The 121,694-nt window shown below is 44.0% G+C and overlaps 2 protein-coding genes across 5 annotated transcripts; one reads left to right on the top strand and one right to left on the bottom strand.

The window, feature by feature from the left end:
• Positions 1–405: 405 nt before the first annotated feature.
• hyi (hydroxypyruvate isomerase) lies at positions 406–13,004 on the top strand. Of its 3 annotated transcripts, none has more exons than XM_069151000.1 (9): positions 406–764; positions 2,005–2,314; positions 2,471–2,582; positions 4,716–4,830; positions 6,467–6,545; positions 10,071–10,120; positions 10,199–10,268; positions 10,553–10,687; positions 11,355–13,004. In XM_069151000.1, the coding sequence occupies exons 2-9, from the start codon at positions 2,116–2,118 to the stop codon at positions 11,411–11,413; spliced, it is 819 nt and encodes a 272-aa protein (XP_069007101.1). In that variant the 5' UTR covers positions 406–764; positions 2,005–2,115; the 3' UTR covers positions 11,414–13,004. The 3 variants fall into 3 exon arrangements, with proteins under 3 accessions (XP_069007101.1, XP_069007102.1, XP_069007100.1); XM_069151001.1 differs by lacking the exon at positions 406–764 and adding an exon at positions 847–1,207; XM_069150999.1 differs by lacking the exon at positions 406–764 and having other exon boundaries at positions 1,572–2,314.
• A 283-nt stretch (positions 13,005–13,287) lies between these two features.
• szt2 (SZT2 subunit of KICSTOR complex) lies at positions 13,288–98,132 on the bottom strand. 2 transcript variants are annotated; one of them, XM_069150997.1, is made up of 75 exons: positions 97,988–98,132; positions 96,230–96,355; positions 95,743–95,916; positions 94,346–94,516; positions 94,036–94,176; positions 90,655–90,817; positions 90,133–90,239; positions 89,786–89,996; positions 88,962–89,132; positions 88,640–88,871; positions 88,355–88,484; positions 87,533–87,678; positions 86,419–86,571; positions 85,823–85,937; positions 85,006–85,211; positions 84,619–84,858; positions 82,905–82,983; positions 82,720–82,808; positions 82,432–82,600; positions 82,186–82,312; positions 81,570–81,689; positions 81,293–81,496; positions 81,024–81,121; positions 79,853–79,991; positions 79,491–79,775; positions 79,144–79,348; positions 76,078–76,205; positions 74,775–75,042; positions 74,447–74,591; positions 74,194–74,286; positions 73,636–73,714; positions 72,694–72,984; positions 71,262–71,397; positions 70,479–70,595; positions 70,322–70,391; positions 69,238–69,423; positions 66,194–66,415; positions 64,761–64,998; positions 64,062–64,136; positions 62,472–62,610; positions 61,447–61,582; positions 61,040–61,160; positions 60,783–60,935; positions 59,354–59,456; positions 58,607–58,721; positions 57,640–57,727; positions 56,797–56,915; positions 56,431–56,595; positions 55,445–55,529; positions 50,144–50,194; positions 46,669–46,842; positions 46,350–46,541; positions 44,440–44,639; positions 44,118–44,284; positions 42,037–42,134; positions 41,386–41,518; positions 40,160–40,290; positions 38,495–38,542; positions 36,758–36,879; positions 35,339–35,524; positions 29,943–30,198; positions 29,759–29,838; positions 28,953–29,078; positions 28,641–28,843; positions 27,293–27,389; positions 26,585–26,665; positions 26,146–26,220; positions 23,215–23,280; positions 20,845–21,058; positions 20,169–20,346; positions 19,965–20,087; positions 18,553–19,069; positions 16,777–16,887; positions 15,519–15,587; positions 13,288–15,426 (listed from the first exon to the last, which is right to left on the bottom strand). In XM_069150997.1, exons 1-75 carry the CDS (start codon positions 98,009–98,011, stop codon positions 15,283–15,285), a joined length of 11,139 nt encoding a protein of 3,712 aa, XP_069007098.1. In that variant the 5' UTR covers positions 98,012–98,132; the 3' UTR covers positions 13,288–15,282. The 2 variants fall into 2 exon arrangements, with proteins under 2 accessions (XP_069007098.1, XP_069007099.1); XM_069150998.1 differs by lacking the exon at positions 50,144–50,194 and having other exon boundaries at positions 82,195–82,312.
• Between the last annotated feature and the right edge of the window lie 23,562 nt (positions 98,133–121,694).

Below are 121,694 nucleotides of genomic sequence, written 5' to 3'. Positions count from 1 at the left end.
CGAGGTCGAACACCGTATTCCTCGTCTGTTTATCGACGTCTTTGGTGTCCTTGCTCATGTCACTGAGCCTCCTTTGAAGGACTTCACAGTTCTTTTTTAATGTATCATTTTCTGCCCTTTTATCTTGAAGTTCTTCGGATAATGTTTCAATTTTCTTAGCTGAGTGACTGAGTCTCTTTTATTACTTGCTTTGTTGTGTTTAAATAATTTTTTCAGTGACTTCATGGCTCTAAATAAATGTAGATATTTATAAATATGCTGTAAATGTCTAATTATATATTTTTAAACCAGTTAAATTCTCTCAATCTCCAATGAATTTAGAATGTAGAAGCCACGCCCCTCCAAGGGGCGGGGCCTGTATGAGGTACAATTATGACGTAATGTCAACGTAACGTGAGCGTAATTGCGTCACTTCCCGTTTACGAAGGTTCGTTGTATTTAATCTTTTCCTGAATTAAACGTCCCGTAATCTCTCTGCACTTCTTTTAGTTTCAAGTCCAAACTCTGCTCGCTCTACTTGAGCAGTTCTGCTGTTAAATCTTTGACCAACGTTCACGAACTTGGTGTTTCGGTACCGCTAGCTTAGCAGTGAGCAACGTCTTCCTGCCCCATGTTGTTCCTGCTCGGTGACATGTTCAGATAGAACCCGGCCTCCTTTAACGAGAACGGTACCTGGAGAACATGGAGTGTCCTCGGGGCTCTGGAGGCTCACCGGGTCGGATTCATGCTGACCAACAGGGAGGCGGAGGAGCTCATCGGAGGAGGTCATCTGGAAGTCTCAGTCTCTCAAAACCCTGTTTTGTCGGACCACTTATTAACATCTGAAGTTACACAGCATGTGGGAATAAATCCCACTACAGTAGATGTCTGTCAGATGACGCCGTGGCCAAGTTTAAGGAAGCAGTTCCATGTTTATCCTCTTCGATGCCGTGTGTTAAAGCAGTGGAAGACATCTACGTTGATCTTAGTCCCACACAAGTGGATCATCTGGTAGAAAACACTGCAGTATCTCTGCTACAACTCTAGATGATGTTGCCCCTCTGAAGAAGAGAGTCATGAACCAGAGGAAGTTGTCTCCGTGGTACAACTCAGAACTACGCTCTGCTAGGCAGCGACTAGAAAGATGGAAAGGAAATGGAGTTCCACTAATTTAGAAGAATTTCACCTGCCTGGAAGGAGAGTCTAATATTATATAAGAAAGCTCTTGGTAAGGCCAGGACTTTATATTATTCATCATTAATAGAGGACAACAAGAACAACCCCAGGTTTCTTTTCATCACTGTAGCAGGCTGACAAAGAGTCCCAGTTCTGTTGAGTCCTCTATTCCTTCAGCTCTCAGCAGTAATGACTTCATTAACTTCTGTACTAATAAAATTCTTACTATCAGGGAGAGAATCGGGCCGACCCTTCCTGACACCATCACTGATGTGTTGCTAAGCAACAGCAGCCCTGGAAGCAACTGTAGGACCAGATGTAAACTTGGAACATTTCTCTCCTGTTGAGCTCTCTGAGTTAACTAGAATTATTTCTTCATCTGGATCCTCTAGCTGTCTGTTAGATCTCATCCCAACTAAACTTTTTAAGGAAGTCTTCCCTTTAATTAATACTTCCATATTAGATCAGATCAACCTATCTATTGTAACCGGCTATGCCAGTCATGTGACAATAAGAGAAGAGATGAGTTCAGGCTGTACACACAGGATACATATCAAAATAAAACATTTACTGCCTTTTTTGCAACGATTTTCAGAGCACATTATATGAACACTGGTATAGTCAGAGAAAGTAGTGGAGGTCAGTGGAAAGAACAACAACTGTTTATTATCTATTCATCACCCCTGAAAACAACCAAACCAACGTCGTCATGTATCATAGGAGCTCATTTTGTTTGTTAATTAATGATTTTACCTAAAACATCTAATATAATTGCTTATTTTATTCTATGTTTAATTTTTGTCACTGTAATAGAAGTGACAACCCATATGTGCACTTTTATTTTGAAAGGTTGCCCGTCTGTTTCCGCTCTAACCCGGTTTACCGTCGCTGACCGTTGGCGGTGGAAGTCCAGCACGCAGCCTGAACTCGGGCTCGTTGGCTCCTTCAACTTCTCCCTGAATGGCTCCGTTGAAGTTTTGTGCGAACATTTCGTGGCTCTTCACGGAGCTTCCGGACTTCAGCCAGAGGATGTACGCGGCTGCCGCAGCCGGCTTTCAGGCTGTGGAGGCAGCCTGGCTCTACGACTCGGACCTGCAGGAGCTTCAGAGAGCCAGAGAGGCTACAGGGGTGGAGGTCGTCCTCATCAACACCCCGCCCGGTAAACCACAGCCCCTCCACACTGTCTGCAGACAGGTCCCACACTGAGGTCCATGCAGCAGCTGTTCATTTTAACCAGACACTGATTCTGAAATATTATTAATACCTAAAGGGTGGTGGTGGTGGGGGGGATGCTAAGATGTTGTGTGTCCTGCAGGAGACGTGAAGGCAGGCTATCTCGGTCTTGGAGCAGTTCCTGGCAGAGAGGCAGAGTTCAGAGAGGGTCTGGATCTGACTTTGAAGTATGCACGAGCTTTAGACTGCAAAAGGTGAGACGTCACAGATCAGTGGGGAGCTTCTGTCTGATACTGTTCACCCTTTAACTTCCACCCCAAACACTGTACACTATTACAAACCCATGTATTTGCTCTGCACCTTTCAACAACAGGATGTAAAATCAGCTGCACCTTTGTTGAGTTGAGTAGAATTTGTAAATCTGTTGAATAGTTGTTAACGCAGTCAATGTGTCACAGTCATGAGTTCTCATCACATCAGCTGTTACACAATAAATGGAAAGAATATGAACGATAGGACAGCAAATTAGGACACACACACAGACACACAGACACACACACACACACACACACACAGATAGATAATAGATAAATAAATAGATAGAGATAGATAATAGATAAATAAATAGATAGATAGATAGATGGATAGATGGATAGATAGATATTTTGTTATGTTACAGCCTTATTCCAAAATGGATTAAATTCATTTTTTTTAAATATTTAACCCAAATAAAACCTTTAAAAAGACAAACGTGACAAAATATAGAATCAGAGATCACAAACTTGGCATTGAAACTGGTCTCTATAAAAGACAACGGGTAGACGGAAGAAACTGAATTTGTGTTAACTGTGAAACGAGATGTTGAAACTGAAATTAATTTCCTGACAAGCTGCTCAAAATAGCAACAAATTAGAGACGATTTCTTGATAAAGTTCAGAAATAATGTCCGAATAATGACAGACTCACTGAAGCCCTGCTGGGAGAAGACAGCCTACAACAGAGACATTAGAGCATGAAACAAAGAAGGAAATGTTTCCTTGTTTTTATTACTTTATCATTTTATCATTTATATTCTACTATTTATGTAAGAATTTATGTTTTAGTCATGCCAATGAAACAAATTGAATTTAAATCAAATGTGTGGAGCTGCTGGAAATTCAGGGTGCTGATAATAATCATACCGATTCACTGTCACACCGTCATTGATTGACTGAGACACTTAAACAGAACAGCACCATCGTGAACTGAAGTGTGAACAGCGACTAACGAGACAATATGTCTGCTGGGAGAGAACTAGATTCAGACCAGTTGAAGACTGGACCTCAGGCTCTCATTGACTGGACCTCAGGCTCTCATTGACTGGACCTCAGGCTCTCATTGACTGGACCTCAGGCTCTCATTGACTGGACCTCAGGCTCTCATTGACTGGACCTCAGGCTCTCATTGACTGGACCTCAGGGAACTGTGACAAAGTGGAATTGTGGTTTTCATTTGTTCTGATTGTGAATGTTAAGTCCAGTTCAGACCAAAGATCTGAAACTAGACAAAACTGTTTCAGAACAAGGTGAACTGTCCCGTCGAAGCTCGAATCATGACAGCGGACGTGTCGCCTCAAACTCAGCGCAGATTTAAACTGTAAGACACGACACTTAATGATGGACCTGCTCCGGAAACATAAACTTACAAGAAACTGACGAGATGTCCCATTCGTAGATTTGAATGAGGTCATCCAGGGCATTCTGCTGAAGTGCCTTTAAACAGATGTGAACTCGTGAACCTCACCATCACCATCCTCATTCATGCTTTAAGATGCTGCAACTTCTATCAGATATGAAAAAGCCCCAAAATATGTCATTGAAAATAATACACCGTGTCATGAGAGGAAGAAGTTGCTCTGAGACATAAAAAACATGAAAATCAGTGCAGCCCTCAGTGAACTGTCACTACAAATATTTTTTTTTTGTTTACTTTGTTTTTTTCCTAATGAAATATAAATAAAAAAACATTAAGTTTTATCATATTGCATTACAGGCTTATTCACTGGTGAAGCACACACATTTGATTGATTAGAATCATTTTAATGAACTTGAGGTGTGCAGCTGGATCATGTAGGGAAATAGAAGTGTTGGATATCAGCAGGTATTTTAAAACTTGATGAAAACTTGATCAGGACATCCTGAACACAAATGAAATATTTATCAAATCAGCCTGTTGAAAATGAAACCAGCTACAGTTTGAGATCTTCACTCAACTCACACTGATGCAGTTTGGGACTTTTTTCAGAGCTGCAGTAGTGGAGGCAGTGTGTCATGTTCTCCATGTTCTCCATGTTCTCCACGTTCTCCACGTTCTTCACGTTCTCCATGTTCTCCACGTTCTCCTGTCAGGATCCACCTGATGGCAGGAAGGGTTCCTGCAGACTCCGACAGAACGGCGGCTGCTAAAGAAATGGAGGCCGTGTTTGTGCAGAACTTAAACTACGCTGCTGACATCCTGTCAAAGGTAGGTGACCTTCTCTGTCCAACACACCAACAGCTCTCTGGAGTGCTTCTTATACTTTCTATTAGTGCAACCACCTTTTAAAACAGATACAGGAGATCATTCCTGCCCACTGCAATAAGACTGTACAATAACTCACCTCTGGCAAAATCCATCACAGTACAATAACACTGATGACTGTGTTTCTTGGTTTGTTTGTATATTATATATATAGATATATACTGTACTGTATATACTGTGCATTTTATATTTTATATTTATATTTTTTACTGCTATTTTATTTTATTGCTTTTCTATTATTATATTATTCTACTCTATTCTATTATTTTATTCTATTGTTTCTATTATTGTCTTATTGCTTCTGTATGTATGCTGCTGTAGCGAAAAAATTTCCCCTCGGGGATTAATAAAGTAAATACCTACCTACCTACCTACCTAAAAGTACAATGCAACCCAGGAATTAATGATAGCAAACAATTAAAGCAAATGAGACATCTTTAACTGCATTGAGGTGGTGAGACATTTCACTTGTTGCTGAGGAACAAATGCAAACATCTCCAACCCAAAGACGGGTTTTTACTGTTGTTTTATTACCGCAGTACTGAAAAAAGTGTCTGTCACTTGGCTGATGTGGACAGGAAAAGTATTTTTTCAGTACCATGTCTTTCTGTCCTCTCTATTTACTGCTAATATCCAGAAGTAAACAAGGAGCTTCTCCATGAATCTCGGTTGCAACATCAATCAATGATTTTCTAATTCAGTTGCCGTTCCTGTTAGACTTTTTAATTTAATAATCCACAAGCGTACCAGAAATTGGCTGTTTTTTTACTGAAATACTCAGAAATGTGTGTGTGCATCCACTGAGGTGACATGACACCAACCTGCAAGTTGATTTTTTTTTTTTACCACAGAATATATAAAAGTGGATGGAGCTTCCAGGTCTGAAAGATGAAGCCAATGCAGAAGTGCATTAAGCTGCAATACCAGCGAGTGCCACTAGAGGTCGGCTCCAAAAAGCCTCCAGCTCCATAGACTCCCATTCAACTTCTCTCATCAAATCCAAAGTGAATAAAATGTGTCCATCAGTTATCTCGGTGTTGTTAGCTAAAGTCACTCCTTCTTATTAGTTTTCTGGAGGTCCATCTGAAAATAATCCCTCATTCATTAGAAAAGAAGATTCAAGAAGACCTGTTTTGGGGGGCGTGTCTGTTTGATTGACAGGCCTGTGGTGCAGTCAGGTTACAGCTATCGGTGGGCGGGACGTAGTATCGTCAGGTTTCAGTCAGATCCACCTCTGGCTCCTCCTCCAGCTTGACCAAATATGGTCACTTCCTGCTCCAAACCGCTCCGAATTAGCAAAGATGGTAACGGACAGAATCTGAAATCGGGTGACATCCCTGTTGGTTGCCCCTTAGATGAGGTTGTTGGCAGTAGTCCAGTACATGAATATTATTATTTTAATTTTTTTTTAATTATTATTTTTACAGCTGTTAAGTAAGTATCATATATGTAAAGATATTTCTAGAGTTAGATCAGATGAGTGGAACATCGCACCCCCAGGAATAAATAGTTCCCAATGAAACTGACTTTTTGATTGGAGCACAAGAGTCGTCTGTGTTAATCAGAGTCTTCCTCACAGGAAGGAATCACTGGACTGATTGAACCAATCAACACAAGGATTACAGACCCCTGCTATTTTCTGGACTCTCCTCATCAGGGTGAGACACGGCGTTCCTCTCGATCCTCTCGGCCATTGACAGACAACAACACACTGATTTGTTACTAATTCAGGCTAATGAGGACAATGCTTTCAGGAAATTATGAGATCTTGTATTTTTGCCTCTTTAGGTTTAAAATGTGGGACACCTGCAGAAAACAAACTATTTGAGTTTTTCTTTAATCTGTTATTCAACTTGGAGTGGGAGAGAATTGATTCGAGCACCAGGAGTCAGGGATTTCCCTTAATTTCTGGAGAGTTAATGGCAAGTGTTAGTGTAATAATAATAACAGGTGTTAGTGTTATAATAACAGGTGGTAGTGTTATAATAACAGGTGGTAGTGTTATAATAACAGGTGGTAGTGTAATAATAACAGGTGTTAGTGTTATAATAACAGGTGTTAGTGTAATAATAACAGGTGTTAGTGTAATAATAACAGGTGTTAGTGTAATAATAACAGGTGTTAGTGTAATAATAACAGGTGTTAGTGTTATAATAACAGGTGTTAGTGTAATAATAACAGGTGTTAGTGTTATAATAACAGGTGTTAGTGTAATAATAACAGGTGTTAGTGTAATAATAACAGGTGTTAGTGTAATAATAACAGGTGTTAGTGTTATAATAACAGGTGTTAGTGTAATAATAACAACAGGTGTTAGTGTTATAATAACAGGTGTTAGTGTAATAATAACAGGTGTTAGTGTAATAATAACAACAGGTGTTAGTGTTATAATAACAGGTGTTAGTGTTATAATAACAAGTGTTAGTGTAATAATAACAGGTGTTAGTGTAATAATAACAGGTGTTAGTGTAATAATAACAACAGGTGTTAGTGTTATAATAACAGGTGTTAGTGTTATAATAACAGGTGTTAGTGTTATAATAACAGGTGTTAGTGTAATAATAACAAGTGTTAGTGTAATAATAACAGGTGTTAGTGTTATAATAACAGGTGTTAGTGTTATAATAACAAGTGTTAGTGTAATAATAACAGGTGTTAGTGTAATAATAACAGGTGTTAGTGTAATAATAACAACAGGTGTTAGTGTTATAATAACAGGTGTTAGTGTTATAATAACAAGTGTTAGTGTAATAATAACAGGTGTTAGTGTAATAATAACAGGTGTTAGTGTAATAATAACAACAGGTGTTAGTGTTATAATAACAGGTGTTAGTGTTATAATAACAGGTGTTAGTGTTATAATAACAGGTGTTAGTGTAATAATAACAAGTGTTAGTGTAATAATAACAGGTGTTAGTGTTATAATAACAGGTATTAGTGTTATAATAACAGGTGTTCATATTACTACACTACATTTGTGACAAATACAAACATTTCATTGCATTACATTTCATTTATCTGACGCTTTTATCCAAAGCAACTTACAATAAGTTCATTTCAACCATGAGGGTACAAAACCAGAACAACAGGAATCAAGAAAATATAATTTCTTCCAGAAAGCCAAACTACAAAGTTCTATCAGTAAGTTCTATTTGAAGATACTAAAGTTCTACTGTTCAAGGTAAAGGAGGAGGAGGAGGAGGAAGAGGTGTGTTTTTAGTCTGTGGTGAAGAGAGCAGAGCCTGAGACACCGAGGTCCTGAAGGAGGAAAGAAGGATCTGGTGGTTCACTGTGTCCAATGCAGCAGAAGGTCTAGAAGGATCAGGACAGAGGACAGAGAGGCTGCTCTAGCAGTGTGAAGCTGCTCAGAGACAGAAGGAGGACCGTCTCTGTTGAGTGGTCTGTTGAAACCAGACTGGTGGTCAAGAAGGTTATTATGGTGGAGATAGGAGGAGAGTTGGTTGAAGATAGCTCGCTCCAGAGTTTTAGAAAGAAAGGGAAGAAGAGAGACGGTCTGTAGTTGTTTACTTCAGACGGGTTGAGGGGGGGTTTCTTCAGGAGAGGGTTCACGCTCTCCTTCAGAGAGTTCAGGAAACAGACCGTTGACAGAGAAGAGTTGATGAGATGGGAGAGAAAAGGAAGAAGGTCTGGAGCAATAGACTGGATAATGAGATGGGATGGGGAGGGGGGGCAGGTGGTTGGGGGGGTGGAGGTTACCAAGGTAACAACTTGATTGGGAGACGGGGGGGGGGGGGGGGGGTGAAAGAGGAAAGTGAAGGGGATGAAGATGAAGATGATGGACATGTAGTTACAGAAGATGGATTATAAAATGAGGAGCGTATGTCATCTATCTTTTTAGTAAAGTAGTTGACAAAGTGGCTTGGTGGAGGGAGGAGGGAGGAGGGGGGGTCAAGGAGGTTGGAGAAGATGGAGAAGATGAAGAAGAGCTGTTTGGGGTTGGAAAAAGAGGATTGAATTCTGGTTTGGTCGAAGGAGCTTTTGGTGTGGCTGAAGGAGAAGACAGAGGAGAGAGCAGCAGGGTGGATGTTGTCCGGTGTGATCCAGGTCTCAGTGAGACCAAGGAAGTCCAGAGATGAAGTCTGTCTTCAGCTGACTGACAGTTCCAGAGTCCTCCTGTGACGAGGTGTTGGGTATGAGTGGAACGGGTGGGACAGATAACAGAGGAAAGGTTACGGTGTTGGTGTGAACGAGTGAGAGGCCTGTAGTATCTACGAGTAGATATACGCACAGGGACGGAAAGTACACACACACACTCAGATAGTAGTAGTTATACTCAGTGTCCCCCGAAGACTCCAACGAAAGACTCCTTTGTCTTGATCCTCCGAGTCTTCAGACTCCAACGAAAGACTCCTCAGTCTTTGTCCTCCGAGTCTTTGTCCTCGCTGACACTGACGCTTCAAACACTTCCTGGTTTTATAACAGGGTTGGCTACAGCTGGTCAGACCACACCTCCTGCTCATTAGACCACACCTCCTGTTCGTTAGACCATACCTCCTGTTCGTTAGACCACACCTCCTGCTCACCACTGATTACTAAACAAAGAAAACTTTCACACAGTCTCTAGATTTTGTCCCAACTTGTCTCAGAGAGTCTTTTTACCTCAAACGGTAGAAAGTAAAATACAACTTAGTCCTTAATAGAATTGGAATAAAAGACCAGCAGTTTAACTCTAAACTTGTTCTCTTTGACTCTCAGATACTTGAGTGAAAACAAGAATCCAATCACAAACAATTCCAGCTACCAAAAAACATACAAGCTTCAGCGGTCTAGATATCCTAAAACAGCAGATGGAATAATAAACTTTAGCAGAGAAGAGTATTTAAAGATTATACTTTGCTGTGTTCTAGTGTGGTGTGAGTGGTGTGTGAATGAGTTAAAAGGACATTTTTGTCAATGACATACAGATTGTGTAAAAGGTCCATGAATGTGCCTGTCATTTACTTTTGAATCATTTAAATTGAACTAATCAGGTTCAAAGAGAACGAGGGGTCATGTTGTAACACCGCTCTAGGTGATGTGATGCTGCAGTGAGGACACCAGCGTTTGATAAAAGTGTCTTATTTCTATCTCCTGTCATGAGGACAGCGCCTCCTGTCTGTAGTGTTTAATATCTCACTTCTTCCAACAAGTGTCTCAGCTGATCATCTTTTTTTATTCTGCAGCTGCTGCAATACTGGAGAAGGTTGGGAAAAAAAATATTAAGCTGCAAATGGTGGGTGCTTTAGAAATTTGTCTTAACTTTTTTTTTTTTTAAACAACTCTTAATTTAACAGAATCTGAATTGTTTCAGGACGTCTTTCACTGGCAGATAATGGATGGAAACCTGACACAAAATTTACAGAAGTATTTCCCCATAGTTGGTGAGTAAGATGTGTAAAAGTAACAGAAAAATTGTACAAACGATACAACCTACTTATACAAATATTCATACATGAAACATACTGAAACGTTAATACAATAAGAATAATGTTGCTTGTACTCACCATATTCTGAAAGTCTCACAGTAGAATGTCGTCGTGTGAGATGTTGGCAGCTAAAGTTCATTTTAGATGTAAACTTGTGTTGTGTGTATTCCCTGACTGACTCCACTCTATACAATACTCAATCAACAACAGTGTAAGAAGAAGTGTTGTCTGGTTCTCAGGTCACGTTCAGATTGCTCAGGTTCCAGGCAGGAATGAGCCTGACAGTGCTGGAGAGCTCAGCTACAGCTACCTGTTCAACACACTGGAAAAGCACGACTACCAGGGATACATCGGCTGTGAATACAAGCCGCTGGGTTAGTACTGTCTTTATTTTTTCTCAACCCACCCTCGACCTGACTACTACCTTCAACAACTCTGTTATCCCGACCCTGACTGCTAAGAACCTCGGAGACACTCGACAGTCAACTTTCTCTTACTGCCAACATCGCTGCAACAACACGTTCCTGTAGATACATGCTGCACAACATCAGGAGAATACGTCCTCTTCTCACTCAGAAGGAGGCCTAGGTTCTGGTCCAGGTTCTGATCCAGGCTCTGGACCAGGCTCTGATCCAAGTTCTGGTCCAGGTTCTGGACCAGGCTCTGGACTCCTGGCTCCTAAATGGTAGAATGAGCTCCCCACCGACATCAGGACAGCAGAAACTCTGAACATCTTCCACCACAAACTAAAAACACACCTCCTCCCCCTCCTCTCCCCCTCCTCCTCCTCCTCCTCCTCCTTTACCTTGAACAGTAGAACTTTAGTATCTTCAAATAGAACTTACTGATAGAACTTTGTAGTTTGGCTTTCTGGAAGAAAATTGTATTTTCTTGATTCCTGTTGTTGTGGTTTTGTACCCTCATGGTTGAAATGAACTTATTGTAAGTCTTTGGATAAAAGAGTCAGATAAATGAAATGAAATGTAATTTTAGTCATTATGGCAAAAAACATCAGCCAGTAATGCTCTCTGTCCAATGCAGGCACCACAAACGATGGTCTGGGCTGGATCAAGAACTACTGGACTCACGGGAAGTGTTGAACACAGGAGACCAAGCACAAAGCTGCCGCTGTCCTGCCTGATCCAGACTCCTGTGGCCTTATACATTAAGTTAGGTGACCAAACAGTCCTACAGTAGCACAGACAGAAGACTGATAGCTCAGTGAGTTAGCTGTCAGTTTGTTCGCTCAGTTTCATTCAGTCTGTTCTTTTGAATCAGTTCTGCTGTAAAGTGAGTTCACTTTTTAATACGTGTCCTGAACAGTTCTTTAGGAGCATTTGTTTTGATGCCATACACTGTATGTCCCCACTAATCAGAGAAAAGTGAGATCTGAGGCCTGAACAGAGACCGTGAGCATATTCTAAATAGTTGTAAAGACCTGAGTAGAGATCATGAATGTTTTATAAGAACTGGAGTTGGTGGCCGTCATTTCAAATAAAATTACTCAAGATGCACCGAATCTTTTAATTCCTCCTGGTTTGCGTGATTGTTCAGTGCGCAGCTTTTCTTCCTGGCCAGTGGACTTTACATCGGAATGATTCCAGTTTCACATTGTAACAATACTTTTCTAGGTTTGAGGACATTTTTCATGCGTTAAATATTTGTGGTTTAAAAACCCACCATACTAAAGCTAATAACTAACTGAAAGGACTCCTCTACATGCATGTGGTTTTCTAAAAGTGGTCTATGAGAAAAGGCTTTTATTTCTGAAACGGACTCAAATTGAGTTTGCAAGAGAGATCAACTTTCTCCCATATTAGCTTCTCTTCATCGGCCCCCTGTAAAATAAATAATAGAAATGAAAATCCTTTTACATACGAGGCCCTTATTGACCGAGCTGAGATCTTCCAGAACCAAATCATCCGAACAGAGCTTCTCTCTCGGAGCACCGCCTGCTTGTGGGTCCAGAGTTTCCCAAAGCAGGTTACCGCCTCCACCTTTTAATCATGCTGCTGTAGGCCGGGGTTGTTTTCTTGTTCACACTGATGCTTTTAATGTGGTTTCTGTTATTTTGTTCCCTTGCTGTGTTTTCTCTGGTGGTTGTAAGGTGTTATGGGACCATGTTGTCAAAAATGTCATAGTACAGTTTGTCCTCCAAATTGTCATATAAATGTCATCTTAGAGTGTCTCGTTCAAAATGTCATTAAAACCTCATACTGCAGTATGTCGTCCAAAATGTCATAAGTATGTGATATTATAGTAGGTCTACCAAAAAGTCATAAAAACGTCATGCATGTCATGTCATAGCATGTCATGTCATAGCATGTTGTCCAATTTGTCAATAAAATGTCATAGTAGAGTATGTTGTCGAATATGTCAAAAATATCACAAAAACATGTTAGTGTAGCATGTGGTCCCTTCTTCAAGTCCATTTCAAAACTTTTTGAGCCTTACGTTTTCATGACATTTTGGACGACATATCATAGTCTTACGTTTTCATGACATTTCAAACTGCATAGTTTGTTTGTGGCCGATGGATCCATGGAGAGCTAAAGAGAGGAGGTGCTCCATTTCCCAAATCATATACGGCGGTCTTACTTCCCTCCGATGGTTCGACTTCACTTCGCCTCAGATTCCCACATATCATACTTTGTGCTAATGTCAAAAACTATGGAACACATTTTCATCCATCCTTTGGGTTTATTTAACATTTTACATACTGTATAAATTGTTCTGTATATACACAATAAACATTATACAGTTAGTGCAGTGTTTATATTACAGAGGCAATATGCTCCGGGCTAACTTTTTCCAGTTCACATTTTGCTTGATAAATAGCCAGTGTTAAACATTCAGTCGGAGTTCTCTGAGCTCCACATTTCTTCATTTAGAAAACACGTGTGGATTCCTCCTGGTGGAAATGTGTGCGCCTCTGAGGCTGTTGAATATGTCATTAATCAAGCTACTGCAGCGGATATCAAGCCTTCATAGTTCCTGTGATGTAACAGTCCCATGCCGGGCTGGCTCCCTGCCCTCTTCTAAACTCAAGTATGATTACTTGCTGCACAGTTTCAGAATACACAAGTGAAACTCATCACCTGAACTTGCTCTGGAAACACTCAGCGCTGATGACATGTGGCATGCTATTATGCAAATCACCAGAGCTAATATGATCCATTTTCTTGCTTATGAAAGGCAATTTCACATTTCTCCAAAATGACTGAGGCACTTTCACTGCATAACATCACAGATCTCTGCAGAGCTGATGGAACAGCAACAGCATCACTTCATAGATTCGGGAATGAAAAAAGGAGGAAATAAAGAGAAAGGCACTTCAGGGCACCAGATATGGCAGTCGGCTTCAAGTGGATAACAGGTTTGACACATTAGACAGTGGAACAGAAAAGCCTTCCCTCTCCGCACACTGACATGTCAGCCGTGACTCGTGAACACCGATGTGGCACGATGAGCCGGCTACATGCTATCAGAAGGCAGCTCCGACCTATTCGTGGAGCAGTGGAGTTTAAACTTGTGCAGGTCTATAACCAGAAGTGAATGCCATGACTGAGAAGCTCCACAGTGCTTCTATATATTCAGGATGTTTCTCCTCCACAGAGGAGCAGACAGAAATACAGTGACGTCTCCTTCATTGGTCAAAACTGAAATGTGGGGTGAGTTTCAGAGCACAAGACTCCAGGAGCTCCACCTCCAGCAGCCTGGAGGCCTCTGGCTCATGAAGACATCAGACAGACTGACAACAGTCAGTCAGTCAGTGAAAGGGTCAGAGGTCGTCAGGGAGAGCCTCTCTCTGAAGACCTCGAGGATGTCTTGTTGTCTTGTTGCCTTCTCAGTTGCAGCTTCAGTCCAAATCAGAAGTCTGAGTGAAAGTTTGATTTTGGTTCGATAAGACGAACTCCAACCGAGCAGCGATGATGACGGAGCAGAACGTGTGGAGTCATCCTGAACTTGTTGAAGAGCGTCATGTGCTCCTCCCGGAGATGGTTCAGGCTGTGAAAACTCCACAAAGCGTGGCGTGATCGACCAGCCACCCGAGTCAGACCCTGATCTCTCTCTCAGTGGATTGATATGATGTTTGAACTCTTTAAAAGCCGGGGAGACGCTGTCTGGTTTAAACCCGGATTTTTGAAACGGGGCAAACTTCTGAGATGTTTGAGTTGCAGTTTGAGAACACAACAGCTGATCACCCGTCTGAACCAGCGGTGGCCCGGCTGCAGGATGGTCAGAGGTTTCGGTGAGCTGTCTGCAGTTTGTGGCTACGATCACATCTTCTATAAATAGGAGCGAGTCTGCTTGAATATCTGAAGTCTGGACTGCGGTGTATGAATCTTTTCTGATGTTTTACTTTGTGTTCATTGTAGAATTGCACCAAGTCTTCTGCCTCTGACTCTTTTTGTCGGCATCGTGTGAAGACATTTCCTTATTTGAATAAACTTAGTTGAAACTAACAGAAGCTCGATGCTCAGGTTCAGCGTGAGCTCGGTGCTGCTGAGTCAGGGCTTTGTACACTGTGGGCGTAACGACCCGATATAACCAGATAACATCATTACAATGTGTTGTACAAGAGAACACTAGGAGGTTTATAAAAACTGTGTCTGCTCATCTGGAGTCACTTTTCCTTGTCGTTTGAAAAGATATTTCTCTAAAATAAGTGTCTGAATGAATGAATATTGCTACTGAACCAGCTCGGGGAGGTTTTCTGCACCGCACTAAGGACCCATTTACTTTTCAATCAGATCTCTGTCAGACTGCTTCGGGGGCAGATGAGCTCCTGATGAGACATCCGGGGTCCAAACAGGATGGTGCTGCAGGGCAGACTAGATCTTCACTAAAGAGAGGTGGAGCTGCTGGCAGCTGAGAGGATCTTCCTCCGTGAACCCACCAGCAAAACCTTGTGTTTGGATCGTGGACAGGCTGATGTGCGCGGTGGTGAGTGCAGCGCTGGTTGGGCCTACAACAGGCCCGTCCACAGGTTGTAGCAGGCCGTGTTGATGACAGACTCCAGGTGATGATACATGGACACCAGCTGAGGAGGAGGGCTGCTGCTGGCCTGAGGCTGCGACGGCAGCGGCTCTCGAAACACAACCTTCAAACTCTGCGGAAGGAAGATGAAAAGAATTATTCCTGAGCAGTTCACACAAATATAATGCAACAATGAAAGATAATGAGATCAGTATGATAACTCACTGTTTTTCCAGCCTGCGTGTCCAGAAAGACCAGAACAAAGCAGTCAGTGAACTTCTGGTTTAGAACAGCCTGGAACAGGAGGACAGACGTGGAGACAGATTAACGTGACATTTTTAAAGTCAAGTTGTCTACTTGTAAACATTTATCCCTTTATGATATTAAACATTAAGGAAACACTTTGCCGTATGCCCTGTATCAGACAAGAATGGGACCACGTCACTTTCAAAACTCCAGCAACTGGTCTCCTCAGTTCCCCAACATTTACAGAGTGCTTTAAAAAGACGGTGATGCAGCTCAGTGTAAACATGCCGCCAGCCCAACCTTGTTGTGTTGCTGCCATCAAATTCAAAATGAGCAGATATTTTTCATGAAACAATTCAATTTCTCATTTTCAACATTTGATGTTGTCTTTGGTTGATTTGCAAATCATCACATTGGTTTTTATTTACATTGTTCACAGCGTCCCAACTTTTTAAGGCGTTGCAGAATTTGCTGATATTTTCCCCCAAATTCCAGTGTGAACATTTTCTATTTTCAAGAACAACAATATTCATGAACTCAGACAGGAGGGAGCCTCCTGGATAACTGAAGGACTGTATGAAGTTGAGGTTAAAGTATGAACACACAAAATGTGTAGGATTATCATCACATCCTTTTTTACCCTGTTGGAGTCGTGATCGATACAAACGACAGCGAGAAGCTGTTTAAAATGACTGAACCTATGTTGAACCTCTGAATTTGTGATTATTATTTGTATTAGAAACGGGTGGAGCTGAGAGCTACAGACAGCAGTGAGGTCACAAGTATTAAGATGTAGACTTTTGGTCTATTCATGGCATTTGTTAATAACAAGAAAAATAACTCTCCACACAGTTAGAGAGAAGGTTATTACGTTTAACTGTTTAAAAGCTGTGCAACAGTGGAACTGAAAATAAATGCAGACTTGCGGTTCACTGATGGTTTACACACCTCAAGTTTCAGACGTTACACCTTCAGTCTGTAATGAACGTAAACTATCTGGGAGGATTCAGGCGCTCCGTCACAAAATACTAATATTTTAAGTTGAGATATTTTTTTACACTGAAACACTCAGTTTGAAACTAACTTTCAACTTTCAATAACTGTATTGTTCCTATGTTTACATCATGTGAAGCTGCATTACAAACTAACACCAGTAACTCGTTAGTCTGTCAGTGATGTTCCTGCTGCAGCTGCTCTGAACTAAAAGAGAGAACAGACATGAAGATCCTCCTCTCACCAGATACTGGATGCCGCTGTCGTCGAAGTGTCTGCAGCTCTGAGGGAAGCGGTTCAGCAGCACTTTGATCAAACTCTGGTACCAGGTTGGACTCATGGTCAGGAAACAGTCCTGCAGCAACACATCACAGCGCCATTACAGCAACCTGCCTGTCCTTCATCACCAACCAGGTTTCATTCTGCTTCACCTCCACAACAACTTCAAAACTAAATCAAATATGTAATCGAAATGTCTTCATATTGTGGAGCAAAATATAAAACTTTTTGAGTGCAATCTCCGTTTCTGTGGCAACACATGGGGGTATAACTAACAATTGGAAAACAATCAGTAACGTCAGTAGACTCTTATGTATCGTATGTAATGTTTACTACTCCAGGAAGTAGTCCGGCCCTTAGCAACCACCCTAGCAACAGAGAGGATTTCTAGTCTCCAACTGAATAAATGCAGAACATAGAAACACTAAACTGATCAGCTAGCTCAGTCTGGTTGGATATCAAAGATATCTGATGAACTAAGATATCTGAAGAACTAAGATATCTGAAGAACAAAGATATCCGAGGAACAAAGATATCCAAAGAACAAAGATATCTGAGGAACAAAGATATCTGATATCTGAAGAACAAAGATATCCGAGGAACAACGATATCCGAGGAACAAAGATATCCGAAGAACAAAGATATCTGATATCTGAAGAACAAAGATATCCGAAGAACAAAGATATCCGAAGAACAAAGATATCCGAAAAACAAAGATATCCGAGGAACAAAGATATCCCAGGAACAAAGATATCTGAGGAACAAAGATATCAGAAGAACAAAGGTATCTGAAGAACAAAGATATATGAGGAAGAAATATCTGAAGAACAAAGATATCTGAGGAACAAAGATATCTGGTGAACAAAAATTTCCGATGAACTAAGATATCTGATGAACAAAAATATCTGATGAACAAAGATATCTGGTGAACAAAGATACCTGAAGAACAAAGATATCTGTTGAACAAAGATATCTGGTGAACAAAGATATCTGAAGAACAAAGATATCCGTTGAACAAAGATATCTGAGGAACAAAGATATCTGGTGAACAAAGATATCTGAGGAACAAAGATATCCATGGACTCGTGTTTAAACCAAACCGGTCCAGCTAGCCGCCGCTAGGATTGTAAGTGCGTGACTATCCGTGGTGTTACGGTACGGGTGCTCGGAGCGACCAAAAAGGACCAAAAGAGACCCGACTTCACCAAATGGGACATTTAATAGACCTATAACAAGTAGAAACTACATTATACTGCATATTATATGAAATTCAATTCTAATTCTATGTTCCCATTGAGGAGGTAGATTGATATTTCTAGTGATGAGCAGGATGTGATGTCATGATGATTTGTTCCAAATGTTCAGTTGACCAATCAGATCTCGGGTGGAGCTACTAGTTAGATAATCTGCAGTAAAACAACTGTTTCTCCACAGTATTCCATGCTGTTGTATTATAGTCGTACTGAGTGAGAAGCAGCAGCACAATAAGACCTCAGTGTTCCCTGGTCAAGAGAGCTCATGTCATAAACATAAACTTATGAGGTGAGCTAGCAGCAGCCTAAATGAACTACCCGAGTTCAAATAAATGGGAGGACTACTGTTTAACCCTCAATGCATCAATGATCTAGTTCCTGCCATTCTTGACATGTGACTTGCAAATCAGTGACTGTGTCCTGTAAGAACAGGAGCTGTGGCGATGGATGTCAGGACCCTGCAGTGTACCGCTGAGGTGTGAACTCACCAGCTGAGGGTCGATCTCTCCCACCGAGCGACTCTGCACCGCCTCCAGCAGCTCCTCCAGCTCGCTGAACGACAGCTTGGCCAGCTTCAGTTTGTCCAGGGCCACGTGCTCTCCGTGGAACAGCCTCCTCCACAGGTTGTCCCTGCGGCAGTGCCCCATGGCCTGCTCCACGCTGGCCTGGATCTGTCTGCGGGCCGACGCCACCTCGTTGTTGAGCAGCGGGAACAGAGGGGAGGCGTACAGCAGCCCCTGAGCCTCGGCTCCGCCCCCCGCCAGAGGATAAAACTCGTTGCCGTCGCTGGGGGCCGAGGCGACGGCAGCTTCAGAGGAGGTTTCCTCCCAGAGGTCCTGTTCCGATCCACGGGACCCGGAGACTTCTGCTCGATCCTGGGGGGGGCGACCTCCCACCTCACCAGGGTCACGGTGGATCTGAGGAAGCTTCTTGAAGCGTCGCATGTCAGCAGTGAGGCGGGGGAACAGCTCTCTCTGACTGGTCATGATCACATAGAACCGCAACCTACACAGAGGGGACGGTTTCAACTTTAGAGGGACAATCATGTCAACAGTCAATCAAACCGCAAAAAGTCCATGACTTGGGAGGAGGTTTATTATCACCTGCCTAATATTGGAATATAAAAACAAGATTTGAGTTTAAAGAATCAGATGATATATTGACAGATAATGAATTCTATTTATTGACAGTATGAGCCAAGAATTTTGATAAAGATCTTCTTCCAGTGTATAACTTGTGCTCTCTGGTGGACTTTTTAAATTCTCAAATATCAATATTGTTTTCAAGTCCAAAATCAAATAGATTAAATTTATCAATATAAAACAGCACATTTTCACATGGGAGAAGCTGGAACCAGGTTTTTAATTTTCTGTCTATAGCCAGTCGCCTCCAGGAGTTTTTTTGTGATGATTGAGATCAAAAATGTTTGATTTTGCGGCAGATTTTCTCAAAAGCTGCGAAGTAATTAGCTGAGTTTTGAGTGAGGCGTTTGAGGTAGAATTGAGGGAAGTAGAAAAAATTGCAAGTCAAGAAAAAAGATGGTATTTTTTTTAAAGCACTGGTTCTGAAGCCCCATCAGAACCATGGGAATCAAGGTTCCAAAATAAATCCTAAAAGCTGCGTATGTTTCCAGAACAGAGCGTCTGTGACTGGAATATAGAAACAAGGACTACATCAGCTGTCAAAATAAGAGCTTTAGATGCTGTTTAATTCAGTTATTAATTTGTGTTAATTTCCTGGTGGGACTGTGTAGCTAACAGATTATTGGACCGTGTGGTGTCACATCACTGAAGTGTGATGACTTATGATGAAAGCTGTAATTGTGTTGCAGTACTCCGGTGCTCTGGTCTCACTAGTGACTCTCTGATTATCGTGTGCTTTAGGTGGCGGTCCTCCTCACCTCAGTAAATGTCTCTCCCCGTCCGACTGCTCCTCAAACGGAGCAGCGTTGTGACAAACCACCAGGGACACATCGAAGTCGTCGTGGTGGTGCAGGCCCTCCAGGTCCTTGTAGGAGCCCGAACTACAGCAGGAGAGAGGAGAGGGTTGGAGTGAGGCGCCTGGTGTGAGGAGAACAGATGCATTCTGGGATTTATATCTTCACCTGTTCCACAGAACCACCAGAGCGTACTCGTGCAGGTCCGGTGTCCCCTTCTTGTTGTCGGTGCTGACCGCAGCCTTGGACATGCGGAGCGGCTTCATGCCGTACGTGCTGGCGTGGTCGGTGATGTAGTTGTAGAGCTGGTGAGCTGTTATCATCCCCGTGGAGATGGAGAAGCTCCCTGATTCACACAAAGATCAGAGACGCTCAGAAAAATAATCACATGCAGCCCGGTTCTTCTACGGACCCGCGGAGACTCCATGTAAAACCATCGGCCCTCTGTTGTCTCGTCACAGACCCGCTGAGGTCACAGATATTAGAAGCACTCATCTCTTTTCTCTGTGAAACAACATTTGCTCCACAAACATTTGCTGGATGTTTTTAAGTGTTGTGTTTTGGCTGCAGAGAGATGAAGAAGATGCTTTACATGTAGCTCAGGTTCAGTCAGCCTAACAAACTCACTCATTCTGTTTCCTGAATAACAGGCTTCATAGACGGACAAATCTCTCGAATTAAAAGTACTGTTTGGGTATTGTTCTCAAACCAAACCAGACTAACAAACCGCCTCTCTGTCCCTGAAACTCACTTTTTTTTCTTCAAACTAAAACTAAAGAACCCGATCAAAACACATCACTGTAGCTGCTTCTGTGTGTGAAACAGGACTTTCCACCGGAGTCACCTTGAAAGACGTGATTGCGGCCGAACTTGGGGATGTCCGGGTGATGGGAGATGAAGTCGTCCAGGAAGTCGGTGAGCTGGTAGCCCTGGCGCAGCGTCATGTGGCAGCCGACCAGGTACTGGTGGACCACCCGCAGGTGGAAGTCGTAGCTGAAGGAGTGAACGTGCATCAGGTCCCGCACCTTATCGCACTCCTCAGTGAAGAGCATGGAGAGCTGCGACAGAAGGGGGGAGACGGGGAGACAGTCACGGGGAGGAGGAGGGAGTCACCAGGAGCTGCAGACAAGTTCACCACACGGATCAGTCTGGAGAACTCGTGGAGCAGAACCGGGCCGACACCACGGACTCCCAACCACTACCAGTGTAATCATCCAGCAGTGAACCTGCTCTGCATTGACTGCCGTTCCTCCTCAGTAAGAACATTTACTAAACAGCTGTGATATCAATCACATTCATCATTTCATCTCATTGAATTCAATCCGACATTGAAAGGGAGGTGACAAAAGCAGGAGTTGGAAATGCAGTGGGAGACTGTTTGAGCTGCTGCTCCTGCATGTACATCTGGAACCAGCTCACAGCGGCAGGAAAAGACAGAACAGGAGACAACTGTTGTCTCTGCATCGCTGTCTGGATCCGTCCCACTCCTTCTCCTGTCCACAAACTCAGAGACTTTCATCAGCTCCCTCATCACAGAGACATGAGTGAGGAGGAATATTCTTCTGGCACAGAGGAACACAAAAAAGATGAACCTGAACTGTTGCTACTGTCTGGCAGATAAACGCCGTGTGAGCTGCTGGCCCGCCGCTGGCCCGCCGCTGGCCCGCCGTCTACGGGACGACACATCTCTGTAGTAGCACATCTTCTCTGTGTGTCCTCCTGACTATCAGGACAACTTTATTATTCCCTAACCTGTAATCCCGACTGCTGCATGATCTCGCTGTCTGTCAGCTGCACTCAGTGGACATGAAATGAATGACAGCAGCAGTGGAGCTGTGATCACTGAGGTCGGACAGGAAGAGGAAACACAAAGCAGGCTGATGGGGAAAAGAGCTGCGAATGGGACGTTTTAAAATGTGACACTTACTGATTGTTGAGTTTAAGGCTGCGTTTTCTGTTCTGGACATAAAATATGTATTTTATAGAAGGATGATGTCATTAAGCTGGAAATTAATCCGATTTTTTTTTTGTATTATACACTCAGATACAGTCGTGGATGGATCTGTTGGGACCCTTCCAAAAAAACTAAACTGAACTAGACACCAATTTTCTCGAGAATAATTAGAAATTTGATGAAATTCTGATTTGCTTTAGATTTTTGTTTCAACCGAATATCTTAAATAATAAAATAATTGAAGATGGCAATGACAAATTGAGGGGATTCTTTAACCTAATATTTCATTTTATAGCCTTCAGAGTGAATCAGTGTAGACAGATGACTAGTGTCTCCCGGTGAGACTTCCCGTCTCCCGGTGAGACTTCCTGTCAGATAAAGTGTTGTGTTGTTGTAGTAGGTGAATCTCTTCAAACACCCACATGAGCATTTTAACAACATTAACTTTTCCTAAAAAACAGTCAGTTTCCCTCTAATTTAAACTGCCTTTTTTTTAAATCACAGTAAAACAAACATATGATGCTGATTGTGAGCATATTGAACATGTTGATTAAAAACAGCCTGTTTCGTGTAACTTTTTAAGTTTTGAGTGTCAATCAGCTTCAAGCACATTTTGGAGCGAGTCTTTGGACCAGAGTCCTGCTGACAGTCCTTCACCGTCTCACAGCCTCTGATGCCTCCAGCTGACGGTGGCAGCTGCAGCACCGAGACCGTCCAGGAGCTGCCGGTCCATCATTAATTCGAGATTGAAGCGACGCCACACTGCTGCAGCTTTCACACAGCGCACACAGCAGCAGCAGCTTTCAACCCCAGCAAACAAACACAAACCAAAGAGGTAAGACAGACGGACAGGGAGATTGTCTGAGAACGAGCAGAGGCAACGACAGCGGTGGAAACTGAGCTGAGACACCCGCGACACCCAAACCAACAATCACCATGACGACAGCCTGCTGAAAGTCAAGAAGGAAGAGAGAATCACAGAGGAGCTCCACTTACACCTGAACCTCAGAGAAGCAGGCGTTATCACCTGACTGGCCCGGTGTTTGAAGCCCTACATCCCCCCAACCTGCTGACTGCTGCTCCCACAGGGATGAAAGCACTTCATTTAAAACTGATCCCACTCATTCCCAAAGAGACGAAAGGACGGACAGGTAGATGTGGAAAGGAGGAGCTCAGGCCTGACGGCAGCAAGCAGAGTGGGAGGAGGGGTGAAGCCTGATCGTAGGGAGACACCCCTCCCTGAGAGGAGCTGGGACATACCGCACAGTCAGAAACTGGGCTGGCGTCTGGAAACGGCTTGAGACGAGGTTTGGTGAGGAGGCTGCCCTGATGGAGAGATGACATGAGGTGGGACGAGGCAGACACAAGATACACACAGAGGGACGGACGGACGGAGGGGAAGACTGAAGGCGTGCTACAAGAATAAATAAGAACATGTTTTTACACTGAAAATAAAATAGCTCTCATACAGAGATTGGAGTGATGGACCACTGATAAGTACGGTGGCCCTGAGGGTCAAACACTAAAACATTTTACAAAACTATGAAATGTTTTGGGGTTTTCTGAAATCTTTGTGTGTTCAGTAAAAAGTTTTTGCGTTTGACCCTCAGAGCCACCATAGATAAGACTGCTGCCCAGAGGTCAGCAGGGGAACATCATCTGTTGTAGACTCTCAACCAACTACTAAGACCACTGTAGCTGACGACTCGTGGATAAAACGACTTTAGCAGACGTCATCAAATTCACTGGAGTTAACTGTAAAGTCCTGTTGAAATATTTTCTGCTTCACTGGTTGGTGAAGGAGCTGATTTCTCATTCCTCACCGGGGCTTCGTCACAGCAGGAGCCCATCAGCTTTCCTTTGTGCTGCAGTAAGCTAACGATCCAGCTGCTGTGGATTCTCATGCAGCTTTCCTCCATGTGTTTTACAATAAATCCATATTCTGCTGACGGAGCTGTCGAGGCGAGCTAACGATGCTTCACTCATCACTTCACTGAACTTTATCATGAAGAAAAAGGTTTGTACATATTTGCATACCTCACTTTATATTGTCCTCCTCACCACTGGTGTGTGTGTGTGTGTGTGTGTGTGTGTGTGTGTGTGTGTGTGTGTGTGTGTGTGTGTGTGTGTGTGTGTGTGTGTGTATTTCGGAAGATCGATTTAGAAAACACAACAAACAAACAAACAAACAAACAAACAAAAAAAACAAAAAAATCACAAATCCACACAGCCCAGTCAGATGTCAGGGCTGTGCTTCAGTCCAAAGAGATGCTGTGTGGGGAGATGATGTGTTACCATGGCAACATGTTTACAGTATTAATATTTAAACAAATTAAAAGTGAGATTGTGTAACTTTTGAAAAAAAAAAACATAATCTAGCTCTCTTACTAAAAACCTAAATAATCCAGATGATGTTTTCCCAGCATCCAAACAGCGACTTCAACATGTGCTGTCACTGCCTCAAATCCTTCACACACTTCAGGAACACAATTCATCCTCTACACAATACAAACCGTTTGATTACGCCTCATGTTCCAGATTATTTATGTACATCTTTAACACAGATGCTGCCTCTCTTCCCTTTCTCACCACATAAACCCTTTTACAACACAGAGCCATCGTCTCCTGTATGAATGACATCACTATGCAGACGAGTAAACAACAACACCGGGAGGAAAACAAACACCAGGACAACTTCAACATCTTCCAGAACAGATCTCTCTGCCTCTGTCACATCGAAGTGAACTGCTTCGCTAATTTAAAACAAATAGATCAGTCAGAAACCAGGAGAAAAGTCATTTTTAGGGTCACCAGCTAAAACTGTCTCAGCAGCTCCTCTTCAATGTGCCCAAAAAGTCACTAAGTTTGTTGCTATAGAAGATTTGTTGAGAAGATAATCATCAAACTTGATTTACAGGACTATTTTAAATCTGCATTTAAGAAAATGCAGATTGGAGTCCTTTGTGTTCTCACACACGAGACATGAAGTTGTGGTACGATGGTCCCTGGAAGCGGTGGAATGAAAAGGATGGTTCCCAATGAGATCCATCAGTCACTTCACATATCTACACTTCATATTCCCGACCACCGGGCCTCAGATGAGAGACCATGAGACAGGAGGACAACCACCCGGGGCCTCATCTTTAAAAGAGGACGTAGGATCCACACTAAAAGTGGACGTGTGCACAAAGAACGTGCATAACGTGTGCAACTCAAGACATAATACAGTTTCTAAACTGTGCAGATACGTTCCTGCATGCAGTATTCCCTTTATCCTTCACAGTCTACCTGGAAACCATATTCACTCTACAAGCCCACATTCACCACGAATGTTCAAAACACCTGGTGAATGTTCATGGATAGAAGTGAGCCTGCTGATCACAGTGTCTTTATGGTGAATCAGAGGAGCTCAGAAATCAGAGTGGTTGTGGATGGATGGATGATATGAAGCTCATATTGTTCGGAGGCCTCAGCAGTGGAGTCACAAACTAAAGACGAGGAAACGTGTTGCTGCTGCAGTGACGACAGCGAGTTCATCAAACAGGACAAAACCTGAGGTTTAAAAAAGAGCTCCGATTCAAAAGTCGGTTCACATCATCGGTTCACATCATCGGTTCACATCATCGGTTCACATCATCAGCCATCTTGCACACTGGATTTCTGTGTTTCTGTGTTTAGTGTTACTCCAATCCAAACTGTATACAAGGGTGCAGCTGGATAGAGCACCAGGATGTCACACACACACACACACAGAGACAGACAGACAGACAGACAGACACACACACACACACACACACACACACACACACACACACACACACACACACCCCCCCATGCCCCCGACAGAACGTAGTGAACGATTAGACAGAGCAGTACAAGAGTCCCCGTATCGTAGCAGGAGACATATCTACACTTTATAGGCAAAGATTACTGTTATTTTCATAATGGTGAATACCAATAGTGATTAACAAACACAATGCACCCCCACCCCCCACCCCACCTCAGCTGACAGCACCTGGCCCCCCAGTGGACTACACAGGTACAACAGCAGATAAGCACGCCTCCCTCCTTCATCCAAACAGTGATGTTTACATCAGTTTCTCCTTCACCTGCTCTTGTTGTAAACCTCATGAAGAGTAGGCGGAGCCTGGTGTCTCCACACAGGAGGATAGACGGCTGTCAAACACTCACCTGGGAGTTGACCGTCTGGCCCATGGGGATGCGGGAACACTCCAGCGCGTACTGCTTCACACAGAAGTAACAGCCCTGGCAGGAGAACACGGCACACGGACAGCACATGCTTATTTCATGACTCTTGGAACATTAACATGGAGCGGGGATCAAAGTAATCCATGAGGAGGATGGTACACTGGATACTGGGAGTGCAGTGAGTTCACTCTTCGTTAAGGATGCTGCCGGCCGACATGTTAAGACCTTTTATAATAAAAGTCCATCTGGACGAGCTTAAAGAACTACGGTCTCAAAGTTACAACAAACTGATTGAGTCATTAAAAACTTGAATCTTTTGAAATCATAAGAAGTACCGAAGGATGACGTCAACGGCTGTTAGCAGATACAGTGTGTTGGTGAGTATCGTGGTCCCGAGTGGCCGTCATCATCCTCATCTCACCTGAAAAGCCAGTTCCATCAACACGATCCCTCCCGGCAGCGCCCTCTGGAGGTGATACGCAGTGGTGCCACATGCTGTCATCTTCACCGGTGCACAAAAACATTCATTAAATCTCACATTGTAGGTATTTGAAGGTTATTCAGAAATTCTAGTGTTGACATTTTATTTGATATTTCATGTATTTATTTTGTCTTTTATGTTTTTGATACTTCCTCTCATGTACAGAAACAAATCATCTGTCCATCCATCGTCTTCTGGATCCAGTGTTTAAATGTGCACACCACATCAGTGAGCCAACACCACCTTCACTATGGTTTTATCAGATCGTGTGTGTCTGTAGTGTATAAAAGAGTTCGTAGCTTCGGGTCCGAACAATGAGTCCGATGCAGAAGTGCATTAAGCTGCAATACCAGCGAGTGCCACTAGAGGTTGGCTCCAAAAAGCCTGCGGCTCCATAGACTCCCATTCAACTTCTCTCATCAAATCCAAAGTGGATACATTTTCTCCACGTGTTATTACTACGTGCTGTTACTACTACTTCTTAAAGATGAATTCAGAAGATGAATGCTTGTCATCTGCAGGTATCATGAAGGAAATAAATGCTTTTGTAGAAGTGATGGACATTATAAATGTATTGGGGTCATGTTAATCCCAGAATGTGTGCATGTTTGGAGGATTTCTGCATCTCTGAAGTGAATACTGACTGACCTTAGGGCTGTCCTCACTCTTCTGCTTCACATAAGAAAAGGACATCCTGCCTTCCGAGGACATGGAGCTCAGCATGGCAGCACGAGCCCGGGCGATGCTGGAAGAGATTGGGGGGGAGGGGGGGCAGTCAGGATCTGGTTGGACTAAAAAGGCCCCCAGCAGCACGTAGCCAACCCGCAAGACACAATGTGGAGTGAGTCACAGCGACTGAGCCTCGAAAGTGACAGCAGGCAGGACGTGAATCTGCTCTGCATCGACTCCGGTTACATCAGACAGTAGAGGGAGGTCAGAGGTCAGAGGTCACAGGAGGATCACAACACATACGATGACTAATCAACAGAGCGGGCAATGGGAGCCTGAAAGAGAGGCCGAGATGGAGTGAGACATTTTTAAATTTTGCACAAAAATGAGAGTGAAACCACTTATGATGCTGTCGAACATATCCCATAATTTACAGGGTTCATGGAGCAGTCAGCACTTCTTACTCCTCAAACAGTAAATCAGAAGCTTGGGTTGTTTGAAAACACAAATCTGGATCACAACAGTGTTGTAGTTCAAAATAAGAAAGTTAACCGAGTGATTTACCTCCTGCTTCACGGTGAGTCGGCTTCAGGCCTCTCAGGCCCGTTTCAAAAGCTCCTGAGGCCGTATTTTCACCGGACATTTCTTAAAGAATCTCGTGACAACGTCAGCGTATGATCATAGTCACTGCCCACATTAAATCAGAGCAACAGGAACTCAAATGACTTGTAGCCGTTTCTTCAATGAATAATCAACGAGCTTCGCTCGTGGTACAAAGTGCTTTGTTTCACAACAACAAATGGTCTCTCTGGAAACTCTGGAAACTCAGTGGAAGTAGTCTGACAAGCACTAAACTCAATACTGTTAACATAACATCTGTGGTGGTACGCTGGGAAACTCCCCACAGTCCCCTTCAGACTCCCCCACTGCCATTACCCAGCATGCCCTGATCCTTTGTAACCTATAAGAATGACACAACCAAGTTAAATAGATGTTGGACATTGGTAGAAATGATCTTTAATTGAAGCGGTGTGAAGTCCATCATCCTCAGAAGAAGTAAGAACCGCTAATGCAGTCAAAAGTCGGTGGAGTTATTCATTCTTGCGCGGCAGGTGGGCGCCCCCTGGTGGCCCGGGGCCTGTTCCACTTCAAACGTGTTAAACATATTGAAGGCTGCCTTTGTTTATGGTGTTTTGCAGGATGGTTTCACAAACATCGATCAGGCCTCAATAATCCTTCCATGTTCCGACCGCAGATAAAAGCCCACAAACCGAGACATTCCCCGACAGCTGGAGGTGAGAAATAAAGCGTTGTTGCCCACACAGACCTGCGAGCTGGAGACTGAGGCCGGACCTGGACCAGGATGAAGCCCATGCTCTGCAGGTACTGGACGTACTGCTGGAGGAAAGTGCTGGAAATCTCCAGCAGCCAGGGTTCCTCCTTCAGCCGGGTGGGCAGCATGTCCGCTGAGTCCGTGCTGTAGCTGCGGTCCCGACCCGACGCCGTGGAGTCGCTGGAGCGATGTCGTTTCTGACACGCAGATACCACGAGAACATGGTTATAGTTTACATTTCATTCAGATATTGTGGGTATATAGTAAAGTACTGAATCATTAAAATCTATATCAACTATTTAATACCTTCACCAGCGGCGGAAAGATCTGCTCCTCCTGGATCTGCTTGCGGAAGACGGGGTCAAAGAGAAGAGGGGTGGCACAGTAGTGGACCAGCCTGGAGGACTGCTTCAGAGTCTCCAAATCTGAGCCCTGTGGACACACACAGACACGTTATTATTATTATTATTATTATTATTATTATTACGACCAGATCAGGAGAGATTGAAAGCAGGATGACGCTCAGAACTACACTGAAGAGCCGAGTGTTCGGGGCTCAGTGGGTCAGAGAGTGGAGAGTTCAGGATGTTCATGTCCAGACTTCACTACGATGCAGTCCAGTCTAATCGTTCACTACCTTCAGTCAGGGGCGTGGTTGTGTGTGTGTGTGTGTGTGTGTGTGTGTGTGTGTGTGTGTGTGTGTGTGTGTGTGTGTGTGTGTGTGTGTGTGTAGATCGTTAGCCTGGTTTCATGGTTTTAATAAATAAACTGGTTTCAGACTGTACATGTAAGTTTGAGCACACATCTTCTGTCCCTCCATCTTGACACTGACCACATGTTCATTACACAAATCATTTAAAGTCGGACTATTTGTGTCTTCGTGTTTGACTGGAGAGCAGCCGTGTCTCATCTGTCTGATCTTCTGCAGCATTATGTGGCGCTCGTGTTTCGTTCTAGTTTACTAAAGCTTTTATTTATATTTATATTGAATTTTATTTTTCATATTTAAAATGTGCTATCTAAATAAAATGGACTTGATTTGACTGATAAAACGTTGAACCTGACCCGTTGTGAACTGAGCTGCATGCAGTGTTCAGTGTTGGGATACTTACTGAAATGGGCATGTTGGACTGCGCTGACCTCTGCTGCCACGTCACAAACAGGTTCTCTATCTTCATCTGTTTCTCCAGTTCTGTCAGCACAAAGGCAGACATTACTTCTCCTCACCACGTTGAACGGCGGGCTCACCGGATAACAACACATATCATCATCTTCATCATCAGCAGCACTGTTAACCTTTCCGTTCAGCAGCTTTGATCTCCAGGAGCTGGCTGCCATGCTGGGCCACCACGTCTCCGTCCATCAGGGGTCGGACGGTGCAGACGTCCCGCAGAGCCTCGTCGAAGGGAAGCAGCTCGGAGGGGAAGTGGAGAGGAGCGAGAATTCGGCCAGAGCTTCCCAGCCTGCCCGGCTCCTTACTGGGCAGAGGAGGAACGGCACTACGCAGCAGAGCGTCGGGCTCCATGGACGGGCCGAGGAACGGGTTGGGGTCCTGCAACGGACAGACGGACAATCAGAGACACGAGAGACGGGCCAAAACGGTTGGAGAATAAATCACAGCTTTGTCCCTCTGAACAGTTGAAGGTCCCAAAGTGTAAAACACTCAGTCCACAAAGAATATTCATACAACTCATATTCAGTACTTATGCCTTTTGGACAAGCTGTTTGGAATTCTATAAGTTTGTGATGTCATACGTTTGCTGTCCAACATCTAATACAGAACAAAACACTGAGTGCTCATTTAGTTACAGAGCTAGTAAGGAACAAGAACAAAGAAAACCAGTGAGTTAGTCTGGAAGTTCATCATTTAGAAGAGAGAAGGAGGCGTTTGCTGACCGGAGGAGCTATTTCTGGGTTCTAAGAACGGTGGGATGGATTTCCTCCTTATTGTGTGTCCTCACCGGAGGAACTTGGAACCTTTTAAATTCCTATAACTCTTTATCACTTTAAAGCAGCAGAAGAAAGTTCCAACTGGAAGCACACGATACTGAGAAACGGGCCGACAACAAATGTTCCGGCTTCATTTAGCCGATACACATCTGAGGAAATCCAGCGTGACTTGGATCGATCCAGAGAAATATGTAAAGAGGCTCCGTGTCCGTGCTGCTGCAGCGGTGTGATGCTGTTTGAAGCACTGCAGCTTGTTGTGGCTTTAAAATCTAAAGTTAGATGGTCTTCTTCAGGAACACCTCCCCGACCCACAATGCACCACATGACCACGCGAATGATAGCGGATCATAACGAGGCGTCAAGTGAACCCGTTAATACATCTAAAATGTCTTTTATGTTTTTAGTGGCCCTCTTGAATGAAACACGCTTTTGCATCTTTGCATACAAGTAAAATATGGTGATGAGTTTTAACCGGATCAAGTAAACTGAAAAGTGTATTAATTGGAGGAATAAGTGTCGGAGCGTCAGTCCGGTGAGCTCCGGCTGCAGCGGGTCATTTCAGGTCCTGTTGGTGGTGAGAATGCAAACAGCAAAAGGCCTCAGAGCCTCTTTAGTTCTGAGGGAAACTCTCTGGGGGGTCGTTGCCCTCAAGAAGGTCCTCTGAACGGTTTGGTCTGGAAACACCTGGTGACGTCAAAGGCACAGATACTAAACCTGTTCTTGGTAGAGCTCCAGGAAAGAGATGTAAAACTACACTGAGACAGTACTCAAAATATCTTCTTCTGGTTTTTTGTGTAAATAAAACTGCAGTGAAGTGTAAAATGTGGTCTTTTCAGAGATAAACTCAGATTAAGCATGAGTGTCTGCATGGTCAGCTTAAACTTTTAACTTTTAAACTTTAAGGATTAAGAGTCCATGTTGAGTGGTTGTGTCTGACCACAGGTCAAAGAAGTGGAGACCTTTACAGTATATATATATATATATATATATATATATATACTGTAAACACTACATGGACATTAGTTCTGTTTGGTTTATTACTGGACACACACACACACACACACACACACACACACACACACACACACACACACACACACACACACACACACGTCCAGAGCACTGTCATCGTTTGTGTTTCTTGTTCAGAGGAACTTCGGGGCTGTGAGTTTGTGAAGCCGCTCAGTGACCAGATGCCCCAGTGTGCCTGCAGGCCGGAGGGTCAACCCGGGCGCTGGTGCTCCCTCTGCTCCTCATCAGCACCGTGACAGATGAAGTTCTGTTCAGGCAAATCTTCTGCTGCTCTGACTCTGCCTTCTGTCTGCACTCATTATTAATGCAGCGATGAAGAGCGAGGCCATCGGAGGGAAAGAAAACTTTCTTTCTTTTTATTCTTAAGCTTGTTTTCTTATTGGCCACGGGGGAAACGCTGAGCGGGCGTTTGGTGTCTTACTCTGTCGCAGAATGTTCAAACTGTTCCTCTTACGTTGGAACAACACGGGGCAAAAGATTTTGTGTATATTTTTACATTTTCAATTTAACTGTATTGAATATAATATATGTCAACGTGTCCGTGGTCGAACTGACTTTTTAGCTGACTGAAGATTTTCAGGATGATAATCTGATTCACAAATTTATTATGGAAGAAGCAGGATGTTCTAATTATTCTGCTGTTTTGTACACATGGACCAAAATAGGAGGTTTGTACTTTATGGAGATGCTCACAGTCTGTGTACCCAAGACCTGCCACTTAGTTCTCATCAAAGCAGGTCCTATTGGACTTCAGATGTGATGTTACATTTAATCAAAAGACTAGAAACCACCTTACACTCATTGGTCCAGGTGGGGATTGGCTCACTTTTGGTAGCAGCCTCAAGTGGCCATTCGAGGAACTGCAGCTTTTGTCACTTGCACGTTGGCTTCTGTTTCTCAGCACAGAGGTTTGTGCTCGGTTGTAGAACAGCAGCTCTGTGTGTCAAACCTGACCCAGAAACTCTGTGTAGTTTACTGTCATATAAGTCTTTCTGCACCACCGTCCTCTTCCTCAGCTCAGTGACAGCTGAAGATGTGAGGGTGGAGGAGAGCAGGAGTGTGGAGGAAGAGATGGGACGTTAAAAGTAGCAGGCAGCACGCTGGACTGTGGGAACTCGTCCCTCCACAGCTGATCATAAATAATCCACCAGGATGAATGGAAACTGACAGGGGCTAAATTGCACTGAGGAAGTTAAGTCTTTCATTTTGGAAAACAAGGCCGTTGATGTGACAGGGTTATATTTTCAGAATATGATCCGGACAACAAAAGGAGGCAGCGAACACACAGGGGTAATAAATCCAATAAAAATGCTTAGCTGCATGAGTGAGGAATCTTGTTTGGGTTGTGCTGCAGAGACCATTAGTTACATATTGATCCGTGGCTCCATATTGAATACGAGCGGCTGCAGCACTTCTGCTGAGACGCTCAAAACAGAAAACAGGCTGAATACAGCAGTGACGGGCTGAGAGGGAGCTGCAGGAGCTGCAGGAGAGGATCCAGGGACCGTCTGTCTGCAGCAGATCATCACAAAGTCACATAGAACACACATCAGGAGTACGATTCAAAAGTACCATGAGAACCACGTCACCAACAAGCTGGTAGAGGAACAGGTGATGACCCCCCCCCCCCCAGGACCCAGCAGCTGTATGACCGGGCCCCGGGCCCCGTGACCCTCTGTGACAGTGGCGGTCCAGATGCTGCCCTGCAGGCCTGGTTCCACCTGACCAAGCGGTCCGTTCTCCTTCACAGCTCCCGTCTATATACGCAGCCACAATGACGGACCGCCACATTCTGTCAGGACGAACTCCAGCTGCATCAGCAGGTCTGTAAAAGCAGACCAGATGCTGATGGAAGAAATCTTTCATTCATCCTAAAGTGCCACGAAGGTTCGTCTGATATCAGTTTAGCTTTTCTGTTTCTGAAAAAAAATTAAGAAATGGTGTCCTGGAATTAAAACTAAAAGCTGCACAAGAGGCTCCAAAACAGCTCCTCATCATACAGTGATAGAGGTGGGGGTCAAACCGAATCTGACAGAGACATGTTAACTAGCTTTAATCAGATTTCTCCTTGTGATCATGATCCACACACACAGCAGCTGACCAGCAGTTCAACAACACAGGAGTCAGTAACACCACGTCATCACCGGGGGCATGTGGAGACCTGTGCAGTGCTGATGTGACAGTACAACCCTTCTTCACAGAGATTTCTGACTCTGGTCATTTTCATTACAACCAAGCAGCAACCATCAGTGATGTCATCATCCATCAGTGATGTCATCAACCATCAGTGATGTCATCGTTGGTTTGTGAACGTTATGAAGCCTCCAGTTCAGATTCTGTCCGTCACCATCTTTGCTATTTGGAGCAGGAAGTGACCATATTTGGACGAGCTGGGGGAGGAGCCAGCGGTGGATCTGACCGATCTGATCAGAAACCTGACGACACTACGTCCCGCCCACCGATAGCTGTAACCTGACTGCACCACAGGCCTGTCAATCAAACAGACACGCCCCCAAAAACAGGTCTTCTTGAATCTTCTTTTCTAATGAATGAGGGATTATTTTCAGATGGACCTCCAGAAAACTAATAAGAAGGAGTGACTTTAGCTAACAACACCGAGATAACTGATGGACACATTTTATCCACTTTGGATTTGATGAGAGAAGTTGAATGGGAGTCTATGGAGCCGGAGGCTTTTTGGAGCCGACCTCTAGTGGCACTCGCTGGTATTGCAGCCGAAGACACTTCTGGATCAGAACCATTTTACAGACCTGAAGCTACAAACACTTTTATAAACAGTCTGTGGACACCACATGAAGAACCAGGACAGCTGATGATGGTCAGCTGCCTCCTTTCAACAGTTTAGGACACAGCAGAGAGTGTCTGAGAGCGGCTGACGTGTCAGCAGGTGATAAAAGAGCATGGCTAAAATAAATACTGTGTCGCTTATTTGTCCTCTCAGTAACATACAATCTGAACATCATGATGGGTTCTGCTGCATCTACATGGCTAATGGTCCATTTACAGTGTCAGTGTTTGTAGGTGACAGTCATTAGAGAAGGACACAGGTGGACAGCATGGTTACATCCACTCACAGGCTTAGAAAGGGCTCTTTAGAAAAATGAAAAAATACTAAACATATCTAAAGTGCAAATATAGTTTAGCTTGACAATTTTCTGTTAATAATAATAGTATAAGCGGCCGTATATAAAAAGCCATGCAGCAGGTATATGGTTGCAGGAGGTGATACTTCTCACAAATAATGATCCAATACGTGATGACATGTAACCTGGGAAAAGATGTGAACCAAGTCAGGTATTCATCCAAAGTATGGTCGAGATATAACTTTGGTAGAGATTTAACTTTGAAGAAAGCTGTTTATGTGGAGGTAATCCCAGATGCAGTGTTGCTTCTGTATGCTGCTGTAGCGAAAAAATTTCCCCTCGGGGATTAATAAAGTAACTACCTAACCTAACCTAACCTAAAGTCACCGTCACCTCTAAATGTGCTTTTCTGTCTATTTAAGTGTTATTTTCCTTCATGTGGTATAAATCTATTATCATGATTCAGGACCTCCTCTCTACCAGCGCTATGCCTCGGTAGACTGTATGTATGAATGATAGATAAATATAATAATATTTTAAAATGTTCGGCTGATGTCGGAACAGTGAGAACATTTGTCCTCCCGTCCCTGCTGACAGCGTCCTCACCTGCTTGGAGTCCATTTCGTGGATGGGTGCGTCGGAGAAGCAGTAGTGGTGGAAGAGGCCCATCTTCTGGTTGAACAGGCAGTGGACCACGTGAGCACGAGCGTTCTGCCATTGAACGAGGCGGACCAGCTCCCGGTTCAGGGAGGCGCCCAGGTCCACGGACCAGTTGTAGCTGTACAGAGTCACCTGCAGAGAAGACCGATTACAAACAGCCATATGACGCTGTGCTTACTGTTCTGATGTGCTTCATCCTGTTTTTCTCTGTTTTCTACTTATTTTTTTTTATGAATTCCCTGCCGCATTCCCAAAATGGGAGGGAGGGATATATCCATCCATCTGTGTGTGTGTGTGTGTGTGTGTGTGTGTGTGTGTGTGTGTGTGATAAAGAAAGTGTTGTACAGTATATATTAAACAGTCCCTCCAGGAAATTGTGCAATTGCTTGCAATTTCTTTAAATTCCCGCAATTTTTCCACAAAAAATGTCGTCAACAGAAACTGGGCTGAAAGTATTATAAATAAAACTCTGTTCACTGGAGGAAACTGGAACAAGAGGAGAAACAGGAAGTGACGGGGTTTGTGGGAAATGTGTTCTTCACATTAAAATGATGTGATTAAATGTTTGTGATCAGAGGAAGTGATTCCATATTACTGGATGTTAAATGAGTTTTCTCCACACGTCCAGTTGTCAGAGACGTCTCTTTGTTTGTTTCATCCAGCAGGTCTATGTGTTGAATGAACATGAATTAAACAGCATCTAAAGCTCTTATTTTGACAGCTGATGTAGTCCTTGTTTCTATATTCCAGTCACAGACGCTCTGTTCTGGAAACATACGCAGCTTTTAGGACCTTTTTGGAGCTTTTATCTCTGTGGTTCTCTAAGTTCAATAAATACATAAAAAAAGATTAGAACTAAAATATTTCTGTGATGTGCAGCAGGATTATTATCACAGGAAGTGACATATTTATTCATTTATCTGGTAATGCTTTTTTTCTGGACACAACTTTACTGCAAAAAATTTACTTAAAACGCAATTGTTTTTAGAAAATCTTAAACAATCACAAAAAAAAACTGGAGGAACTAATTAAAGTCCCCAGTGTTTCCACATTAGAGTGTTTTGTTGGTAGTTAACTGTTCACATCTCTGACAGCTGATTGGCTGAGAGCTGACAGCAGTAATGACATCGCAGGTTATTGAGAGGAGCAGCTGGTAGCAGTCAGACCTCAGCAGTGATCATATTTACATTCTCTGAAATTACATTAATATATGAAGTTTATATATAATGAGAGTGTTTCATGTATCTGGTTCTGATCAGTGAGGAGAGACACATGTCTGTGATTCAGAGGTGAATTAATGGCTCATATAAACTTCTGAACACTGAACTCTTGTTCTCTTCGCTTGGCTTCCACATGGCAGCTCACCTTTTTGTCCACGATGCTGATGAGGAGGAACCTCTGGCGGGGAGCCAGGCCCGGCCCGGCCTGGTTGGGACTGAACCAGTCGCTCTGCTCCAGAGCCTCGAAGCGCTGGAAGCCTTTATGAGCTGAGCAGAGCAGAGAGAGAGGTTCAGTGAAACGGCAGAGCAGCATGAATTAAAGGAGGCAGCTCAGTGAAGCAGGTCCTTCACCAAACACTCCCGACTGACAGCAACTTTTAAAATGTAATTCATGTTCATTTCAGACAGGATCCTCTGGGTCACTGAGGTTTGGCTGACAAACGGGACAAAGCTTTAGAAGATACTGTAACACTGGCGTGAAAACGTTTATTATTTTAAACTGAGCATAAAAAAAGTAGTTTTTCCTGCGGCTTTAGGACTTTTTATCAACTGCAATATACTGTGATTGATGTGCATTATTTCTTATTTTCTTCTCAGTGTCTAATATATTTAATTGGAGTTTGGATTTCTGCATGTTATTCTCCTTTTTATTTTCTTGTAAAGACAGTAATTGGGCTGGTTTTATTCACGCAGTGTCACACTGAGGGATGACTGGTTTTTACTCATTCTGACGGAAATGTTGTGCCACAGATGTTCTGAATAAATAGTAAAATAAACAGATAGATTACATATTAGCATATCTCACCAGTAAACAAAAGCCTACTGAATATTAGAAACTGTTATTTCACAAGATGTTTCATCAGGTTCACTGAATGAAACCAAGTCAGCTGCTCATCACAGAAAAATCTGGACCTGCTGCTCAGAGTTTGTTAGAGGATCTCATCCTCTTTATTTGATCACTTTTCATTATAAGACAGATTTTGCCATCTTGCCATCATCTATTGATCTTTTTGTTTTTCCCACAGCATAGACTTTCTCACTGATAACCTCCCATATAGTGTTTTGCTCTTGTTATATCTATATTTCTAAATTTAAATGGGATAAAATGTCCTTTTTCCTTTGGCGGCTGTTCTGTTTGTTTCATAGCTGCAATCACTTTAACACGCAAACATCAAATTTAAATACAGCGATTTGCACCGGATATCATTCACGCAAATACTCTCAGTAAATCACCCACAAAATGGGTGCAAAATAAATGTGCAAACTTTTAGAAAAAAACACCCAATGTAGTACCCTTTATTAGAGATCTTAGTAAATCAGGCTGACTGGCCAGTTCCAGAGTGATGTTTCCTCCCTCAGACAGCAGCTTGTAGACAGCATGTCAACCTGACAACAGCCCAAAGAGCCTTTTGGTCTGCCATCAAGTTACATGAGAAAAGAACTGGAACAAATGATTTCATCTCCTTATCATTTTACCTGCTAAAGGTGTCGAACAGCGCCGAATACAGATGAGAACATCTGTCTGCACTGAAGCTGTTCAAATCCTTTTCCAACCTTCACAGTCACACTCTCACTCTCTGACACTCTCACTTATGTTAGAGGTCCGACAGTCAGAGGAGGTGCAGCAGGGAGCTCACTGTCAGACGGAGGCTCCGTCAGTTGGTGGGGTTGCACCGACACAAACCTTCTAAAATCACTTCTGCTTGGCTGCTTTCACAAACGTTTTTATATCGAATGCAAAGATGTCAATCGCTCTCAACTGTCTTGTCGGCTGTTTGTAAACTAATACATATATTTCATAAAGACAATCAAAACTCCAAGCAACACATTTGAAACATCCCATCAGCATGAATGTTGTTGTTAAGCTGAGAGGTAAACTTACGTGTGAACCTATTTAGCACTGGGGTGATTTCCTCATCTGAACTGTCCTCTGTATGCAGACAGAGATGGAACAGACAGCAAAGCAGCATGGACAGTGAAACACAGCTGGACAACACACTCATGGAAGCAAACACGTGCAGTACAACAGGGGTGTTAGACAGCTGCTAGCGTGGACAGAGAGACAGAGTCAAAGAGCAGCAGAGAGCAGGATGTGTCGGACAGAAGACGCTCATGCTGGGAGCTTTTTCCTCCACACTACAGGTCAAAGGTTAAAACAGGTGTTAGTTTAACTAACTGCTGAGAGCTTCATCTTCCACTGATGTACAACAGGTCTCTATAAACACTCAGCAGTATCAGCTCTCTGAAAGATCTGTATTATTCATTCTGTTATATGTTTGTCTTCCATTTCAGTTTCAACACTATTAATACTTTTTGTCTTCATAGCAAAAGCCAGAGTGCTTCATGGGTACTGCAGTGAAGTTGATGCTCATTGTTTTTGTTTCTAACTTCAGACAGAATAAAAACTTCAGGGTCTGTATTCACAAAGATTCTTACAATCCTCTCAGAGAGCTGCTAACTGAGCCTAAACATGTTTTATCAAGGAGTCTTCTCTTAGGAGAGATTTAGGAAACTTCTCAGAGATACTCTGATCCAGGAAAGAACAGAAACCCTGATCTCACTGAGGAGGTGAGGTTGACCCCGTTGCTAGGTGACACATCCTTTTAAAAGATGTGATTGATCCAAAAAAAAATGCCCTCTTGGTGATAAAGGGACAGAATGGACAGCGACATCCAGTGGAGATAAAATTAACTGTCAATACTGTGCAAGTGTTTGTGTTTGTGTGATCACATGAAGGTTGGAACAGACTCCAGCCACTTTTCCAGTTATCAAATATCTTCATGCTACAATCACTTTCATGTCTGTTATTGTGTTGAGTGGGAGAAGTGAGCGTCTCCAATGAGATCGACCACAAACATCATCTGTTAGATATAATCTGTAGTGTTTCATAAACGTGCCGTCATTCTGAAGAATATTTCTCTTTACTTTTTCTCCTCTTCTTAAGAACTTCTTCAGCCTCTTAAAAGTCCTCTTCCCTGCTCCAAACAGTTTTTCTCCTTCAAAGCTCTTTTAAGGGTTAAGATGTTTTGTGAGTAACTTTTATCTTTACAAGGATCTGCTCTGAACTTTTAGGGGAAATTCTTAGAAAACATCACAAATCTATTAATTTTCTTAGAATTTCATCACTAGAAGGAAATTTAAGATGTAAAGTGATGCCAATTTCTGTGTTTTTTTATTTGTGAAAAACTTGTTTGCTGGTTTTATTGTAACACTTTATACTTTCAACCAGCCTTTCATAGGACCTGAAGGTTCAGCAACTGTACTTCTCTGTCTGGTCGGCTTCATTTAGTACATGATATTTAACCAAACGTTGGCATTAATCTGCTCAGACAGTTAGCATTTCTAGAAACGTCTCTTCACATGTAAATTATAAACTGGACACAAGAAATAATCAGATGTTTCTAAAACTATCTACATGTGATCTACAGAGTATGTGTTATTGATTGATAACCGTTCATTGTGTTAACTCTACAGTTCAGTAAGCAGTGCAGATGATGAACACAGAGGCAGTGACCGGCTGCTGTGATTGGCTGGCTGCAGCAGTTACCTTGCTCCGTGCTGCAGTGCCACTGGTGGAAGTTTCGGCCAATCAGAATGAAGCTCCTGGTGGCGTCTGGAGGAGGGCTGTGGTTATGGGCCAGAGGGACTGGTACAAATATGTCTCCAGAGGACGGGCAGCTACAGAACGGAGAAAAGCATTACTGTGGTGCATGAAACACAGCTGTAACAGATGTGTGTAAGAATAGAGGGCTGTCAGCCAATCAGATGTCTCCACACATGGACACACATGGTTTCCCTCTGTACTGCAGAACCTCACTCAGGGATGATGACCTGATCCCTCACTGGCTTCCCACCAGACACGCACAAGAACAAGATGCAGAAACTCCCCAAATGAACATCCAGAAATCAAACCCTGAATCTGCAGCAGTTTGGTTCCTGCAACATCGAAACTTTTATTGTTGCTGTCTGTTAACAACAACAACAAAGAACTCTAACATGTCTGAGATAATCATCCTGCCTGTGAAAATGATATGGAATCAAATACCAGACTAAACATAATAACATAACACATTCAAGGTCTTCAATGCCTCTAAATATTCTGTTTTTCTGTATTTTGATTACCAATAAAAAAAATCTCTGGAATTAGATCAAACTGGATCTAAGAGTGCATGTTTGTGCTGAAAAATGCATGTGAATCCTGTAGACAATGTGATTACGTGTTTGCATGTGAGAGAGTTATAGTTCACACAGTTGATGACTGAAACTATTTAAGATATTATTTGTGAGATGAAGGCCTGAGGGCTGTTGAGCTGTCTGCTCCCGGTGGGTCTCCACTGTAAAAATGAAAGAAAGTCAAATTTGACTTGTAACCAATAAAATCCAGATTTGAAGATATATTAATTGATGCATCAGATGTCTGAAAGCAGCTGATGAGATTTGATGACTACGTCTTGAAGGAGTTGAAATATGAGATGAAAGAAGCTGAATCATCACCAGTGAAAGCTGATGAAATGTCTTTTAAACTGGAAGCAACAACCAACATTTCAGCTGCAGCTGAAAGCCTGAGAGAGTCTGTGTGTTTGTAGTGTCGGGGTGTTCGAGGAGACATCATTAAACCAGAGCACTATAAAATAGAAAGATATCCAAGCAGCATGTCACTGTGCTCCTGTTCTCTACAGGACGGAGGGAAGTTTGATTCTCATGTGGAAAATGTGACATTACAGTCCTTGTTTATAAAAGAGAAGAATGATTTCATACCGAGAACAAACTCACCTTGTCTTTTCAAACACCTTCACTGTAGTGTCAGCAGCCAGAGAGCTGACCAAACTGACAATCTCCGACAAGATGGAGGGCAGCAGGAAGTGTGAAGCGATGTCAACCGTGCACTGCTGGATGGAGGAGCAGCCTGTTCCCAGCAGCCAGCGATAAAGACAGAAACACAGAGAGGAAAAGTCAACACAGAAACACAGAGAGGAAGAGTCAACACAGAAACACAGAGAAGGAGAGTCAACACAGAAACACAGAGAGGAAGAGTCAACACAGAAACAGAGAGGAAGAGTCAACACAGAAACAGAGAGGAAGAGTCAACACAGAAACACAGAGAGGAAGACTCAACACAGAAACAGAGAGGAAGATTCAACACAGAAACAGAGAGGAAGAGTCAACACAGAAACACAGAGAGGAAGAGTCAACACAGAAACACAGAGAGGAAGAGTCAACACAGAAACAGAGAGGAAGAGTCAACACAGAAACACAGAGAGGAAGAGTCAACACAGAAACAGAGAGGAAGAGTCAATACAGAAACACAGAGAGGAAGAGTCAACACAGAAACACAGAGAGGAAGAGTCAACACAGAAACACAGAGAGGAAGTGTCAGGTCAAACATTATAAAACCAGCCCGTCTCTCTGAAACAAGGAACTCACCCAGTTTAGACATGAAGGTGATCCACGGTTGGCAGGTGTTCTGGTAGGTGGGGTGCAGACTGCCCACATCCCCCTCCTCCAGCTGAGACACCTGCCTCCTACACAGACAACACAAAAAAAAACAATGCATTCTGGGACATTTCACAGATTTCAGAGCAGGAAGAGACTCTCAGAGCTGTTAGCGAAGTCATGGTTTGAGAAAGTGTTTACAGGAAGTACACATCCTGTGGTACCAACCTGCTGAGGTCATTTACTGCAATACAAAACAGGGTTTTAAGCTTCACACAGAGGAACAACATTAGGGCACAATGGAATGTATACGGAAGGTGATCCGAACTTTTGACATCTGTCGTCTTAAAGCATTTCTGGACTGTTTCACCACTTGGCAAATGCAAATCAGAAGGAAGCCTTATTCCCAAAGTCTTGCACGGAGGTCAAAACAGAAAGGAGATATCTTCCAAAGACTCTGCAGAGTCTGGACTGTGCAAACCCGAAGAAAAAAAATTAAATAAAATACACTTCCTTTTTTTTTTTTTTGTTTTCTTTTTGTTTGTTTATTTAATGAAAAACTTGTAATCTGTAAATGGAGAGGAGGCCTAGGGTGGTGTATCTTCGTGGACTGTGTGAGTTCCCTGTGTGTCGGCTTGTCCAACTGAGTGAATTTAAAATGAACTTCTTTTGAAAACATACAGATTTGATGTGATGCGATGACGGTGCCCCCGTCTGTGCATAAAACATGACAAGACCAGACCAGAGTCCAGTATATGTGGACTGTCCCGGTCTGTGAGTGGTGAAGAGGGATCTGGGGTCGTTGTTCACTCTTCATCCCTGCCCTCATCTGTCCTCATTAACTCCGGCCAATGACCAACAGATGAAGACTGCGAGGCGACCCAGAATCCCTCAGGACGAGCTGGAGGAAGTGGAGGGAACCGGGGGGGGGGGATCCTCCCTGCTTTCACTGTTGAGGTGAGACGAGCTTTTCATTTGAAACAGATTCTCACAGTGTTCGGTGAAACTCTGATCACTGAGTCAGTGACAGACATCCGGGCCGCTCCCTCTGTACAGGTAATAAAGAAAACGATGTGTCCGCCATGTCTGCAGGCACGGACACCAATCAGAGACCATCAACCATCAGTGAGGTCATCAACCATCAGTGATGTCATCGTTGGTTTGTGAACGTTATGAATCCTCCAGTTCAGATTCTGTCCGTCACCATCTTGCTAGTTCAGAGCGGTTTGGAGCAGGAAGTGACCATATTAAGACGAGCTGGGGGAGGAGCCAAATGTGGATCTGACCGATCTGATTGGAAACCTGACGATACTACGTCCCGCCCACCGATAGATGTAACCTGACTGCACCACAGGCCTGTCAATCAAACAGACACGCCCCCAAAAACAGGTCTTCTTGAATCTTCTTTTCTAATGAATGAGGGATTATTTTCAGATGGACCTCCAGAAAACTAATAAGAAGGAGTGACTTTAGCTAACAACACCGAGATAACTGATGGACACATTTTATTCACTTTGGATTTGATGAGAGAAGTTGAATGGGAGTCTATGGAGCCGGAGGCTTTTTGGAGCCGACCTCTAGTGGCACTCGCTGGGATTGCAGCTGAAGACACTTCTGCATCGGAACCATTTTACAGACCTGAAGATACGAACTCTTTTATATTCAGTCTGTGGAAACAGCATGAAGCATGAAGGGTCTGCAGCAGCTACATGCAGCTCCTTATGATAACTGATTAGTTGTCTGGACAACCTTTGACCCATAAGTTCTTTGGCCGCCTCCTTTTAAAACCCTCCTGCAGTCGGAGCACAGACTGCACTGTACCGTGGACGCAGACAGAAAACTGGAATGTATTTTACAGCTTAGCCTTCCTTGCTTTCTTCTTCTACAGGATGTTTTCCTGTGTTTGCTGCAGCTGATCCACAGCACCCTCCACTGTTAGACTGCAGCGACAGCTTCAGCACAGTCCAGGCAGCTCGCCTCAGTCCGTACACATTGAATTTATCACCTTTTTTATAATGTCAGTCATGTTGCTGCAGCCTCGGTGTTCAGGGGTGAGTTTCAGAGACACCCACCTATGGGCCTGCTCCAGTTCTACCGCCACGGCCTTCTCCTGGCTCCACTGCTGCTTCACCGTCTCCGTCTTGTGTCTCCGTCGCACCGCTCGGCCCTCCTCTCCTTTTTCCTGCACGATGTCGTCGGTGGTCTTCGGGCTGCCGAGCTCTGTGGACTCTGTCTTACCCTGATGGATGGAAAAAAAAACACACGTTTACTAAAACGCGTGAGCTCTGAGTCGGCCGAGTTTGAAGTTGTGTCGATCTGTTGATGAGCAGATTCACAGAAAACACTGGATAACAGGAGTCAGTAGGTTTTAGGTTGAGCAGTGGAGGAACTGACCAGGATGTCCCAGAAGCTGCGGCGGGTGCTCTTGCCGGTGGGCGTGGTGGACTCGGGGGTGCTGGTCCCTGTCACTGAGGACCCCCCCGAGGATTGGATTAAGGTGATGGGCGAGGGGCTGCTTTTAAAGACCCGTGAGCCGCTGCGCTGCCGGGGGCTGTCCTTCACCTCTTTCACCTCCGACAGAGGAATCAGCAGCCCTGAATACATTTTACAAGATGGTATTCACACATGGAGCACAGACACAACCACGCAACTAAATAATCCTGTGGTGAACAGTGAGTTTATGTTTCCCTCTGTGGGAGAAGGGAAGGTTGTTCACACACGGAGCTTCAGGCCTGGCGACTCGGTCAGATCCTTTAAACATGCTGACATCAAGTCCTTCATCATCGCTGTGCTGTTTAAATTCGGTGAAACTGGTGAAGTGAGAACTTGTAGGCTGTATGTTAAACCTGCAGAGTCCTCAGAACCAGAACCGGCACCATCAGAACTACTGCTCTGTTCAGAGGGCCGAACCGTTCTGCAGAAGAACATTTATTGATGGTGGTTACAGCCTCAAAGTGAAAAGAAAAATCACACTGAAGGTCTCAGCTGATGTAAGTAAATAAAATCTCCACCTGTTTCACAGTTTGATTACAGCAGTGAGCAGTATCCTAGCAACCAGAACATTTTGGTATGGAAAATACAAATTTGGCTTCAAAAACAAAACCTGAATAACAACAAACAAAACATTGGTATTTCAAAAAGATGCACACAAAAACTACAGACACTGAAAATTTAAATATCAAATGCTATGAAAAGAGTTAGAAGTCAGTTGGTAGAAAAATAAAATGAAACATGCCTTTTACAGATGTTATGAATATTAAAAAGATCTGTGTGACCGTGCAGGTCTGATGTTGAAACATATTGAATCTTTGAATGAAGTTGGTGATGTGATTTGGACTTTTGAACGAAGAGCCTTGTTGGACTTTTCCCTTCAGCTCTGTAACAAACTGTTGTCGTCTCCTGTATGTCTTTGTATGTTTTGTATTGTGTACCAACGTTAATAATAAAGATATACAAGGGTGGATCTATAAATTCCAGGACTACTGCAGCAGAAATCTGTAACCCTGATGAGTAACTGGTACAAACTTGGTTGCTGGATCATCATCAGTTCCTGAGTTCTGGTGTTTGTGAGCAGCGTTCTGATGCGTCTGAGATGTTTTCCACCTGAAACTTCATCAGAGCCAAACATCAAAGTTTGTGGAAACTTTCCGGTGAGGAGCTCCGATTGTGTTGTTGTTGGTAGAAACTTGTGTGTCGTCATGTTGGAGAAGCCCGTTGCCATGGCGCCACAGTTTGGGTCATTTGAACTGAACGTGTTTCCTCAGAAGATCCCAGCAGATCTCTGTCGTTTCACGCCGACCCTCCAAAGAAAACCTGCTTCTCCGGACCTGAAGCTCTTTCTCACTTCTTAAGAGACGTTCTGTCCCCTGAACCCTGAACGTCTCTAAGGACACGTCTCCAGGTGTCTTCGTGGTCTCAGACCTCCTGAAGCATCGTCAGAGTCTCCGTTGATGATTTCCAGAGTTTGATAGTAAATCTGACGTGAAGCCTCTGGTCATGTTCACGGAGAAACCAGAACCAGAACACTGAACCAACACCAGAACTCAGGAACTGATGATGATCCAGAGAGGAAATCTGCACCAGTTAATCAGGATGTTATCTTTCTGCTGCTCCGTGTACGTCACCAGCAGCAGACTGGGAACTTATTGAATTACCCTCGTAAAAAGGATTGTCAGGATAATCCATCCCCCCAACAGGTGATGCTCATCAACATGCTGATTGAACAGCAGGATTATTGCACAGGTGCTGCTTCTACTGGACCTCTTGATGCTCCATGATGTAACCAGGTACACACACACACTCACCTTTAGCCTCTTCTCTCTGACCTTTGGCCCCTGACCCTGGGACTCCCACACAAAGAGGATTGGGTAAAACTCGGAGCTCCATCACCACGTCACAGAGTGCGTGGCGCAGCGCCCCCTGCAGTTTATCACTCAGCTGTAAGGGGCTAACGTTGCCTTGCTCCCAGATGTCGAAGCGTACGTACAGCTGTGGTTCTGTCAGAAGAGAAGCAGACAAACAGTGACTGGGACATCTTTATACTGTCTTCCTGGGACTCGAAGACCCCATCATCACCTGCATTAGTACAGTATGCAGAATGAGGTGCTTCCTGCCGTTTCACACCTGAGCAGACGCTGACGGACTCCTTCTTCCCCACAGTGGTCAGCTCATCGAAGTGGTCTGGATGGAGGGGGATGGAGCAGCTCTCGGACCTCTGCAGGGCAGCAGCGTCCTGAGCGGGAACCTGAAGAGGTCCACCGCGGGCATCCACGAAGGAGAGGGCGATGCAGGCGATACCTGAACCAGCACACGGGTCCGTTAACATGACTCAAGACAAAGGATTAAATAAAAAACTACAGGGTAGTCAACTCATTCGTTTTATTTCTACAACCTCCGATTGTTAATTATTACTTCCCTTCAAACATGTACAAAGACCCTCGACAGTGAAGCAGATTTTATTCTTTTGTATATTGAAAGATATTTTCCTCCTGTTGTTGATGTTAAATGAAAGCAATCGAAGCGGTGGCCGTGAGAAAGGAAGTCTGAACATTCATCTTTGATCCTCATTGCTTCACAGCTGTGCACAGAAACAACAGAACAGTTCAGCGTTTTGCAGCACAGCTCGGTGCTGAAGTGTTGTTAGCTCTGACACGCTCTTATTGTGAAGGAAGCACCATGCATGGAGCAGGGTGGACGTCTGTCCTCACAGGCAGGAGACGGACAGGAGACGAACAGGAGACGAACAGGAGACACTGCAGCATTTCAGAAAGATAAATGAGTTTGACTCTTTCAAACAGAGCGTGCTTCGTGCGCCCACCGGCCGGTCCAGCGTCAATACGAGCTGCATCACGTATGTTTCGTCCCACATGAACGTTCACCAGCACACAGGCATTTAAATCAGTTCAACTGTGGTGATGAAAGAAAGTTGAATTGATTTCACACAAATCATCAAAACTTCCCAATAAACAGTGGACTTAAAATTCTCTGAAAAACTCTGTAAACATTGAAAATATGCAGCCATTACCAAACGTAGAGAGCTTCTTTCAGCTGGAAGTCAGAACATGTTTGGAACAGAAGGAGTCCATCATGTAGTTTAATTTAAACTCTGATACCATCACTCATGAGTCAGCATGGGCTACTGCAATGCTCACAGACAGTATGAAAGTATTAAGTTAAATATTACATTATCGTGGTCCATAAATCACCTGCAGCCAAAGGATGGAAATGACAACGTGTTCATATACATTTTGGATTTTCATGATTTATCCAATCAGTTTGTGTGACTAAACAATCAGTTCCCTTTTGATTATCTGACATGCGGTTGTACACATGGAATACTGACATAGTAGAAAATATTCCTCTCAATGTCGTGATGTTGGTCTCATGACATTACATTCATCACACACATGAATCCCTGACAAAAACTAGAATTACCACCTCAGTTTTACTGGAGTTTTAGTTTCCATCCACATCTGTCCAGATGTTTAAATCACATCTGAAGTGAAGGCTTTGAGAGGATGTTTCAAACCTGCTTCAGGATCTTTACGATCACCAGTTTGAAGATGGGCGCTCAACGTTCGAGTCACTAATTCAGTATCTGACTGAAGGTGAAATATGGTCACAGTCTCCCCTTCTGCTTCAAAATCAACTGTTCAATTATAGCCTGGTGAGTGTTTTTGCATAATTTATGAATTTATTATATGATGAATACACAGTGAAGTTGACCTTTAACCCTTTGGATATAAACTGTTATTATTTTGTCATTTTAACTTATCTTATCTGCATATTAATTCTAAAGTTAAAGCCTAAAACATGTTTTGTATAATCACTGCGACATCTGATCAACAAAATCTAATGAAGTTTATCTTCAAATCAAAGTGAATGTTTGAGCCAAATTTGAAATATTTCCCTGAGAGCGTTCCTGATGATATTCATGAGTTCACAGTGACCTTTGACCTTCAAAATCCAATCAGTTTTATCCTTAAACCTTTTTATTGTTTTTTAATCCAGTATAAATTTTGTATATTTTATTTTAAATGTATTTTATTTGCCTTTGTACAACTCTTGTGTCTGAATGGTGCCGTTTGAATAAACTGGTCTGAGTTAAAGTGAATGTTTGAATTTTCCTCCAGCTGTTCCTGAAACGTGTTTACGACAACCCTGAAACACAATGCTCACAGTCGGTGCTGTCAACAACCGATTCAGGGAAAGTTAGTGTCATGTTTACATGCGGTGGAGAATCAGATCATCGCTGTCCTTCCTGAGATTATTTTAAAGCTCCCAGCCACCAGGAGAACAAATCAACGTTATTTAAACGATGTTTACAATGACGAGAGTAAAGTCCACCACACCGATCATAAATCTGTTTGTTTGTTCAGCTGTTCAAAGGGGCTTCCAGTAATAGTTATTATTAACGGAACTATAAACCAGATGTGTGTGAACACCATTGGTCGTCTCATCTCTGTCGACTGACACTCATCGTAGAAAACATCCGGTCAAACAGAGAGTAGCGTCAGCGGTCAGAGAGCTCGATCACGCATGATGGCCGCTGCAGGTCTGAATCACACATCAAACCCTCATCGAAGGTTACTGCTGGGCTTCTACATGATGCACCCTCCTAAAATACATCAAATGGTGCAAATCTATGTTACAGTTCATTACATTTGAGACTGAGACCTCTTTCAGTGGCAACTCATAATTCTGCACCAAATAACTGTGTCTGTGAAGATTCTCCTCGTACATGGAGAGGAGGGAAACTAACGTGTTCGGTTCAGGAAATCTTTGATGTCACAACTTTGAGTTCAAGCAACAACACAGTATCACAGAGAATCTGTATCTGTGAGTGGACTATCTGTGAAGCGTGCCTCCATCCACCTGCTGCTTCAGTAACGCGGCACTCGTGATGGCTGACCGAACTAACCGAGGCTGCAACACAACCTGAACAAACTCAACATGTGACTTCACATTTCTGTGTCATATTCATAAAAGGTTGACGAATCAAACAAACCTGCATTTCAGAAATCACAAACCGTCCTACCTAAAACCAAATAATGTAAATGTATATGTAATCCTGTATTTAAATCTGGATGACAGTCATTCAAACAAGCCTTAATGTTTAAAGAGAATAAATACAGAAGAATAAGAATAAAAGTACGCACAGTATGTCCATTAAAAATATTTAGAGTGGTTGTGTTGTGTTCTATGAAGAGGTCAGCCAGCTCAACAACATAAACTCTGGTTCAAACACCAGTCACAGCACACTTCATGCACCTTGGAGGTCCATGCCAAATCGAAAGGCAACTCAAAGACAAACACAGCTTTATAATAACAATAATAATAATAACAACAATAATACAAATGTATGTGCCGAGGGAAGCCTTAACAGAAAGAGGTGCAGCGCTGCAAAGAAAAAGGAGCGACGAACAGAGCCCACGGTGCAGCGGTGCAAACGGTGCAGCGGGGCCCACGGTGCAGCGGGGCCCACGGTGCAGCAGGGTACACGGTGCAGCAGGGTACACGGTGCAGCGGCAGCTCGGGCTTCAGTCAGCACGATGGACGTGGAGGTTTGAAAGCAGGCAGACGTCACATGGAGGAGTACCTTTAAACTGAGAGGGCGGGAAGAGTTGCTGAACCAGCTCCGACATGGTACCTGAGCCAACACCAGAGACACCCACAGAACAGCATTAGTGAGGTACCAATGTCACTTCTTCTAATCCCACTGAACACCAGGTAACAGGCAGCTGGCAGGAACAGATGCCATAGGTTCAAACCCTGACAGGAACTTTGTGTATTTCTATTAAATATCCCACCGTGTGCTGTTGTCTTCACATCTTGGGAGATCAACTTCCTACATTGTTCTGCCTCCTTTTGCCCAAAGAATGAAAAACAAAGTAAAGAGGGTGCCTAAATATAAATCTATATAATAATATAACATAATATAAATATAATATAATACAAATAGTTCCCTCTGTTGGACTGTGCAGAATGATGTTTGTTCAAAATAGAATACTCCAACACTGTTGTGAAGTTCTTCTGCTGGCAGTGGAAAGTTCCTCTTATCCTGCCAGTAACTTTGTTTTGGGACCCACAACAGGATCTGTGACATCACAGGTTGTTTGGAAGTCAATCCTAATGAAGTCTGCTGGGATTCAGCCGATATATATCATAGGGCAGCGCAGAGAAATTAGGAAACACTTCATTAATAAGATGGCAGGAAACAGCAGAGAGCACTGCTTCCCTCAGCTGTCTGCCACGCAGATATTTCCCACTGAGCCGGATCAGGAACATCATATAACTTAAGCACCTTGTTCCACAGCTGCTGAAGCTAATGAGATGGAGTCAGAGCCTCCCTGCACAGCAATTAAAAAGCAGACGGATGCAGAGGCTTCATGTTCAGAAGCTGACAGGCTCTGAGAGTCCACAGAGATCCAGTACCTGCAAACACTTCTGCTTTATAGAGTTTTAGCTCAGCTCTATTACTGTTTACTTCCACTCTGTCCCGTCTAACTCTCAGACATTCATATAAATCACCGCTTCATTCTTTACACAAGAGGAACTTGTTTGATAGAACAGAAGATTGATTTCCATATATTTTGGAGCTGTCCAGATATTCAGTCATACTGGCAGGAGTGATTACAGCCAATGCACAATGTGTTTAGTGGGGAACTTGACTGCTCTTTATCTATGATATATTTGAGCAATATTGCAGCTCATCTATCAGTGTAAGACAAATAACTTCTGAAGATATTATGAGCAGCTAGTAAGAAGGCTGTAACCTGACAATGTCTGCAGTCTGAACCTCCAGCAAAAGTCTGACTGGATAGATATCGTGACTAATATTCAAGATATGGAGAAAAGGACTTCTTCACTAAATCTGCAGGTTGATAAATTTGTGAAATACTGGGAGGACGGATTGTGTAAGTGACCCTAAGAGATGACTTCCGACTGCTTCACGGATGACTATCTATCTATATGAACCACCATTTTAATGTCTGAATCAATGCTTGTTCTATTATGTTTTGGAATTGTTTTTGTTTCTTTAGAAAAATAAAATATATAAAAAAAGAATGAACAGAATATATAATTAGCTGCTGCTGAGTCAGGCTTTTCTGGACACACACGATAGTTTGGTTCTGGTCCAGTACAACTACAGTTCTGATCTGCTGGCAAGTTTAACACACTGAATTATCCCATTGAAAACACACACAGGTGTTATTGCTCTTAGGAACAAACTTCCTGCAGCAGCCCACTCAGTGTAATGTGCTCGGCACATGAAAATGTAACACTGTGATTAGCAGCCGAACGTTAAGTTCACATTATAATGCAGGTTGGTGTATGACTAAAAATATCTATGATTATAAGTGACTGTTTAATTCAGTAAACTCATCATTTCCATTCAGAATTAGCAGTCCTTATTTTTACAGTTTTACATTAAAGGTGAGGCTTCAGTCACAGAGCTCACTCCAGAAGCAGCGTGGGAAATGAAACTGATCACTTCTGACTGTCAGAGAAATACACAGCGAGGGAATGTGGTGAAACTCGATTGGAATAAAGTCCCGCAGTTAATCAAAGCAAACCAATTTCCACACAAGCATGAAGTTGCATTTATGGAAAGTCAGAGCAGCAGTCTCTCTGCCAAGGTCAGCACTACCTGGGCTCCCAACAGACCACATCGAGGAACCTACTGTCCACAGAGGAGAAGCTCTCTGCAACAGCCAGGTCATCTCTGCTAAAACAGCAAATGAAGCCGGAAATCTAAATGCAAAAGAAAATACCAGGTTCTGTGGAAGAAAAGGAAACTGAAGAAGGAGGTTTGCAGCTTCTCACAGTTTCAGGTGAACAGTGAGAAGTTGGGCAAAAAGAAAGAGGCCTCAGGAAAATAAATGTTCTGACACACCTGAGAAGTGATCAGCAAGTGTAGCAGTGTGTTTGACAGGAACATCTCTGAATTTAATGTGGGGGTATGAATAGGAAAAAGACATGGTCAGCATATTACTGTATATGACGTCAGACCGTCTCCAAATCAGCAGTTTAACAACAGAAGAGAGGAGTCGATGGACACCTGCACAACTGAGTCAAAAGCTGAGGTTAACCTGCAGCTCCAGGACAGGACGTGTTCACAGCGAATGAGGAAATTAAGGAACCATATTAGTCGAGAGCAGCTTCAAAGATCTCAGAGATACTCTGCTCGGAGCGCTGATGTGAGTCTGACTGATCTTTTACCACAAAGAAAGTTCAATCATCTCGTTAAACTTCTCAACATCTACCTCTTCTCTCACATTCACTTAAAATGAGGAAAACAACCAGTGACAGTAGGAGTGAAAAACAGGAAGAACCTTCCGACAGAACGGCTGGACACAGGATGTCTCATACAGTGCATCTGGAAAGTATTCACAGCGCTTCACTTTTTACACATTTTGTTATGTTACAGCCTTTTTCCAAAATGGATTAAATTCATTTTTTTCCTCAAAATTCTACACGCAATATCCCATAATGACAAAGTGAAAATAGTTTGTTTAAAATTTTTGCAAATCTATAAAAAATAAAGAAGGAAAATATAACACGTCCATAAGTATTCACAGCCTTTGCTCAATACTTTGTTGAAGCACCTTTGGCAGAAATTACAGCCTCAAGTCTTTTTGAGTATGATGCTACAAGCTTGTCTCCTATTCTTGGGCAGTTTCTCCAATTCTTCTTTGCAGGACCTCTCAAGCTCCATCAGGTTGGATGGGGAGCGTCGGTGCACAGACATCTTCAGATCTCTCCAGAGATGTTCAATCTGGTTCAAGTCTGGGCTCTGCCTGGGCCTCTCAAAGACATTCACAGAGTTGTCCCGAAGACACTCCTTTGTTATCTTGGCTGTGTGCTTCGGGTCGTTGTCCTGTTGGAAGATGAACCTTCGCCCCAGTCTGAGGTCCAGAGTACTCTGGAGAAGGTTTTCATCAAGGATGTCTCTGTACATTGCTGCATTCATCTTTCCCTCCATCCTGACTAGTCTCCCAGTTCCTGCTGCTGAAAAACATCCCCACAGCATGATGCTGCCACCGCCATACTTCACTGTAGAGATGGTGTTGGCCAGGTGATGAGCGCTGCCTGGTTTCCTCCAAACATGACGCTTGGCATTCAGGCCAAAGAGTTCAATCTTTGTTTCATCAGACCAGAGAATTTAGTTTCTCATGGTCTGACAGTCCTTCAGGTGCCTTTTGGTAAACTCCAGGTGGGCTGTCATGAGCCTTATACTGAGGAGTGTCTTCCGTCTGTCCACTCTACCATACAGGCCTGCTTGGTGGAGTGCTGCAGAGATGGTTGTCCTTCTGGAAGGTTCTCCTCTCTTCACAGAGCAACGTTGGAGCTCTGTCAGAGTGACCGTCGGGTTCTTGGTCACCTCCCTGACTAAGGCCCTTCTCCCCTGATCGCTCAGTTTGGCCGGGCGGCCGACTCTAGGAAGAGTCCTGGTGGTTCCAAACTTCTTCCATTTACGGATGATGGAGGCCACTGTGCTCATTGGGACCTTCAATGCTACAGAAATGTTTCTATACCCTTCCCCAGATCTGTACCTCGATACAATCCTGTCTCGGAGGTCTACAGATGATTCCTTGGACTTCATGTCTTGGTTTGTGCTCTGACATGCACTGAACTGTGGGACCTTATATAGACGGTGTGTGTCTTTCCAAATCATGTCCAATCAACTGAATTTACCAGGTGGACTCCAATCAAGTTGTAGAAACATCTCAAGGATGATCAGTGGAAACAGGATGCACCTGAGCTCAATTTTGAGTGTCACGGCAAAGGCTGTGAATACTTATGTACAAGTGATTTTTTTCATTTTTGATTTTTAATAGATTTGCAAAAATTTAATCCATTTTGGAATAAGGCTGTAATATAACAAAATGTGGAAAAAGTGAAGCGCTGTGAATACTTTCCGGATGCACTGTACTTCACTGTGAAATCCGTTCTCATACCAGCGTGACGTGGAGACCTGAAGCCTCCAGTACACACACTAAGTTCAATTGGTGACCACGGTCAGCTTCCAAACTATTTATTATGTCACAAATCCTGCTTATAGGCCCACCCCTTAAAGTCTGATTGATCATAGAGGAACTTTCAGCAGATGACAGCCTTCTAGTTTTAAACTGTGCACATCCTTCACTCTGCACAGTGAAGCTACAACGTTCAACTGCAGGAATGAGAAGAAAAATATTTTCAAATTTGTGCAGGGAGATTTTAAGGGTAAAAACTAAAGAAAAGACGGAGAATGCAAGTTAAATATCAATGTGAAACACCTGCCTCCTTTGATCTGGTCCGCTCCATTTCCTGTCAAAATCATAGCTGCAATACCAGCGAGTGCCACTAGAGGTCGGCTCCAAAAAGCCACCGGCTCCATAGACTCCCATTCAACTTCTCTCATCAAATCCAAAGTGAATAAAATGTGTCCATCAGTTATCTCGGTGTTGTTAGCTAAAGTCACTCCTTCTTATTAGTTTAAGGGCGTGTCTGTTTGATTGACAGGCCTGTGGTGCAGTCAGGTTACAGCTATCGGTGGGCGGGATGTAGTATCGTCAGGTTTCCAATCAGATCGGTCAGATCCACCGCTGGCTCCTCCCCCAGCTCGTCCAAATATGGTCACTTCCTGCTCCAAACCGCTCCGAACTAGCAAAGATGGTGACGGACAGAATCTGAACTGGAGGATTCATAACGTTCATGAACCAACGATGACATCACTGATGGTTGATGACATCACTGATGGTTGCTGCTTCTATGCAACACTGTTTGGGGCTTTATTAAGATAACCTGCTTAGGGTTATCTTATTAATCAGACTCATCTTCACATTCTCAGTAAGAGAACAGTGCGGTGACGGAGTGACAGTCAACGACCTGCCGGGCTGCAGAGTGTGATTACCTTTGCCTCCCGTCCCCTGGCCTCCCGGCTTGTTATACAGGTAGATGTCCCCGTCAGCCACGTTACTGCTCAGATGAAAGTAGTGCTGCAGACAGAAGAGGAGACACAATCAGTCCCTGGAAGCTCAAAGCTCAACAGTCAGCATTTATTTCATACATCAGGATGAGACTGTCCGAGTGATGCGAGTCTGCGGTGCACCTCCATCTGTCACGCTGTCAGCACTGACTTCTCTTTACAAGCTCAAACAAATCATTCACAGCGGCTGGACAACTGCGATGTTGACTTCACTTTCACCGCTGCTGAAACACTGAGCCAGCAACAACAGTTTTATGGGATTATGTGTGAGATTCAGACAGAAATCCTCTCGGGGAGAAATTAGAGACCTGCAGACAAACACATCACAGATTCAAAGACTCTCTCTTTTCTTTTACAGAACGTTGGAGTGTTTAAATGGTACACAGTGGAGGTGATGCAACCATATATCCAAACATCCAAACTCAACAAGGAGGTCTGGAGGTCCTGGACATTAATATCTTCAATAATACTTTCAAAACTAAATGGATTATAGAATTTTTAAAGAACCTGCTTTTCCCACATAAACATGTAAATCTACTGGTGGCATTGACTTTTTGTTCAAATGTAATTTTTCAGATTGGCTGACTTTCACAGGAAGGCTCTTTTAGCCTGGACATCAGGATATAAACATAACTTCAGTCTTCACGGATATTTTATCTGGAATAATAAGTATATTTCGTACAAAAATAAGTCATAGTTTTATCGCTCATGGTTTGACAAGGGAATTTTGTTAGTTGGTCAATTGTTAAACAAAACTGGTTTGTTGCCTTCACAGATAGATATTTATCATCTGCCATGGAAACTGAAGTGACCTCACTGAAGGGTTTCTGCTCTTTTCTGTTCCAGAGATCTATCAGAAATGTTCCAGGCATGTGTACATGAGGTCACGTGACAGAAGTGGGCGTGGTTACCTTGAAGTGGTGTGCCGTGTTGCTGTCTGTGTACTTTGGAACATGCAGGAAGATGAGGAGGTTCTGGCGGAGGTAGTGGGCCACAGCGGGCAGCCAGGGGAGGCAGTACTGTGGCAGGCTGAAGGTCATGACCTCAGTGGCTGGAGACCCTGACGGCTGGATGAACTGAACACACACACACACACACACACGTTTCCTGGGTAGGAGTAAAACCTCTAAATCTGGCCAAGTAAACACTTGTCTGATTCCTCAACACAAATCTATGAACCCAGAACAACAGCTCGATCACATGAACACAAAGAAACATGCAAAATATCTAAAGTCTTCTTTCTTATATTAATAGGAAGTTAAAGACAGAGCGTTCACCTCCACATCGGCCGGCGTCAGCTTGCAGTTCCTGACCAGCATCACCGTGATGATGTCCAGCGTGGTCTCATCCAGACGCTTACGCAGCACCTTCACCAGCTCACCGGAGATCTCCGGACCTGAACACACCGAGAGAAGAACCGCTCTGTCATCCTCAGGATGCACACGCACGCACACACACACACACACACACACACACACACACACACACACACACACACACACACACGCACGCACGCACGCACACAACACTAACTAAATGCTGAGTAATCAAATTTCATCCTGAAGGGCACATGAACATCTGTCCATCCAATAATTACATCAGAAAGATATTAAAATAGAACATAATTTACACAGCATGGTGTGTTTCCAGTTAGTTTGAAAATACTCAAAAGCCTTTTAAAAACAGTAACATGATCCTCTTTAAAGTGATCAAGTCAGATGGTTGGTAACCACTTACAACAAACTGCATTCTGCATTTATCAGGATTTCCTCTTTCATTTGTAGAAGATCTGATTTCAGCGTAAGAGACAATTTCTTATGTAGTTTTGCATAATTTGAACAGTCACGTGGCCAAAAAGAGTAAAACATCTTCTCCAGTTTGTACAGTTTTAACAGGAACAAAGACAATAACTCCTATTTCTTGTGGTGGACTTTCAGATGCTGGTTCTGGTCTATAAATGTGTTCATGGTGTCCAACTGACTCAGATTTTCACATACAGTCCTGAGACGAGGTTGAAATCTACAAGTCACACGCTGTATGTGTCTAGAAAGACGTTTAGCCGTTACTGTAATTTCAAGTCTTGAATTATTCTCGACTCTTTGATGTTTCCCAGCTCTTACCTGCGTTTCCCACTCCGTGCACCAGCAGCAGGATGTGTTTATCTACCTGCCCAACGGGCCGAGAGCCTTCCAGAGACGACCTGGAGCCCTGAGGACAGAGACACCAGAGGTGAAGACACTTCCTGTCTTATCGCCGTCACGCTGTGACCAAAAGGCTGCGGTTAAATCTCCCTCTCAGTACCTCTGATAATCTGCAGAGAGGCACAGGGCTGAGAAAGTGTGGGAACTAAAACTGTCCTATGACCACTCTGATACTCTTTCAGGAATATTATTATATTTACTGAAGGCCAGAAAACCTGTTTCTTTAGTCAGTTTCAGCAAGAAAATTCTGGTGCTCATGCAATCATATAATATCGGGGTCAGGTTTGGACATCATAACAATAATATTATTAATAATAATAAACGTTTGTACAGCATCTTTCATACAAGAAATGCAGCTCAAAGTGCTTTATGGCAATAAATTACATGCTGTGTTTTACATATAAAGGAACATTTAAAAATATAGAAAATAAATGAAATGCTTAAAATTAAACACAAATAGAGTTAAAATATAAAATAAATGAATATGCATATTAAAGGTGCGGTAGTTCAAAGACATACAGCACACTCTGAATCCTGAATTTACAGCTTTCTCAGTGTTAATCATGTATGCCGTTTTGCCATTAAGTCACATCCAGTTGCAGAGTTTAACCTGCTGAGGTCTGTTTGGCCACAAAGGAAAAGAGACATGCACTATATTAAAGGGTGTCTGTTAAAGCATGCTGTTATCGTTCAGTATTTCTCTGTCTCACTTTTCTGATTCCGGCAAAAATACATATTGAAATAATTAAATTAATGTTGTGAACAAGTGACGACTGATCAACTACTGGCTCAAACTAACGGCCGTCAGTTGATGAGGAGAATCGTGATTCAGGGGCAGCTCGACTAAACCTCCACCATGAAAGAGTTCGAGTGGGTTTCTACTCACCATCAGGTCCTCGGGACTCAGAGGCTCCTGACTCCTGGCGAGTCCGATGGAGCGGCTCACGTGGAGGTTTCCATCCCCATCAGAGGACTTCCCTGTTAGTGAGGTTTCACAGAGTCTGGAGAGGTGAACACATGCAGACGGTTTAAGAACTACCCCGTATTCTGCCATTTCTATTTCCTGTTATATCTGCCATTAATATAATTGTCACTCCTTTCTTTTCTCTTGGCTCCTCAGTGTTTTCAGACTGCTCTATGAGAGCCACTTTAAAGTTAATAAAAGCAGCAAATAACTCAATAAGTATTACTTTGCGTGTGCAGAGAAACATCCATCTGCTGTGACTTTAATGATTCTATAAACAAGAACTGAGAACAACCCACTCAGAGTAAAAGTGATGTTTTCAGTGTAAATAAAGTGTTGTAGTGACTCTGTCCACACAGCAGATAGTTTAAATCCTCATCAGAAAGAAACATCTGATGTGGTTGAACATGTTAAAGAAGTCACACTGACACCATCTGTACTTAAATTAAACCATATGCAGTGACACCAGGTTGCTGCAGAAGAACCACACACACACACACACACACACACACACACACACACACACACACACACACACACACTACACTGTTTATGTGGCAGATCATCTTTCCTCTGTGTCAGCGCCTTCTTCACAGAACATGTTTTACAGAGTAGAACCACAGTGAAATCCAGAGGTGAGGTGAATGTAAAAGTTAACGAAAGTCTAACCTGAGGTAGAAGACTGATTTAGTGGTCCGTTCCTGGTAGACGAACATGTTCTTCCTGTTGACCACACAGAAGGAGTTGAGCACAGAGCGCAGGGCCTGGATGGCTGCAGCAGGGAGACAAAAACATGACCACAGGTTTCATGAAATAAATGGATTTTAAAAACAAAATCACTGTACTGGAGATGAACGGCCTCATCCCTCTTTTAAAAATAATAATTGATGTGAATATGAAAGCAAGCAATGCCCACTAACCCCAGCCACGGCAGCCGGCAGTCTGAGCCCAAAAGTCATGACAGCTACTTAGACTGGAGTTACTGTTCACTCACAAGCTTCTGACTTCACTTTAATCATTCATTATTATTCAGTCACTTTATTAGTCCCTCCAGGATTTCACTGATTATTTTTGTGATTGTTGCAGCGCATTTTCTCTAAATGTGAGTTTTTCTGCATAAAATTGCAGGAAGTAGAGAAAAAAAAGAGATTTTTTTTTTAAGCACTACCTGATAAAGGAATACACATTTAATCACTTGCTGTGATCCCACAAACTCTGACACTGCGATTGTTCCGGTTTCCTCCGGTGCACAGTTTTATTTGGTGATGAAAATAGGAACAGAGACTTTCTGATTGGAAATGAGGAGTTATTTCTGTTTAGACTTTCCTTTGAAAAAAACGTATTTTATGCCATACTATTTTCAGCACAGCTTCTGCTGACGACATTTTATGTGGAAATATTGCGAGAAAAAACACAAAATTTGCAAGCTGCCGCAAATATTGCAGCGTGTGTCAGGATTCCTGTCTGCTCCTCTGTTTTGTCCCCAATCACCTCTCCTCATGTTTTCTGTCAGTCCCCTGTCTGTTTGTTATTGTGTCCCCATGTGTTCTGTGTCCTCCTCTCCCCGCCTCCTGTCACCTCCCATGGCCACGCTCCTCACCGGTCTCAGCAGCTGCCACCACTCTCCCTGATCACCACCTGCAGGTGGCTCATTCCCCTGATCACCTCCCCAGACTATATGCACCCGTGTTCAATAAAGACTGTGTTTTGAACTTATACCCGAGTCTGTGTGCCTGCGTTTGGGTCCTGTTACACCTCACCTCATAACAGCATGTGCTTGAATGTGCGATTTCCTGGATGGACTGATTATTTTACAGGAAGCAGTTTACTAATAAATTCTTAGAAAGTGTAATTTCTTTCGATGGACTATGGGCAGGATAATGGGATGACTTTAGGTTACTGCTGAACATACAAACAGTTATGTTTTATATCATGAATAAATATTTCCTCAGGTTTAAATTAATCTCTGTCTAGTTGTCATGTGCGGTAGCCTCGGCCTCACTCACATCTCAAATCAAATGAAACTCTCCTGAGTCACCACACATGCTTTCACAGAGTTATAAAACTGACTACAACGACTTGCCCTCTTGCCACTCACCCCTGGACACACCCATGTTGGGTCCTATCTTGAGGCGGGGGTGGATGTGGATGATGGTGCTCCACACCACGTCGCAGGCAAAATGTCCCGGTATGAACTGCATGGTGGCTGCCAGGTAGTCTCTGGCCTGGTAGCTCTCCTCTGTGCTGTAGTCTGTGTGGTCAGAACAATGTGAGGGGATGTACGGGTTCACTGTGTGACATCACAAATCCTCAGACGTGTACAACCGAACCCGCGTGGATCTCCCTCGGACTCACCATCAGAGGCGTTCATCCTCTGCTTGTAGTGGGACTCACTCTTCCAGATGTCCTCCTCACTCTCAGCCACCAGCAGAGTGTTGCACACATGGCTGTCGTGTAGGTCCTGCAGCAGCATGCGCTACACACACACACACGCACACGCACACACACACACACACACACACATTCAATAAAAACACTTAAGATTCCTGAAAATTAAACCTGCAATCATATTTCAAGAGAAAACATCACATCTGCAGGGAAGAACTCATGAAATACAACTAAAAACACCAAGTGAACACAAGTCCACCATGATAATATATGTTCCCTCTGCTCCTCTTAATAACACTATATATCCCTGTTCCTGTAACCTGAGTGTGAAGCCTTGTTAAATAAGGACCCCTCTGTGGTGCTGCAGGAGCTACCTGGTTAACTATTCTGCAGATTTCTCCGATCTTCCGGACCACCAGCTGATGCAGCTTCAAGTATTCAGGGAGCTCCTGATCTTCCTCCTTCTTCTCCAGCTCCTCATCAGTGACCTCTTTTCCTCCTGAGAAGCACCTGTGAAAACACAACACACCGACAGCGCGTAACGGTTCCTGCTGGTTCCTCTGATGTAGCTCCATGAGCTCCTTTTCATCAAACTGACATCTCTGTGATGTGGGGCTCATCAGGCAGGTTTCAGGACACTAAACTGTTTTACCAGTATTTAAGAAAAGATTAGAACACTAACACTGAAGCAATGATGTCATCAGTGTGACTTGTCTCTAGTTTATGTAACTCAGATCAAAAGGTTAAATCCAGTCAGTCTCATATTTCTATTGAGATGTTCAACATCCAACAGTCACGATGAGCCCTGAATGTTTTTTTCCACGTTATACTGTGAGTCTGATCTACTCCATCACACGAGGAACCAGAGACCCCCGTCTCAGAGAGGACCGGAGTCAGTCGCCCATCCTCCTAAATAAAAGTACTGCCTCTACAACTACACCCCCCCACGGGAACTGTACAACCTACACCAGCATGTAGGTTAGCCTACCTAGCACTCTGTTAGCACATTATTTTGACTGTGTTTTAAATTCCCCATCAGCATGTTTAAAATGTTTGATGCGACACCGAGCTTTTTATGAGTGAACCTATTGCAAAAGAAAATTTCCTGGCCAGAAATATCAGCCTTCTTGATCAAGTGTCTAATGAGATTTATCTAAAGAGCGATGCCTAAGAAGATGTATTTCAAGTTAAGTAGCTGCATCCACATTGGAAGAAAAAAATATTCAGTGATATAAGAAGCAGTCTGAAAATAACAATCAGAGTCTCATCGTAGCAGTTGAACAGGAAGAAAAACTAATTAAGCTATTCTTAAATACTTGATAAATATGGTTTCCAGACTACAGGCTGGTTATTAAATATTAAAAACAACAGACTGGTGTCTACAGGTTGGTGCTCTGACCTGGAGTGGGAGTAGACCTTCACCCTGTCCTGGTGGATTTTCACTATCAGCCAGAAGTCAGGCATCAGAGGTGACTGACACTCCTGTTCATCCAGAGTGGGGCTCTCACACTCAGAGTCACTGCTGCCGCCGTCGTAACCTTCAAACACACACACGCGCGCGCGCGCGCACGCACACACACACACACACACACACACACACACACACACACACACACACACACACACACACACACACACACACACACACACACACACACACACACACACACACACACACACCTGTGATGTCATCGCTTACATAGGTACATCCTGTTAGAGACAACAGCAGGAGTGAGTCATCACCTCTGCAACAGCGTTTATTAATGCAACTGAAATGGTGGTAAATGTTTAGGTGGAAGAACACCCGGGCAGCACCAGAGACACTGATGAGGAGCGGAGTGAGATGGGAGTGAGATGGGAGTGAGATAGGAGTGAGATGGGAGTGAGATAGGAGTGAGACGGCAGGAGGGAAGAACAGAGCAGCAGCCTGAAGACATTTAGAGGAGAGGACATGAGCAGGAAGTGAGGGGAGAGATGTGGACAATGAATCGGTCACAGAGAGTAGAGGTCGGGGTCAGTAGCTTCGACTCCACCTGAATATCTCTTCTTCTTCCTACATCAGGCTCCACCCACTTAGAAATGTCTGTAAAACAGCATCTTGATGCTTCGATTCAGTATCAAATCAGCCCTCAGCAGATTCACCAACAGGCTGCACACGTTGTGGGAATAAAACCCCAATAATGTATATTTATGCTGATCTAACAACACATACAGGAGTGTGGAGGCCAATACCGAAGCACTCCAAATATACTTTACAATTTATCCATGAATCATAGACAGTTGTTGAGTTGGATTGTGTGTTGTTTAATATCAGAGGAGGATTTTATTTACTGCATTACATCACACTTTCATCTGTGCATCATTCCTCCCACTAAACTGTTGGCAGCATCCTCACTGTAACTGAAACTGTAACTGACTGATATTTGCCAAATAACTCAGGATTTTACTTTAATGTCCTGTAAACAAAAAAAGAAAAGTGACTCTTTGTTTGAAGAAGTACGTCACATATACAGCTTCTCTTCCTTCATACCCACGTATCGAAGCTGCATAAAATCACATAACATTGCATGTCATCTCACGGTTCAACATAAAGTTGAATTTTATTAATACAGGTGATTAAACTGCACTGCCAGACCAACAGAGAGAGAGAGACGATGATGATGATGAAGAGAGAAAATTATACCAACCGTCACTGTTAAAAACAGTCTATGATTAAAATTCACAACAATCTGTTATGCTTCATCTTTCTGGTTTACAGAAAATGCAGTGGTGTTATTTGTCCATAAGATGGAGTTGTTTCCCAGAGTCAGACTTCCTTCATAATGGAACTGTATGTACTGTATGTACAGCCATGTTGAGTGTGCTTTCATATTTGAACTCATTATTTTGTTTCAGCGTAAAGAACAAGCTGCCAAGAGAGAACTCTGTTCAACCTGCTGTGACTCTAAGCATGCTGGGAAACCAACACTGAGCTGTGTGCAGGACTCACCCTGCATGTCAGAGTCCAGGCTGCCCTGACTGGAGACGACGCTCTGGACCCGACTGGGCCGGAGTTTACTGCAGCCTGAGAGAGGAAGACAGTCACAGATTAAAGACTGGAACAGAGCAGAGATCATCCAGGAACCTGTCAGGACTTCCTGTTGTCTGTCACGTTCAGGAGGAAGAAACAACCGACGAGCAGATGTGTGATGAAGGTCTGAATACTGCGTTCACTTCTACCTTCATTTCCTGGGAACCTCTCAATCATCAGATGAACAGAAGAATTAAATACATTTTGGCCTGCAGGGAGACTAAGGAGACATTCACAACTACTTAGAAATACATGTTACAACCGCACGGCATTATTCTACATGTAAATGACCTTTGCATCTCAATTAATGGACCTGAAACTTCTTCCTAATATTTGCAGCAAAGACATGAGTGATAATAATTTTAAAACACAATTATTCCTTTTTTTTCCTGGAGTACCAACAGATCTGTGAAGGATGTTTTAGAATAATCTTTGTAGAAGAAGCTATAATTGATCTTTTTTCACACTTTCTCTGCTCGAGTCTGTGATGGACCGAAGGCTGCAGGTAAACAGGGGAAAACTGATTTTAATTCCATCACTTTTCAGAAGGAATGAAGCCTTGTTTTTTTTTTTAAGGTACCAACACATTCACATTCCACGACTGTCTGTCTGACTCACTGTGAGAGGCTGACTGCACCGACTCAGCCAGGCTGACACTGGACGGGGTCTTGGGGGGAGTGTTGGTCTCTGTGCAGCCGTCAGTGTGCAGCTGGGGGGTCCCGGGCTGACTTCTGTCCCCCGCTGTGGTGATGCTGTCGTCCGCTTCAGGCTTCGGCGCTTTGATTGGTTCACTGACGTCTGCAGTCGGGTCACTGGCAGCGTCAGCAGCAACGCTGATGGACTTCCTGTCCTCACTCTGCAGGAAGTCAACATGTTAGTCGTTTTAACAAACATTTCTCATCTGCTGTCACTCTGGATGTCCTGCATCTCAACCACATGAATATTCCTCCTATGAACAAAAAGTATTCCACTGTGAAGGAACTGAAAATAAAACTTTACAGACACGAGAAGATCATACAGTAAAGACCACAAATGTAATGACAGACAGTGTTAGTTCACGTTACGATGGGTTTCACTGCATAATAATAAAACTAAATACAAAGGATGCTTCTACAAAAGAAGACATCAAGGGCCTAATTTACTAAGATGTCAAATAAAGGGTAGTAAATTGTGTTTATTCCAAAAGTTTGCTCATTTATCATTTATATTCTATTTAAATTTGGTGTTTGCGTGTGTTAAAGTGATTGCAGCCATGAAAAAAAACAGAACGGCCGCAAGACCAAAAGGAAATTCGATCCCATTGAAATTAAGAAATATAGCTATAACAAGAACAAAACGCCATATGGGAGGTTATCAGTGAGAAAGTCTATGGTGTGGGAAAAACAAAAAGATCAATAGATGAAATTAAGAGAAGATTAAAAGATAGCAGGAGAAAAAATAAAATAAAAATGGGCTTATAATAAACCATGTTCAAATAAAGAGGATGAGAACCTCTGACAAACTCTGAGCAGCAGGTCCAGATCTTTCTGTGATGAGCAGCTGACTTAGTTCCATTCAGTGAACCTGATGAAGCTACCTGTGAACTCTGAGGGACACATTAAGGACCTTGGACAGCTCCCTGAAGAACAGGACTGATACCCCAACAGAGATACCTACATCACGCTGTTGGCTGTCAATCATCATTCAGTTCGTTCAATAACTCTAAAATTTCATCGCTGACAGACGACATGTCTGAATAATTTCTACCTCTGACATCAGAAAAGTTTAACGGGTATAAAACCTCGCTCTCTACATATTCTGGTTTCCTGCGTCTCCTTCACAATAAGAGCAGCCATATCTCCTGATGTTCATCTGATTAAAACCTTCAGTCGTACTAAAATACACAACAATCACTTCTCCTGTTTCTACTTCCAGGTTTAGTAAATATCGTTGCGGGTGATAAATTGATCTGTTTACATTTCCCCTCCCAGTATTTTACACGAAAATTAGGCCCCAAATGTTTTTTTATTTTTTAAATGTTCCTGTGCACATCACGTGGCAAAATATCTGACCTCGCTGTCTGCGTAAACCTCCGCTTCACCCTCCAGCATCACGGCCTCCACTTTAACTGCAGCGCTGCAGAGGGTGGGGTGTGATGGGGGGTCCGCAGTGCTCTCCGACAGCCTGGCGGTGGCGTGGATCCTCTGAGGGTGAAGCCTGCTCAGGGACAGGTAGTAGAAGCTGTCCTGCTCTCCGTTCAACACGTAGCCGCAGAATGACATCCTGCGGAACTCCTGCAGGAGCACACATCGTCCAATCACAGGTCACGTTCACATCGTCCAATCACAGGTCACGTTCACATCGTCCAATCACAGGTCACGTTCACATCGTCCAATCACAGGTCACGTTCACATCGTCCAATCACAGGTCACGTTCACATCGTCCAATCACAGGTCACGTTCACATCGTCCAATCACAGGTCACGTTCACATCGTCCAATCACAGTTCACGTTCACATCGTCCAATCACAGGTCACGTTCACATCATCCCATCATCGTCACGTTCACATCGTCACATTCACATCGTCCAATCACAGGTCGCGTTCACATTGTCCAATCACAGGTCACGCTCACATCATCCCATCATCGTCACGTTCACATCGTCACATTCACATTGTCCAATCACAGTTCACGTTCACATCGTCCAATCACAGGTCATGTTCACATCATCCCATCACAGGTCGTGTTCACATCGTCCAACCACAGGTCGTGTTCACATCGTCCAATCACAGGTCGTGTTCACATCGTCCAATCACAGGTCGTGTTCACATCGTCCCATCATCATCATGTTCACAGCTTCATGTGGTCGAGCACCGATATATTTTGTGTAATCTCCTACAGTACTCAGTATTTACTGCATCATTACAACTGAGTATATTTTTAAATTAAAGTTGGCAGGAACAAAACCTATGAAAAAAACCAACTGTATCATGGTTCCCATGGTAACTTCAGCTCCATCAGTGAGTCATGTGATATTCAGCACTCTGAACAGAAACCCTGTTGACGTTGTTCATTAATTGATAATCATGAACAATAAAAGTCAACACTTCCTGCAGATATTTAACAATAAAAGCTAACAGTACCGTGGACAGTACTGGGATAATGTGATGATGTGAGCCATTCAATACAAGATGTATATATATATGTATGCATATTCAGACCATCACGCTGGGACGGGGAATCATTATTTCCTGTTACATGCCTACAGAAAGGGGAGGGCGGGGGGATTTCCTCTGAAGGTACGGGGAGGCTTTTATTGTGAAAATCTGTGCATGAATTATTGACAAAATTTTAATACTGAGGATGGAGGTGGAATATTCTTCAAAAGATATTTAAAGAAGATCAACGTGATCAAAACACAAAACAGTTTTACTGTGTATCTGTGTGTATACTGTGTGTATACTGTATGTATACTGTGTATACTGTGTTTACTGTGTATCTGTGTATACTGTGTGTATACTGTGTGTATACTGTGTGTATTTGTGTGTATACTGTGTGTATACTGTGTGTATACTGTGTGCATACTGTGTGCATACTGTGTGTATCTGTGTATACTGTGTGTATCTGTGTGTATCTGTGTATACTGTGTGTATCTGTGTGTATACGTGTCTGTATTGTGTGTATACTGTGTGTATCTGTCTGTATACTGTGTGTATCTGTCTGTATACGTGTGTATACTGTGTGTATACTGTGTGCATACATACTGTGTGTACACTGTGTGCATACTGTGTGTGTATCTGTGTGTGTATCTGTGTGTATACTGTGTGTATATGTGTGTATACTGTGTGCATACTGTGTGCATACTGTGTGTATCTGTGTGTATACTGTGTGCATACTGTTTGTATGTGTGTGTGTATGTGTGAGTATGCTGTGTGTGAGTATAGTGTGTGTGTATACTGTGTGTATACTATGTGTATACTGTGTGTATCTGTGTGTATACTGTGTGTATACTGTGTGTATCTGTCTGTATATTGTGTGTATACTGTGTGTATACTGTGTGTATCTGTGTATCTGTGTGTATACTGTGTGTATCTGTCTGTATACGTGTGTATACTGTGTGCATACATACTGTGTGTATCTGTGTGTACACTGTGTGCATACTGTGTGTGTATCTGTGTGTATACTGTGTGTATATGTGTGTATACTGTGTGCATACTGTGTGCATACTGTGTGTATCTGTGTGTATACTGTGTGCATACTGTTTGTATGTGTGTGTGTATGTGTGAGTATGCTGTGTGTGAGTATAGTGTGTGTGTATACTGTGTGTATACTGTGTGTATACTGTGTGTATCTGTGTGTATACTGTGTGTATACTGTGTGTATGTCTGTATACTGTGTGTATACTGTGTGTATCTGTGTATCTGTGTGTATACTGTGTGTATCTGTGTGTATCTGTGTATACTGTGTATATCTGTCTGTATACTGTGTGTATCTGTTTGTATATGTGTGTACACTGTGTGTATCTGTGTGCATACTGTGTGCATACTGTGTATCTGTGTGTATACTGTGTGCGTGTATGTGTGAGTATGCTGTGTGTGAGTATAGTGTGTGTGTGTGTGTGTGTGTGTGTGTGTGTATACTGTGTGTATAATGTGTGTATCTGTGTGTATACTATGTGTGTACTGTGTGTATCTGTGTATACTGTGTGTATCTGTGTGTATACTGTGTGTATACTGTGTGTGTACTGTGTGTATACTGTCTGTATCTGTGTGTATCTGTGTGTATACGTGTGTATACTGTGTGTATCTGTCTGTATACGTGTGTGTATACTGTGTGTATACTGTGTGTATCCTGTGTGTATCTGTCTGTATACTGTGTATACTGCGTGTATACTGTGTGTATACTGTGTATACTGCGTGTATACTGTGTGTATACTGTGTGTATACTATGTGTATACTGTGTATACTGTGTGTATACTGTGTGCGTGTATGTGTATGTGTGAGTATGTGTGAGTATGCTGTGTGTGAGTATACTGTATGTGTGTGTGTATGTGTGTATACTGTGTGTGTGTGTGTGTGTGTGTGTGTGTGTGTGTGTGTGTGTGTGTGTGTTTTCACCTCCTTGAACTTCTCCAGACTCTGCTCCGGTCCGAAGACGAACTGCAGCGGGACGTCTTCAGAGTGACAGTGCTGTCGGCCGCTGGACCTCAACACGTGTTCGGCTACTTTGGTGAGCGTGGCCGAGCCGATGACCCGAGAGTGACGCAGAGCCGAGACGATCTCGTCCTCCAGCAGCCAGCGGATCTGAACCGCACGGAGCACGGACACACACTCGTCACTGATGCGTGTGTGTGTGTGTGTGTGTGTGTGTGTGTGTGTGTGTGTGTGTGTGTGTGTAACAGCAGCAGCACAATCATTTTCAGGGAAGAATAAACACGCCTCTGAAATAAAAGCTGCCCAGCAGAGTTTGATATTGTCATCGTCCAACGGTGAGGCTGAGCATCTAAAATCACATCTGCCTGTTCTTTTATCCACCTGCACACACTCTGCTGAGGATGAAACTGAAACAAAGCTAATGTAATGTGTTAACTGTAGTATGGTGTGAATGGAGCATGAATGAGCCCATTTAGTTTCACAGTAACCTGATGGTTATGGATTAGTATGTATTAGTTACTACAGGAAGGAGCAGCCATGATGTCTCAAACACAGACTATTTTAAACTGTGAACTGTGCCCACAGTGTCTGAACTCCTTCTCCAACACTGACACGTTTTACAGCATGTATTCATCTTTTAAGGTGTCTCTCTGATAAGTCTGTCTTCCTTTTATTTGGTTGTTGTGACGTGTCTGCAGTTGCTCCCAGTGCAGGAATAAGAACTGTTCCTCCAGGACCTTCCACCATTGAATCAGACTTAGTAACTGTAGGAACGTGCACGAGTGTCAGCATTTGTAGGACGGCCGATAGGAATGAAAATGACCCCTGATTGTCCTGAAGTCTGCGTCGTGGGTTTGTGTTTCTAAAGTCTTACTGGAGACGTCTGGTGCTTCTTCACACCTCATGAATTACAACATGCAGACAGGTTATTATAGACTGTTTTCCTAATGACACACACACATAAAAATCAGATAAGTGAAGCTATCCTCTTCTACACTCTTTATTTAATATTCGTTTGATTACTCTCAGTAATAAAAATAAGACTCACCTCATCCATTGTGGCCAGAATGGCTAACTTGTGAGGAAGAGGCAGTTTGGATAAAGAATCACCGGAGATCCTGAAGGAAGACAAGACAGCCATCAGATATTGAATCAACATCCTTCAACAGAAACCTCTTTGTCAGAGTCAGTGAGTAAAAACTCACCCGTCGACTCCATTCGCCCTCAGACTGTCCAGCACGGCCATCAGCTCCTCGTCAGAGCGGTAGGAGGAGGGCTGTCCTGGTGAGCGATTCAAGGACACACTACTCTCTGACGTGTACCTGCACATAAACATCTGACATCATCTCGGCAGCAGGTTTACAGTCAGGTGACATCTAGGTCCTTCTTGTACAAATTCAGGCAAAAAGCAGATGTTGGCAGAGGCTAACACCAGGAATGAGGGGAGGAGGGGGGGGCACTACAGGAAACACAAGTGTAGGTGCTAATTGAAGAGAAACCATAGACTGAATATAAAAGAGTTCGTAGCTTCAGGTCTGTAAAATGGTTCCGATCCAGAAGTGTCGTCAGCTGCAATACCAGCGAGTGCCACTAGAGGTCGGCTCCAAAAAGCCTCCGGCTCCATAGACTCCCATTCAACTTCAACGAGCTATTCTGTCAATTCCCTCTTTAAAGTTACAAATGAATTTAATGTAAGACCTGATGTCCCAGTTTTCCACCAGCACTTAACACACAACTGTGGATTTGTGTGGTCGCGTAGAGAATGAAAAGAGTCAACTCCACAGAACAAACGAATCTGATCTGTGCACAAACATGTAATGATCCGTAAATAAATACGAAGGCATGTCAGACATATCTAGAAACAGGAAGCTTTTAAATTTCTCACATTTGTAAATCTGATTTCTTATTTGTGGACCATGTGACCATTTTGAAATGCGAATGTAAAAATCCTCCTAGAGACTCAGGTTTGTGCTCCCGCTGTGACTCACCGGTTATGATGGAACTCAGCCATGACTTCAATCTCCAGAGGAAGTGTCAGGACGAAAATATCTAATGTGACTGACAGCTCATTTAAATCCACAGAGTGCACATCCTCAGTGCTCTCCAGGCAGGAAATGATCTCACCTGCAAGCATAACACTGAAATAAGCTCTGCAACAAAAGATGCAATCTTAATGACCAAATTTCTACATTTAAACTTTACAACACTGTTTAAGAAGGAAAATGTAAACACAAACAGCTGGTTTGGTAAGTCTGTCACTTTATATACAAAATGTGAAATATCTTTTGAATAATGGGATAAATTAAAGCTCTGTAAATAAAACCCTGTTTCCAAAATAGTTGGGACTCTGTCTAAAATGTAAATAAAAAACAGAATGCAATGATTTGCAAATCACATAAACCCACAGATGCTGGCTTTAGAACTGAGCTGATAACAAGCTGGATGGTCCCTCTCCTCTTTAACCTGGAGGATGCAGCGTCCATGATTTCCAAACAGAATCTCAGATTGTGATCCATCAGACCTCAGGACAGTTGTCCACTTCACCTTAGTCCATCTTCAATGATCTCGGTCCAGAGAAGGCGGCGGTGTTTCTGGATCATGTTTCTATCTGGTTTCTTCTTTGGAGAGTTTTAACCTTCATTTGTGGACGCAGCGATGAACTGTGTTCACAGACGATGGTTTTCACAAGTGTTCCTGAGCCCATGCAGTGATTTCCACTGCAGACTAGTGTCTGTTTTTAATGCAGTGCCGCCTGAGGGCCCGAAGATCACCACCATCCAATATTGGTTTCCAGCCTTGTCCCTTGTGTTCAGAGATTTCTCCAGATTCTCTGAATCTTTTAATGATATTATGAACCGTAGACGATGAAATCCACTAATTCTTTGTAGTTTTACGTTGAGGAACATTACTGTTAGATGACTACTTTTCCACAGTGTTTCACAGAGTGGTGAACCTCTCCCCATCTTCACTGCTGAGAGACTCTGCCTATCTGAAATCATCTTTTTATACCCAGTCATATAACTGATCTGTTGCCAGGTAACCTGATTAGTAGTTAGATGTCCCACCAGGTGTTTTTTCAATCTTTACACAACTTTTCCATCTTTTGTTGACCCTGTTGCAAATTTTGAGAGATGTGTTGCTGCCATTAAATTCAAAATAAACATATATTTTTTCATAAAACAATAACATTTCCCCATCTGATATGTTGTCTTTGGTGTATTTGCAATTAAATATGGGTTTATGTGATTTGCAAATCATTGCATTCTGTTTTTATTTACATTTTATACAGCGTACCAACTTGTTAGGAAACATGTTGTATTTGAGGAGCCTACATGTCTGAACTCGACGCCTCATTCCTGTAGCTGAGTGAACCCTGTGTGTCACCATGCTGGGTGGGTGAACAATGACAGCTGCACTCACCGAGGCAGGTGGGCAGTGTTCTCATGGGCTTGGACCCATGGCAGCTCTTCATGTTGACAGAACATGTCACGTGAACGAACAGCGGGGGCATGTCCAGCTGGGGCTCCTCCGCATCCAGCAGGGAGTCCCCCTCCAGGATGCTGAAGGAATCCTGGTCCTGGTTCACAGTGTTGGAGTCCGACAGGGACTGGTCCTCTCCGTCGCCATGACAACTGGGCCCCGGATACTCTTCATATTCCACCACCAGGTCGGTGTCACTCTCCGTCAGGAGGCAGCACCCCAACACAGTTTCTACACACAACACAGGAGACGGCCCGTCAAGTTTAGGAGCATTTCACACAGTTTAAAATGAGTCTTGTGTTGGCAGGGGCTTTATGCTTATGAATGGTGATGAAAATCAGAATAATAACTGTTACAGAGTCAACCTTGTAGAGATATACTGCAGTGGTAATTCTTTCTTTTCATACAAACATTCAATTCAATTTAAACTATTGTCATATGTGAAGGAAACAGTCATCATGCAGTACAATGAAATTCTTATTCCGTGAGTCCTCCTTTTGCGTCACACACATACACGCACACACGTGTCTTGAGAATAAAATACCTTTAACAGATATTTATGAGGATGAGTTCAAACTCTGAAATCTAACCAGACCTACAGTAACTCAATGTGAAGTTAAGTGAAAAAGAATCTGCTTCATGTTCATTTCACACAATGAAACCAACATGAGTTTAAAAAACAACGAACACACTGAAATGAGATCCTTTGTTCTCCGTTTAGTTTGTCTCTTCACTGAATATTTCTGACTGTGCATCAACATTTCGTCTCATTATGTGAAGGTATTGTCAGAATTAAACGACATAATTGACAGGCTTCCCTGGCTGTAATGTAAGAAATGAAAAATACCTGATCATAGCTAAATATTTGTGAATGAGCCTCACCGTCCTCAGTAGCAGGCTCAGCCTCTGACACCAGCTCTTCACTGAGTCTCCTTCCTGTCTCACCGTCCTCAGAGTCCTCCTGTGGAGACAATCATCCACAATCACCAGGATGACTCTGTTTACATGCCACAGTTAATCAACACTATTTTCACACTGAGACTTCATTCATTCATTTCTGAGGTTTGAGTTTCCCTCTGGTTTGTTCCTCCATTACTTTCAGCTAAATAAACATCTTTCCATATTTGGATTTGGTTTGAGAAGTTCTAATTCTTCTGCTGTGTATAAATAGAAAAGGCAAAATAAAAGAGAAATAGAGGTAAACGAGAAAGAGAGAGAAAGACGGAGATGACAGAGATACATGAGATGAGAGGGAGAGTGATATATGGATATAGATAGAGGAGATAGATGAGATGAGGAGAGGAGAGGAGAGGAGAGGAGAGGAGAGGAGAGGAGAGGAGAGGAGAGGAGAGGAGAGGAGAGGAGAGGAGAGGAGAGGAGAGGAGAGGAGAGGAGAGGAGAGGAGACACGTGAACAGTAAGACATGTAAAACGAGCTCACCTCCTTCTTGGTGGACGGTGGGCAGTAGAAGAAGTAGTGTGGATTGGAGGGCACACTTTTGAAATACTGAGACAGGATCTCCATGAATTTATCCTGTTAGATGATTATTAGAAAATGTAAATGACATCACTTAAACCTTGTTAGTTTATTCGCTCATGAACTCACTGGTTATTAGGAGACAAGTCGAAGAAGAAAGGAATAACAAAGTCTGGAACAGGTATAAACCATTGGACTGGAAGACTTCAGACATTACCTGGATTATTTTGTGCAGGTCTGGATACACCTCACACCTGGGCTGTGACTGGAGCAGGTTCAGAGGGAACTGTGGGATCAGTGGAGATGGAGGAGCAGAGGACTTCCCTCTAGATTCAGCTTCACTGACGTCCTCCATGTCAACACTAACAGCAGAAATATCACATCATTAACAGCTGTGTTAGGTCACAGGGCACTGGCAGCAGACCTCAGTCAGCCTGGAGTCTGAACTCAGTGTTCATGGTTGTATGGATAGGAAAGAAAGGCAGACTGACACCAGTAGGAATTGTAGGGAGCAGACAGGCTGTACTATTGAATCCTGTTCTCACCTGCATGAGGAGGCCATGGCAGCCCTGTCCTCTGGCTGCTCCTCCTCGGCCTCTCCAATGATGAAGGTGGCAGTGCTCCTCGCAGGCTTTGTATGTCCTCCCCAGCCCGGAGCCTTGCCGTGCTCCCTGAAGACCCGGATGTGTCCACAGAGGGTCTGCAGGAAGGACGTGATGTCAATCTCCTGCAGGGACTCCTCACAGTAGTCCATGGCCATGAGGACATCCGGGGAGCTGATGCTGTAGGACTGCTGCAGGCTGCGGTACACACCTGAGGAGCACAGGGAGGAAACCAGAGTGAAATTCATTATTCCTGCTGTTGGAGTTTAATGTTGGAGAAGGAAAATCACGGTGAGCAGAGGATTTAGGAAATTACTGAATCTTATTTTGAACAAGCCCGAGAGAGCACAGCCCTGCTAGCAGCTCTGTGAAGTGAAAGACTTTCAATGATAATGTTAGCATGTTCATGTTTAGCAGTTATAGCATTTTGACATTGAAGACATTTACAAATTAGCATGAACACATTTTTAATCTGAGGTTGACGGGAATAAAGAATCTGTTTGTAATAATTCAGCAAACGTCCAGTTAACTTCAGGTTTATTTAAACCCTTCAGTTTTACACACGTTATTGTGCTGTAGATTTGATTTTAAATGGATGTAATTAAAAAATATTGTCATGATTTTACTCTCAATAACCCATAATGTCAAGGAAAAGCATGTTTTTAGAAGTGTTTGCATATTTATTCAAAATCAAAAACTGAAATCTCTCAAGAACAAAAGTATTCAGACCATTAATTCAGCAGACTGTAGAAACCTCTACAGCTTTAAAAGCCTGGATAAGTTAATTCCACTCCTCCTGTCACATGTGAAGCTCCATCAGACTTCTTCACGCCTCTCTACAGATGTTCCCCTCCTGTGGTGTCCTGACGGTTTCCTTGGATCAGTATGGGTACTCTTTAACCTCCTCTAGCTGCTGCACCACGAAGGCCTGATTGATGAACTACTGCTGAGGATGTCGTCTGTCTTCGTACGTTTTCACAGCTCACAGCATCAAAGTAAAAACTTACAGAAACAATGTTAGCATGAGGCTGCAACACAACACCACGAAAAGAGTCTGAGTGCACCGCACACAGGTGGGTAAAGAGAACAGGATCTGACTGCAGATTGGAGACCGAATGCTTCTGTAAATGAGAGATTTCAGGTTTGTATTCTAATAAAGTGGGTTACAGACTAAAGATATAAAAGGGTAAAAACTGTGTGAGTCAGCTGTCAGCAGTATTCAGGGTGCGTGTTGGGAGCAGCTCACCCCTGACGTAGCTCTGGTGGTAGTGCTCCTGCAGCAGGCTGCAGTAGTTGGCCAGCTCCTTGTGTTTGTGCGGCTGAGTGAGGAGGTCTGTCCACGGGGACGGACTGCTGCGGTCCTGAGACAGAGACCTGACGGAGGACAACAGGACAGAAGGCACACACTCAGTGAGACAGACTGACGAAGCACGAAGAACCTGTGAGGACTCAAAGTTCAGATTTTCCAACAAAACAATGCGGAGCCACATCACCTTGATCGCACGGCTCCAGTTGAAATAGAGACGGACAGGTTTGACCAGAGCTGCAGCCACAAGAAGCAACAACAGAGAAGCTAACGAGCCCACAGCTGAACCTCCACAACAAGAGATGGATGGAGAACAAAAGAGTTCAAAATGCAGGAAGAGATCGGACACATGAAAGAGGACAGCAGCCACCACAGATGGAGCTTCAACAGCAGGACACGTATTCATCTCTGGAACACCATGAAGTCACTGCAGACAAGCTGCTGCATCAAACGTCTTATTTAGGCAGTGTGTCAGTGTGTGTGTGTGTGTGTGTGTGTGTGTGTGTGGTGGTCAGTGTGAGTGTGTGTGTGTGCGTGTGTGTGTGTGTGTGTGTGTGTGTGAGAGTGGTGGTCAGTGTGTGAGTGGTGGTCAGTGTGTGTGTGTGTGTGTGTGTGTGTGTGTGTGTGTGAGTGGTGGTCAGTGTGAGTGTGTGTGTGTGCGTGTGAGAGTGGTGGTCAGTGTGTGAGTGGTGGTCAGTGTGTGTGTGTGTGTGTGTGTGTGTGGTGGTCAGTGTGTGAGTGTGTGTGTGTGTGTGTGTGGTGGTCAGTGTGTGTGAGTGTGTGTGTGTGTGGTGGTCAATGTGTGTGTGTGTGTGTGGTGGTCAGTGTGTGTGCGTGTGTGTGTGTGTGTGTGTGGTGGTCAGCGAGTGTGTGTGAGTGGTGGTCAGTGTGTGTGTGGTGGTCAGCGTGTGTGTGTGTGTGTGTGTGGTGGTCAGTGTGTGTGTGTGAGTGGTGGTCTGTGTGTGAGTGTGTGTGTGTGGTGGTCAGTGTGTGTGTGTGTGTGAGTGTGTGTGTGTGGTGGTCAGTGTGTGTGTGTGTGTGTGTGTGTGGTGGTCAGTGTGTGAGTGGTGGTCAGTGTTTTTTATTTTTATTTTTTTATTTTATACACTTTATTAATCCCCAAGGGGAAATTTCTTCGCTACAGCAGGGGGGCTCTCAGGGGGAGATGCTGCAGCAGGCTGCCACTAGCGCGGCGCCAGGTAACCTGACCTGAGGTGCATGTTTTTGGATGATGGGAGGAAGCCGGAGAACCCGGAGAGAACCCACGCAAGCACAGGGAGAACATGCAAACTCCGCACAGAAAGGCCCAGGACCGGATTCGAACCCGGAACCTTTTTTGCTGTGAGGTGACAGTGCTAACCACTGCACCACCGTGTGAGTGTGTGTGTGTGTGTGTGGTGGTCAGTGTGTGTGTGTGTGTGTGTGTGTGTGTGTGTGTGTGTGTGGTGGTCAGCGAGTGTGTGTGAGTGGTGGTCAGTGTGTGTGTGTGTGTGTGTGTGTGTGTGTCAGTGTGTGTGTGTGTGTGTGTGTGTGTGTGTGTGTGTGTGTGTGTGTGTGTGTGTGTGTTGGTCAGTGTGTGTTGGTCAGTGTGTGTGTGTGTGTGTGTGTGTGTGTGTGTGTGTGGTGGTCAGTGTGAGTGACAGGCCTGGGGAGGGAGGACAGCTTTGAAAACGACAGGAACAGAGGAGCAACCCTTTCCAACCCTGCAGACGACCCAGCGTCCCTCAGTCCTTCGTCTAAAGAAACCAGATCAGCACCTCAGCAGGCAGAGGAAGAGCAGACAAACAGAACCGAGCTGTTCTACCTGGACTTCACCTGCTGAGACACCTCCAAGGACTCTGCATCCTGAGCTCTATTCTCCCCACGAAGACAACCAGAGACACACGTGGACAAGAGGACAGAGGACACGATGATCTACATGACTTACTCCTGTTCACGATCACACTGCAGCCAGAGACTACACACACTCCGTATAATGTGCGTTGGCTCTCGACGATGATGTCACTCCGTCCCTCCACGAGTTCTCAGATTTTGTGATTATTGCAAAAATGTGTCAAAAAATTTTATTTTGCAGAGGATTTTTTTTTAAAGAATTGCAATGTAATTTGTGGAGTTTTAAGTGAGTTTTTTGCATTAAAATTGCAGAAATAAGAAAAAAAGTGGATATTTTTTTAAGGACAACTTGATAAACAATGATATGTAATCAGTTCCTGTGAAAATAATCCTGCTGCACATCATAGAAATATTTTAGTTTTAATTTTTCTTTTATATTTTAGACCCATGGGGCCCAAGTCAGAAAAAAAAAAGGTCCTAAAAGCTGCGTATGTTTCCAGAACAGAGCGTCTGTGACTGGAATATAGAAACAAGGACTACATCAGCTGTCAAAATAAGAGCTTTAGATGCTGTTTAATTCATGTTCATTCAACACATAGACCTGCTGGATGAAACAAACAAAGAGACGTCTCTGACAACTGGACGTGTGGAGAAAACTCATTTAACATCCAGTAATATAATATAATAAACATTTCATTAGACCATTTTAATGTGAAGACCACATTTCCCACAAACCCCGTCACTTCCTGTTTCTCTGCTTCTTTCTGCTTGTTCTTTATTTTGTGAAGAGAAAACAGGAGCAGAGCCTTTCTGATTGTAAATGAGGAGTTATTTGTGTTAATAAAGCGAGTTTTGTTTGAAAATACTGACAACATTTTTGTGGAAAAAAAGAAAAATGTAAAACAATTACAAAATAAAAGAAATTGTTGTTAATTTCCTGGAGGGACTGCTTACTCTGTTCCCAGTGAAGAAATGAACTCTGTGAGTACTTTGGTATTAAATACGGCTAAGATGTGAAACAAAACTTCAAAATAAGACCCCAGTTGTAATAAACCAAAATGATCATTGAGTAATTAGGTTTACAACAATGCTGCTTCAATATGAATTCCACCCACATCCTCTCACCTCTCTCTCACTGAACCCTGCGTGTCATCTTGCAGGTGAGCTGCCTACCTGAAGAAGATGTCCCGGGGCTGCCGGCTGGAGGCGGGGTGAACCAGCTGCTCCTTCAGGTGCTCCAGTGAACAGTTGTAGACGTAGATGGGACACTTCAGCTGGCTGCTGTCGCTGGTGCTCTGCTGGGACACCTGCCTGCTGAAGCTGATGTGGAAGTCGGCCTTGTGTGGTTCAGAGAACTGGACGTCTTTATCTCCCACATCTGAAATAATAAACAATAATATAGGCAGAAATGCCCAGCAGACTGTTCAGAAATACCGGATGTGTGTAAAGTGTATGGTGGTGCTGCTGGACTACACCTGCGTGGTTCTGACTTTAACCTCAGAGCAGAACATTAAACTGACCTGAGCCTGGTGCCCCCGTCTCTGTCTCAGACACTCTGCTGTCCCAGCTGTACTGATCCAGGATCTGGCCCTCAGAGGGCCTCGTCAGGCCCTCAGAGGGAGGTGAGAGCACAGGGGACCTGGCGGTGCTGGAGCTCCTCTGCAGGCCGGACTCGGACCTCTCCAGGCCGCCGGAGAGGGAGTCGGCCTGAGATTTGCTGCTGGGCGTCAGAGTGTCGTCCTCCTGCGTGCTCACGTTACTGTGAGGCTCCGCCTCCAGCCCGGACGCCATCAGCATCAGAACATCTGAAATGGAAACAGAAACACAATTGAGATGGTGCTTGCAGACATCAGAACCATGTTAAACCCAGCAGGAGGTGCACCTGTGAAGGTAGCAGGCAGGAAGGTGAGCAGGAGCTGCTGGGAGCTGATGTACTTGGCGTAGCACCTCCACTGTGGCGTCGAGCAGCTCCTCTCCAACAGCAACGGCTCCTCATCCGCCAGCTCGGCATTACTGAAACTCTACCAAACACAGGACACGTTTTAATGTCCCCGTGAGGACTCAGTACATGCAGCTGTAGTCACAGCTCCCACAGCAGAGCTGCAGGGTAAAGATCCTGAGCGTTTTATCACACTGTCACCTCAGCGAAGTGAGCGAACGTGAACTGTAATGTTGCTGCAAAATACATAAAGGTAGAAATTGTCAAGAAAAATGTGCTAATATTAATATTATTATTTATTTTTTTATTTATTTCATTGTTTCTTTTTTGTGCCGTCTATGGTTTCTGTTGGTATATTATTTGTAAAATAACTATACGAGTTGAACAGTATGAAAAAACCCACAAGATAATCTATTTCTAAATACTTGAATACTGGTCAGGACATTTATTAACTTGACCTGCAGAAAGAATCAGAGATGCAAACAACATGTTCGAATATGTTTCGATTAAAGACATTCTTTTATTTTTAATTTGCTCTGAATTTTAAGGACATTTATATAATATTTGACTGCTTATGTTTTGAATGACAATAGAAAATGTTTTGAGATCAAATCCTGATGCAGATAACTTCTTGCTGTTAAGACTAACACACGAATATGAATGAGTGGATGAATGAGTGGATGGATGGATGGATGGATGGATGGATGGATGGATGGATGGTTGAGGTCACCTGTAAGGTGTTGGTTGAGGTCACCTGTAAGGTGCTGGTTGAGGTCACCTGTAAGGTGTTGGTTGAGGTCACCTGTAAGGTGCTGGTTGAGGTCACCTGTAAGGTGCTGGTTGAGGTCACCTGTAAGGTGTTGGTTGAGGTCACCTGTAAGGTGCTGGTTGAGGTCACCTGTAAGGTGCTGGTTGAGGTCACCTGTAAGGTGTTGGTTGAGGTCACCTGTAAGGTGCTGGTTGAGGTCACCTGTAAGGTGCTGGTTGAGGTCACCTGTAAGGTGCTGGTTGAGGTCACCTGTAAGGTGTTGGTTGAGGTCACCTGTAAGGTGCTGGTTGAGGTCACCTGTAAGGTGCTGGTTGAGGTCACCTGTAAGGTGTTGGTTGAGGTCACCTGTAAGGTGCTGGTAGATCCCATCACGTCCTTGCTGCTGCCGCTGGTGTGGAAGGATGTGACGGTGTCCTGTCTGTCTGCAGGCTTCACACACTCCTCTGTTGAACACACAGACAGGTGATGCATCAGAGGACAGAGAGACATCAGGAATCAGCTCTGTCTCATGACATGGACCACAAGGCCACACCTGTCACCTGCTGGAAACCCTGCAGGCCGGTTGATGTGGAGGTAAAACCTTCAGGATGTCACACACACAGACGTGCACTGACCTCTGATATGCGGTAAGGAGAACGGAGGCGCGTGGCCGTCTCGCTCCCTCTGCAGGATGTGGAGCATGAAGGCAGCGTGGTCGGAGGCAGCTAGCGGGATCTCTCTGTCGCTCAGCTCCTCCTCCAGGCTGCTGTGGAAGAGGCTGAGCAGCAGCTCGTTGGGCAGACAGGTGGCGCTGTGGTTCTGCTCCTCGTTCCCCACCGCTGCAGACACGCAACACGTCATTCCTCACAGCCAACCTCCTCTCGTTTAATCTAAGCTTTTCTGTAGACTTACCTGTTCCTGCACCGAAGGTGAGGAAGAAGAGCTCCACCTGCTGGCACTGAGGGAGCAGCTGAACGAGGTCGAACTGGAAAGGAACCATGAGGATGCTGTCCTCAGAGGGTGGGGCTTCTCCTACACACGCACACGCACACGCATGCACACACACACACACAAACAGAGATAAACACGCAGAAGCACACAATTTTTAAATATACTATTTTTATGAAATGTAATTTCCGTAACATAAATATTTCTTTCTGGACCGTGGTCCTGCATCCAGATTCATGTTTTTGGACCTTTGTAGGAAAGAATTTGGGCACCTCTGATCTATGCAGTGAGCACAATTTAGATCAGGGTCACACATTCGGGATCTGACCACATGTGGAATACCATCAGGATCTTCATCATTGTATTCTACCAGACATTCCTGTAAAATGTTGTCAATATATGAGCAGGAAGTCTTGCGGTTATGTTCACAGTGACCTTTGACCTTTGACCACCAGATTCTAATCAGTTCATTCCGTGAGTCTGAGTTAACGTTCGTGGAAGTCACATGACGTCGTCCTCATGGTGGAATCAGTGCTGTGGCGGTTACTTTGATATTAAAGTCCATCTTTAGTTCAGTTACCGTGGTTACCGTGTGCATCCTTCAGTCCAGCCGGCAGCGAGCAGACCTGGTCCTTGTTCTGACACAGCTGGCTCAAATACTCAAAGGTCATCATGGTGGACATACAGGCTTGGTCCCGGGGGAAGATCTGGAACGACACAGCCGCTCACTGCAAACACGTCTACAGTCCGACAACACGGCAGGACACTGAACTACGGTCCCCGCGTCCCAGCGATTGTGGACAGACTGTCCCTCTGGCGTACTCACCGCCTGAGGGATCTCCTGGTATTTGAGTCCCTGGAAGTGGCGGTGCTGGTCCATGCAGTTCATCACCGTGCCGCTCTGCGGTTCCACCCAGCACTCCATCACCAGGCTCAGCTCCGTGTCCAGGTCCACCGCCTCCACCTCCGTGTCGTTGTCATCGTCGGTGGAGAAGCTGGAGGTCCACGGAGGACGGAGGACGAGGAGGGGGAGATATGAGACGCTGCAGCTCGACTGAACCGACACGAGACATCTTTCATTTCAAATACAAGCATTTAATAAATATAAGCTCACCTGTCCTTGGTGGAGGTGGAGTGAGGTGGAAACAGGATGTACTGAACGATACAGGAGTGACTCTCTCTGTCCGAGTCCCCCGACAGGCCCTGAACACAGAAGGAACATCAGAGGAACTGAAGGTAAGACCCAGCAGACGACCTACATCAACGGGACCGAGAGGACGTCCTCCACATGCTCCTCACCTTCATGGGCAGCTCGATCACCATGTTGATGATGCCCTCGCCGCTGGCAGCGAAGTGAAAGCCTTCTGATACACGAATCCTGCACACACATTCAAGACATCCGGAGGTTAATGTCACATTAATATCTCCTGTTAAACACAGACAGCTGTGCTGCCTGAGACAAACAGCATTCAAACACGTCACTGAAGGAAGCTCAGGCCACGCCTCCGACACATTTTATTCTCCACCAGTGAATACCATCAAATCAAATAACGAACACCGAGTGAACTTACTGGTGCTACAAAGGCTGAAAAGGTAAATCAGTTTCTCTTTTGAAATTGAAATTGAATTCCTGCAGAAGTTTCCAAATAAAAGCTGACCAGCAAAAGGAAGATGGAAGTCATACCTGTTGGAGCTGCTGAAACATCTGAGGATTTTTACTGATAGAAACTTCAGAGCGTTTGTAAGGTGGAAGAAGATAAGTGACTGAGAATGTTCAGAGAAAGCAGAGCGGACGTGATGATACCGAGTTTATCTCAACAACAGATGAACAGAAAGGAGTCTGTGTCAACAGCAAACATATATTTAATATAATATAATTTATATAATATAATATATTTATATTTATACTCCCTCCTGGCAGTTCTACCTGTTAGTACCATCTGACCTCTGCAGCTCATCCAGAATGCAGCAGCTCGACTGGTCTTTAACCTCCTAGATTCACTCACACTACTCCGCTCCTCCTCCTCCTCCTTCTCCTTCTCCTCCTTCTCCTCCTCCTCTACATCCAGGACATGGTCCAACCTTACATCCCAGCCCCTCCCTCCGCTCTGCTTCTACCAATCAGCTTGTTGCTCCTCACTGAGTTAAACACTCTACAAAATCACGACTGTTTGCTGTCCTGACTCCTAAATGGTAGAATGAGCTCCTCAATGACATCAGGACAGAAACTCTGAACATCTTCCACCACAAACTAAAAACACACCTCCTCCTCATCCTCCTCCTATTCCTCCTCCTCCTCTTCCTCTACCTTGAACAGCAGAACTTTAGTATCTTAAAATAGAACTTACTGATAGAACTTTGTAGTTTGGCTTTCTTGAAGAAATTGGATTTTCTTGATTCTTGTTGTTCTGGTTTTGTACCCTCATGTTGAAATGAACTTATTGTAAGTCTTTGGATAAAAGCGTCAGATAAATGTTATGTAATGTAATACTTATATACAAACAGGGGAGATGAGACCCACAGGCCTCTTCGTAATAAAAGCCTTTTTAAATAAAAGCAAACTTCTTTTTGCAGCTGAGGTCCATTTCAGAGTAGTCTTCTTCAATGTGAGAGGCAAAAACTAAAATCAGACCACTTGGATATCATTTTATAAAATATACAGTCTATATCATTTTTGAAAACATCATCCTTCCTAATCAAAGTAAATATTTTTCTGATATTAGTAAACAATTTAATTCTCTTTTAGAACAAACCTAAAATAAAGATGAATAATACAAATTATTTGTATTTTCTTAAAAACGTGTTAATTGTTTATGTTTATGTCTATGTCGTGTTGTTTGTGTATTGTGTGAGTTGTATAAAGTGTATGTTTGCATTGTCACTATGTAAATCATGAAGACCCCGGGAAGAGGAGCTGCTGCTGCTATGAAAAGGCTGATGGGATCTAAATAAACAAACAAACAAATATGAACAACTGAAAACCTGAGGAGACAGATGGAAGGTGTGAACTCACTCGGAGAGCATGGACAGGATGTGAGCGACAGCCTGCAGGGCCACCGTCGGCCCCTGGCTGCTCTGCACCGCCCACACCCAGCGCTGGTGCAGGAAGTAGCGGGACAGCGAGGCTAGTGTGGAGGAGGCCGTCCGGTTGGCCGCCACGCTGAGGGGCCCTGCGCTGCTGCCGGAGGGCGGCGGGAAGTTCTCCATGTTGAAGATGAAGGGAGTCCTGAAGTCCAGCGGCAGCTTCTCGTACCTGCAGAGAGTCGGTGAAAATGTGCCGAGTCAGCAGCCACATGGATCACACTGCAGCAGCTTCATGCGTCACAGTCGGCTGCGTAATTTGTGACCAGTCGTGACTTTAAATAACGGTCAAGACGAAGCTCGTTCCTCATGCTCTGACCTGATGAGCAGCTTCTCCAGAGGCTTGTTGAGCACCACCACGCAGGGTCTGTCCGACAGGGCCGGTTTGGGAAGGGGGATGGAGGGAGACTTGGACGGAGACGGGTGTCCAATGGCCTTCCTCTTGGTTTTGGGCGTGGCCTCTTTGTTCTGAACACGATGAGGAAAGCGAAGTTTGAGGATCTGCTCCCGCAGCTCGTCCACGATCTGAAGAACAGCGTGAGGAGTTATTAAACACTTTGGATGTTTGAGTGAGTGTGTGCAGATGTACGGACTTCCACACACACATACATTACACATCACTTTTACTCTGGTCTCATTTGCACTACGACATATTTCTACACCTTCTACTTTGTGATCACTCCACAAAGACAATGGGCCTCATTCACAAACAGTACGCACCCACCAATCTAAGCTTAAACCGTACGTACCAACATTTGACGCACAAATCTGGGATTCATCAACATTTTCTTCCCTGAATTTGTTCATCAGCCTCAGTAACATCCGCCATCGTGCCATTTTTTTTTACTCCTGAGGAAACACTTTTGAAAAGTGTTCCTTTTCTTCCAACTCTGACATGCTTGTTTCATTTTCTGCTGTGGTGGAATTTTTCTTTTTACTTTTTGGGGCTGTCTCTGTCAACTTCCTTTCACTTTGTTCATGAAGCTCCAGACAAAGGTGTCCTTGGAGGTGGAGTAACGGGGGCGTGACAGTATGCTAATTGCAGTGCGGATACGCCCCTGTCAGTTTACTCCATCCACTCCACCACTGAGTCCCACACCGAGCCACAGGGTGAAAACAACAGCTCTCCACAGTACCTTGTTCCTGACGTGGGCCGGGGTGCCGATGGGGAAGCCCAGACGCAGCACCATGCAGGGTGTCTTTGAGATGAGACGCACCAGGTAGAAGGAAGAGGGAGGCTGCTCAGACGAACTGCGGAGGCACAAACAACTCAATCTTAGTTGGTTTATTTTCATCATTTTTCCACTGAACAGTTGATGTAATATAAATGTTTCAAAGAACAAAACGTGTTGACGTAGGCGGCGCTACAAAACCTTTTAGCTTGTCAACACAAAAATCGACATGAAGACATGAGCTCTCTTGACAAATCCCTCTCAGAGAGCTGGATTTGAAAGGAGATCAAAGTATGTAGTACTTCAAAGGAAAAGAGTCTGTTCAGCAGCAGAAATACAGATGTTTCCACATCAGTTTGTTCATCGCCCTCCTAATGATGAATCTCACTGTTCCATTCAGCTGAGGGAAAGCCGTCGATATGACCATGAAACTGATAAAAGATCATAATCCTGGCCCAAATATCAGCTACCACCAGCTGCCTCACCATCACCATGAACTACTTCCATAATCTTAGTACCAGTATCCATCATATGAAACGTGTTATTTTCTGCCGTCTCACCTGTAAATGAGTTTGACGTAGGAGTAACCCTCCACCAGCACGAAGCTGCTGCAGTCCCTCAGCAGGGACGTCAGGGCAGAGTGGGAGATGCGACACTGGATGGTGCTGTAGCGGCCGTTGTTTCCAGCTGTGTGCAGATGTTTGGGGACAGGCCTGGAGGACCGCAACAAACAGAGAGAAATCAAAAGGAGCGCTAACAGGACGGGCCTGGACGACCAGAGCGACGAGAGGCCGAAGATTATAACATCATGAACAAACGTCTTCTTCTCCGTTATCTTTCAATGTTTCAGTCCAGGGACTTCATTTATGAAACGGTGTGTAGGATCCACACTAAAAGTGCACATGTGCACAAAAACAGAAAATGGTATACGCAAAGAAATATTCAGGTTTATCAAACCGTGCGCATGCAATGTTCAATTTATAAATCACAATCCGCCTCATGTCCCGCCTTCAACACGCCCACATTCAACCAGAAATGGTCAATACAGAGCATATTATAAAGGTCGATGCATGGTGGTTCTTTGGTTAATCGTGTCAACATAATTCAAATGAAAATAAATGAAAAAATACATTTTGTTTTTAGTCAGAAGAAATGGTGTTGCTGCTGCAGTGATAGAAGTTCCACGGCGACGTCTCCATGACGACGTGCTCTGTGAACTTTGCACACAACTGCACTAAACTAAATGTGCACAATATGAGAGAAATATTAAAAACTGATGCTCTGTTCTCCAGTTCTTTAGTCTGATGCAGTTTGATGTTACCTTGTATTTTTTACAAATGACCCTGCTGGTGGGAATGTTAATGATATAAGATGTGATATGAAGTGAAATGAAATGTGTGCGAGGCTTCGTTATACGTATCAAGATGCCTGTCGCATGTCATTTCCACAATCTGGCTTCAGTTCACCGTCTGTCTCCAAAACGTGCGTACGGATGGCTCAGAGTTTGTTTACACGGGACACATTGTTCCCGTCAAGTTTGTGTTTATAAAAACGTATAAACATTTGCACGAGGAGCCGTGAGCGTACGCAGCGGTGATGAACAAAGCCTGGTCTATCGATGCATCTGTTCATGTCCAGGCGGTACATAGTAAACAAAAGATTTATATTTCTCACATGTCGTGTTCGAGGATGATGGCGATGCGATGCATGTGCAGCCATCTCTGCCAGAAGTTGGCATCCATGGAGAGGATGGGCTTCCAGTAGGATGCAAACTGGGAATGAGAGGAGTCTTTGGATCCATTATGCTGCAGGGACAGGACCTGCAGCAGGAGAAGGAGGAGCAGGAGGAGGAGGAGCAGGAGGAGGAGGAAGGAAGTGATTCCATATTACTGGATGTTAAATGAGTTTTCTCCACACGTCCAGTTGTCAGAGACGTCTCTTTGTTTGTTTCATCCAGCAGGTCTATGTGCTGAATGAACATGAATTAAACAGCATCTAAAGCTCTTATTTTGACAGCTGATGTAGTCCTTGTTTCTATATTCCAGTCACAGACGCTCTGTTCTGGAAAGCTGCATCATTTTTATGATTTTTTTTTTTTTTTTTGTAACTTATCTCTCCGTGGCAGTTCAATAAATAAGTATAAAAAAATTTGAACTAAAATATTTCTGTGACGTGCAGCATGGTTATTATCACAGGAAGTGATTACATATTTATTCCTTTATAAGTTAGGGCTTAAAAAAAACACATTTGTATTTCTCAATTTTACGCAAAAAAACTCACTTAAAACTCCACAAATTACATCGCAATTCTCTTTCGAAAATCCACCACAAAATCCAACATTTTGGATCGCAACAATCACAAAATAAACACAGCAAAATCCTGGAGGGACTTATTATAGCTGAAGCTTCTCTGGACTCGAGAGGTGTTCACTGAGATCAGACTGCCAAGTTTCCAACATACTGACTGAGTTTGATTAAAGAGGAACCATCAAAGTACCGGAGTGGTGGAGCCGGGAGGGATGTAGAACAGAGGGACTCCGTTCTTGGTGCTCTCAGGAATCGTGTAGTTCTCAGGAATAGAATTAAAGGACTGGAGGTGGACGAGCATCTGATCGGTCTGGTTGATGCTGGAAGGACACACAGCACACGGAGTTACACAGCCAGATAAATACATCCGGCATTCACAGAAATGTGTGGGCATTATTTTAAGAGCTCCGTGATGACGGAGCCGCTGTGACCGGACCTCCGGACCGGACCTCCCTCCCCCCGACCGACGCCGTACCTCTGCAGCGTGTTCCAGAAGCGGCGGATGACGGAGGTGCGGTACGGACTGGTGATGGGTTTCCTCTGCGTGCAGCTGATGTCGTGCAGGATGTCGTAGCTGCCCTCCATCGTCACCTCCACCCTGGTGGTTCTCTTGGAGGGATCCAGCGGCCAGGAGGCGGCAGCCAGGTACTCGATGTGCATGTTGTGTTTCCATAGCAACACCAGCTTCACCTCCAGCTGAGTGCCGCCTTTCGGGAAAACCACAAAGATGAATGTGAGACTACCTTTTTTCGCTCCTGGACTTTTTTTCTGCGACTTTGTTGAAGAGGGATGTTTACCTTTAGTGAGGCTGATCTCTCGGATGGTGTAGCCTTCTCTCAGCCGCACCGACACCACGCTGATCAGATGAGCGTGGACTTCTTTCTCCGTGTGCTTCTTCCTCCTCATCACCAGGGCCGGGTTCCCGCTGGCGGACACCAGGTGCTCGTTGAACAGTTTGTGTTGGGACACTGCAAAACACAGAAGTAGTACGTTTCATCATCGTCGTCATCATCATCAACAGTAAACAAATGTAGGTTTTATCTCAAAAATGACGCCAATGCAGCTAACAAGAAATGTACGGACAGGAACAGGAAATAAAAAGGAAAAATGTAATTTGACAAAAGCTTTGTCTTACAAATTAATATAAACTAAAGCCTCACATTCACCAAAATAAGATCCCTGGGTGGGATAATCTGGGTTCAGTCAAAACTAAATAAATAATAGATTCTTACTTCTGTTAGTAATCCTAAAATTAAAGTAACAACAAGTTTAAAAAAATGACCACTGATGACAGTTATAATTGATGTGTACGACTGAGGCTTTGGGGTCTGGTGATTTTATACATTTGGTCTAAAAGTCAGAGACTTCATGGAAAATGTGTCATATCTTCATGTTATCCTGCAAATAATCCAAAAGTTTGAGGATTCCCATTAAAGCAACTTTCAGAGGACCCTCAGGTTGATTTGAGCGACTCGTCAGAGGCGTGTTCACATTAATCAACACATACGTGTCTGTGTCTCCAGCGTCCGGCTGAGGAAGATAAATCGCTCAGTGTGTCAGGAAAGAAATAACCTCCTCAGAGAATCAGGTTCAGGTTTTATAGGTTGATCACGCGTCTCACCACAGAAGTACTCGGAGTTCATGGACTCGGGCGTCTTGAGGAAGGAGTAGGTTAAGAAGGCCCGGTGGTACGCGTTCATCTCCTGGCTGTTCAGGTCCACTTCAGGACAGCTGGGCAGGTAAGAGCCGAAGGTGGCCAACGAGATGAACTTCATCAGCTCTATGTTGGGGATGTAGCCGAAGCTGCAGTCGTAGGAGTAGGCTCCGCCCACCTGGAGAGGGACACCCGTAACATACGGAGACTCCGGGGTAAAGACTCAGAATCCCTCTGACTTGTTGTGACGTCTGTGCTGGTTTTCAACATGTTGAAGTATATAAGGTTTACACATAACATGTTACCATGGTTACCTGGACAAAGGAGCAGGCGATGGTGCCACTCCTGAGCTGGTTGAGCAGCGTTTCACACACGGCGACATCAGGGACGCTCGTCACTCCGTCTGTGATTATAATGATACCTGCAGCACAGGCGGGGGGACACGAATCATCGCTTTACTAGTGACTCAAACATCACATGACCTCGTTGATTTGAAGCACACCGAGGTCATTCCACCAGTCAGTGGTGTCTGAACAGGAAAAACAGCAGTGCATCATGGGAGTCAGAGTGGGTCGGAGCAAGAAGAACATCACTGCTCAAATCTCAAACTGATCCTGAAGCCACCATGTTCAGTGTGTGTGTGTGTGTGTGTGTGTGTGTGTGTGTGTGTGTGTGTGTGTATTATATATGAGTCCATATCAGAATTTTTAACTCCCCAATATCGGTCGCCTGTCTGGAGAGGATGATCACATTTTGAAGAAAATAATTCAGCAAATCAGTGAGCGAGCGGCGTAACACCTGATGAAGAACTTAACAAGTACTTCAGGTAAACCTACCTGCACTGGAGTTGGGGGGTAACAGCTGGAGGGCCAGGATACCCTGCCGTACCATGCTGACCAGACCCATATCGGCTGACACCAAGGACACGCCCTGCTTCCTGTAGGACTGGTCGTCCAGGGTGTTGCTATGGTGATTTGAGCCTTGTGCAGTCTCCACAGACTAAAAATCACATGACAAAATAAATATGATGACATGTATATTGATCAACAAGACATCTGATGGAGCACGCAGTGACATCAGGCTATTAGTAACCTCTAATGATTTTCATCAAATGCCAGAGAATAATGCAGCAAAGGATTGTGGGATTAGTTAAGACATCAGGGTAGCAGACAGGCAGCAGAAGTGCAACAGTGAGGCTAACAGGATTCACTGTTTTTAAAACACAAATAAAATGTCCAACATTTGTACCATCACAGATGCTGGCTTCAGAACTGAGCTGATAACAAGCTGGATGGTCCCTCTCCTCTTTAACCTGGAGGATGCAGCGTCCATGATTTCCAAACAGAATCTCAGATTGTGATCCATCAGACCTCAGGACAGTTTTCCACTTCACCTCAGTCCATCTTCAATGATCTCGGTCCAGAGAAGGCGGCGGTGTTTCTTTTTAAGCTTTACACAACTTTTCCAGTTGTATGAGAATACACTTTTCCAAAAATGTACAAAATTTCTCCGTTTCAACATTTGATATGTTCTCTTTGGGTTCGTCGTTCCACTCATATCTGAGTATTCGTGACCTTTTTGATGAAGTTTCTCCATTCATAGCGGTTTTGAGCTTCGATGTAGCAGCTATAAATTGATGTGTTTGTGAGAGTTGTAATTCCATCTGTCCAGCGGAGTTTCTGTCTTCCTCTGCTTCTTTTACCTTCAACTTTACCAAACATAATCAGCTTTTCCAGGTTGTCTCCTTCTCGCCTGGCAATGTGACCAAAATATTGCAGTTTTTGTTTTGCAACCACTTTGAAGAGATTTTTTTTTTTCTCCAATTTCAAGCAGGACACTCTCATTGGTCCTCTTGGCTGTCCAAGGAATGGACAGAAGCTTTCTCCAACACCACATCTCAAATGCTTCAATCTTTCTCTGATCTGCAGCATTGATAGTCCAAGTTTCGCATGCATATGTTGCAATTGGGAAAATCAAGGTGGAGACCAGTCTGATCTTTGTTCTTTAGCTGATGCTTCTGTCCTTCCACATCTTGTTCATAGCAGACATTGATGATTTTGCCATTGCAAGTCTGCGTTTTATCTCAGTGGAACAACCACCTTGGTTCGATATCATTGAACGAAGGTAATTGAAATGGTCTGTTACTTCAATTGCGTCGTTTCCTGCATGAATTGATGGGTTCTCTTCACATTGGTTGACAATCATCACCTTCGTCTTGCTTACATTTAGAAAGAGGCCAAACTTCTCCCTCTCTACTCTCACTCTTTCAATCAGATTCTCCAGTTCATTTGCACTGCCTGCTAATAGAGTCGTGTCATCAGCATATCGCAAGTTGTTAATTGCTCTGCCCCCGACTGATTTTCCACCATCATAGTTTTCAAGGACCAGTCACATGATGTGTTCTGCATAGGCATTGAACAGATGAGGAGACAGTATACATGCTTGTCCTACCACTTGCTCAATGTTAAACCAGTCAGTGTCTCCGCATGCAGTTCTCACTGTTGATTCCTGATGGTCATAGAGTGTCCTCAGCAGTTCTATAACATGTTTTGGGAAGCCCATTGATACTAATGTAGTCCAAAGGTTTTGGTGCTGGACAGTATCAAAGGCTTTAGAGTAGTCAATAAAGCACATGTGGACTGGAAAATGGAATTCCATAGCTCTCCATTATATTCCTAACGTTTGCTATCTGGTCTCTTGAGGCCTTCCTTCAACAAAACCTGCCTGCTGAAGTGATCTCACGACACATATACTGCTTTATTCTCTCAACACATATACTGCTTTATTCTCTCAACACATATACTGCTTTATTCTCTCAACACATATACTGCTTTATTCTCTCAACACATACACTGCTTTATTCTCTCAACACATATACTGCTTTATTCTCTCAACACATATACTGCTTTATTCTCTCAACACATATACTGCTTTATTCTCTCAACACATATACTGCTTTATTCTCTCAACACATATACTGCTTTATTCTCTCAACACATATACTGCTTTATTCTCTCAACAATAATGTATAGGAGGATCTTACTTGCATGAGAGATGAGAGAAATGGTTCTGTTGTCTTTGCATTCTTGAGTGTCACCTTTTTTAGGAAGCGGTAAGAATATTGATCTTGTCCAGTTGGCCAGTTTTATCTCTCCAGATCAAATTGCATAATTTATGCATCACACTCACTCCCTGTTCTCCTGTTTCCTTCATCAGTTCAGCTGGAATATCATCATGGCCTGGTGCTCTACCCGTCCGCAATTTCTTCATTGCCTGTACCACTTCTGCTCTGAATATAAGAGGTTCCTCTTCCTCCATCTCAACTGGTTCTGATGTACCTACTAGACCATCTCTGCTAGCATACAACCCTCGGCAGTACTGCTTCCACCTTCGCTTGATTTGATCATCCTCAGTTCGAGTTTCTCCATCTTCATTCACCTTTGGTGTTTTCTTCCCTGTGATTTCTTTCACTGCCTCAAAAAGATCTCTGGAGTGATTGGAAGATGAATGTGAATTATTTCCAAGGAAAGCCTGCTTCTCCTGTCTAGTCCTACGTTGCATTCTCCTGCTGAGATCTTTATCCTGCTTTTTGTCCTTTTCAGATTGTAGGACCTTTGCTTTTATCAGCCGTCTTTCATCAGCTAGTTTACCAACTTCATCTGATATCCATGGTGACCGAGATGTCTTTGGTTTTGGCAAGTTCTTTAGTGCTGCTTCATAGATTGCTTCCTTTGTCTGTTCCCAAAGTTCATTTGGAGTCCATTCTTCTTCCTTTTCAAGCACTACTTGGAAAGAATTGATCACTTCCAGTCGGTATTGATGATTAATCCACCTCACATCATATCTACGTGGAGGAGTCTCCCGTTTCACTGACTTCAGCTTCATCTGGATTTCAGCTACAAGTAGTTGATGATCTGAACCACAATCTGCACCAGGGTATGTTGTGGTTACCTTTACGCTCGACCTCCAAACTTCCCCGGATCGGTTCCGGAGGAAGGAGACGGATCAGGCTTTGATACACACAGTGGTGGATACACGCATTATTAGTTTGAGTGTGTTCAAGGACTTTGCTGACAATAAATAAAATATAGAATACCAACCAACCCTGCCCTTCTCCTTCATAGTAGTGTTGTTAATAAGAGGATTCATATTACAGTGTCTACATTACTTTTATAAAGTTGAATGTGTTGTTTTGATGAGGCGTGTCATTCCATCACCTTCTCCTGAGCACTGGTCTGCTCGTGCTGCTGATGGAGGACCTCTGCGATGGAGCTCTCCACGGCTCTGAGCTGCTGATAGATGTGATGCAGGAACTCGTCCAGGTCGATTCTGTCCAGCTGACATCCTTGTACCAAAACCTGCAGAGGAGAGAAAACTGTCAGAGAAGTGCAACAGCATCCAGAGCAGCTTTAAACATCACATAGGAACAAATACAACACATTCCTATTTAATCCTCAGGTTTCCTGTTCGGCACATGTTCATACACCAGTGAGAAACACCAGGACGAGCTGTAAATGACTGAACCACCTGGTGTGAAGCGAGGCCAATAATTGAAGAGTACGCCAAGATGGTGATGAAGATCTTGGGCTTGAACAGCTGATCGGTTCCGGGGACTTTAAAAGGTTGAACCAGACCAGCCAGACACCGGGACAAGGCATGGAAGACCTCATCGAAGATCATCTCCCCGGTGCTGTCGTCCTGCAGAGCACAAAACACACTTCACTTGTGAAGAAACCCGGAGCTCCGTCTGCTGAGTAGTTTTTAGTTGATTGTAAAATACTGCATTAATATTGTGTGGTCATAACCCCTAACACTGAGATATATTAGTGTACTTCCAGGACATGGCACTGTGATAACTATGTAGTATAAGACTAAATAAAAGGTTCACACAGACTTGTATTTATCTATCAACAACCACTGAGATCACAAGATGTCCACTGAACTGTGTTTGTGTTTGAGGGCAGATCACTTCCTGGAGCAGCTCGAACAATAAGCAACGCAGAGAGACTCAGACAATAGATGAAATACGAGAAAGTTCAGAGGCTGGTCCTGATGTGTACGGAGCGCAGAGAAGATGGCCCGATCCCAAACGCACCCTCGAGCCTGAGCACTGAAAGCCTCACGTCGTCACCGAGGTCACGTGTGCATGTGTGTGTGTGTGTTGTGTTGAGTGTGTGTGTGTGTGTGTGTGTGTGTGTGTGTGTGTGTGTGTGTGTGTGTGTGTGTGTGTGTGTGTGTGTGTGTGTGTGTGTGTGTGTTGTGTTGAGTGTTTGAGTCCGTGAGGGACACACTATCGTGACATCACACGCTGCTTGGAAACAACACGACGCCGTTGGAAAAGAAAGAAGACTTCAGGAAGTATCTGACAATCACTGCTTTTTATATTGGAGTTCACAGTATTTTGTTTTTATATATATTTATATTTATGCGTGTTTAAATTACCTAAGCTTAGTAAAGGCATTAACATCAGCAAACCCAATGCATACGTTAGAATTGAAATACAAACAACTTCCAAAACATGTCTAAATAACCAGAGCAGCGAGCAGCCGGTGATGTCACCACTTCCAGAGGATTTCCTCTCAACCATCCATCTCAGTTTGTTTACATTTTGTGGTGTATAAAACCACATTTTATAGGCTATCGTTACCAATTCTGCTATGAACTGTGGGAAGGTCTGCAGATATAATGTCATTTTAAAAGCCCTCAATAGAGGCTTTTATCCATCAGTTATGTTATCATCAAGTATCTCCTTAACTCATAGGAGGTGCAACGATCCATAAGATCATGGGTCACAGAAAACTGTCAGCTTACTGGATACAGATGATAAAATCTTAACTACACACTGAGAGGGAACTCTGAGCAGGATTCAAAGACAGGCTGCTGGATTTTTTTTATATTCGAAGACAATCAACCCCGAGACTCACCACAATCCCCGTGGAGGGGCTGAGGTCCAGCTCGATGATGAAGCGGTACCTCCGAGCCAGGAAGGTGGCCCGGGTGGACGGCATCAGGATGCAGGGGTACGTGGTGGGGGAGAAGTCCGGCTGCCATCCTTTAGGTAAGATGCTCAGCAGGTCCAGTTCATTTTCTGAGTTCAGCTGGAAGTGAAGCGACATCTTATTATTCACAACATTTACAACATTCACAGATCTGTCAAACATTTTCACAAACATTATGATTATAAATACTACGGAGATAAACTTATATGAAATGTATGTTTTTCACACGTTAAATTGAATGCAGAAGTCAGAGCCGTGACTCTGGGACGTACAGCGGCTGCACCCTCATGCTCCTGACAGATTGGGTTTTTTCTGCACAGAGCTGCAGTCTTACAGCGACAGAAACACACGGCTCTCCCAGCAGGAGTCCGTCAGCTCACTCTCGCTGCAGACAGACGAGCCTCCGACTCACCACTTCAGGCTTCGAGGTCGGCCAGATGACTTGATTGAGTTTACCCAGAAACCAGGCCAGACGCACGTTCCGGGAGATCCTATAGTCCTCCTTCATGAGCAGGTAGATCTGGTCGGCCTCCTCCACCTGAGGACACAGAGAAGAAGCTGTGCTGGAACCAAACTCGCTGGACAAGAGGGTGCAGGGACCGACATGAAGGACACAAGACTGCAGCTTCAGATCAGTAAAAGACGACACGGCATTTAGAAATACGTTCGTTTAACATCGGAAATGTTTCATGGCAAAATAAAAATAAAAACTTTAAACAAAGGATTCAATGATCCACCGCAGCTCTTCAGCCGGATGTCTGCTGGTTCAGTCTTCCTGTTGCTAACCTGAGTGGACGTGTCAAGTTCAGACTTCATTCAATTCATACAGAGCTGCCCAATTCAGGGCCCGCGGGCCATGTTTGGCCCTCACTTTCTTTGTTCAGGGCCGTCACAGCATTTGACAAGCCAGCGCTTATTTTCCCAAAAGGAATCATAAAGATGCTTTACGTTTTTGACAATAATTTCTGAAAAGTAATAACATTTTAGATCTATAATATACATTTTCTGTACTCTATGGTACATTTTAATCAAATGTAATTTCCCAGAACATAAACATGTATTTTTGGCTCCATGACCTCCACCAACATGAATTTTTAACCCTTCAGAGGGAAGAATTTGAGCACCTTTGTTGTAGATCTATCTAAATAAATAAACCTAAAGAATAAGACGTGTTTACTGTTGAACATAGTGCAAAATAATATAACGTTGGATAAAAAATGAATACAAAAGTCACATGAATTATTTGATGTGATGTTTAGATTGTATAGAAATGTAAAACAATAAGTTCAACGATGAACATGAATTCCAACGTTTCATTTAAATGAAAGTTATAATCGTTAGATATCAGAGCGACCAGAAGAACAACAGCATGTATTCACTGTTTCACTGTCACTCCTTTATGGACTGCATCATCACCATCACCACCACCACCACCACCATCATCATCACCACCACCACCACCATCATCATCATCACCACCACCACCACCATCATCATCATCACCACCACCACCACCACCACCATCATCATCACCACCACCACCACCATCATCATCATCACCACCACCATCACCACCACCATCATCATCATCACCACCACCATCATCATCACCACCACCATCACCATCATCATCATCACCACCACCATCATCATCATCACCATCACCACCACCACCACCATCATCATCACCACCACCACCACCACCATCATCATCACCACCATCACCACCACCATCATCATCATCACCACCACCATCATCATCACCATCACCACCACCACCACCACCATCATCATCATCACCACCACCACCACCATCATCATCACCACCACCACCACCACCACCATCATCATCACCATCATCATCACCACCACCATCATCATCACCACCACCACCATCATCATCACCATCATCATCATCACCACCACCACCACCACCATCACCACCACCATCATCATCATCGTCACGTGTCTGATGGGGCAGAAGCTCGGACATGTTTGACTGACGCGACTCAGCACGAGCTCTCCGTCCACATGAAGGCAGCAACAACTCCACCTGCTCCAGACTTCTTGTTCGCGGGTCACTTTAACCGAACTTGGTCGAGTTCTGGGTCAGAACGAACCACCGAACCGGACAATGTGTTTGTGAGCAGATCCGGTCCTCGGTGTTTACCTCGGTGTCCTGTCTCTCTGCCATGCCGCGTGCAGCATAAGGACCGCGGGAAGTCTGCGACCCTCGGCCCGCCGGTATCCACTTCCACGTTGTGCTCAATAACCTCTCAGGAACTTGTTTATCATCCGCCTGCTCCACTGATCAGGTGTTCCTACAGCAGCATCCGCTTCCGTCGACATGGACAGCTTCCGGTCACGTCTTTCAAAATAAAATGTATCAGGCGCTGACGATCGTTAAACCAATCAAACACGGGGAATTCAAACTAATTTCAAAGCAAATATACATGTGTATATTTTTACCTTTCCACGTCTTTTATCGTTTATCGTAAGATCGTTTTTCCACTGACATGTTGACATACCAGTCCAATCACAACAGTAACAACAATCCCCACGTTTGACTTCATCGAGGTGTCCTGTGGTCCTGGGTCATGTGGATGCTCCTGTTGTTGTGCTGGTTTCTGTGTGTGGTCCTGGGTCATGTGGATGCCCCTGTTGTTGTTGTGCTGGTTTCTGTGTGTGGTCCTGGGTCATGTGGATGCCCCTGTTGTTGTTGTGCTGGTTTCTGTGTGTGGTCCTGGGTCATGTGGATGCCCCTGTTGTTGTTGTGCTGGTTTCTGTGTGTGGTCCTGGGTCATGTGGATGCTCCTGTTGTTGTTGTGCTGGTTTCTGTGTGTGGTCCTGGGTCATGTGGATGCCCCTGTTGTTGTTGTGCTGGTTTCTGTGTGTGGTCCTGGGTCATGTGGATGCCCCTGTTGTTGTTGTGCTGGTTTCTGTGTGTGGTCCTGGGTCATGTGGATGCTCCTGTTGTTGTTGTGCTGGTTTCTGTGTGTGGTCCTGGGTCATGTGGATGCCCCTGTTGTTGTTGTGCTGGTTTCTGTGTGTGGTCCTGGGTCATGTGGATGCTCCTGTTGTTGTTGTGCTGGTTTCTGTGTGTGGTCCTGGGTCATGTGGATGCCCCTGTTGTTGTTGTGCTGGTTTCTGTGTGGATGTAAAAAGCTTCAGTCGATTCTCAGACTAATTCTAAAGAAGTTTTAAACCAGGTAATTTGACATCTTCATTAATAGTCAAATCAGAATCTAAATCGGGTTATTTGTTCGTGTTGGTTAATTTCATCCTAAAAAAAAAAATGCCTTTGCACTTAAATGTTGGTGTTGTTTGTAATCTTTTATTTTGAAAATGTACTCATTAAACTTCCGTGAATGTTGTGTTTTTTGAGCGGCACCTGGTCCGGAAGTGATCCCGTTTCTCCTTTTCCTCCGCAAGAAACAGCGGGAAGTCGGATTAGACAACTAACTAGGAACTACTAACCAGGAACGACTAACCGTGAAGATGTTGGATGAACTGTGTGAAGAGCAGACAGTCAGCCTCGGAGGCGGGAAACGTACTGCTGTAGTTCACACGTTAAATGTGTTTAAAATAAACTTCACACCGGAAATGAAACGACCTCGTAAATCAGTTTCTGTCGGGACAAGATAAATGTTGCACATACTGTTTTTGTTTTTGTTCTGTTTTATTATTATTATTATTATTATTATTATTATTATAAACTGATCTGTAAAAACAAATGTTATAGTACAAATCAGTAGCAACAACAGAAAAAGATCAATAAAAACAGCAACAACAAAAGTTAAATGAAAGAAAACCAAAACAAGACAAAGATGTAATCAAGAAGCAATTTCCTGATGTGATTGTAGACAAGGCTTGTTTAGTTTTTACTCATTTTAAAGCTTTCTTAAAATCGATCAACTCATTCATGAACACTAAGAAGTGGTCTGACATGAATGAATCAGCACCTGTGGATGAATTTATTAGCTCTGATAATTAGGCTGTTATAAAGCATTTCTTCTTAGGTCTTACAATCTAACTCAAAATTTGATCTCATTAAATATGAATTAATTTGGGTGATTCAGAGTCCTTTTCATCTATCCAAATTTGAAAAGATTCCCAAAAGAAATGTGGTATGATGACATGTAAAGAACAAATGATCTCAAATTTAAATATCAGAATCACAAAAAATAGTTCTATTTTTACACACACAGTCCCGTTTAGAGGACATCAGAGGACATTAGAATGACTCAACCCAACATGGGCACTCAGAATTTCTGCAGGAATTTTCTTGCTATTATTAATTATTAACTTAAGATTGATATACCTCATGTCTGTGTGTAAGATAAGATGTTTAAAGTTTTGTTTTGACACCAATTTCACAAACATAATATCATGTCGCCTGCTGTGGGTGGATTCAGTCAAGTCTCTGTAAACTCAGCCGGCTGCTGACTGTAACTTCAAAGACAGGAGGTGGAATCACCGGAACGTTTACCTTTGGCATGAAAGTCAATCAGCGCATATCTCCAGATGTTGAACTATTAAAGTAGAAATATAAAGAAGATGGAGGTGAGATCCAGCAGGTTGAACCTTTCTTTGTGATCAAGGTGTTAAGAAGTCCTGGTTCAAAATCCTACTTTATAAAATTATGATTTTACTTTTGAAAACATTTTCTCCATCCAGACGACAACCCGGATTTGTGGTAATTGAGGTAACTTCAAGTTTAACTTCAGGAAACTTTAAATAAATCTGATTCTGATGCATCGAAGCAACACACAGTTTCACATCACAGAGCTCACACACACCAACAAGGGAGCAAATCGCCTCTATGAAACACATCATATCTAGAATAGCTATCATAGCTTGTTGTCTCCACCAAGTTCTTCTCTTGTATCTCTATGCTGTCCTTTTCTCTCTCTGCTCTCTTCTCACCCCAACCGGTCGAGGCAGATGGCCGCCCACCTCTGAGCCTGGTCCTGTTAACAGATGCTCCGCCCACCTCTGAGCCTGGTCCTGTTAACAGATGCTCCGCCCACCTCTGAGCCTGGTTCTGTTAACAGATGCTCCGCCCACCTCTGAGCCTGGTCCTGTTAACAGATGCTCCGCCCACCTCTGAGCCTGGTTCTGTTAACAGATGCTCCGCCCACCTCTGATCCTGGTTCTGTTAACAGATGCTCCGCCCACCTCTGAGCCTGGTTCTGTTAACAGATGCTCCGCCCACCTCTGAGCCTGGTCCTGTTAACAGATGCTCCGCCCACCTCTGAGCCTGGTTCTGTTAACAGATGCTCCGCCCACCTCTGACCCTGGTTCTGTTAACAGATGCTCCGCCCACCTCTGATCCTGGTTCTGTTAACAGATGCTCCGCCCACCTCTGATCTTGGTTCTGTCAACAGATGCTCCGCCCATCTCTGATCCTGGTTCTGTCGGAGGTTTCTTCCTGTTAAAGGGAGTTTTTCCCTCCTAGCTTATGTGGGAATTGTTGAATTGTTGAATTGATGAATTGTTGAATTGTTGAATTGTTGAATTGATGAATTGTTGAATTGTTGAATTGATGAATTGTTGAATTGATGAATTGTTGAATTGATGAATTGTTGAATTGATGAATTGATGAATTGTTGAATTGATGAATTGTTGAATTGATGAATTGTTGAATTGATGAATTGTTGAATTGATGATTGTTGAATTGATGAATTGTTGAATTGATGAATTGATGAATTGTTGAATTGTTGAATTGATGAATTGTTGAATTGATGAATTGTTGAATTGTTGAATTGATGAATTGTTGAATTGATGAATTGTTGAATTGATGAATTGTTGAATTGATGAATTGTTGAATTGTTGAATTGATGAATTGATGAATTGATGAATTGTTGAATTGTTGGTTTCTCTGTATAATATTGTAAAGTCTTGCTGTAACGACTTTAATGTGTTAAGTGCCATGAAATAACCTGTGTTGTGAATTGGCGCAATATAAATAAAGTTGAATTGAATTGAATATCTCAGCAGCAGAAGATGACAACATTCATATTATTTCTAAACTATTTTCTGTATTTCCAGGATGTTCTGCAGGACTGGATGCTGAATCTAAAACCTTCCAGGAGTGCGAGAACCCCGAGTCCTCCTGTGGTGAATATCACTGCGTACACAACACGGTTCACTGCACTCTGTTCAGGTATGGAACATTTCATTGTCAGTGGAGGCTAAAAAACAACCAAAGGATGGTTTGGTTAGGATGGGAGAAATTTAACTTATTTAATGGTAAAACAATAAACAAGCAGAATAATGAATAACTGAAAATCCAACTTTTTTATTTTTTTATTTTATATTTTTAAAAATAGCTTATAGAACATATCACAGTAAACAGGTTCAATATTTCTGCACCTGAAGTTTTTCTCATCAAAGAAACACAATCAACAGCAAAACAAAAAAAACTCTGCTGTTACAGAGCGCTGATCCAGAACTACTGGACCTTCTGAACATTAACATAAACAAAGATAATGAAACAAACTTTGAGAACAAAAAGAATATCCCAGGAGTTGGGATCTCGTCAACACAAAATACGATATTTTATAATCGGAGCAGTTCAGTCAGATAATCACAGCATGGCTTTATATAGAGCGAGAGAGTGTCGGAGGAAGGGCTCCTGCTCCATGCACAGCAGCAGGTCTCTCAGCATCACCCGACTCACTCTATGGACACCCTGCCGAGGCACCACACACACCTGACACACACACACACACACACACACACACACACACACACACACACAACACACACACACACAAATGAGTGTCACACTGCAGCATTTCTGCACTTTTACATAAATTCATCTCCAACCCAGAACCAGTTTTATGAGTTTAAATGTAAAAATGATCTGAACAAACAAACAGTCCAGACCTGTCACCCGTTGAAAACATTTGTAAATGAAAAAAAACAACAACGAAGGAGACTCTGAACTGTTGAGCAGCTGAAATCCTCCAACAGCCAAGAATGGGACAACATTTCACTTTCAAAACTCCAGAAACTGGTCTCCTCAGTTCCCAAACATATACAGTGTTGTAAAAAGAAGAGATGGTGGAGCTCAGTGGTAAACACGCCCCCGTCCCAACTTTTTTTGCGACTTGTGGCTGCCATCAAATTAAAAAATGAGCACATATTTTTCATAAAACAATAACATGTCTCAGCTTCAACATTTGATACGTTGTCTCTGGTCTAGCGTTTATTAGCATTTCAAGCCAAATTACTATTTGAAATTCGCTATTCACTATTCTGGAGCCTTGTAGTAACGCCTTCTTCTTCTGCTTTTGTTGTTTAATGGCGGCTGACAGACAGCTTTTAGGCAGATTTCCGCCACCTTCTGACGGGAGTAAAGCATGACAACCTTTTACTGTTAAACTCATCACTTTACTTTTGTTTCCATTTTACAAAGTGTCACAACTTTTTTGGAAAATATATTGTAGTTTCCAGTGAATATCATTATTTCTGCTTAAAATGTCCATCCTCAGTAAAATTAAGCTTCAAAAATAAAGAAAATAAATCTGGTTGTTGTGTATTATTAGGGTGTGTAACCTGTGCAGAAACATTCAAGGGGAAACAGGACAGCAGTGCAACGACAGATGTTCAAAGCAGCTCTCACTATCCTTCCTGTCATCAGCGTTTACCGAGTCAGCTGAGGTAAAGTGTGTGCATGACACAGGAAGCCCTGTGGCTCAGAGAGGCAAGAGACAGCAGCTCCTCTGGGTGACGGCAGCTCAAAGGCAGCGGGAGGAGCGTGCAGCTCACAGAGTCCTCATCTGTAAATCTACAGCCTGCAGGGCTGCGACTAAAACACACAGAATTAAAGAGCCGATGAGCTAAATTAACAAAGTCACACAAGTAGAAGTCCTGTGTTTCTGCAGGAAGAGCTGGCCTTTAAACACGCCACTCTATCAGCCTGCGCTCATAATAACACATTATTCTTTTATTTTCTATACAGTGCCGCTCTTCACTCTTCACTGAATTTTGGTTGCATTCTGTGGTGTTTTATATTTTAGTTTCTCTGCTTGGTGATAAGAAGATCCGTCTGTTTTCTGGCTCTTCAGTCAGCCATCGAAACTGAAACTAGAAGCTTCAGTCTAAGTGACAGTTCCATCATCTCCTGATTCAATGTGAAAAATCTGCTGGAAGTATTTTTTTTATTCAGTCTGCAATGCAGAAACTGAAGATCTTCTGCTCTTTAATCCTTTGTGTCAGCATACATATACTTTTACCAACATACATCCTATCATATGGGCACTTTAATAAATAAGTGGCATGCTATCATCATACTGTTCTAAAACACTGGCCTATTTCGGCCTTTGACCCGGCATTACTCCACTAATTTAAAATAAGAAGCTGGTATCAGCTAGCCGGGCACACAAAGACTCAAATGCACTGCATAGAAAACTGAAGCTGTGAGCTCACGTCGTATCTCGAGCCGCCATCTTCAATGATCTCGGTCCAGAGAAGGCGGTGGTGTTTCTGGATCATATTTCTATCTGGTTTCTTCTTTGGAGAGTTTTAACCTGCATTTGTGGACGCAGCGATGAACTGTGTTCACAGACGATGGTTTTCACAAGTGTTCCTGAGCCCATGCAGTGATTTCCACTCCAGTGCTACCTAAGGGTTTCCAGAGTTCTCCAGAATCTCTGAATCTTTTAAATGATATTATGAACCGTAGATGATGAAATCCACTAATTATTTGCAATTTTACGTTGAGGAAATATTCTTTTTAAATGTTTGCACTATTTTTCCACAGTCAGAGTGGTGAACCTCTCCCCATCTTCACTGCTGAGACTCTGCCTCTCTGGGATGATCTTTTTATTCTCGATCATGTTACTGATCTGTTGCCAATTTACCTAATTAGTTGTCAGATGTTCGACCTAGTGTTTTTTTTTTTTTTTTAACGTTCCACAACCTTTCCAGTCTTTTGTTGACCCTGTCCCAACTTTTTAGAGACGTGTTGCTGCCATCAAATTCAAAGTAAGCACATAATATCTATGGGTTTCAACATTTCATATGTTGTCTTTGGTCTATTTGCAATTAAATATGTGATTTGCAAATCCTTGCATTCTGTTTATGTTTACATTTTACACAGCGCCCCAACTTTTTTGGGAACGGAGTCGTACGACACAGTCATCCAGAGGAAACCTGACCGACAGAACGAGAACTGTTCCGTCCTATTCTGAACAGGTGCTTCTTCGGGTTCAGTTTTGGTCACCGACCTGACACACACACTCACCTGACTCTGGGTCTGGTCCAGAGGTCTCTTCCTGCGAGGCCCGATGGCAGCCAGCGCGGCCAGGTTGGCTTCTCTCTGCTGCAGCTGAGCGTCTTCTATCTGCTGTAACTGAGAAGAGAAGACGACACAGAACCAGTGAACACACAGAGAATGAAGAGTTACACGGTTGATTTCTCTACTCACACTCACAGAGACACACGGTGGTGATGTTTCCTTCATGAAAACTATGTTGAAAGAGATTTACAGTGACTGGGACGAGTGTGTAAAGTGTTTATGGACTTCATAAAGATTGCCTGCTCAGGAGCCGGGCCCTGAATGAAAACCAGCTCCGATCAGTCAGATCCACCACAGTGGGTAAATTAATGAATAAAATGTCACGACATGTGTTTACATTTTACAGAGTTTGGTTGGTGGAAGGAAATTAATTTCTATGGTGGGTGAGAGTCTGCGTTTGGATTCATGGCCTGAGTACTTTAAAAACTCCTGACTGTGGTCTGAATCCTAATTAAATGAACTGATCGCAAGAACGATGGAACCAGGACAGAGAAGTAAACCAGAATTATACGTGAAACCTCCAGTGTCAGGTTTGTATAGGAGTAACTGTAAGAAGGTCTCAGACAACACTCCTGTGTCTGAGGCTGACCACTTCACTGTGGAAGAAGATTTAACATCTGGACCAACATCTGTCCATGTGGTCAGTGTGCACAACAGCAGTGAGGTCACCCGTTGGTTTGTGAAGCCTCCAGTTCAGATTCTGTCCGTCACCATCTTGTTAGTTCAGAGCGGTTTGGAGCAGGAAGTGACCATATTTGGACGAGCTGGGGGAGGAGCCAGTGGTGGATCTGATCGATCTGATTGGAAACCTGACAATACTACGTCCCGCCCACCGATAGCTGTAACCTGACTGCACCACAGGCCTGTCAATCAAACAGACACGCCCCCAAAAACAGGTCTTCTTGAATCTTCTTTTCTAATGAATGAGGGATTATTTTCAGATGGACCTCCAGAAAACTAATAAGAAGGAGTGACTTTAGCTAACAACACCGAGATAACTGATGGACACATTTTATTCACTTTGGATTTGATGAGAGAAGTTGAATGGGAGTCTATGGAGCCGGAGGCTTTTTGGAGCCGACCTCTAGTGGCACTCGCTGGTATTGCAGCTGAAGACACTTCTGCATCGGCCTCATTGTTCAGACCCTGAAGCTACAAACACTTTTACACTGAGTAGTGAACAGACAGTGAACCCTGTTTGATGGTCAGCAGCTAAAACTGATGGAATCTGTCCCCTGTCTCATGTACAGACAGCTAACCACCGAACAGGAAGCAGCTGAAGTGAATGAGTGATTGTGTATTTTTGACTTTTGGATGATTACATACAGCCGAATCACTTGAACTAAGGCAAAGTATAATCTTTAAATACTCTTTTCTGCTAAAGTTTATTATTGCATCTGCTGTTTTAGGATATCTAGACCGCTGAAGCTTGTATGTTTTTTGGTAGCTGGAATTGTTTGTGATTGGATTCTTGTTTTCACTCAAGTAACTGAGAGTCAAAGAGAACAAGTTTAGAGTTAAACTGCTGGTCTTTTATTCCAATTCTATTAAGGACTAAGTTGTATTTTACTTTCTACCGTTTGAGGTAAAAAGACTCTCCGGGACAAGTTGGGACAAAATCTAGAGACTGTGAAAGTTTTCTTTGTTTAGTAATCAGTGGTGAGTTTCTATTCCCGCGCCCATTTGTAACACCTGGTGACGGGAGGTCTAAAGAGCAGGAGGTGTGGTCTAACGAACAGGAGGTGTGGTCTAATGAGCAGGAGGTGTGGTCTAACAAACAGGAGGTGTGGTCTGACCAGCTGTAGCCAACCCTGTTATAAAACCAGGAAGTGTTTGAAGCGTCAGTGTCAGCGAGGACAAAGACTCGGAGGATAAAGACTAAGGAGTCTTTCGTTGGAGTCTGAAGACTCGGAGGATCAAGACAAAGGAGTCTTTCGTTGGAGTCTTCGGGGGACACTGAGTATAACTACTACTATCTGAGTGTGTGTGTGTACTTTCCGTCCCTGTGCGTATATCTACTCGTAGATACTACAGGCCTCTCACTCATTCACACCAACACCGTAACCTTTCCTCTGTTATCTGTCCCACCCGTTCCACTCATACCCAACACCTCGTCACAGGAGGACTCTGGAACTGTCAGTCAGCTGAAGACAGACTTCATCTCTGGACTTCCTTGGTCTCACTGAGACCTGGATCACACCGGACAACATCCACCCTGCTGCTCTCTCCTCTGTCTTCTCCTTCAGCCACACCAAAAGCTCCTTCGACCAAACCAGAATTCAATCCTCTTTTTCCAACCCCAAACAGCTCTTCTTCATCTTCTCCATCTTCTCCAACCTCCTTGACCCCCCCCCCTCCCTCCTCCCTCCACCAAGCCACTTTGTCAACTACTTTACTAAAAAGATAGATGACATACGCTCATTTTATAATCCATCTTCTGTAACTACATGTCCATCATCTTCATCTTCATCCCCTTCACTTTCCTCTTTCACCCCCCCCCCCCCCCCGTCTCCCAATCAAGTTGTTACCTTGGTAACCTCCACCCCCCCAACCACCTGCCCCCCCTCCCCATCCCATCTCATTATCCAGTCTATTGCTCCAGACCTTCTTCCTTTTCTCTCCACCTCATCAACACTTCTCTGTCAACGGTCTGTTTCCTGAACTCTCTGAAAGAGAGAGTGAACCCTCTCCTGAAGAAACCCCCCCTCAACCCGTCTGAAGTAAACAACTACAGACCGTCTCTCTTCTTCCCTTTCTTTCTAAAACTCTGGAGCGAGCTATCTTCAACCAACTCTCCTCCTATCTCCACCATAATAACCTTCTTGACCACCAGTCTGGTTTCAACAGACCACTCAACAGAGACAGTCCTCCTTCTGTCTCTAAGCAGCTTCACACTGCTAGAGCAGCCTCTCTGTCCTCTGTCCTGATCCTTCTAGACCTTCTGCTGCATTGGACACAGTGAACCACCAGATCCTTCTTTCCTCCTTCAGGACCTCGGTGTCTCAGGCTCTGCTCTCTCCCTGTTCTCATCCTACCTCAACGACCTCACCTACCGGGTAACTTGGAGAGGATCTGTGTCTGAACCTTGTCCTCTCATTACTGGTGTCCCTCAAGGCTCCGTCCCGGGTCCCCTCCTCTTCTCTCTCTACACCGACTCTCTCGGCTCTGTCCTTCACTCGCATGTCTTTTCCTACCACAGCTATGCTGATGACACCCAACTGATCCTCTCTTTTCCCCGATCTGAAACACAGGTAGCAGCATGAATCTCTGCCTGTCTGACTGACATCTCTCAGTGGATGTCCTCACACCACCTGGAAATCAACCTCCACAAGACCGAACTGCTCTTCCTTCCAGGGAAAGACTCTCCCACCCTCGACCTGACTACTACCTTCAACAACTCTGTTATCCCAACCCTGACTGCTAAGAACCTCGGAGACACTCGACAGTCAACTTTCTCTTACTGCCAACATCGCTGCAACAACACGTTCCTGTAGATACATGCTGCACAACATCAGGAGAATACGTTCTCTTCTCACTCAGAAGGAGGCCCAGGTTCTGGTCCAGGTTCTGGTCCAGGCTCCGGTCCAGGTTCTGGTCCAGGTTCTGGTCATCTCACATCTAGACTACTGTAACTCCCTCCTGGCAGGTCTACCTGTTAGTACCATCAGACCTCTGCAGCTCATCCAGAATGCAGCAACTCGACTGGTCTTTAACCTCCTAGATTCACTCACACTACTCCACTCCTCCTCCTCCTCTGTCCTGGCTCCTAAATGGTGGAATGAGCTCCCCACCAACATCAGGACAACAGAAACTCTGAACACCTTCCACCACAAACTAAAAACACACCTCTTCAGACTTTACCTTGAACAGTAGAACTTCAAATAGAACTTACTAATAGAACTTTGTAGTTTGGCTTTCTGGAAGAAAATTATATTTTCTTGATTCCTGTTGTTCTGGTTTTGTACCCTGATGGTTGAAATGAACTTATTGTAAGTCTTTGGATAAAAGCGTCAGATAAATGAAATGTAATGTAATGTAATGTTTGAAGGAAGTCCAGCAGCTGATGATGAGAACAAACCTCTTTGGCTCTCTGTCTGAGCTGCTGATGCTGTGGATCCTCAGTGTGGGAGCGGCTCTGTGGTCACAGACGGACAGATGAGCAGCAGTTACTGTTTCAGGTGAAGCAGAAGTTAAACGTTTACACGTGCTGTGTGGTGCTTTAGACAACATGGTGGTGTGACTTCACTGGACATAAAAACCAGGCCAACCTGTTTTCTACGTGTATCTGAATGAATTAAATGTCCTGTTTCTAAGCGTCTTCTTTCTTACTCGGGCCAAACGCAGCAGCCTCTCCCGCTCCTCCTCGCTCCTCCTCTTCTTCTTTAAACTCTCTACTTCCTCCAGGAAGCGAAGCTGAGACCGAACGTCGCTCACTTTGGCGTGCCACTGGTCCTCCTGTTGTCGCACACGGACACGCACACAAGTCTAAGAGCCCAACAGCTACGATGACCCACACAAGCAGCACAGCAACAACCTGGTGTTACAGAGACAGAGTCCTGAATGTCACAATGTTCACATGAGGATGTTTGTCTGCTTTACATTTGGGGAAGATCTTATCTAACAGACATTTAGACATTAGATGATAGTCCCTTATGAGATCATCTCTCATGACCCCCCCCCCCCCCCCCCCCCCACCGGAGAACCGGAGGAAGTTGAGACTTTTCTCCAAACTTCTGCTCTAAACCAACCGGTTTAAATAATAACCAAGAGTTACTGCTGTGTAGTTAGTTGCTCCAACAATGATGTAAAAAAAGCTCTTATCTTAGATTTGTTTCCCCGTTGTGTCCTAAAACAGATCCTGATAGGAGGGCTCTGTGGCACCGCTCTAAACAAGGGAAGACATCGGGGCGCTGTGGGTTGTAATGGAGCCCAGTCTGTTAGCACAGTGCTAATGTTAGCTAGAATACTATATGTAGTGAAATAATTCACTGGTAGAATTAGACGCTATGAACCCCTCTGACCACTGAGTGGGGTTACAGCAGCAGCTTGATACGAGCAGGGAGACAGAAGCACAGGCAGAGTGGACATTGATTTACTTGACATGGTGTTTTTGGCGTCATTTCTAAACTTGTTTAACTCAGCTGGTTTTCTAATAGTTTGGTTTTGTACCACGTGGTCGTGCTGAAAGCAGAAGTTCCAGGATGTGCCGGTCTGATCTATGAGAGTCGTCCCTCGCTCCAGGTCAGGGACAGGGACAGGGACGGGGACAGACATGTCAGTACCTTCAGAGCTGCTTTACGATGTTCTGCCATCACAGACAGCTTCTGCAGCAGACCACGGAGGAACTGCTGAGTCGCATGAGACACCAGAGAGACAACATCTGGACCGACATCAGGGACACCCAGCCTCTGTCCTAAAGGAGGGGACACACACACACAGTCTGTCCTGACAGAGGACACACACAACCTGTCCTAACAGAGGACACACACACACACAGTCTGTCCTAACAGAGAACACACACACACACACACACACACACACACACGCAGTCTGTCCTGTCAGAGGACACACACACACACAGTCTGTCCTAACAGAGAACACACACACACACACACACACACACACACACACACACACACACACACACACACACACACACAGTCTGTCCTAACAGAGGACACACACACAGTCTGTCCTGGCAGAGGGGACAGAGACACATCACAGCTTTGTTTGTCTGAAGTGAACTTCCTCTTAACCTGAAACCATTCAACTCATTAAAGTTCATTTTTAAAACGTGAATCAAAGGTAGTAAGAATATAATGTACTGTAGTTGTGTCTCTATTTAAAATCTGTTCTGTTTTTCCAACAAAAAACTAAATGATTTATTTTTAGTAGAAGTTTGTGTTGAGTTCCTGAATGTGACCCAAACACAGCAGCAGCCTTACAACACCGGTACCTGTGTGGAGGATGCGACTGAGCACCGGCTGAGGTGAGAGGAACGGCTGGTCCTGGCAGGACTGAACCACCGAGCCGACCACGGAGGTCAGACTCTGAGCGTTCTCCTCTCTCAGGTTCACTCCAGCCATCGAGGCCACGTCATTGATGTCATCGTCCTCTCTGGGAAACACACACACCACACACACACGCACACCACACACACACACACACACACACCACACACACACATACCGCACACACACACACACACACACCACACACACACGCACACCACACACACACACACACACACACACACATACCACACACACATACCGCACACACACACACACACACACACACACACACACACACATACCGCACACGCCCGCACACCACACACACACCCGCCCGCCCGCCCGCCCACCCACCCACACACACACACACACGCCCGCCCGCACGCACACACACGCACACACCCACAATCCATCAGCCTGACATTAACCATCACACCTACAGGCCTCTGATATGAGACAGATGTACTGGAAGGTTTACTTGTAGGATCCTGAAGTGTCTTTGAACACACTTTTGGTAGAAGGAGGCGGCTCCTGAGTGAACGGCTGCTTCACTGAAAAAGATCCTATGAACACACAAAATGATTTGGAGAGTAATACTTCATTTGACAAAGTCTGTGTGATGGTTTTGTCCCCGGAGTTGAGTTTTAAAACTAAGGTAGGTCTGCAGCAGCTGTGTAACTCGTCTGAGACCAGTGTTTCCCCTGAACGCTGCGAGGTCGATCAGCTGCTGCACAGCTCACACATTTAAGCTATTTCCTTTAAAGAGTGGAGTTTGTGGACATTTTGGAAACTTAATAATTAGCTTTGCAAGACAAAGGGGAAGTATTTTGTGAATACTTGGTTTACCACCACCCTCAGACCAACATCAACACAAACACAGTCCCGATATGAATAGTGAGAAAAGCACCGGTGACGGTCAGTGAACGCCACATGGACTTCACTGTTCTTCTCCACAGCATGATTTCACATTAATGCACTTCTGAATTAAGCATCAACTCTACATTGAATCATAAAAACGTTGACCTGAGAAGTGTCGTCCCGACTGGACCACGATGTGTTTGGGGGCGGGGCCGCTCCTACTCGGTATGTAGTTTCTGGACTGAACCAACGTTGTCAGTGCAGGTCTCAGAGTCACTCCTCGGGCCTGCTGGACCCCCTGCATTTTTAAAGGTAGTCGTTAAGCATCGTTCCCGTCAGGCCCCCGACATCTTTTTACAAAGATGACACCAGCTCTGCATTTCTACTGCACCTAAACATCTCAATTTTTTTCACACATCTGTAAATCCTTTGTTATTAAAAAGTCTTTATACTGCATCATTAGTGTTTTCACACACACTGAAGTCCTCCAGAGAGACCAGGTAACACAGGTAATCACAGAACATGTTTACACACACTGCAGTAACCTCCTCAGTGGAAATCAGCTCACACAGTACTGTGCTACAGTTTAGGGCACATGCCGTGAAGGGAGGATGATTTCAACAATAATTCTATGAATATTTTTCATGCTTGAACCAAGCAGCAACCATCAGTGATGTCATCAACCATCAGTGATGTCATCGTTGGTTTGTGAACGTTATGAATCCTCCAGTTCAGATTCTGTCCGTCACCATCTTGTTCGTTCAGAGCGGTTTGGAGCAGGAAGTGACCATATTTGGACGAGCTGGGGGAGGAGCCAGCGGTGGATCAGACCGATCTGATTGGAAACCTGACGATACTACGTCCCGCCCACCGATAGCTGTAACCTGACTGCACCACAGGCCTGTCAATCAAACAGACACGCCCCCAAAAACAGGTCTTCTTGAATCTTCTTTTCTAATGAATGAGGGATTATTTTCAGATGGACCTCCAGAAAACTAATAAGAAGGAGTGACTTTAGCTAACAACACCGAGATAACTGATGGACACATTTTATTCACTTTGGATTTGATGAGAGAAGTTGAATGGGAGTCTATGGAGCCGGAGGCTTTTTGGAGCCGACCTCTAGTGGCACTCGCTGGTATTGCAGCTGAAGACACTTCTGGATCAGAACCATTTTACAGACCTGAAGCTACGAACTCTTTTATACCGAGTGGTGAACAGACAGTGAACCCTGTTTGATGATCAGCAGCTAAAACCGATGGAATCAGGCCCAACAAGCTCAAGAGAAATGCCCAACTGCAGATGAGTTAAAAGTCATTTAAAAACATTGCTCATCTCTGACATTCAAGAAAATTCTTTATAATATTAAGAAAACATAAGCAGAGTTCAGTGTGTTTGTTACGGCGACAGCACTCAGTTCAGGAGGGTAATGAAGAATAATGTTTCAGTCGCAGCTCCAGTCGAGCTCTGAGTGAGTCACTGAAATAATCATTTTAATAAACTGATTCTAGTTTGAAATAAAACAGCACACACACACTCCTCATTTACCTGGCGTTGAAGACACACACCTGCAACCTGGTTACTGAAACACACTGAATGACCTCACAGTTCTTGTGCTCCACTTCACTACATCACTTCTGTGTAATATTTACTGATTACGACATGTTCCCTGACCAAACACCACGTTCTACCTGCTGGCTGGTCCTGAAGGTCGGTCCTGTGTCCGGGCTCGGCTGCTTCACGGTGGAGGACAGAGCTGCGGGGTCGCGGGTGGAAGCTGAAGCCTGTTGGATGAATAACTGAGGGTCGGCAGTGAGGCAGCGCACGGCAGGAAGACTTTTCTGGAAGCAACGAAGAAACAGAAAGTGGAAAGAAATCATGTCATCTGCCACTCCATTTATCCAGCAGTTTGTTTTGTTAAATTCAAATCTAGTGACAGAGAAACAGATACATGTTTAACATTTAGGAAAGCTCTCAGGAGAAAATGGATGACAACAGAAATCCCCCCAAGTTGAGGACTTGGTTAATGTGATCCAGGATATTTCTGTGATGGAGAAACTAACTTTTGTTTTAAGAGTTGAACAAGAAAAGTTTGGAAGCAGATGGAAATCTTGGATTGATTATGCATCCTCATTTACAACAGATTTTACATAAATCTTTAGCTACTCCTCTGTGCAATGTTCATATTTTCTTCTTTTTTTAATTATTTGATTTTCTTTTAATTGTTTTATATATGTATTATTTATTATGCGTGTCCTTTTAATTTACTCTACTTCATTATTTTCCCTTTTCACCCTTGTTAAAATGGGAACATCATGTAAATATGTTTATCAAGATGTGTTATGAACCAGTTTTCAGTTCTGTGCAGCTCACCTGCTGGGAAAAAAACTAAATCAACAACAGTGTTTCAGTGTTTATAAGGCATAAAAGAAAAGTCATCACCCCAATCTTTGTGTCACACCCTATAAGCCAAATTCATTGACACAGGTTTTACACATAAAAAAAATTATGGTCAATCATCGTCATTTTTATATTTTATAATAAACACATTTTTGAGCAAAAACAATGAGAGTAAAGAACCTCTGATGGATTATCACAGATTGGTGTCTGTCATAGTCAGAAAATAGTTTTAAACCATTTAAAATGTTGTAATGGCAGCAAATAATCCCACCTGTGGTCCTCCCGGATCCAAAATGACCCGGTCCGGTTTGACATTTTATAAAGCATCACGTATAAACTAACGCCCAATTCAGTGTCACATGCTGCCAGCCAACTTCATTCAAACTCATCACCACTCATTCTACATGTCTTATTGGTATTTATGGTCAATAGAATGAAATTATTTTAAAAAAAATTGTGTAAAATAATGCCAAAATTATGAATTATTTTTTATTATAAATAAGATTACAGACTATCACAGACTGGTTTCTGTCATAGTTTAGTCAGGATACTGTTTTGAAACCATTTGAATGTTTTTTTTTGTAAAAGGAGATGGACGTGAGTTTTATATATAGTATTTTGACATTTTAGACATTTTAAGACTTTCCAACACCTGCAGACATCTAAAGGGGGTAAGAGTGATGTGTTGCTCAATCCGTGGTCACCTTGAGAAAAGGCACCAGGCAGGGCTGTGGAGTGGACTTCAGCTCGGTGTAGAGCTGCTCTGTGAACTCCTCTGCTTCCAGCTTCCCTTCCTGCAGGATGACACAGACGAGATGCTTCAGCAAGTAAATCAGCTGTGAAGTTCAAACTGAAAATATGTGACGGTGTAACTCAAAGGTGCTGAATGAAAAAAGCAACTTTAACTCCAGGTGGACTTACTAGCTTTATCAACGTCGTGTCTTTAGGTCTATTTAATGACAGTATGTTTAAAATGAGTCTCACACTGATAAAAGTAGATTCAATGAAAGTTTGTAACGCGGGTGACAAACAATGAGACAACAAGGAGGACACGAGACACAGAGGCTCCGTCCAGGCGTTAAATGATCATCTGTTTAGCATCTTTTAGACATGATGAGAGTCCATAATTCTGCTATAAACCACTTCCTGTGAAGATGAGGAGGGCGACGTACCAGCAGGCTCCTCACCAGTCCTCGGACGTTGTTCGCCATGTTGGCAGACCTGGAGTCACTAGAAGCCAGCTTGATCAGCGTCACCAGGAAGTTCTTGCACTTTTTCACACTTTCCAGGGTCTCCTGCAGGCAGGTGAAACATCAGGTCATAACCCAATCAGCTGATGCATCACTCATCATGTGCCACTGTCTGGACTCTCTCTGTGTCACTGTAAGGTATCTTATGTCACCTCATAAACTCCCTTATTGAATAACTGGTGATAGTCGGACATAAAACTGCTGATTCAACAGTAGTTTCTGTCCAAAAAGCTCCGGAAAACAAAGAATTAAAAAGAAATCCTCAGGAAAAATGCGATCATTTCAGAAGACTGTCAGTGTTATAAATAAGTGCACCCCAGCAAGACATTCAGTAGCTAACAACACCAACATAACTCGTGGAAAAAAATGTATTGACTGAGAATGTTATGTGACTAGTTGAATGGGAGTCAATCGAGCCAGAGGCTTTCTGGAGCCAACCTCTAGTGGCACTCGGTGATATTGCAGTTTAACACACTTTGCATTGCACAAATTTTTCAGACCTGGAAGCTACGAACACTTTTACATACGGTCTGTGATATCAGGGGTTATTCTTTACAGTTATATTACAATGATCCCCTATAATGTGTTTATCAAAATCTTTTGACATTTAAGACAAACATATGAAATGGACGGAGGATATTTTAGTTTATTGTCAACAGTGAACTGAAATGGTAAACTTCACTGAAAGTGAAGTTAATAATTTACATAAAAAAAATATACTGACTATGACAGGCCGATACATCAGTCATGATCTAGTTTAGAGATGCTAGTACCTAGCACCGAGTACCTCTAGTACCGAGTCAGCGACGTTAGCAGACTCCAGCAGTAAAGACTGGGACCATCTGACCACCACACTGAACACAGTTTAACCATCTGACCACCACACTGAACACAGTTTAACCATCTGACCACCACACTGAACACAGTTTAACCATCTGACCACCACACTGAACACAGTTTAACCATCTGACCACCACACTGAACACAGTTTAACCATCTGACCACCACACTGAACACAGTTTAACCATCTGACCACCACACTGAACACAGTTTAACCATCTGACCACCACACTGAACACAGTTTAACCATCTCTGGTGGCCTGAAGAAGGCTGTTCAAAAAGCTCTGAGCATGTACACAATTTTAGAGAACATCAAATTTCCACAGCACCACCACCACCACCTCCTCCTCCTCTTCCTACACCACCACCTCCTCCTCCTTCACCACCCCCTCCTCCTCCAACACCTCCTCCACCATCACCACCACCTCCTATACCACCTCCTCCTCCTCCACCACCACCCCCCTCCTCCTCCACCCTCTCCTCCACCACCACCACCACCTCCTCTACCACCTCCACTACCTCCTCCTCCACCACCTCATCCATCACCACCTCCACCACTTCCTCCATCACCACCACCTCCTCCATTACTTCCACCACCACTTCCTCCTCCTCCACTACCTCCTCCACTACCTCCTCCTCCACCACCTCATCCATCACCACCAACACTTCCTCCATTACTTCCAACACCACTTCCTCCTCCTCCACTACCTCCTCCTCCACCACCACTGCCACCACCACTTCCTCCTCCTCCACTACCTCCTCCACTACCTCCTCCTCCACCACCTCATCCATCACCACCAACACCTCCTCCATTACTTCCACCACCACTTCCTCCTCCTCCACTACCTCCTCCACTACCTCCTCCTCCACCACCTCATCCATCACCACCAACACTTCCTCCATTACTTCCAACACCACTTCCTCCTCCTCCACTACCTCCTCCACTACCTCCTCCTCCACCACCACCGCCACCACCACTTCCTCCTCCTCCACTACCTCCTCCACTACCTCCTCCTCCACCACCTCATCCATCACCACCAACACTTCCTCCATTACTTCCAACACCACTTCCTCCTCCTCCACTACCTCCTCCACTACCTCCTCCTCCACCACCACCGCCACCACCACTTCCTCCTCCTCCACTACCTCCTCCACTACCTCCTCCTCCACCACCTCATCCATCACCACCAACACTTCCTCCATTACTTCCAACACCACTTCCTCCTCCTCCACTACCTCCTCCACTACCTCCTCCTCCACCACCACCGCCACCACCACTTCCTCCTCCACTACCTCCTCCTCCACCACCTCATCCATCACCACCAACACTTCCTCCATTACTTCCAACACCACTTCCTCCTCCTCCACTACCTCCTCCACTACCTCCTCCTCCACCACCACCGCCACCACCGTCAGCGCATTAGAAGACAAGCTGTCACGCTGTGGTTTCTCGTACAGAAATATGAATTGTACCGACCAGAAGCTGGGACCGGTCGGACTCACCTGACTGAACGCGGTCGCAGGCTCTTTCTTGGTCTCCGTGACGGCAGCTTGAAGGCGAGGCTGGTCCCCCCGCTCAGTCGCAGCGCTGAGGGTCTGAACGACGGACGGTTTGTGAGCAACACCGAACACCTGCACACAACGTTAACTGTCATCCCAAAAAGCAGAGACAAAACCTCACCGACAACACAGGAACACACACACACACACACACACAGACACACACACACACACACACACACACACACAGGTAGCAGGCGCTGCTGCAGGACGTGATGAGGCCGGCTGAGACAGCGTGTCTCTACGAGCTGGAGTATAAACTTCAGAGACACATTCTGATCATTTTTGAAGTGAAAACGTAAATCTACTCTCTGACTTGAAGTCATGAAATAATTAGTCTCATTGTAGGTGTGTGTTTGCTGCAGGGGTTGTATCACATGTAACCGTGCAGAGGTGCACACAGCTGGATCCTGACGGGCGGACCGAAGCTGGTGTGGAGTGTAGAGCGGCGGTTGTGTCGTTACCACAGCGGTCTTGTGGACGGATGCCGGCTGGAAACTGGAGGGAGCGGCCATCCTGATCACCGTCACCTTCTCGGTACTTTTAGTCCCGGCTGCTGAAGACACCTGAGGAGCAGACAGGTGAGACAGCAGCAGGAGGAAGCCTCGTAAAATCAAACGAAGAGCAGCAGCATACTCACTTGCGGGGCCAGGACTCTGGTTGTTGGACCACTGACACCTCGCGGTCCCTGCTGGGCCTGAGCCAGAACCTGCTGGGAAACCAGCATCAGCTGACCACCGTCACTGCGGATCAGCATCATACCTGCCGCAATCCACAGTCCAAACCACTCACTGTTATGATGAACTGATGACGGACACCATGAACAGCTCAGGCAGATGTTTAAACAGAAAAACAGACTGAATGCAAGGATACAGGAGTTACATCCCATAATTAAAAAACCCTGTGTAGTCCGGTCCCGCTGCAGCTCACCTGCTGGGATCTGGATGTTGGCTGGCAGCTGTGAGGAGACGGTCTGAGGCAGCCGGGGGGCGACGGGCTGCGGAGCGGCTGACCTGGGGACAGTTATCACCACCGTCCGTCCCGGGGGCGTGGCCTGGCTTACAGAGACCACCTGGCCCAGAGTCGGCTTGGTCACGTGGCTGTTAGCACTCAGTCCTCCTGAGGTGTTTGTAACCACAATGACAGGAGGAGTGGAGGGAGGCTGGTACCGCGGGCCGCCGGCGACGACTTTAGGGGTTCCAGAGACCGGGTCCCCCTTAGAGGAGCTGGCAGCAGGAGGTGGGGGCTGCACCGCCGTGACGGCAGGGACCTGTCGTATCCGGACCTGGATGGAGGTGTCTCGGTCCCCTGCTGTCCCGCAGGACTCCGGTCTCTGGGCCTCCAGGACAGCTTTATTAGAGGCCATACTGTTTCTGGATGGAAGAACACGGTTCTAACGGTTATATGACAAATTCATGAGCGATGAGCAATCATTTAGAAAAATTAAAAATCCTCCAAGTTGGCCCTAAAACAAAAAGAGAAATCTTGGAAAATGATCTGGGACCGTAACTGCAGGGATGAAGTCAGAGGAAACAAGTCTTGGTGTAATCTTAGACTCAGATTTAAGTTTCAAGGCCCACATTAACAAGGTGACCAAGACTTCTTTATTCCACCTTAGAAACATCGCCACGGTTGCATCCATTTATAAATCAGTCAGGTGCTGAAAAGCTGATTCATGGGTTCTCTTTCTGCTGTAATGCACTTTTTACTTGGAGGAACTTCAGCTGATCAGAACTCTGCAGCTGGACTGTTAACCAGAACCAGAAGAGACACACCAGTCCACTTTAGGCTGCTCTGCACGGTTTGCCTCCTGTAACACACAGGATTGACTTTAATGTCCTCCTCACATAGGAAGCTGTTAATGGTCTCAGACCGATCACATCTGACTGGTTAACCACGTGTCTTCAGAAACAGAGATCATCTGCTGCTGCTTCTCAACACATATCTCTTTACTTTGGTCTTCAACCAGCTACTCCTGAAGCTCTGTTGCACTTGCCTTGAAAATGCATATTGCTCTATTTTATATTTTAACTCTATTTGTGTTTAATGTTTTATTTCTTTTCTGCGTTTTTAAATGTTCCTTTATATGTTTTTATGTGAAACACTGTAATTTTCTTGCTGTAAAGTGCTTTGAGCTGCATTTCTTGTATGAAAGGGGCTATACAAATAGAGTGTATTATCATTACTTCACTGTTTACATTTTACACTTCTTAGTGAAAGAATAGCACCTGAGCTACAGGTGTAGCTAGCCAAGCTAACAGGCTAACAGATGTAACGGTTGTATTCCGTTTGTTTTTGTTTGTTTGTTTGTTTGTTTTTAGTCGTTAACAGAAGCCAAGCTGGACACGAGTTACAAACATCCTCCCTGAACGCTAATGAAGGATACCTGAGTGAGTCATCTCCAATAACCCGTTTTCTTACTTCAGTTATTCTCGTTAAAACAGACACACCTTCACCTGAGCCCGCCGCGTGCACCTCAGAGCTCACGTCACGTCCGGTCTCCGTGCAGCGCGCGCCCCGGTGCCCTCTGACCTGACCGGCTCGTGCTGCATTCAGGCCCTCGGGATGATGAAGTGGCTTTCCGTCCATACCGGTGAGTTCAGGTTGTGTGACGACATGAATCTGAGCTGGAAAAACACACGAGTGTCACATTTCCTCCGTGTCCGATAAACCCAGCAGCAGATGACACATACCTGTAGTTTAATGTCGAGGCAGCTCTTCAAAAACTATTATAAAATGTACAGAAATGGGCCAGCAGTGGCTTTTTATATCAAATGTGTAATATTTGACAGGATATAAATCGAATGTGTTTTTTCTACAACCAGTTTAATTGTCGTGTTAAACTTCTTAAAACGACATCTGCTCCTTCACTGTTAATATGGAAATATATTTAATTACAGAAGTTTCATTAAATCTCTCCTCCATCACTAAAATCCATCAGTCGGTCCGCTGCAGGCTGATCAGGTTTCCACATCACTCTTGTATAAATTGAATATTAGACCAATTGAACATTCAGAATTTCAGATAAGAATATTTAATCATTCATCAATGATGATATTGGTCAAACAGGCAGACAGGAAAGCAGCTTGCCTTGATGCTGCACCATTTCTGATCCTGCAAATATCCAGCACTAAATGCTGAGTCATGGGAGGAGCCCTCCTGGATACAAAACCGAGTCAGGTTAATCCAGCAGGATGTAGGATTAACTTCCCTGTCTGATTAAAACAGGGTTTTTTTTTGTTTTTTTCAAATGAATGAGGCTACAACCAGCTGTTTATTAGTCCCTTTAGCTCCCCCTGCTGGACAAACACTGGATACACCCAGTGTAGGCAAATCACTGAGATCTCTGGTCCTGATAACAAACAGTTTAATCTTTAAATTCCCCTTCCAGCAGTTGGAGTGAAATCCTGATGTGTGCAGCTGCTGCTATGAGGTCAATGCATAAGTGCATTAAAGCTACAATACCAGCGAGTGCCACTAGAGGTCGGCTCCAAAAAGCCTCCGGCTCCATAGACTCCCATTCAACTTCTCATAAAATTCTCAGTCAATAAAATTTCTCAACAAGTTTTCTGTAGATCATTTGCTAAATCCACTCTTCCAGATTAGTTTTCTGGAGGTCCATCTGAAAATAATCTCCATTAATTATAA

The sequence above is a fragment of the Embiotoca jacksoni genome, unplaced genomic scaffold (assembly GCF_022577435.1).
Source record: "Embiotoca jacksoni isolate LCO1_2020_lvr unplaced genomic scaffold, fEmbJac1.0.p SCAF_16, whole genome shotgun sequence".
Lineage (NCBI taxonomy): Eukaryota > Metazoa > Chordata > Actinopteri > Embiotocidae > Embiotoca > Embiotoca jacksoni.
The sequence above is the reverse complement of the archived record's forward strand: the minus strand, read 5'-3'. Positions and strand labels throughout refer to the sequence as shown.

Excerpts from the sequence above, each read along its gene's own strand:
- szt2 (XM_069150997.1), bottom strand. The coding sequence starts at position 98,011 with ATGGCAGAGAGACAGGACACCGAG. Across the intron at positions 82,601-82,719 it reads TCCACCTCCACCAAGGACAG|CTTCTCCACCGACGATGACA; the intron begins GTGAGCTTATAT and ends GTGGACCTCCAG. Across the intron at positions 20,088-20,168 it reads CTGGTGGTTCTGTGGAACAG|TTCGGGCTCCTACAAGGACC; the intron begins GTGAAGATATAA and ends CTCCTGCTGTAG.
- hyi (XM_069151000.1), top strand. The coding sequence starts at position 2,116 with ATGGCTCCGTTGAAGTTTTGTGCGAACATTTCGTGGCTCTTCACGGAG. Across the intron at positions 2,315-2,470 it reads CCTCATCAACACCCCGCCCG|GAGACGTGAAGGCAGGCTAT; the intron begins GTAAACCACAGC and ends TGTGTCCTGCAG. Across the intron at positions 4,831-6,466 it reads CTGCTGACATCCTGTCAAAG|GAAGGAATCACTGGACTGAT; the intron begins GTAGGTGACCTT and ends TCTTCCTCACAG.